This window comes from Vanessa cardui, chromosome 7 (assembly GCF_905220365.1).
Source record: "Vanessa cardui chromosome 7, ilVanCard2.1, whole genome shotgun sequence".
Taxonomy (NCBI): Eukaryota; Metazoa; Arthropoda; class Insecta; order Lepidoptera; family Nymphalidae; genus Vanessa; species Vanessa cardui.
In genome coordinates, this window is record NC_061129.1 from 10,316,646 (window position 1) to 10,445,455 (window position 128,810).

The 128,810-nt window shown below is 33.7% G+C and overlaps 3 protein-coding genes across 4 annotated transcripts; 1 reads left to right on the forward strand and 2 right to left on the reverse strand.

Moving 5' to 3' along the window:
• Positions 1-28,748: 28,748 nt before the first annotated feature.
• Positions 28,749-91,424, reverse strand: LOC124531439 (T-box protein H15-like). Its single transcript, XM_047106023.1, has 6 exons — positions 91,068-91,424; positions 86,442-86,603; positions 83,856-84,021; positions 53,234-53,507; positions 36,202-36,437; positions 28,749-30,736 (listed from the first exon to the last, which is right to left on the reverse strand). The coding sequence occupies exons 1-6, from the start codon at positions 91,204-91,206 to the stop codon at positions 30,421-30,423; spliced, it is 1,293 nt and encodes a 430-aa protein (XP_046961979.1). The 5' UTR covers positions 91,207-91,424; the 3' UTR covers positions 28,749-30,420.
• A 22,072-nt stretch (positions 91,425-113,496) lies between these two features.
• Positions 113,497-115,359, forward strand: LOC124531137 (protein tilB). The gene has a single exon (XM_047105604.1). The coding sequence runs from the start codon at positions 113,551-113,553 to the stop codon at positions 114,835-114,837; it is 1,287 nt and encodes a 428-aa protein (XP_046961560.1). The 5' UTR covers positions 113,497-113,550; the 3' UTR covers positions 114,838-115,359.
• A 605-nt stretch (positions 115,360-115,964) lies between these two features.
• LOC124531136 (annulin-like) lies at positions 115,965-127,256 on the reverse strand. Of its 2 annotated transcripts, none has more exons than XM_047105602.1 (12): positions 126,812-127,256; positions 122,255-122,479; positions 121,885-122,163; positions 121,443-121,594; positions 120,278-120,518; positions 119,849-120,009; positions 119,329-119,514; positions 118,725-118,835; positions 118,296-118,475; positions 117,712-117,912; positions 116,682-116,924; positions 115,965-116,168 (listed from the first exon to the last, which is right to left on the reverse strand). In XM_047105602.1, the coding sequence occupies exons 1-12, from the start codon at positions 126,936-126,938 to the stop codon at positions 115,977-115,979; spliced, it is 2,298 nt and encodes a 765-aa protein (XP_046961558.1). In that variant the 5' UTR covers positions 126,939-127,256; the 3' UTR covers positions 115,965-115,976. The 2 variants fall into 2 exon arrangements, with proteins under 2 accessions (XP_046961558.1, XP_046961559.1); XM_047105603.1 differs by lacking the exon at positions 126,812-127,256 and adding an exon at positions 123,045-123,319.
• Between the last annotated feature and the right edge of the window lie 1,554 nt (positions 127,257-128,810).

Here is a 128,810-nt window from a genome sequence, read left to right on the forward strand (position 1 = left end):
GATTCATCAAAAGTATAACACATCCCCTCATTGCCTCCACTAGTGGCAGGAGGACTGGTTCGTTTTTTGCCCAGAGGATCGGAATTGCGATTCAACGGGGAAATGCTGCTAGCATTCTTGCCACCATTCCACGCGGTCAAGATTTATTCAATAACTAGTTTATGTTCATATTTGTATGTTTAGCATTTAATTTTATAAATTCTTATGTTTATAAATATTTTCATTTGCTAAAATATAAATGGAGGTAATGGTAAATTATATCATAGAGTTTTGAGAAAATTTGACATTAACACAAAAGAGAAAATAATTTTATCGAACACTTTTTCCTTTCTCTTAGGTCAAAAATCTCTCAAAATATTCAGCACAATGTCATAAAATACTTTTAATTTTTACGTTACTTCCTGACCGGCGAAAGAGTTTTACTATTATTGATAATAGAGATAAGGAAATAAAAAAAATAATGCGTTTCTTTAGGCGATTGGCCTCTTTCATTACTTACGAGTAGGTATGTCTGTTTATTATAGGCAAAACTATTACTGAGCGCAGAAAACTGTTATCAGTGATTGCTTAATATATTTAATTTATACATATTATATATACTTTAAAAAAAATGTATTCAATATACTAATATTTCTATCTTTTTGACATAACTGTCTTGCAAAATCTCTAAACTCCAAACACTAAAATAGGTAGGAATGTTCAAGGACACTCCTTCTAATTTAGCTGTTTAGTATGTACGATAGGTTTATTATCAAATGGGCCACAAAATGAAAAGTGATCACCACCACCCATAGAAGTAGGCACCGTAAGAAATATGAACCATTCCTTACAATACCAATGAGCCTTACAACCTCAGGCAATAAGTATACTTTTTCACAGAATATCGCTGGTTACTGCTTACGCATACAATAAGTAATGGAACACTACTGTACGTATTATAATAGAAAATATTATACTAGCTACTTCTTAGATCTCGAATGCGTTATGTAACTATTGAACAAAGTTACACTGGCTTACTCGTCCTTCAAATCGCAACCGTAAATTAAAAATTACAGTATGAATAATAATTTATCCTAGTAGAGTGGTGTAGATAATATACAAGTCCAAATCTTTTCCTCAAAGGAAAATCTCAGGAGCATGGCATCTACAGATTAAGTATTATAGCAGCGGTTTTAGCAGTAATCGTGTGTAATGTTTCTATGAATCCTACAAGAAATATCAGTGAGAAATATGTAAGTTCGTAATATTCTAAATACCTACATGTATCTATAATTTTGTATCAAAATATACAAACAAACACAAACAGACAAAATAGGTTTAGGTCTAATATAATGATTTTCTACTATAAAACAATTCAAAAGAACAATAGCCAAAATTAATCCCTTATCAGCGAAAAAAAATATCGGAGCGGCATTCAAACTCACGACAAAATATTTCACAGTCGTCGCTAGTCACTATTTTGCCAGACTTTAAAAACTAAATGCAAATAAAAACTATAATTTACTCTATATTTTCATTGATGTTGGATATAGATTACTCTACATTAAGTAGGCCCCGGGTCACGAGAACCGGTTTGTAGTTGTCCAAGCGAACACCGGTAGATGGCGTGAGGAGTAACATTCCATCGGCTTAACAACTGTTGAGTTTGGAAAATGCGTTATGTTGATTGTTATGTTATTATTATATATGAATGTAAATAAGCATATATTTTGTGAGAAATGAAATATCCAAATCAAGTTTATTTTTAATATTTTTACATGCCATCAAAAGTCGGATTTTTATTTATGAAGATAGAGTAGCAAACGGACCGTCTTAGCGTAAATTTCCTTTCACCCAAAAACACTGGCAAAGTGTATCATAAATAACTACGCAATATGTCTATACGGTATCAAACGCAGTATCATAGATGTTATGGCTCTTGTGCCTGTAATTACACAGGCTCTCTCACTCGCCAACCCAAAATTTTACCTCAGCAATTCAAAATTCAAAGAAGCAAGTTTCATGAGCAATAATATTAACTACATAAATACATTAACATTGAATATAAAAAAGCTATCATATTCGTAATCGTATTGTTAGTTTTAATGATACCTGCGTGTGAACGAATATCACGAATAAATATTAAATCCTATTTTATCTATGAATCTGATAAAAACGAAACAAAACAATACTACGAAATGCATGAATCGAGCGTGCTGTTAAAATGTTCGCGGAAAGAATGACAATAAGATTTCACTTAGCATTTGCTTTTATTGCCGGCGAACAATCGCTGATTTATGTCAGAGACAAAGCGTGACAGATTGCGAAATTGTAACAAATTAGAGCGACACGACCCGCAATTATGCAAAGCGACTATAAAGTTATCTAGGAAAACAACGCCACCCCACGCCAACTATTCAATTAAAATGAAACAGTGGCGAGGCGACATTCGAGTCACATAGAGGAAGGGTCGTCTCCATCGAATTAGTTCGGCGCGTGGCCACATTACTAGGACAAATTTCATCTCCCGAGGGTCCCGGACTAGAGGGATGCAACGCTAATCTAATCTGGATTGTAGCTAATAAATGTTGTACCCACCGACGTGGCTGCAGGAATTTATTGCTTGTAAAACTGTTTCCAATCGTAGAAATTGTTCGAATGATGCCGTACTTTCGACATGGTCTGATTGAATTTGCCATCTCACTGAGTTTCTCATTTCGCTGTCGTATAATCTCTCATATGATAAATGACTTTTATTACGACGAAAACATCGAACATTGTTTGTAACTAAGAATAAAACGAACGACAAACATTTCAATATCAACTAAAGCATAGGAATTTTGTATAGTTGTTACAGAGCTTGGTTTACAAATAAGTATAAAATTTTATATACAGGAAACATAAGATCTAAGTCGTATTATGCCTTATAAGGGTTCCCTCATCATGCTCTCAAAACAAAGCGTACGAGATGGATTATCGACAGGCTTCTTGGGCAGAGGGCGTATCGCACGTAATGCCGTGTTATTGGCCACTCCGCTCATAATCCGCTTTTAACTGCGGCTCCGGCCCGGATGAACGTGCCCTGAATCTCTACGCTCCGGTTTTTCTCTTCGCAAACATTCGCACTCCTTAGCTATTGTATTGAGGAGTCGACAATAGGTATTTTCTTTTAACTATCTATGTTTTGTTGTTACCTCAACAACAAACGTGAAATTTAGATCTTATATTATAATTTTTATATTTATATTATAACAATTCGAAGCTATATGATGAAGGCATAATTTACATCTAATTATACAACGCTAAACAAGACTCGACAAACCAAAACCAATAACTCGATATAGTTATTACAAATATAATTTATTTTTAATCAAAAGTCAATTATTTGAGAGACATGACTTAATAAATATATGAGTAAGATCAATAAAGATGTCTTTACAGCATTAAAGATATTCTTGAAAACAAAAATACAGAAAAGCGCCGACATAAAACAGTTTAACGGCATAATAAGTCGCTGTCGGAGATGGTTTTTATATTTTGGTAGGTACTAAACGTGCAAATAAAGTTTTATTATGTTGTAGGTAGGTGTCTACGTAACGCACGGGCGGGAGGGGGTGGCAGTAAGCAGCCGGCGCTAATGTCGCCGCTCCACACACATCTCCACATTTCAGGAAAACTGCAAACGTAACTGGGCAATAAATTCACGTTTATTACCACAAATATATGTACCTATACTTACTTACCTTGGCAGTCGCTACCGGAACAAATTGACAGTCCAACGTTTTCACAAAACGCGTATTGCCGTAGAAAACATTTACGTTAACGCATACGTTACGCCATGATGTAGTACGAGCTTGCAAAGTAATATTATCAAGAGGGGTCGTTATAAATTGATTATTTTTATTTATTATGTATCCGTAACTGTGCGCCGTTTGCTAAATTGCCTCTCGTTATTCATTATTGTGTTTAATTTATGTTTCGTATTTTCACTCTTTCGTTATATCTAATGAAGGTAGATACATATACCTACGAGTATGTGTCGATATTGAATGATACCTTATGAGATACTTAAGACTATACCCTAGTTAAGATACAATTATTTATATTAATTTATTTAACTTTTTTTTAAGAAAAAGGCACTCTGAAATCATTCATTCGTTCAAAAGTCAGACAACGATTTAAATCTTTTATAGTGTCTCAATAAATATATTTATATATCATAAACGCATTTACACGGACAATTTATATAATTCTTTACCATTTCGTATCACAACGCTTATTGTAACTCGATAAAGTTATTTGTGTTCAATAAAGCGAATGATCTGACTTTTCCCATTTTTACTCCACGGATAGCCTCATCCCCCGTTCACCACGCCCCATCCCCCTCTCTGTGGTGCAAAGTTGAGGGCATTAGCGTGTTATCAGCCCGAAGACGGCGCCCACCTGCCCATGTACCACTCACGCTAAATATATTTGGAAACTACAGTCCATTGCGCATCCATTGCGTTTTAATTTGACTGTAAACAGTATAGCTACCTTAGGCAATCAGTAATGTACGAAAATATTTGAAGTAAAGTTCTCATTTTCGGCCTTTTAATAAGTGTAACAGATAGTATCTATAAGCGTTGAGATGTGGGAATAGGTTGGAAGCGTGAACGTGTTTTGCAAACCAGCCAACGAAATAAGATGTCCCCAATTATAGTTCTTCGGCCGCTACTGAGAGTAACTAATGTTACTCTGGGCTTGGGCCCATTTCAACAGATATGTTTGCTTTGCCTTTTTTTAATAAAATGTTCATACATTCTTATGTAACGGAGAGAGGAGGTTCATTAAACGTTTTCGTTTTCTTGAACTAAGGACAATTGATTTGAAAACTCTCTCGAAAAATAGTTCATATACTTTCTTGCTTTTGTGGAAATAAATGTTGAATTGAGATTATAACTGGAACAGATTTATCAATACTTTTTGCGCAACTTACTCTTACAAAAATATTATTATTAACGAGTAACATATTAAATACTTAAAACGATAAGTACGTTTCGCATACTAAATGTACCAACCAATAATGACGAACCTCACCATGACTTCGCAAAATGATTCGTGTTAGCAATATTGATTTTTATGATCTCGCACAAAACTTCCATTCACACGGTCAGAGCAATAGATTTGTAATCAAATCAGTGCGGTCACAGACGTAACCGAGGTGGCGGAGTTCGTCCCTGCGGAGCGGGAGCCCATTGACAGGTTATTGATACAAATAGCCCCACCCTCCCCTAGACACCCGCCTCGATAACACCAATAAAACCTGATTGATATTGTGTAAGTGCGCCCGGAAAATGTGGGAACTCGATTGATGTTACAGCCAAATTCGATTGGAGGAAAATTGAAAAGAATCACAATAACCATACGAATAACAACTTTATTGCGACGCAGTAAAGTTAATTATATATTCTATTATTTTGTCTTATGTGTCATTTTATATTCCACTCATTGTATTGATAGTAGCTGGAGGCGTGAATAGTGTTGTCTAATGCCGGAGTTACACGTGCCACTTTGAAAGCAAGGTTGAACATGTTGTACTTACACAATACGTTTACTGTATTTAAAACGTTTTTAATTTGTGATGCATGTTTACTTTACGCAATATTTATTTTTTATTTTTATACTAAATATATTATTATACAAAACAAATGAAATTAATGAAAGAATGTCAACAAAATAACACAGTTCTTATCAGTTGCTTGTATATACCTCTGCAGAGGTAAGACCGAGTCTCTGTTTGAGGAGTACGTTAGGAGATTTTTCGTCCGAGAGACTTGCGTAAAGAAAAACGTGCTCTAACCCGGATTGATGGGTATACAAATGGTAGATTTTCATCTGATTCGCACAGGTTTCCTCGCAATACTTTCATTTACCACCCAGCATCAGTAGAAGTATAAACATTAATTAAGCTCATGGAAATTCAATGATGCTGGCCAAGGTTCGAATTTATAATCTTTGGGTTCGGGTATTCTAACCATTTTGTCATCTCGATTCTTCAAACACATAACACCTATTAAAAATATGATATTCATGTTTTTATGCTTATCGTGCATTTACTACTGTTTATTATTGAATATTGTAATATACAAACGAAGTTCAAGCAATTGTCGAGTGTTTTATCTTCTGAGTAAATATTAATGTAACCGGTAGCACTTCTCTCCGAAACTTGTCAATAACGCGACGGACAGCAGTGACCCAGAATTTTATAAAAGTCGTAGGCGTCAATTAACAACTAATGGGCGGAACCGTTTCAAAAGTCGACATGACATTGGGATTTTTTATTATTTATAACACACGATCAGATCGAATGATAACAATGAATAAAAATTTATAGAAGTAGAAATAACCCAACTTAAGGAGAAGGATTCTGGTACACTCTAATTAACATTAAGATTTTCATAGAGAATAAAAGTTTAGAAAAATGGAAAAGGAGTTCAGTGGTCATTGGATGAGTAACTCGTCAATTATTATGGCTTCATAACAGGTTCAAATATTAGTAAAAAGCACTGTAATTTCACGTGCCTAATTTATGTTTATACTAATGCCGTATTTTATAAGGAAACGCAATGCAATACAATATGCAATGCTTGCAACAGGTGTAACAAACATTATTAGAACAAAATTCGAATACAATGGTATAAAATATCCCCTACAGTAGGTCGTATAAGCAGCTCAGCTTTAGGTTATTCGCGGCATGATACTGTTTAGAGCACCATGGACAGGAATTCAAATAACTTGTAAAATGAATAAAGAAATTAACAAAAAGAAAAACCGACTTCATATAAAACACTATTTTAAAAAATATATATGCACTCTTTCATTCAAAATAAATGAGTATTCAAAATATTTTTTAGATTCCTCCTAAGTAAAATGAAATGAAAAATATTAGACTACTTAAAAGTCGATTTACGATTATATAACATAGTTACAATTATTGTTATGTTTGGAGCCCGTGCAAATAGCTAATACTATCAGCCAGGATATCTTATAATTAAAAATTTTATCGTATTTGATTGATTTTGTAAAATTTAACTTTAATGTAATAAAGATCATAAGGCTCAATGTTTGGTATTTTTAAAAGAAAAATATTTAAAAAATAGGATGTATGAATTTGCCTTCGACAAAAACTTTAGACAAAATATATAGTGCTTAGTGACGTTCTGAGTCCTCATGAGTCTAATGTTTTTTTTTTAAATATTCTATAAAAAAGTATCTATTGTATCTAGTATCGATTGAAAAATTCAAAATAATCGATCATGTTGTTTTCATAAAATCTTATCCTTTATAATCTATCCTGATAGAGTTTTTATTGCTTCTAATACCTTTTTTAGCTTTCAAGTATAACCCAATAATAAAGTCCCTACATGTAAAATAATAAACTTATGCAAAATATCCAAAATTACAATATACATTGTCACTGCAAGTTCAATACAACATAAAATCAGAATAATAACTCCTATCCCTTACTCTTCGAAAGGTATTTCCTTACTCGCATTTTCCCGGGATTCACATATCTCTCTATGTGTGGTTGTGGCATATGGAAACACACTAAAGATCCACGTGAATGAGCAGTCGTGAACATAGCGGGCTGTTTAATTTAAAGATGGCGAACTTTCGTTTTTATCTATAGTGAACTTTGGTAATCGACATAGTTTACTTTCTGTACCACGTAGTCCCCACGGAAAGTCATGACTGATTTCGCTTCAAAGATTCCTTCAACATAAATAACACATTCGTGTTATTTATGTTGTTCAAAATAAGAAGCAATTTCGATACTAAACTACTTTTTTAGATAAACACTGTTAAAAATATTGAAAGATTAAATGGTTTTTCTTTAGATGTCAATAACAAAATGGCGTATCCTGTAAAGAAGTTCACAAAACGATAAAAGCTTAATAAAGAAAATATGACCCGAAATTAAGGTGATAAAATTGGTTGAGAACTTAAATACTAATCTATAACATTCACTATGGATTTGCGCAAAAACTGTGTATTGAACGTCGACGAAGCTGTTGTCGGTAAACATTGAAAGTAATACTAAAGTGGAATAGTGTTGTAGTATAAATAAAGATAAGTATATTATTCTAGAACTAATAGTAGTGTACAATTATACAACTGAGCTGTTAGCAAAATTGCATGGAATACGTTAATCTACAGTTTATTTATCTATATATATATATTTATCTATATATTTTCTTCGATTCGAATAAGTAGTCTACAGAATACTCATTACATGAATATTTTTAGGTACCAATCATTTTTGCATAAAACCGTAAAAGGTAAGACCTTTGCCGGTCTTAATTAAAAAAAAAACAAACAACTATTCATAAAGCCGTCAAATACACAGACGCGACTCAGTTTAAACTTTTATATGATGAACTTATAGATAACATTTATATCTTCAACTTCACTCACCAATAACATATAAACGAACCCACTATTATATAACTTTAATGTCTTAATACATTCACGTAATAAAATATATTTTTTAAATGGTCGTATTATAGTTAATAGCAAAATTATTCCTAGTGGTATTAAATAACGTTACTGAATGGTAACAATGAACGAGAGCTAATAATTTTGCTTAGTAAGCTCTGGGGGGTTGATGGAATTTATTTCATTCCAATCGATCCTTTACAACGCTCTTGAGGGTTAACGGGTGTCAATGACTACCCCATTGTGGGAAAATATCTATTAAATATTTATGATCCTTACAACTTGCGTCATGTTGACGCATAATATTATGTCTACCTAGATGTTACACCAATATTCAATATTACTTCATTTGGTATGCATCAAAATAGTGAAAAAGATTCTATGCACTGCATGGTGAGTATATTTTAAAAACACGTTTAGTTGTAATGTTTTAAAATTTCATCTCTAATCATTTATTATAACTAATTAACATTTTGAATATTAAATGTTATTATCAAATTGTAAGACTTTCAACTTTAAACTTGTTAGATTTATATATGTGAATACTTAATGTTTATTATTTCGTTATTGTTATTTGTTCAATGTTTTAGTGCATGAGACTACCTGCAAATAGGATCGCAAAACCCTGATAATAGGCTATTTGACAATACGAAAAATTAATTGTGAATTTTTGTAATCAGTGTATATACCTAATGAGTTTAAAAATGGTTATTTACTAACAAAACTTGAAAATAATACTTAATTTATTCCAAAATCAATAAATAAAAATGCATTTTTTCAAACGTTTGTCACGTGACACAAAACGCTCCTGATTGGCCGGGCTTATGATGAAGATATTTTCTTTTAAACCTGGCTTTACTATATATGTACCACAGATTAAAATACAGCAAAGTGACGTCACTGACCCCATTTCAACACCATATTGTCCATGTAGCGTTTTCGCGCGTTATTTAAATATGGAATTTTTAATACGATATTTGTCGGCAAATATATACTAGAAATAAATAAATCAACTTTTACTGGGTTACTTAACCTCTACAAAATAATATAAAATGGATTTTAAAAATCAGTCAAATAGCCTATTTCGAACATGTAATGTATTAAAAAAGAACTCTGTTTTCTTCTCCAGGATTTAAACGATACCGTGAGTTGAGTATGTTCTTACTCATTTAAATCGGTTTAACGTTTTGATCGTAACAGACAGACAGACTTTATAATATTAGTACATATATAAATAGAAAACATAAGTGTTATAACCTGTAAATACTCAATAGGCGGTTGTTTAACTATCAACACCCACAACCGTGACTAAAACTACAATATAAACATATATAAAAGAAAATGTTTTCGTTCAGAAGAGAATACAAAACTGATATAAACTTCATCTATTTCTGAACATTCATTGATAATATAATTCAGATTATATATTTGTATACAAAAACATAAGCTACAATAGAGCCTCTTTAACAGAATTGTTTGCTTTTAAATACAAACAGTACTCATCACGATATAAGACGAATAAACAAAAAACTTCCAATAATACATGCGAACCTTTCAAAGGGTTGATCGACGCGACGTTTCCCGGACCGTTTAATAAATAAACGCGAAGACGGAGTGCTTTGAGCCACACGAACACTTTGTTGCCGTCGTTTGCTGCCAGTAGGTACATATCATATTCTATGGCTATCATATTTCATGGACTCGGTATTACGTACTCACTTGTAGTGAAGTGAAAAACAAGTAAAAATATATTCTGGGTTGCCATTAAAAATAATATAGAACATTTTCTTATTATGGTATCATTTATTTATATTATAGTGTACAATTAAAAAGTCCACAGATAAAATAATAATAATAGACATTTGCAGGTCACACGGTGTGACTTAACTTTTTATATAGAAGCATAACAAAGATTACGGTTCATCAAAAGTGAAATCGTATCATAAATATTTGTAAGGATGCGTCACGATCAAGGCCGGTGGCGGCTGTTTCTTGAGGGCTTAGCACTTGATGGATGAGAGCCCGACCGGCCTCGCTTCTAATACAATACCCAGCTTCTCCCAGATATGGGATCGATAACTTTCGGCAAAGGTGCGAAGTCACCTTACTGATAACATCTAACTTTAAATCTTACGTGATTGCCGGTTTTGACAGTCCTTAAAATAATCTAACCATAATAAAAATATGACAGGAATCTGTTTTTTGCTGTGGAATTTATTATTGTGACGAGCACTAAGATATATAATATATATTTTGTCTGCGTGTGTCTAATATAATAAATACCATTTCTTTAACTTAAATAAACCTCACTATAATTGTTCTGGATCAATACAGAATGCTAACATCCCATATATGTATAAAAAGGTCGATAATATTTAATGCTAGTAACAAATTGTATATCTTTCAATTTTCAGTGTGTTAAAATATAGCATTTAGATGTCGCATATGCAAAATTCGTAAAACCGATCACATCCGAATTAAGTACGCCATCCCAAATTATCAATATTTATTTCTCATGCGAATATGATCTTTGCACAAACGTAATAACTTGTAATATCATTTGACCTAATATATTCGTCAATTTGACGGGTCGATTTACATGCACTCGCTTTCTCTGACGCGGGAATCTATAGCGACGAATAGCGTCGAATGGCGCGATAGGGAGCTTTTTCTATTGGTTGTGTAAATCGGCAGTTATCGGTTTTATTTTCATTCCATTGCATTTTCCGATGCTACATCTAATTTGTATAACTATACCTAATTAAAAATAAACCAAGTAAGCGTATTTGATGGAATAATAGACTTTGTGGTATCAAATCCGGCCAAGCACCTTTTTTCATGTGTAACAGTAGTATAAAATAAGATTACTATTGAAATTAATTTCGTGGTGAAAACTGCAAAATGTCCTGTTAAGAGAAGAAAACGCCTACCCAACTGTAGGACATTTGAGCCGTCACTTTACTTTTTTTTTATCAATTAACAGTTAATTTGTTAACCAAATTATAATGAGTATGAAGTATCATCTATTATAGGTGTAGCCATCTCTCTGTTTGCAGAGAACAAGGACCTAAGTTCGCTCCACCGCGCTAATCTAATGCTGGTTGGCGGATATACGTGTGGCAGATTTACACTGGAAACATGCAGGCTTTCTTCGTTATTCTCACAATGAATTATTATTAACACAAATTAAGCACGTGAAACTTCTTTTTTATGAAATAGGTTAGCATTCTTTTTTTTAATAGGTCGGAAGCAAATGAGCCACCTGATCTATGGGTGATTGACTTTTGTGCTGTAAGAAATATTGTCCATTCCTTAATATACGGTGTAAAGTAAGTCCGATGCATATAAATATAACATTTAATGCATAAATTATTATAAGCAATTTATGATTACCATACTATATGGTATGTTAAAAATACCAAACACGAACAGCTAATTTTCTAAGACTGTAATGAATTTAAAATATACGCGGACTTAGCTGATGTTAATTTGTAAAACACGCTACGTTACATACGTAACAATGCTATCGCGAAAGCCGCTATATATCTAACATGCTTCTATTATAAGCTTATTAGATGTGAATAATTTATGTGTACTTAACACTGTGGGATGTAAGGGGGCGCAAACTACACCTTAGTGCCCCAAGCCAACCTCACCTGCCCGTGGTGCATCCTGCCGACCAGCAAACGAGGCTCTGGCGACCGACTGATGGCGGTATAACCATCAACATAATAGGCGTAGCTAAATACCACAGGCCGGGGACGGGCAGCAGCGTCACCGGTGCGAGAAGCTACGCCCTGCGATCGCCAACCCGCCTGCCCAGCGTGGCGATTATGGGCACAACCTCCACATACAGCACATACGCAAGCCACGGCCCCCAGTTCCCGGCAGCCCCGCTATTCCTCGTCATGGTGGCGACGATGGTAACGGCGGGACGGGGGGTGCTAAGAATCACCGGGCTACGGGAGGCCACCACAACCGACTGACCCTTGCGACGTACAACGGACGCACGCTACGGCTTGACTCGCATCTAGCGCAACTTGAGGTAGAACTTGGGAAAATTAGGTGGCACATATTAGGGCTATGTGAAGTCCGTAGAGAGGGAGAGGACACCGTAACCCTCGAATCAGGCCACCTAATGTACTTCCGAGAGGGTGACCAACAATCCCAAGGTGGCGTTGGGTTTCTGGTAAATAAGTCCCTAGTTGACAACGTGGTGGAAATCTCCAGTGTGTCGAACAGGGTAGCGTACCTCATTATAAAGCTCACCGAGAGGTACAGCCTCAAGGTGGTGCAAGCGTACGCACCGACCTCGACTCACTCGGACGATGAAGTGGAAGAATTATTCGATGACATATCGAGGGCCCTCCACTTCACCACGAAAACCCACTACAACGTTGTCATGGGGGACTTCAACGCTAAAGTGGGAGTACAGAACTGCAGCGAATCGGTAGTAGGACCCCATGGACTTGGAAGCAGGAATCATAGGGGGCAAATGCTTGTCAACTTCCTCGAACGGGAGGGGCTCTTCTTGATGAACTCCTTCTTCAAGAAGCAGCCGCAAAGGAAGTGGACGTGGCAAAGCCCCGACACTATGACAAAAAACGAGATCGACTTCATAATGACGGACAAGAGGCATATATTCAGAGACGTCTCAGTGATTAACAGGTTCAATACCGGTAGTGATCACCGACTCCTCCGAGGCTCTCTGAATATCAATTTTAAGGCCGAGCGCGCCCGTCTGATGAAGTCCACGCTCCGACCAAAGCTGCTCCAAACCATTGCGGGATCTGAAACATTCCAGTCAATCCTGGAGAACCGATTCGCTGCCGTGGAAACCACAACGGACGTAAACCAGAACCTCGAAAATGTAGTTCGAATTCTCAGGGAAGAAGGCACGAGATATTGTGGCATGCAGCGTAAGGGCAGGAAGTCGAACCTTTCGGAAGAGACTTTGGGGCTCATGAAGAAACGACGTGAAAACCCACCTGTCACTTCGTCAGAGAAACGGCAATTAAACCAAGAGATCAGCAGGCGCGTACGACACGACCTCCGGTGCTCCAATACTCTTGCAATAAAAAGAGCTATTGAGCAGAATCGGGGGTCTAAGGTGTTCGTACAATCTCTTGGAAGGAGCCACCTGACGAAGTTGACCACAGCAAGTGGAGAAGTCGTTTCTTCTAAGCAGGCAGTACTTTCGGAAGTAGAGGACTTCTACGGCCGGTTATACGCATCGCATGCATCTCGACCTGATCCCGAAAATGAGGATCCTAGAGCTACATTAACACGCCATTTCTCCGAAGACCTGCCTGAAGTCAGTATTGGCGAAATCGAGACTGCTCTTGGACAGCTTAAAAATGGAAAAGCCCCTGGAGAGGACGGCGTTACCACAGAGCTATTAAAAGCGGGAGGTAAACCGGTACTTAGGGAACTTCAGACGCTTTTTAACTCTGTCCTTTTCGAAGGGAGAACTCCGGAGGCGTGGAGTAGGAGTGTGGTCGTCCTGTTCTTCAAAAAGGGAGACAAAACCCTGCTGAAGAACTATCGTCCCATATCCCTACTGAGCCATGTCTATAAGCTGTTTTCAAGAGTGATCACGAACCGTCTTGCGCGAAGATTCGACGAATTCCAACCCCCGGAGCAGGCCGGGTTTCGGACCGGATACGGCACCATAGACCACATCCATACAGTGCGGCAGATTATACAGAAGTCCCATGAGTATAATCGGCCCCTGTGTCTTGCATTCGTGGACTATGAGAAGGCCTTTGACTCGGTTGAAATCTGGGCTGTTCTGGAGTCCCTGCAGCGTTGCCAAGTTGATTGGCGATACATCCAAGTGATGAGATGTCTCTACGAAGCTGCCACCATGTCCGTCCGAGTACAAAATCAGCAAACAAATCCCATACCATTGCATCGAGGAGTGAGACAAGGGGACGTTATTTCCCCCAAATTGTTCACTAATGCAATGGAGGATATGTTCAAGACGCTGAACTGGAAAGGACGTGGCATTAACATCAATGGCGAATACATCTCTCACTTGAGATTCGCAGACGACATCGTCATCGTGGCAGAAACGCTGCAGGACCTACAACAAATGCTGAACGAGCTGGCTGATTCTTCTATGCGTATCGGCCTACGGATGAACTTGGATAAAACCAAGGTCATGTTCAATGAACATGTTCTACCGGAACCGACTACGATACACGGTACCGTTCTCGAAGTTGTTCAAAAATATGTCTACCTCGGGCAGACTCTGCGATTAGGTAGAAACAACCTTGAGGACGAGGTGAATAGAAGAATTCAGCTGGGTTGGGCAGCGTTTGGGAAGTTACGTCGAATCCTAACATCGTCGATCCCACAGTGCCTTAAGACGAAAGTCTTCAATCAGTGCGTCCTACCCGTCATGACATACGGAGCCGAAACGTGGACACTCACGACAAGGCTGGTCCACCAACTTAAAGTCGCTCAGCGTGCTATGGAAAGGGCTATGCTCGGCGTTTCTTTGAGGGATCGCATCAGAAATGAGGTTATCCGTCAAAGAACCAAAGTCATCGACATAGCCCACCGGATTAGTAAGCTGAAGTGGCAGTGGGCTGGTCATATTTGTCGTAGAACCGACAACCGTTGGGGAAAACGTGTTCTAGAGTGGAGACCGCGTCTCGGCAAACGTAGTGTAGGACGTCCTCAGGCACGGTGGAGTGACGATATACGCAAGGCGGCAGGCAGGAGCTGGATGCGAGTAGCCGGAGAAAGACCACAGTGGCGTGCACTGGGAGAGGCCTATGTCCAACAGTGGACAAAAATAGGCTGTTGATGATGATGATGATGACTTAACACTACTGGGTATATAACACTATATAAATAATAAAAAAATACACAATGCGTTGATAAATTCAGAGGAAGGTTTAGTATTAATCATAGTTTGATTATTTTTAATGAAGTTTGTATTGTTTTGATTTGAGCATGGATGTGTATGGTATAGAGGTAGAAGACGACCAAGGAAAAGATGGATGGATTGTGTGAAAGACGATACCTATGTTTAGAAATGATGTTAGTTGTGAGATGACGTCTGACAGAGAAGCATGGAAGGAGAAGAAATGCTGCGCCGACCCCAAATAAAATTGGGATAAGGGCAGGAGGTTGATATATGTTTGTGTTGATGAATCGTTTTTATCCGGTCTGAAAATTATTGTGATTTTTGTTTTAATTTTTTTTATTTGTAATTGAATATGTATGTGTTCGGGTAGTCCCGAAAAAGGTACCTACTGTCATTAAACTTGCTGACAAGTGAGGTTTTCAACTTATCAATGTCGCACGAGGCAGAAACTTCCTAACCTATTGGCCCTCGATCTAAATTAGTCATCCTAAGCGTGTTATACTTTGTGTTGTTGTTGAAAAAGAGTAACTACGGAGTTTCTTGCCGGTTCTTCTCGATGGAATCTACTTTCCGAACCAATGGTACCTCACTTAATTGATAAGTGACAATTCAAACGTGCTTGTAAAAAGTTGCCTACTTGAATAAAGTTTATTTTGATTTTGATTTTTTACTTGTACTGGGAAATTCAACAATAGTGAACTGAACAATAACAAAGCCTCTTTATTTCTGATATTCCGTTATTATCAGGCCCACCGAGGAGGATAACACTCAAGAACATTTTTAAAGGCTCTTGTGGTGATCCGACGTATGTACATAAAATAATTGGATGAAATAGATGATAAATGAGAGCTTCATTTTTGAAGATAAGGCTTGGAGTTTATTCCATTATGTTGCACCATTGCAGGTCAGTGTATACACGTGGCAGATTCCCATCAGGTTTTCTCACGACGTCTTCATTCCCACCGTTTTAGGTGTTAGTAAACTAATTAAAGACAACTACTTATATCCACAAGATATTGATGATTGCGGATGTATATAGTAAAGGATGTGTTTAAAAAAAATAGCCTCAATAGTTAAGTGGACCTAGCAATCGAAATCCCAAACTTTTGATTCTGAACCCCTTTCTTACCGAACAATTTTCTTTAAATAGAGAGGTACTATTGTACATTAGTAATTAACTGAAAACTTCTATAATTTAACACACAAAAAAACATTTCATGGTATTGGATTAAACTATCAGAACAGTATGAAATACGATTACTTTAGTTTTTTCTCAATAAAACTCCACACTACATACAGCTTTGAAGACTCAAGACGAATCTCATCTAAATAGTATGGATAAGTAAGTCGGTGATTACACGAACAAGAGACTACTTCTTACCCATGGTTAAATGTAATGTAATGTAATCCTAGTGATATGCGGAATGTTTAATATTTCTTACAGCGCTAATTTGTAAGGGCAGCAGTGACTTACCATCAAATGACTATTTGCTCGACAGCCAACCTACCTAACTAAAAATAAGATTTCGTATTGTGTTCAGAATTACATGTATTCTGAACACTATACTAAATCTGTTATCATTTAGTAGGTGTTTTAAAAGATGGAATTGTAACAAGTCTTCATAATATCCTAACTAGCGACCCGCTCGGCTTCACATATGTGCAATACTAATACTAAATATTCTACAGAATTTGGTCATTTACGACTTCGCATTAGAAACATCAAAAAATTATCAGTGTTTCTTTACTATATTATCTACATAGATACAGACAGCGGTAAGGGACTTTGATTTAAAATATGTAATGATTTGTTACAAGCATATATGCATAAATAGTTATTCTTTGCGGAATATAAAAGCTGTTATTACAATGACGACATTTTTTATTACAAGAAAATGAGAAAATATAATATGAAAAACCATAATTAAAGTTTTTAAAAAAGTCTGATAAAGTACAACTTAGGAAATGGGTTTCCTTAATTGTACCATAGGTATCCTAAATTGTACTTCATGACTAAAATGAGATTCAAGTGCCCTTTATATACTGAAATCAGTCTTACTAATACATATCTTGCATCATTAATTTATCATTTTATTATGTTTAACGAATGCGACACAAACTCTTGTTCAATTTCATCGTGAAAACAGTTGGCCTGCCTTTGGAATTGGTTAGGTTTTTTGCATATTTGTTTGAATCCGTTAAATGTTTCTTTAATGTGGGTTTAGGTGCGTTGAAAATACCTGAACACTCGTTAATTTCAATAGATTTCTTTTTCAAACAATCTAGCGCTTTTTCTAAGTCATCTTGCGTCCATTTTTTTATCCCTTCCAGACATCTGAAAACTGTTATCGAGGTCTTCTTGACAGGAGATAATGGTATTCAAATTCTGAATAAAATTCAACTTAGCTAGAAATATTACTTTTATTTATAGATGGTCAAAGTAAAACTACTATCGTTTCGTAAAAGAAAATAACTGACCTGAAAGAACCGTTGAAAGGGACTCAAATTTAAGGAAAGCAACGGAACAGTAAAGCAAATTAAAATTACTGTCTTATTAATTAAGGTAGGCTTTTCCCAATGAATTAATCCATTAATTAAAAAGAAGTCGGATAGTGGAGAATATTATATATTTATGATTATATTATTACTAGCGGCCCGCCCCGGCTTCGCACGGGTGCAATAATATGACATCACAGTAGAAACTTCTAAAATTATCGGTGTCTCTTTACTAAATTGTTCATGTATGAATATATAAAAACGTTATCAAATCACTCTATCTCTTAATCTCGTAGTTTTAAAGATTTAAGAATACATGGGGATATAGGGACAGATAAAGCTAGTTTGTTTTATACTATGTAATGATATAATATGGACTATTCAGTAAATTTAAGAAAAAATATTCGTTTTTGTTCGCAATCTTATTACACCTAAAACAATTCAAAGTCGTGTTGCACAGGCGTGCTGAGATCGCGAGATGCTAGCGGCCGGCAGGTGCAGATGATTTACATCTTATAAACGCTCACCAAATTACCATTTAGCATCATAAATACCTTATTATCATAGCCATATGACATATTAATGCGTGGCAGACGTAATGAAACGGGCTGCCCTGCCTGAGGAGACAGGGCGGCTATCGCTGCAGCATCCGTAACGATTGCATTATCACCGGCCACCATCTTTATGAATCGACTGATCGGACAGACCTCCGACTGTCTTTCCTTCCTTCGATTTGAGATACTACATCCTGGCTTTCTAAGATGTAATTCTTGGCTGTCTATTAAAATAGATTACATTTCGTACTTTATTGCCGTATTAGTTATGTCGTAAATTTCATTAAAAAATGTACATTCGTCAGGCTTGACTTAATCTTTTATGTTCACTCACCAATGTGAATTCATATAAATTCAAATTTAATTTCACATAATTAGATATATAATAGCGTATCACGATGTTATTTCGCATTAATTAATTCATATTTCAATAATAAAGATGTTGAATATGACACAGTAATAACAGTAAGACCCCATTACTTTGATCTAATACTTATTAATGGCGACATTCACGTACGCTGACATTTCTCCCGGGGAGCCCATAACGCCATGTGCTGTCAAAGGCTTAATACAAGGTGTCCTGTAATTAGCTGGTCGCGCCACTTCAAAAGGTGATACTAATGAAGGAGCAGTTATTGCTTTATTCCGGAAGCTACAATTAAAGTATCACATCATTCATTATTTTATTGCTGCCGGAGCGGCTCTTTCGACCGTATATTTTTACCGTTTACCTCTTCAAAGATAATGTATTTTTTTTTTTACCATTGCCTATTATTTGTTAATTTAACATGAGTTTTTAATTATTCCCATAAAAAATATTAATTTAGTGCCGCGAGCCATGTGTAGCTTCAACAAAATCTGAGTTAAATAATTTACGGCCGCTATTGCGGTAGCATTTCGTGCTCGGCGATAAAGGTTAACGTCGTAAAGAAAATTGCATGCGTCGGATAAAATTCTGAGACATGTATATTATTTAGCAACCCGTAATGGAACGCAAGTGGTGTACTTCTACCCCATCTAAATATAAATGATGTCCCGTGATCAGCGGTGAGAAATCTTCGAAATATATATCATCGTTTATTGAAAGTATGGACCCAAAATGTGCATTCCATTAAAAATTTAGAATAACACTTAAAAATAAATTAAAACAAGTATCATGTAATTCATAAAGATGCGGAAGTTTTATTATTTTATATATATGTATTTTCTATGTAAATAATTCTATACGCCCAAGTGCGTTTGGGTTGATATCTTTTTCACTTGGGTTCATTTATTATGTCAGAAAAGAAATGATTACTAAGTCAGCGATTCATAGCTACTTTGTCGTTACAAATTATTTGTATTTTTCTATAGTTAACATAATATGTTCTATGGCATTTCTAATATAACTGATATCAATGGGAGGTAAGTACTACTAACCAACAAGCTATCGATTTGCTAGTAAGCATTTCTATTCGAAATTTAAAATTATAAAACTTAGAGATAACCCAATATCTACACAAGACAAAAATGTAATAATACAGACTATAATAAAATGCTTATAAAACCAAATGAGATATTCCAAATTCAACCTACTTAATCAAACCGAAAATTTAAAACCAAATATTTACCTATACTATTTAACCTTTGTTTCTATAGAACTGGTTGGAGCATTACAATAAGTTATGTGGATGCGTGTTCCACTATCATAGAAATAATGTATGAAGCTCTCACCATCTCATCATTAATATTATCCAATAAAATTAACAACGATAAACTTCGGTTGAGTGATCGCAACGGGCAACTTAAAAGTTAATTCACAATAACTGACACAATGTATATTACTTAATATTTTAGTATTTTTTAATATGTTACGGTTCGTAAAATACGGTTTAATAAACAAAAACGTTTTATTTGCTGTGTAGATTTATATAATACACGTTATTTAGCTAAGGTATTTAAGCAATCATTGAATAGGGAAAAACTGTTAACCTAGGATACATTATCGGAAATTTAAATACAATTTCAAATGATAATTATTTGCAGTATACGTAATGCTCGAAGGAGGATTCGAGGATATTACAAACTCAAATTTATTTATTCGACATGGAAGTAATACACTAACTTATTGATAGTGAAATAAACATTACCATTGGTTTGGAAAAAGAAACACCCAGACCTGAGAAGAACCCGCAAAAGAAATTCAGCGGGTCTCTTTTTTGTCAAACTAGGACTAGGTCTAAAAGGGCGAGGACCTTGTCATCTTTAGGCAAAGGATTTATTGATAAAAATGGCTATCATCTGGAATGATCTGATACTAGACGAATTAGGAACGATGTGTGGGCCAGTGTGCTTACATAACAAATATTTATCAACAATTTAAAGGATACAGTGTGTAACATTTTAGCAATATCACGATAAGAGTTTGTCAGCTATATATAAAGATATACTCAGTACATCAATTGCATCGTACACCTGACCTGTACTTTTATTAAGTATGTAGTATTTTAATAATTAATTTTCTTAATGTAGTGCTTATAAGGTGTTATAAGGTGCCGGGATTGATTTTCGAGTCAGACCCATACCTGATAGTTAATTTGATCCAAAAACTTATACATTTAAACATGTAGCTAAGATATTGCGATGGTAGATCGCAAATAATATTAATATATTCAAAGACTAAAAGTACATTAAGAGCTATATACATATAACAGGGTGACAGACGAAGTCCTTGTCGATTGAGTTCAATGTGTATTCTTAGATTTTGTCTTTCTGTCAATTAAAGTGTGTCTAAGAGCCAAATGTGATTGTACTGCTTGGAAAAAATCTTGCTTTCCTGTTAACGTCTACATTTTTCCACCACGCCGCTCCATGTTACACACACATGCGGTTTTCACATAATAATTTCTCTAACCACTGAGCATGAGACTAATTATAAACACATATTTGTATATAAAATTTGTGTGTGAGTGGTTTTTTCCGGGTCCCCTTTATCTTCGCTTCGATTTAATATCAAAGTACACTTAATTAATCTTTTAATATCAAAGTATACTTAATTAATATTGCCATATCGCAAATTTTATAGGAAAATTTTGTGACGTGGTAAACACTTTCTGATTCTTGGTATATAACAGACGGGCTATTTTTTTCAATCCAGATTGTGATTCAAAAGGGGAAATGCTGCTGGCGTGCTTGCACTATTCCACGCGGTCATGATTTCCGCAGAAGCTATTTTAACTTTAATCTGCTCATTTTCATTTGGAGCATGTTCCAGACCTTCTCCTCTAAGGGCGAGGAGACCTTAGCCTAGCAATGGGAAATTTACAGGCTGTTGTTGTTGTAATCCTATTCATTTAGTCGATGTAAATAAAAGTATCATAAAAAAAGTGTATCTTTAATAAGAAAATTGTGTAGATAACAAACATTCAAAGTATATCGTTAATATTACAAAACCGAATAATATATTTTTCAAATGTGGAGGACGAGTAATAAACAAGGGAGCTCACATATGCACCTAATTTGTGTAATATTAATATAAATAAATGGACAAATAACAAGAATAATATATCACACATACTATCGCGTTGAAATGTAAAATTTATTCACTCAGATAATATTAACTGCCATTTTACATGTATGGAGTTTGTGTAAATTCCTTTAATATGCTTCGTACGGTCATTACAACGTTAAAAACGTTAATAATTAACTGTTAATGCTTCGTAATCATACTATGTCGTGTAGATCGGCACGGAGGTTACCGCGCTTGTACACTTAAACACAAAATGCCGTAAATAAAATACGATTATTATTAATTGCAAGCTAAAAAAACTCCACGCCTGACCTCGGCCAAAGCAGCGATAAGATCGCTAGTACGTACGATTTACTTTTACTTCACTAATAAATATTATTATAATAGCTATATTTTACTTTTGAACATGTATTTAATATTTTTGTAATTGTTAAATCCAATGGTAGCGTGATTTAAAATCGATAATAATTCAACGTCATTTAAAATAAATAAATAAATATGAGAGAACATCACATACATTACTCTGATCCCAATGTAAGTAGCTTAAGCACTTGTGTTACGGAAATCAGAAGTAACGATGGTACCACAAACACCCAGACCCAAGCCAACGTAGAAAACTACTGGAAATCTACATCGTATCGGTCGGGAATCGAACCCGGGACCTCAGAGTGGCGTACCCATGAAAACCGGTGTACACACCACTCGACCACGGAGGTCGTCAAATCGGTCAATATCGTTTTGTGCGATCAACAAAAACAATCAATTTAATTTTTGAGATCGACATCACAAAGTTGTAATTTAATAAAAAAAAATAATAATATTTTTTTAAAACGTTTCAATATTTCACGCGACTGTAGTCGACTATACCTTTTGTTCTTGCCGTTTAATTTTTCATTGTTTGTCATTCATTTGTTTTCAAATCATGTTTACGGATCTGTAACTAATATTTGCTGTCAACAGCGTTAAAAATTCGTCGTGGTCCAGGACCGCTGGCCTGTTATCGGGCTGCTTCGAGCCGCGGCCGAGGCGTGGTCGCGCGATCTTATCACTCCCATTAGCGAGCGCCGCGCCCAGCCACTATCTACCGCATCACTTGCACTTGCACACTGTCAAACATCACAATACCAATAAAAAACTAACAAAATACAATCTTAATATTTACAAGGTAAGACTTAATTTTGTATGATATCGATAAACGACTTAAGAGTCGATGATAACGACGCGGAAGATGGGCCTCATCTTTCTCTGTTCGGAGTTATAGCTCAGTAATATCGTTCGGCGCGTTTTTTCCGCGTTAGTAGATTTTCGTGTGGGTCCTATCTCGATGTGTATCGCATCAGTAATTTGCATGATGCAGCCGTTTTCGACGATGATAGGCCCCGTCGTATCGTAATAGCTTCGAGACGGCCTCCATCAAACGTTGTCATTCTCTTGTTAGAAAGTTATTCGGGGAATGTTTCACCCACGCTTCGGTTCTCGCATGTGCCTAATGCATTTACTATTGAATTATCTCTGATATCGATCTTTTCTTAGAATATGGCCGATATCGACGTAGAAGAGTATATGATCTATATAACCTCCTCTGATAGTTGGAGATGAAACTCAAAACATTTTGTTGTATTTTTTTATAGTACCTAATTATTTTCGACAGCTCTATTACTATCTATTTCTGTAATATTTTTTGCAATGCATTGTAATTAAGATTTACTATTTCGTTTCAAGCGCAAATAGTTTAACTGTTCAAAAAAAGGTTTTTTTTTTTTGTTTATTGATAGATTTTTTTAAGGTTTTTGTTTTGTTTCGAAATACTCTACAATACTTAACAAAGTGGAATAGCGATTATTTTAATTAATCCTATCTATTATCTACTTTTAAATACATGTAGGTACGTAATATACAACGGCTACAGTATATGATATGAATATTATCACAATTTATGATGCCGTCGTACTTCCTTCCTTCGATATCATTGTGGTTACATCGATATCATCTTTAGGTGCGAGCTAACGTCAAATATCTGGAATTTATGAGTCGCGGCGCTTGCGCAGGCGTCGTGACCGGATCGGTGAAGGGAGGGGAGGGGAGATAGTATTTGTCGGCGAGAACAAAGAGCGTTTCAAACGTACCGCCGTGTTCCCACTAATAAGCAATAAACAAGGGGGAGGAGTTTTGGCGCACCTGAGGGATCATATCTCGGTGTGATTCTAGAATAGTTTGGCAAGCGTGGAACTGCGGTATGCTCTATAGCTATGTTGGTTGAGAATTATGAAAATAATAGTTTTAATCATTTATCGTTATTAATAAAGTTTTGTCTATTAACAGTCCGTTATTACGTAAACAGAAAAATAAAAATTTAATGACACATTAAAAATTGTTGACATTTTTTTTCCAATAGACACACAGATACACAAATAGCATGACGGCTTGTGATTATTTACGAGGTCCAGTCTCACGCAGTCACAGTCGACTGGCGGGCTCACTCGACCACGTTATACGGTTTTCATTGCAATTAAAAAGCTATAAATGTTGAAAGAAACGCGGACATTACTAAATTTTTAAAAATCTTCCTGTTTCAGAGTTGTAACTTACAAAAATTGTTAGCCGAGATGGCCCAGTGGTTAGAACGCGTGCATCTTAACCGTTGATTGCGGGTTCAAATCCAGGCAAGCACCACTGTATATTCATGTGCTTAATTTGTGTTTATAATTCATCTCGTGATCGGCGGTGAAGGAAAACATCGTGAGGAAACCTGCATGTGTCTAATTTCATCGAAATTCTGCCACATGTGCATTCCACCTACCCGCATTAGAACATATTCCACCACGCTGTGGTGGAATATGTTCAAAACCCTCTCCTTATTGGCAGAAGAGGCCTTAGCCCAGCAATGGGAAATTTACAGGCTGTTACTTTACTTTACTACTTTTAAACAATGTTATAGTGCTGTAGTTGTAACGAAACCTTCTTCGACATCGTTTTGTTGACCTACAATATCCAATGAAAGTGTATTATTAGCAATTAAAAGCAGACTTGTACATAAATACACACATAGAATGTATACTCATTTAAATTACACAGCAATATGCCTTTGGAAAATTGTAGAAACCAACACTTAACATAGATTCCGTACACTAGACTCGTACTCAAGGATAGGTGTCTACAAGTCTGAGGTCTATAATTGTGTGTGGTTAGCGCTGATTGACAGAGCAGTCGGTGCGAAGTAGCGCGAAATGGCGCGATTATTTGCGTTCGTCGTGACTCGCAGCGCAGATAGGTGCCGTCGTTAAGTTCTGATCGATTCTAGACAGCCTAACAGCTACGAATGTCTGACCGATACATTAGATAACTTTTATGTTATCTCGAGAATGACGCTTAATTAATGTAATGCATCTACCTACCTGACATTTATCTACTTGTATATTTCATCGATCAGCGTTTTAAACGGTCACGGTCGTGAGGATTACAAAGTATGGACGATTAAAATTATTTAATAAAATACGAGTTTCCGATATACATGTTAGTCGTCGTCTTACAATAACTTATCACAATATGCGGGGAATTAATAACAAATTATTAAACTCTCCAATGTCAAATAATTTATGCAGGCGAATTCGTATAAAATTACGATATATTACAATCGGAAAATACTTGAAACTAATTGCCTATAATGAGGTAAGGTTTCCGTCGAACCAGTCCCGTGAGTAGCTTAGCCTTAATTAGTTTCTGGTGCCAATAAATATAGCAGTCGGATTAGAATAATTAGGATCGTGATAAAAACACTGCAATTGATTTTGTGCGAAGTTCACACAGGTGTTGGGTACGTCGCAACTCGCATCAGTCGTCTGAGCATCTATCGGCAACACAAAGCAATTGTTGGGCGCTCAGTGACGTAGTAATTCGTCGTTTCCCTTCGACGCGACGATTAGCCTCCTCTATTTACTTGTCTATCGCGCTAGAGCTGGCAGCTGACGCCGGACGTGCCCGACAGACGGACACCGTTACAATTGCAACATTGGCTTAGAAAAACGTTTGCCACGGACAACCGGCATGTCTGTCGCGTCGATGCGCGACATAGACATCTAGACCGTTCCGTTGTACGGTACCGAATGGAAATCGGTGCTTAACGGGAATCGTATCACCTTTACGTCGATCCTAGAACAATTTCCATCACTCCCATAGCTTACAGTGATTGGACCTAACGAAATTGCTCACGATTACGCTCCATTGAAAAGAAATCGGTGTCTATGTTTCATTACACTGACATTGTGATTTTCGTTTCTAAATAAATTACAAGTTAGAGTTATAAAGTTTTAATATTTGTTATGAAGTTAATATTATATTGTATTGTCATTTAAATAATTCTCGTGAGATAGAAGAACTTTGATCGCGGTTCGTAAAGGGTATCAGTACCGATCAAAAATCGCACATCGAACCGAGGTTTCTATTGCCCTTAATCACTGATTATCTGATGCGTCAATATAATACATGGCGCCAGGAAGAATACCGCCATAAGATCTCTACAAATTACTGCAATTAAAGCCAAGAAATAGTTATGCTCTCCGATATCCAACTCGCAAACGAAACAAAAGCTATCCTCTAAACCGCCGCTAGACTTGGACTACACATTATCAATAATGAGATCTGTTCCCCTACTTCATAGACGCAATTTAAAAATATTTTATTACGAGTCGAAGTGCAAAACTCTCCGTACAATATCTTTCCAAAGGCCTTTCAGACGGGACATTTAATTTCTGAAACCTTTCTTCAAACTAGTATGCCTCTTGAAAACTAATCAGTGCAAACCATTACGGAATCACGTTTGGTCCATAAACACTGGGATATTTCGAAATTCCCTCGCGCGAGGAGAGCTCTCGTTCGCGAGAAATTAACTTCGACAACGCCACAATAGTCCATAATTATGATATGTGTTGTGATTCCAAAAGGGTACGTAATTTTTCTCTCGAACCGAACAATACACGACGGTAATGAAAGGAGTCAATCAGCCGGTGTCTGCGAAATACGCTCGCGCTAATTTATGCGTCGCTTGGCGCTGGCACGAAACGCATTCATTCCTTTCTTTAATACACTATCTCCCAGACAAAGGGATATGAAACTATAATATTTGCATGAATTATATACGTGTTATATTTTAGAGGTGACAGAATCATGATAACTCGCGATGGTCGCCCTACGAGTGCTCTGTGAACACACGTGTTGTGCACGCGTGAAAGGAACACTTATGCACTTAAATCCTAGCTGCATACGAATTTATAGCGGATGATATATTATTTACTAGCATTATACGCACAATTTGCGAAGCTGTCGCAAGGGCCGGCTATAATTTCTCGATGGCAGGAGATCCATCAATACGCGCCTCGGGCCGCGGCCGCTTTCAATTTGTAGGCCGCTACATCGCCGGCAATTACCGTATGGACGGAAGGCCGATCATCATCGATATATACGCTTAATAATGCCTAATGACACTTAATAAAGACAGAAATAAAAATGATGAGGTTATTATTTGTAGTCTACACCACAAAGAAACATAATATCTCCTATCTAAATTAAAGTTCTCGATATGTTTTTCAAAAAATTCTCCAGTTACCTATTCTAAACATTGTATTCGAAGTTTGAATTTTTTTATTAATTATTCCTCTATAGTATTTTTTTACATTCATATCTCATTTTTTTTTTAATTATTTTAGAATAACTTTATGTTGCATCAAAAAATATGTCACTTCTAAACATGTGATTAAAAAACTTCAAGGATCATTTCACTCACGGTGACTTCAACAGAGTTCGTCAAGTTGCACATTATCTAATAAAAAAAATTAATAAGGTATATATAAAATCTCGGGGTAATTTGTAGTCTTAGGGCATTTTTGTTATTATATTGTTTTTTACTAATATACCTACCTACTTGTGTAGGTACATATATTATTTACTACTTTTCTATACTTATTTTATAAATTGATCGTTAATAGTACAGATTATGTTTTAAATATACGTACTTTGTTCAATGTAAAAAATGTATACATTTCTATGTTTATATGTTTTTGTACTTTTATATTGAGCTGTTATAACAAACAATTATTTTTTTTTAATTTTATTTTCCATCCATTCCATTTATATATAGATAGACAGGCGTGTAATAGTTTACAATAAATGCAATAAATATATTTTATTTTTAATTATTATTGACGTTGACTTTTATAATGAGCAGTCTTTTTATTTATACTAATATAAAACAGCGCAGACTTTATAGTAAGTTATATCTTAAAAGGCCATCGCAATATGTATCCATATCCACATCCACATATTATGTAGTCATATTAGACAACTTCATTTAGCTAAGCAAGCTTGGAAAACTTCATTTGCAACTGTATAAAAATACTGGTTTGTTAAAAAAATAGAAAAAATAACTTAAAAAAAAACAAGTTATTTGAATAAATACTTTTGACGGCAGCTTAGATCATTATTAGATTATATTATGCTTTTTAAGTAAGATATATTATATGATTTGTGATTGTATATTCAGTTGAATGAAATATAGGTAAAGCCAAAAATCGAATCGGGATTCTAGAATAAACAGACTAAAGAAGAATCTATTTTGACACAATAGATATATTTATGCAAAGTACAACGATAAAGTTTATTTATCAATTATTTATTATAAAAAATAATTTATTCATTTAATTATCAGAAATGAATATTACATCTGGCAACCCTAGAAGCATGAATGCTGCCATAATGATACGGAAGTCTATAGAATGAGTGTTGCGTATATTGTACTAAAATAAATACTTACTAATTAATTAGCTTAGTGATAAGGGTACTTAAAATAAAACAATTATTTCATTTGTTTAATTTATTAACACTTAGGGCTGTACCCTGATATGTGTCACTACGTTAGCGAACTGCTCACATCATAAAAAATACATATTTAAAATAAATACATTTGATTACAGTTTATAATTAAATATCAATAGGTTATAAAATAATTACTGATTATTATTTTTCTTTCTCACATTTTATTAAATATTAAATACTTTCATGACATTAGTGTTATTTTTAATGACACATAAACAAATATATTAGATTAATTACTTGAAATTCAATTAACAACCCCACCAAAAAATACTACATTGTGGAGTAAATTGTGCAATGTTAGTTATTGAAGTCTCCTCCATAGATCCTTCTCAATCTCAATATTAAAATACTAACAGCAGGAAGAGTTTTTTTTTCTATCATTTGCTAAGATAATTATTATTAACATACGGTTCAATAAAGTATTAATTGTAAAAAAAGAAAAATTTGAAGATGGTGTGAGCAGATACGCATAATTATTTCCTCTACAAATTACTTTTTCCAAAATCTCTTATCCATTACAAACAACTACGTGACCCCTTATATACAGTGCTTAAACTACAAAAATAATTTAATCAACCACTATACAATACATACAAGTTTTATTAAATACATTAAATTGTAGACTTTACAATTATACTAAATATTCCATAAGTTATTTATTTTTTATTTGAAAAGTTTGTATTTCATTTTTTTTTTTATTATTTAGTATAACTTAATTTTCAACTAATATTTATTTAATGAATACAACATACATTACAAAAAATATTTTTATAATGACAATTATACAAAAATTTATACTACTTTGAGCTAAAGACATGGCTGAATGCTGTGATGTCGTTGTCATGTATAAAGAAAAGAAACCAACACAAATTTGACAACCGATATTAAATCTATGTGTCATTTCTTTTTTCAAACTAAGTCACATACTTAACTTATGAAATATTTCAAATATAATATCTGTTATGCTTATATTATACATGGAATATAAATAAATAACCTAAAATGTACACAAATCTATTATTTATTTTATATCACTGTTTTCCCAAAAAAATACATCGAAACAAAATCATTATTAAACTGATATCTTTAATAAAGTTCGAACGAACTTTGTATAGTATGTCTTTAAACGATCTGCTCTTAATGTTTACTTTAAATATTAGTAAAATTATAAAGTCAATGTAAAAATGGAATGTCTAAGCTTAAAATCAGTTATTGTTATGTAATAGATACTATTTTATCTATAATAGATTAATCTTTAGTTACTTTTTACCAAACTTAAATAAATATTAATTAATGTGGTTACAAGTACAATTCAATTACGAATTCTTTGGTTACTATTTTTACAACGCTTTTTTTTTAATCGTTATCTGTACATGTTTTTATTAATGTTTAAAAAAAAAAAACTTTTTCGCGACTGACACTTAAATGATTTAGAAAATTATACACGCAGGTAACTGTCTTCTAAATTTTTCTATCTATACAGTTAAAATTATTATTCGGGTAGGAACCTTCAAATTACTAATGTTTATCTATAGATAATATTCAATTACACGATTACCTTACATTAAATAGGTACCTTTTAGACTCATATTAACGTCCACAAGTCTCAACGGTTATCGAACGTTTCACAGCACTTTGGATCAAGTTTTTGTCACAGTATTTTACATGGGATGTCTCGGTGACGGTGCGTGTTCCGAACGCGAGGGAGGCGCAGAGGGATGCGTGGGGGGAGGGTAGGGACAGTAGCGCAGAGGCGCCGGCGGTTTCTGCAGCCAAAGGTCCGGCGGTAGTGCCAGTGGCTGTGGCCAGGCTGATGGCCAAGCTCGACCCCCGAGCGCGAGCAACTGCAAGGCAGGCGGAGTTCTCGCCCAAGCTGCTCGTTTCTCTGCTTCTTCGCTTGCGTCAGTTGCTCCGGAATAAAGTCGCAGAGGAGATCGTAGCAACTGCTGTTCCATAAGCATTAACTCCATCGGATCTCTGAAGATTAAAGAAAATATACTTTAAATAAACTTACATTTTATATTTATATAAGTCTATAAATTTATATAATAAATTACGTCAACAGATATAAAGTTTAAATCATTGAACGTCTAATTTCAATGAAAATGAGGACATTAATTTTATGTACAGGTTAACTTCACAATTCAAATTTAATCTCAAGTAACTCGATGCGAAGACCTATCTCAACATGTATCATATTCTGTTAGCATATTCAACTAAAACGCTGCGAATTCTAAGAACATTGCGTTTAGCGCATTCGTCTGTTCGTTAGCTTTCAGCGGGCCATGGTCTATAAAATTGAGTTCGCAGAATGCAGCGGCCACCGCCGGGCCACGTGTTTTCGAATCTCATAAAACGTTATTATACTCGCGAACTTAACTTATAAATATAACAACGCAGTCCTGATATCCGTCGTGTCACAGCGTTACATACTTTCGTAACTTTCATTTCGCTTCAATGCTGTTAACACATTCCGTCTTAAAACAGTTAACGTAAGAAATGAGTACGTGTCGAATATATCGACGATATTTTGTTATGCAATCGTGAGAAAACTCATTGAAATTTTAGTAAACAGTTAGTACTTCGTTGAAATATATTTCCGAATGCCGAGTTAACGAGGCGGGCACGTCCCGAGCCTTTTAGTGCGTGATGTTCTTTATAGATTCCAGGAGGCTGTCGCCACCACCGCGTTTCCCGCTAGCACGCTATTTCTGCTCAGCAAAACTGTTCTAACGAGCTCGTAACAGATCACGCCCGCTCAATAAGAATGGAACAGGTTATTCCATGCGAACGCGCCTCAGATACTATCTCGAATGGTGTTATTAACGGCCTGTGCGTTTTGAGATATGAACTGAGTGGTAAATGAGCGTGACGATGTAGCTGACTCGAGATGGGGCTCAAAATTGGCATGACATCACGAGATGCCGTGTCGAATTTAATCTATCACCGGCGAGGCCGCAGGCGCCGGTCTCGGTATTAAAACAGGTAGTGCTCACAGATGATAACCGAAATATACATTTTTTATTAGAAACGTTAATTCGTACAGAAAGGATAATGGCGGGTGTTAATGTTATAGCTGCCTCGTATCATCTCACGCATCTTCTCACACGTTACAGTAATATCCCCTAATAGACCTTGATATTAAAACGCATTATAGAGTGTTAAGTTTCTGTTAAGTTATTATAATATTTTGATTTATTCGATCATCATTTTCTCTTCATATATTTCAAGTTAATGTATCACGCTGTGATCTTTTATTTGGTTAAAAAAAATATAGATATTTAATCTCAACTGTCGCATACATTTTATAAGTGAAAAGTAATTAAGCATTAAGAGGAAGTACAGACATTTTACCTACCGCGGTAAAACGTCAGTAAAAGTTATACCACATTTGGCTTGTTCTAAACGCAACATGTCAAAAACTTGTGTCAAATCTCTTTGTGTTTCGGATTCAAATGAAGGTATTTCTATGCGTTAATAGGACAAAGGAATTTTTTGTTCCGTACGTACTCTTTTATATAAATTTTTCAATAATGTCAATTTGAATTCAGTGATTAGTATAATGCCAACACTATACTTATTATAATTCTAAGCTGAGTGTGAGGATATTATGTTATGTCGTTTCGGGTGCTATGGGGGCGTTAATGGGGTATTTATTATGATCTCGGTATCAGCGGTAATAGCCAACTCTCGCCGGCAAATTACAGGGCGGCGCTATAAGAGGCTACGTAGGTATGGACTGCAGGTATCGACGCCAAGTCGGATTTTACGATAAACACAAAACATCTAACAAAAATATAAATTATTTTAACACGTATGCATAATTCATTGACGTCTACTTCTTTATGTCGGGCCCACCTCTCTATTAGACCTAATGATATGTCACTTAGCGATAACATCGATAGTTTTCTAGATGAACGGCACTATTAGTTAATTATCGGAATCTATTCAACGATTTATTAATCTATGGTAATAGAATAATTATCTTATATGGTGAAAATTGCAATTTATTCATCGAAATCAAAATATTTTTTATTTATTAAGTAGCTAAGTAAATAAATTTATTATACGTAAGAAGGTTTTATTGAATTTATATTCTCATGTATACAAAATAAATAATTATTGCAAAGCATTAATGCGTTGACATCATTCGATTAATAATACAGAAAACTATAACTTTTTTTGTATATTTGTCTGCGTAATTAAAAAATAATAAAGCTTTAAAATCATTTCGAGTGTTAATCTAAACGACCACCAAAAACTAGCTCTGATTAGGAGGGCGTTTTGTTAATTAATACCTGAAAATAATATTCCCACACTATGCCAATTTATCATACTTATTCTCAGCTCAATTTCGGACGTCAGCGGAGGAAGTCATTAAGGCTCAGTTCGTTTAGTCTTAAATTACGTCATTTTTCTCCGTGTTATATTGTTTAATGGTTGATAATATAAGGGTAAATTGATTTCTGGACGAAATGTATTGTTATAAAAGTCATATTAAATTTTATAAATTAGAATATTAATGTTAATAATTTCATTAATTATATTATATTAGGTACTTCAATTTTTTTGAAAATATAACATGAAATTGAACCCTAACTGGTTTGAACACGTGACACAGGTAAAACTGTATAGTTTTTTTTTTGTAATTTACAAATAACCTAAAATTTTACATTCGAAATTTAAAATAATTGTTGTGGTCGAGATTTTGAGATTGACCGAATATTATTTTCTTTGAGTTTTCGTTTAGAAATAGCATCAAAATAATTTATATAATGACAGTTCTGCTAGGGCATTCACTATTCGATGCGATCGAGCGAGCACTCGGACTGAATTACGAGGCTATAATATTCGCTCTCGAGCCTACAGAAGCCAGCTGAGTAATAAATATACCTACTCACACCTAGTACACTTGGATCCAAATATAATTAAAGTTTTTTTTTTATATATTATCCAGGTAGGCATAGGACTCTACTCCACCTGATGGTAAGTGGAAATGGCGTCCAAACGCGAAGACGACTAGTACCGCAAGAATGAGTTTGAAGGCACCCAGGTTATGAGAGGAGGGGAACACGTGTGCTGATAGAGAGTTCCATTTTTTGGCGGTGCGACAAAGAAAAGAGTTGCCAACTTTCTTTGTTTTAACGGTACAAAATTATTTAAAATATTTTCAAAGCAAAAACTTTTTCTTATAATGGATCAGTAAAAAACAGACAATCGATTTCATTTAATAGTATATGGATATTGATAACCAACTTTGATACGCACTCTTCGCACCATTAAATTCCAATCATAACTAATTCATATAAAAAATTAATAAATACTTATTTCTTTTAATTATCTTCCACTTAGATGTAAGAACGGTAGCGGGCGGAGGAAGCTCGGTAATGCATAGATAGCATCTCGAATTAGCCGTCAATCACGAGAGAACTATCATCGCGCTGTATCAATTAATACGAATCAGTAGCACACAGTGACGCGCCCGAGATTACATTACTAATAGGTTCAATAAACTACTCCTCATTTCAACTCAGATCAACCAACGAATTGCTTTAAAATTTATCTGACATTTCAATTTGTTGATGATATTTTTTTTTCGTAATGAATATCAATGAATCAAAAAGAAATCTTTTATATCGAAAGAGTATCAGTCTACTTCATATATGCGAGTATGTAGATGCATTTAGTAAATCGACACTTACTATTGAAACGTAGGTAGGTTTAAATGTATAAAGCGTTTTTGCACATTTCGCGACGGTTGAACACGAATCGTTTTGAGCACGTTATGCCGTGGAACCGGTCCGTGCATCACACCGACGATGGGCAGATAATAGAAATGCGCTTTAATTTGTCGTTTAGGGCATAATGAGGAGCGAGCCCTGTGATTACGCGCGCCGACGCCGCCGGCTCGCGCGCTGTTGACGTGCGCTGTTTCCACACGCCGCACCCGCCCACATCTCGTAACCGCATATCCTCGAACGTGTAAACTCGAAATCGTCTACATTTGTTACACCCGACTACGAAATCGACGCGAGTCGAGTGCGAAATGAGAAACAAAGGTAGTGCCCCTCATGGGAACGCCTGCGATTACGGCCTCCGGCAAATTCTCGCCTCGCACCGGACGGCTCAACTTAAAAGTAATGAGTGGAAATCAGAATTATACGGAGCGTTTTAAAATCGCATTCATAACCCGTATTTATGGGTGTAAATATTGTCGCCATCGGTTAATGGACGTCTGTAGAACCTTAATTAGGAAGAATACTTTTACACCTTTTAAATCGGCTTTGAATTTTAAGAAAGTTAAATTTTCTTTCCTTATTCATATTCTTTAAGTCTCTTAAAGAATTTTCATCGGAAATATTTTACCTGTGATATTATTAAAGAATGTGTGGATTTATTAGTTCTATACAATACAAGTACATAGATTGTTTTTTAAGACATATGCCTAATGTTTTTTGGATTTCTATTATAACATTTTTCGTACTCTCCGCACCGATTGCCTCAGCAAGTTTAAAGGTTGTACATTATGTAAACATTATAATTATAAATTATCGTAACATTATCAATTACTTGTCACAGAGTTAACCAATGTTTGCAATCGATAAATATGTTTAAAATAATTCTTGTCATGAGATAAATGATCTAACGACACGTAAATAGCGAATGATCAGTCATATTTGTACTTTGCTAATGATCATTCATAATATTATTCAGTAAAATATGTCGCTATCGAAAGTAGTCGCAAGTCGTGCCCTAGATTTATTACTAATATTTAATGTCATGGAAAATTTCAATATAAATAATCACCAGCCATAGCTTAAACGAAGTTTACTAAATAATACTACGTACAAGAAATAAAATCGCCTTAACTAATAAACTTTTAAATCAGAGCAACATCAGATTCGCCATAAATTCCGAAATATTTTAAAGCCATAATCTTATTTTGCGAGTCGATTAAGCTGATAGGGTATAACAACGGGCACTCCAATCGGCATTGAACATAGTATCAGCTGCAATCAGATGAGGCGAGTTTTTAATCTTTTATTCATAAAAGCCGCCGCTCAAATTGCAGGGCGGTCGACCTAATGCCTTTCAACTGTTGCTAATAACCTGCCAATTTATCAAACTCGCCTGCAGCGCCGCAATCGGCTAACAGTCGGCTGCACTAACACGTGGCCACGTCCGTCATTCCTGCGTTGCTCTGAGTAATAGGTGCTAATTTTAGCAAAAAATCGCTTTCGTAATTACCTTAATAGCAGATTGTACATGTCTAAAAATAACTTACATACTCAACGATTTTATATACAGATGTTCGATTATTTAAGATAGTTCCAGTGCTATTATTGCTATATCGCTCAAGTAGGTATCTTAAAAATCAGAACACAAATAATTTTATTTAAGAACTATTGTTTGTAACTTGACATTACAATAAAAAATCTTACCTGTCAAAATCAGTAAGTCTAGACGAATCTCGAAAACCTTTCGCAAAAGGATTCGAATCTATCTTCAGTTTGGTGATCAGCTGGTTTTGATAGGCTGTGACCGCAGTAAACACAGTTTCCGGGAATACGAATGTTCTATGCTGTTCTCTCGATAAATCGGTGATGAGGCCACCTCCTTCACGCACCTTCACGAGATGTATCCTCGGCTGGTATCGATGCATGGAGTTCAGGACTATCTGTAAAGGAAGAAAATTGTAATTGTCAAAATCGAATTAAAAATAAATCATGATACTCAAATTAGTGTTACCGATAAAATATTTGAAATGCATGCCCATACTCACACATAACGTTAGATAAAAAAAATATAATTTACTATTGTTACATATACATCAATATTTAGATTTTTTTATAATGTCTATACATAGTTTTAAATCTAATTGTAATCTACTAAACAAACTAAGAAACGTGTTGTCTGTGAAATGTTTTGTGTTTCTCATTAGTATTTAAAATCAATATTTTTTTGTCGTGTAAGATAGTGTCGATATTTGAAGTACACTTGGCTTCTGCCTTCCCAAAACAGATGAAGATGCTATTTTCTTGTTAAATTAATTAATTTTATCTACTTAATGATAGTGTTGGTGATTTCTCATCGCTACATTGTAATTAATTGGGCGATGTGACGCGCGATAGCCGACACTCGCCGCTGATGGTATAATTAACGTTCGTTAATTAATTTGACTGCCTACTTACTTTTATTACATAATTGCGTTTTTCAAGAGAGCCGATTCATTGTGGATTCGTTTGTGTTATTAATAACGTTATCTCTGTTACAATGTTACGGGGGATTTCCTAATTATTTCTTTACTTCCGTTTCTTTCTGTACTTAAATTATTTTTCGTTGTAAGTCTTTAGATAAACGTAGCATGTACTTGTCGATTAAATCATTTGACTATGTTCTTATGAGGTTTTTTGTTAATTAAAAATATGCCTACTTTTAAATTTTATGTATAATATTAAATAACATTATAACTGAGTAAAGTCGGCTTGAGATTTGAGATAATATTTAAATAAACTAATGGTCAGATACAAACACACCAGGTATATTTAAGTATGAAAAAGATAATGTGAATTTATTTACGCCGTCATCAAAGCGAAACGGGCGTGGCTCTTGTCATTATAGAACCTTTAATTTTCCACACCTGTGTCTAAATGAATAATCGCTGAATTCGCTATTTGAATACATTTATCAACACAATAAATACATTTGGTCGGAACAAATATTTGCTGTCTTCGACAGTGGGCGATTTGAAAACGTAGAAAAATTGTTTTGTATTTGTTTTGCACAATTCACCAATTTCATATAATAAGTTACCGTTATCGAACCGATATACTTAAACAATTTCTATACCTTTATGCTTAAAAATCAAAAACTTACGTCATGTTAAATGTAAGCAGTAGTTGTCAAAATATTCTAAAATACTTTTGTTGAAACAAATATATTGGGAAGATATTCGCAGGTGACATTGGCGTTATAATCTGTGCCTTTTTGGCACTTAAAATCCAAAAATATATATGGGATGATACAATTTTTCAATACAATATTTTTCTTTGATTGGCAGACGAGAAAATTGGCTAAAAGACAGTAAGTGTTCACCACTGCCCAAAGATATTGATACCGTAAGAATTTTGATGTTAGTTATGCTGTTGGGGGTAGAAAATATGATGAATGGGTAGGCCTAACCCAGTCGAGTACCTATACACAAAGCATTACCGCCAAGTCAAATAATTATTAATTTAACATAATATTTCAGAGATTAGTCACCTAGTTTCAGGTTAAATGCGTTTGTATGGCGCATAGCCTTCATTATATTGTCAGTTTATTAAAAATTAATTGCCTTTGCATGACGGTATCTACACTTTCGTTTTTGCTATTGACATAGCTAATTAATTATTAGCTCAGTGCTCGTAAATCACATTTTAAGGTTTTATTTTTATATTAATTTGGGCTGCTTTGTGTCGTACCTATTAATAACATTAAAATATGAAGATTTTCTCTATCCATAACAAATTTGAACAATAGAACTAGAAATTACAATTCCTTAGGCTTATTAATTGGTAAACTTTGGATATTTGTTCAATAAAAAAAAAAACTAAAATATTTAAGAAACGAAACGTTGTATCTAAATAACCAATGTTCTTGTGGTAAATGCAACTGCAAGTTGTGATGCTGGGTGTGACAAAAATCACAAGGTCCTAGGTATTTCTCTAAATTGCAAACCACTTCAGCCTGTATTATAATCACGCACCCATACCTATAACATAGCATTCATTGAACATTATCCCTGTGGGGGAGCAACATACATTTTGAAAACAAAACAATTCTCATTCTCAACATCTTTATATCTTTTGAGATACCTAAAATCGACCTCGCCATTTCATCTACAACGCCTTATTTTATTAATGTATTTGTCGTTAATTCAAAGTGATTCTTGATGTTTCAGTCGACGAATTAGAAACATAACTATGATGAAAATTCAGATTTTTGATTTTATTAATCAAAGTGATTTTGCCCACTTTTTGGTTATTTTGTTTTACGAATTCAAACAAAAAAAAAATAGTTTGTTCAAATCTAATCAAGTCAAAATAAACTTTATTCAAGTAGGCTTTTACGGGCACTTTTGATTCGTCATCAAGGTAAAGGTTGATGTTTGATTTGATTTAAATCGAACCCAGTAACATACAAGCAAGAACAACCAGGTAGTAAGACATGGGTAGAGTAGGTATAAATACAACAATTGCCTAAGACTATTTATCGGTATCTACCAACTGAAAACCATACCAAAGATCTCTTCTCTAATTATTGTCTAATTGGAATTAACTTACATAGCTACATTTAAAGTTTACTTGTATTTTGTAACATTTTTAAATTTCAATAAGTATAATGATGTAAACTTAACAATCGAAAAGTACACACTAAATAATAACAATACTATACGATAATACAAAAGGTTCATTAACCTTTCCGACATAAATGTAGGTATATATACAATAAGTATCAGTTACGTGGGTAAGTATATATAAATCTTCTATAATCGTTGAGTATTATTTCAAGTAGAGTGAACTCTCATTACTGCATTATAGACATACGTTTTGATAGAGCATTATAATAGTATTACGTACCTACGTAGGCGACGACACTGCTAAAGGGATGTACGGACGCCCTTTCTTATACTAAGCATATCAAAAGATAGTAAGCTTTAATACTTCGAGAATAAAGTAATGTATGGCGTAGCGGTAACCGCAGTGCTATAATTGCGGTGGGGGGCGTTGGGAGGGCCGTGGGGAGGAGCGGTATGGCGGACGGAGGGGGACACATCGCTCCAGACCGTCGGGCAGGTAGCACGTCTTAATATAATCTGACAAATTTATTTAGTCCCTTATTTGAAAAGTTTAAAAATATTGTGTAAATCAAATAAGTGACTAATTTTTGATTTTTCCTATTCTATCTATTTACTTGTATCGTTTAACTTTTGACATTGAATGCAAATCGCGGATTTCTTTGAGCAGTTACCTTATCACGAACTTAAATAATGCCGAATTAATTATTTTTATATATGTACCTACTCTAAGTTTAGTAGTTCTAGAAATATCTATTAAAGAATAAACATTTTTGATAGGTATTGGTTTTGAATAAATATAGTCTCGTATAGGTCGGTAAGTAAGATAAATTATTTTTTTCCAGACAGTTTTATAGTCTCCTTATTTAATAAAAAAAAACCGTTAATTTCAAATAGGAAGATATTTGTAAAATCCATTTACGTTATCTGTATCTTTTGAATATGGAATGCATAAACGATTCGACCGGGCACGACCGGGCCCGAGCCGTCAATAAGCCGCGCGTCGATATTTCGATTAGCGCGCGAGGCCGCGGATTACGACGGATTTTCGCCTCCGCACCACCACGACGACAAATTACCCCATTTGTACCTACCGCGCACCGGCGACGCGGGCCTGCCATGTTATCATTTAATCTGATATTCAATTATCTAACAAAACTTCCAATTTTTTATTTCCATAGACATACAATAACCAACAAAATACTTATGTGTATAAGTTTATTGTTTTAATAAGAATAAATATTTGTGTTAGAGAAAGTATCAAATAAACATTAAATAAAATCTTCAAAATTACAAAAAAATTAACGTATTACCAAATTACAGTCAGGGTCATATTACACAAAATATCTATTAATAGATAGGTACCTACATTACGGTTTTGTAATCGGGAGGTCATAAGGACATTGGTCTTTTAAATTTTAATAATCATTAAATTAAATACTGAAATCTATTACTTTTTTATATTTTCATCGCATCTTAACCATTGGTACTTTCAATTGTGAATGTATAAAGATTAATGATAGATAACAAGGTCGACTTTACAAAATCCTAATCATTATTCATAAATAATGATAAAGTGTTTACGAAAACAAATATTGATATTTAATTATGAAAATATTAATGAGCATCGCGCATAAAAAAAAAGTAATGTTATTCGAACTGTCATTTAACCAATAAAAATAATGGATATATTTATGCAAACATGGTGTGTCCATTCAATACAAGATGTCAACAGATTCGACGTGGTGTTGCGTGGGCGTGAACAATCGCGCTCTTAAATCCGTTCCAATATATTATTGACATTTTATTACTTTAAAATTATCTCTACGGTTTTATGTTCGCTATACACGGAGCTATGTATATAAAATCATGCAAATATATATTGTAAATGAAATCAATGTCACACCTATAAATTAACGTGACATTTGTCCGCTAAAAAGCAAAAAAATAACTGTACGTATTACATTATAAATAATTAAAATAGTTATTACAAGTATCGTAGCTGGTAAGTTTTTGACAAGCAAAGTCAAAGTAAACCACCGTGTAAACTATATAATACTACCTATATAGATAATTTGTACAGTTATATTACCATAAAAAAAAATCAACGAAATGAAAAACAATATTTTTATATTTAAACCACATTGACACTGAAATAGGTAAAAAAAATATAGTTAATTATTATTAAAAGTATAAAATATGTTTAGATGTATTCATTCACGCACTCTTCAACGTAATCATTAATTTGTCGAAATGATTAATAGTCATTATTATCAAATATTAGCGATAAATATCTTTTATCGATATAAAACTTTTACTTTCTTTCGCGTAGGTGGTACATGCACGTATAAAATTCTCATTGGCATCAATTTATTACTTAATATTGTGCGCGATTGTCCGATAACATCATTGAGGTTAAGTCAACATCAGCGGTAAGCGATGAAAAATGATGCTTTAAATTAGCGGATTTCTCGATCTTTTTATTAGGCTTGAAACACAACATGACAAAATACAGAAAATATGCTACATACATTTGAAACCAGCTTTCTACTTAAAATTTACCAACTGGCGAAAATGATAATAATTACCTGTATATATGTTCTAGATTTGATAAGTAAGTAGGTTGTACCTACCTAAGGTTAGGTTCTGCAGTTTGTCATTTTAGAATATTATAATAATAATATGTATAATACCAGTAACAATCATATTTTTAAATGATTTACAATTTCGTAGTATAAATAATAATTAATCTTTAAAGTTATTAGGTACCTACACATATTTTATTTATGTGACTGTACAGTACAGCTGCTTATGATTAATTATTTGAGTCAAGTGTTTTCTTAATACTTAATATTTAGACTAAACTCTCAAGTCTGGGACTAAATTCATTTATAAACTCATTAGCGATTTCATCCGGGTTATAAATAAAACTGGTCCGATATAAAATTGCAATGTGTTAATATTTCATATTAGCGTTATTAAGTTGTCTAGATTTTAATGTGTTTATATTATATTTATTTTTTATTAACGTGACGAGTTAATTGACGTATAATGTCAAGGTGATTTTTACTTATTTTACAATAATGGTATTGTAATATAATTGATAAGAATACATTGACCTTCACCTCTAGCTCGCGGGATTGATGCCTCTGACGATTTAACAAATTTTACAATTTGTTGAGTTTTTCACTAAAATACCTCTTGCTCATTGATAAAAATTATTGTTTTTACGTTACTTCCTTTTTTTGTTTTTTGTGGTGAGCAATAAAGTATAATTCATAAATATTTAATTGGAATAAAACTTTTAATAAGTACCTATATATCAATATCCGACAACCGTAAAGTAATGTAAAGTAGGAAGTTTTGAGCAGAATCGAGTTATTGAAAGATGTTTTTGTCTGTGAATGAAAAGTAATCGTAGTATTCGTTTTTCTTTTGTTTAGTTGTGAGATGTCTATTGTTGCTTCAATCATTATATAACTGTTTAACCTTCGAGAAGAAAGTTCGGTTGACGCGCTAGTGTTCACGCGAAGCTGACTTAGGTAAGTGTGAAAGTAATCCCTGTGATATACGACCGACTTTAAAACACGCTGTTAACCTTACCTACCTATTTAAAAACATTTTTTATTGATATTGTATTCATAAATTTCAAGATACATAAAAACTATAAACGGAATAATCCTTTACCAATATAAGGCTTGATAATATCACATCAACAAGCTTCTTTTGTTGTTTTTTTCATATCAACAGAGTTTATTATTTTACTTAGAACCGTATATTACGCCAGTGAGTGATTAGACGATCCGTTAAAAAAAACGAAATCGCGTTTAACAATAACTACACTATAAACATTATTCGATTCAAATGTTGTTTCATTTTGTTTCGATATACCTAATACGGCTTCTACAAACCGCAAAATTCATCAAAATTCAATTAGTAGTGATTCTTCTGAGTACAACGAATACAATGGATGTAATAATAATAAGTTACACTTTAAAACTTTTTTTTTATTTGTCGTACGGCATGGCATTAAGGTATCTATTTGTTATTAAAATAAATACATTACCCACACACAAATAGAAACCTCGTACAAAAGTACATCGTGTCAGAAGAATATTCAGTTAAAATGAATTTATCTACATACGTATATATCCTTCAAAAATAATCGTAAAAGATTTAAAAGTTACAACATAAAAAAAACGAACACATAACTACTTTTTTGTTATAATAAATTATCAATTACGAATAAGGAGGATTACGGACGAATATTTACTTACACAAATTAAGTAAAACTATAATAAAGTAATGCATTATCTTTCAATCAAAGCTATTTTAAACATAAAATAGATGTTTCAAAGAATATGAAATAAAACAGAGAAAAAATCAGACTTAATAAAAAAAAAAGTTAAAGACCAAAGGAGTTTTTAGTTTTTTTTTATAAACCTATAACCTCATAATTAAAATAATACAAAACTTTCATGACTTGTAAAATTAAACAGTGTTTATTTTATTGTAGTAAATCGTTACAACCAATATCTCGGAGACGACCCATTCACGATTTCATTATGGGATCCCGTTCACCTTTCTCATAAATATTCATGAATAATATTATGACACATTATGATAAATCCGACTGCTTAATAAACATAATCTATTAATTTTAAGTAAACAACCTTTTGCTTGTAATAATCTTACACGCGACGTAAAAAGACGATTTTGGAATTATTACTTAATAGCTTTGGATTTATACTTGAAATCAATATTATTTGATTAATATTGATAAAAAATTTAGTCGAGATGACCCAATGGTAAGAACGCGTGCATCTTAACCGATGATTGCGGGTTCAAACCCAGGCAAGCACCGCTGTTTCATGTGCTTAATTTGTCTTTATAATTCATCTCGTGCTCAGCGGTGAAGGAAAACATCTTGAGGAAACCTGCATGTGACAAATTTCATAGAAATTCTGCCACATGTGCATTCCACCAACCCGCATTGGAACAGCGTGGTGGAATATGAATATAATTAGCCCATCAGTGGGAATTTACAGGCTGTTTTTTGATACAAATTTACCATTGGTATATTTGTATTGGAGATTAAATTATTTTTCAATTCCCGTATCAAATGTAATAATAACATTTATAAATTCTCTCGTGTCTTTATCATAAGAAAAACAAACAGATTTAAATATATAAATCTGTATAATTTAAATGTATAAAATTAATATTTCAGAATTAATTTTACTTATGAAAGTATCAATGACTATTTATGTGTGCCAGTTCCCCTATCTTCTCCTAGTCTGTTAAAGTTTTATACGATATCTTTGGATTCCAATAATATTTTTACCGTATATATGTACTATGTTAAGTTATACAAAAACAAAATAGACAATCTAGCCGCTTCTAAAACTATAACAGAATCTAATATCGGTTCTTTAAAATGTCTACAAGAAAAAATAACGAAACATTTATATGAATAAGTGCGGGAAAAATCAACCTTAATTCAATATTTTCTTAGAGAATAAAGAATAATAATGATAAATTAACATTGATAAACTGAAGTTTTTCGTTGAAGAAATTTGCAATTAAACTAATTAAATAATTAGTAGTTATACCCTAATTTTACTTGACCGTAGTCCAGATGGATTTCTCGTTATAAATATATTATGTACATAATATCTACGTAATAGTAGAACTATTCTACACTGTTGGTCATTTTAAGCCTTAATGACTTTTACGTGAAATGTTCGTGTTTACGAATATTTAATTAAAAATGTAGCGGCTTTTATCTGGTTTAGTTATACGTATACAATGAACATAAGAATTTTTATCAGAAACATTCATTTATAATGGTTCGCACGACTGTTCTTGTAATATTACTGGTAATCATTTTATACATAAACTTAAAGTCGAATAACCCAGTGGATAGAAAACTGGAGCTTAGCTGAAGGTCCGATATTCAAATCTAGATAAACAAATAAGTTTGCAAATATTTAATGAGTTAATATATAATAGAATGTTCATCCACACAACCACCCTGATAGAGCTGCGTGCTGTAGGTAATAATCTAGATAATAATTGGTTCTCTTGAAGCGGTCATTTACCCGGCTTAACTATATTTACAGGCCTGTAATTCACTTTTACTTCGCTCAGTACTATCATGTAAATATGTTTTATGATATTTAATTTATTGCTTAAATAAATCATCAATCGAAGCGACGACAAGACATTTTAAATTTCTTATTAGCTCATTACGAAACCATTACCAAATGCCAAGTTACGATCAAATCCGGTAGCTTTTGTTATTAAAATGATAAAACTTAACGAGGGTTAATTTTATATGACATTATCTTAAGTCTTACTAAAGATAATTGAGAAACAGGACGTGCACATTTTACCGAATTACACAGCGAAAAAAAAAATACGTAAGAATTATCAAACGGCCCTTTAACGCTTTATCCGTCAAAAAAATCAATTTACAAACGCATCCAGCGTAATTAATCGATGCTACTTAATTAAACTTTAAACGTTGAAATACATTTAAAGGGCTAAGAAAAATAAAAAGGCATCCGAACGGTGCGCGTTCATCATAAAACATAGGTAGCAATAAAATATATTCAAATAAAATGTTTGCTCGTAAAGAGAGTGACACGGGCAGTCGAGTGAAAAAGCGGTAAATCGCCATACGCATACTAGAGGAGCACGTCGCGCCGGCCGTCACCCGGGGAGCTCCGATAAACGTCACCTCGGAATGAAAAAGGAGAAGTGTATTAAATAATAATCGGTTACTGGCACGCTTGGACGCCAACTAGTACTGGGTTCCGTGTTATATTTTATCATTGAATTATTATAAAAAAAATATATTTGTAAAATTTTAAATATGAAACATGAGTTGTTTTTGTTTTAACGTTTTTCTTTTATAAAATATCGCATAAATACTCGTAACTGGACCCTAAAACTTCACCTGACATAAAATAGTACGAGAGAAAAAACAAATACGGCTACAAATTGAAGTGAGAAATGCGTTGTCGCTGCGGACGCCCCCCGCGAGGCCGGTCCACTCGCGTTATGGCCAGCATCTCAAAGGGTATCATTACAAGGTTTGATTAATACGCGAGTTCCTATCATTGGCATCGCGTCATAACGACAGTCGAGCCTCATAACTCTGCTAAATGAGCTCACTTCTCCACGCTCAGAACGAACGTGTATTTGCATACAATACATGGAACTACCAGTTCTTTACTTTTACCATTAGACCGCATTCCATTTCATCGCATCGACGTCTAACGGCAGCTGGTTTGGAGATGATTATTATTAATGTATTTAGTGTGTAAATGGCCTAAAAAGTATCATTAAACGTCGTCCTATCTTTTTAGCGGTTGCGCGTATAATTTTCACGGATGTACTGACATGGAAACTATGTTACAGATAATTATCATCAATCCTGATTGATTTACTTCTCGACATATAATTACGTAGTCACTAGTTACGTAAGATGTTTGTTCAAATTATAATAAAAATGATTTTTTAGTGTCTGTACCGACAAAGGAGACAAGTGGGTTGATCATAAATTTCATTATCTAGCAAAACAAACAGTCAGGTTTAAACTTAAGAAAATATTATGCATTACTATTGTCTGTCCACGACATCTCTTAGTAACCATACTTTCTCTTAAGCTTTATACTTAAACAATAATAAAATTATACGCCGTCATACAAACTTTATTTATTGCGTATTTACATAAAACATAAAAAAAAACAATCGCTACTCAACGAACTTAAACAATATTTTTTCACTGAATATTGAAATTATTTATTACAAAGTATCATAGTAAATTTACATGATTACTTTTAAAATCACAAGACGATATATTTATGATATAATTTGTACGCAACAAAGTAACTCCGAGCGGAATTGTAAAACGTTTACTACTTCTTGTCTAGTTAAAAGCATTCTATTTTGATGGGGAGTCGTAATACTTGCGGACTAGATGCAAAGTAACCACACTTAGTATTGGCATAAAAAGAATGATTGCAAATTGGCATGTTGACTCGGATATGAACCCCGTCTCTGTTATTACACGCCATCTGGTTCGCACAACGGTTTCCTCGCTCTACACGCTAATGATAAAGCAGCGAAATGCTTAAGCAGCCTTTGAAATTTTATGCGTTTATTAATACACATATTATCGAGTGTCTCATAAATACCGATGGATGTTATACGTGACTATGTTGGCATTTAATTTTGATATTAATGTAACTACTTAAGTTTAAATTACATTAAAATTACAATACCTATTTATAACTTTAGAAAATATTCACTTATTTTTTTATATCATATATATCTTTAAATTAATTCTGAACTACGCTAAGATGTTCCTGCTAGAAACCATTAAAAATATATATAGTCAGGTGAATTAAAACATAAAGTCACAGACCCCATCTTACTCCACAATATGATAAACATTATTTTGTAAGTGAAGGCAGTCAGTCTTAAATTGTTCGAAGGTTATTGATACACTAGAGGGCAGACGCACCGGTCGCTTCCGCCGGCTACCCCTCGCTCGTATACGATTGCCCTTATTATGACATAAAAATAATTCATGGCTCCTCTTACCACAAAGTAAATTAACCGCCTTTAATCATATTTGAATTACTTAATATGTTATACCGAGTTTACGATTCTAGATTTTTTATTTTATCTTACTAAATGATAATTAAGTTTTTAGTTAATAATTATTTTTATTAACGTTTTATCTTAAAGATTGTTATTACAAAACATTCAATTATGTAACAGATTGGCTTCATTTTTAACTCGAAACATTTTGAATAATAACTTCTCTTAATAAAGATAAAGAAATTCGGAAAGGATGAATTCTATAGTTATTCTGACCAGTCATTCGTTTAATTTATATTTTATAATTTTCGTGCAAAAAAATGAACGAATACGATGCTTTAAATCGTATGTGTAGTCGAGAAGATAAGATCTAAAGATAAAATGAAGTAAAGCATATCATCTTTTTGGCTAAATTTTATAAGAAGGCTTTTATTATTGAAGAAATTACCAGAAAGTTTATAAGAAATATCAGTTAATATTTCAAGAGCTTATGCAAAATATTTTGACTTTAAAACTTGCTCTTGTTAGTACTTATAATACCCAAGGTTAACAGTTCGTACTAAATCACTTTCTTCAACGTAACGTGACGAGTTATGGATGCCTTAAAAATTATGTAAATGATCACGGATACTCGGTATTGATTTATTTAATTATAGCGGATTTGAATCGAATTATGATTCAAATATTCTTCCACCTGTAGATGTAATTATTATGATTTATTACAATTATGTATTTACATAAACTTTCAACAGCGAAATCGCTGATGTTAATTTGATTTTTTACTTTATGTAAAATTTATACATTCTTGTCGACATGTACAAAAATGTTGTTGTGTTGTTTTTGTTGTTGGTGTCGTCGATATGCTACTTGTTTAAATGGTATTATAAAATCTATGTTGTTTTTTTTTAACATAAATTTGTTCTAGATTTTGTGTAATTTTAATAGAGACAAAACGTTTGAACATCTTTTAGTTACAACCCAGAAATCGCCCACCGCTGGGACAAATATCCTCCTGCTTAAATTATTCAGTCAAGCTGCTCCACTGTGGATATGTTTGGAAGAAAAACATGAATTATACATGTACGCATATATATCACGATGTTTTCCTTTACTTTTCAAATTATTTCGTGTATATTAAGTACGAGCAAATTAAGTGTTCCCAATTTGAATTCGCACACTCGCACAACTAACAACCATGTACTTTCTATTGTAATAACGTTCTTATTATTCGGTCTAAATATTATGCAAAATATAGTTCTACGTTCAAAGAATAAATAAATTGAAGAACATCACATTATAATCTATTCAATTATTTAAAAACTTCGAACATTCAAATTTTGTATTTGAATAAAAACGAAATTGAATAACAGAGTTGGTTTGATGGAGCGAGGTTACATTATAAGCCTTCGAAGGTTATGTTTTATAAAAAATATTATTGAAACCTAATCTCCTAAACAAAATCAACATTACCTCGTTATTGAGTTTATCTGGTAATCATTAATTATGATAGCCATCGTGGTGTCGTTGATGGCAATTATGTGAATGACGTAGGCTGTAGCTGCTGTACTCTAATGAGTACGGAGTACGGGAAACCGCACAGCGGGATACCTCCCAGCGAACATAAATTATAATTTATTAATTCAAATAACACTTTATACTATTCAAATTGTCTGTTTGTTTTATCCTTGCGCTAACGACGTGAATATCAGGTGTAATTAAAAACGCAAAGAGTTGAGAATTAATGTTAGTCGTTGTTCATTAACGAACGGGCGCTGAGTGTTTTATTGATTTTCATTGGACGATTTTAATAACGAACTCGCAGCGCGAACAATTTAGCGCTGACTTTTTATTATAAATGTTTTAATACATTTGAATATGAAACGTACAATAATCTATAAATGTTTCAAATTATTTTGAATCCTTTACAAATTAATTTGTTTTTTATGATTTGACATCTCAACATATGTATAGGCATGTATCTGTACCTATTATCTAGGGCTCATGAAACGATATCAATATAGTAGGTACTTAATATTTGACACATGAATAGGAATCCTCCCTCTTTCCTCTTGTTTTTGTTTAAAAATGTACCGTAAAAGTTTTAATATAAATCAGGTTATTGAACAATTTTGTTAGAAATATCATTCGCTCTATAATCTAATTAATAAAGGTCAATGACACAACCCTAATATGTAACTAACATCCTGAACGCAAACAAGCATATAAAATACAATGCCCATTTTAGTTACCTTCTACATATGGTGGTTAGAAAGAAACACCCCATGCAAGACAAATAAGGACACATCCACACAGTGCATAAGTCAAGCCCTGCCATTACCATTTTCCACAAGCTCGCTAACGACAGACGTTTGGCTAATCGCCAGCATCAGAGTCCATCGCCGTCCGAACGCGAAATATTTAATCAACACACGTAATTGGTATACTTTAAGAAAGGCAAACAACATTAATATTATATATTAAGCGAATTATAATTGCTTCCATTATTAGAATCTTTGTATAATATTAACATAATTATGGAATTCTTGAACCGTTTAATTATACCTATACATGTTGATATTAATTCAATAAATATATTATATTTATTACATGTCTTAATTCAAACTTAATTAATTGATTATGAATTTTTTGGAATAATTAAAACGCTCGAGTATATATCATCAGCGAGATAAACATTATTTATGTATTACGAATATCATTAAACGAAGCAAAATTAAATTATATATAAATGTATTGATTTCTTGTATGATAATGATTGATGAAATTAGTGCTTTTAATTTTATAATACAGTTATAATATGAGCAAACTATGTATATGTAAAGTTTAAAGAGTTGTTAGTAAAATATTTTATCAAACCATATATATTTAGTGATGGTAGGGCTCTCTGTAAGCCTGTCTGGGTAGGTACCACCTACTCATCAGTCATTCCACTTCGAGACATCAATATTTTGCTTTATTTCAGTTTGCAAGGTGAGGCGAACCAGAATAATTACGGACACAAGGAACATCTTAGTTCCCAAGGTTAGAGACGCATTGATGGTTTTAGAAAATGTTTCTTGAGATTCAATTTTGAGCTGAGATGGTCAATGATTTTTAATCGAAGATTACAATTAACTCTGGGGAAACCTGCACTCTCAGCTTTTTCTTCGAGAGGAGAGGCGACTTTCGAAACCTATTCGTAGTACGTATAATGGCTGTTATTTACTTTTACTATTTCCATTATTATTATTATTTATTTTATTCCTGGGACGTGATCCATTACGACCAAGTGAATAAAATTAGTTTTTTTTTTTGTATAAAAACACGTTTGATTCTTATAGTGAATGTACACTCTACTGAATGGTACCGAAGTCAGAACAAATAAAAAAAATATATAAAAATAAAGAGTTCGCGTAATCATTAATAAAGTCAAATAATTCGAAACGTTGTTAATTATAACATCGACCTTAAATTTCGTTATATGGTTTTAACAATTCTCATTATTTTAATAAACGGTTAAATAGCTACTCATAAATCATCACGAACGTTCGTCATTAGTATCGGCCGTATACTGAACCAGCAATTTCCATATTTTCATTAATTAAACGCGCACTGCGATGAACCTAAAATGACCGTGTTTTGAATATGAATTTTTATTATAGTTTGCTATGAATTAAAATTAAAAATAGATTAACGGTGGGCGCTACACATAGCACACAAGCCTCCACGTCGGTGTTGCCAGTCGGGGCTTGGCGGCGATTGAAGTGAGGTCCACAATCGCAAGCCGTCATCACCGCTTTTCGTGCGACCGTTCTCATGAATTGTAACACTGACCCGGATTCTGAAGCACGAAATAGGCTTTTAGTTAACCCTTAAACGGCATGCGACTTTTATTTATTAAATAATTTTCAACACTTTTAATAGCGCATGACATAGCCGCGAATATTGAATTAATTCTACGCAAAGTTTTCAATAAACTCTTTCATAGTCTCTCGTTATAAATTACATATGAATAGCTAACACAAATGTCGAAATATTACATCTCAAAGCTTATGTATTATTTATTCAACGATAATAGTGTAAAAAATATACAAACACTTTATTAAAAGAAGTCAAAGACTTAATCGTTATATCAGTTTTAATTAAGTATCTTGTTTTGTAAGAATGCTGTGTCGATCTTGCTTATTCATAAAAACGAATGTGTTTCAGTGGTTAAAATACATGTCGATGGAATTCAGTAGTAATTTCCGTATTATTTCGAAGCAAGTAATAAAATCGCGGCTCAATGATTAATTCGTCGGTTTCATGGAGTTTTTGTTCCACAATTAGGCGCGATCCGACACGCATGCCAGTATTGCGTGGCCAATACATTGTTATCGCGTATTAACGATTGACCCACGCTACTTCCGGATAAAATAATTAATTGCTCATGACGCTGTTTATCTATAACTTTTATAACAAAACGAATTTATATAGTATCTTGCCTTAACTCGTATAGCTACTGATATTGTGCGTCCTTATTGTTGTGGTATATGATTACAATAAAAAGTTAGTTTAAATAGTGTAATCAGTGCGTATCAAAGAGCGTTATTGCATTGTACAAAGAAAGCAAGGTTATGATATGTATAACTTCGCGTTATGGGAAAGCCAATTAAAGCTAGACGCGTTTTTCGTCGGAGTCAGTCCATCCATCATACAGCCACGCCCAGCCTGTTCCATTCCGCTGCTCTCTCGTCCCTCATTCTATTCCACTGACCAAGGTGATTTCTATAATTAAATTACAGACGGACAGATAGTCATTTGAACATTTTTATTTCAAGAATAAACAAAAAGCGACAAATATTTCATTTGTGGTAACATTTTACTTCAAAAGTTAGTGATCACTCGTAGAGATAAAAACAGTAAATATAAATATTTGACATATAACGAAAGAACCAACGGAGATATGAAATATGTTCTGACATTACTTTATGCAATGGTTTAAATAGCCGTTCTGCGATAGAATCAATACGCGTGTCAATTCGGAAGTAAATAACATCCAGTAAAAGAAGAGGAATGTTTTTCTTTAGTGCGGTAGCGAGGGGGTTCACGTTAAATTGGTCGTTGTGTGACATTTTGCATCGGCACCTGCGACGCGGAGGCAAGAAGCCGTGAGCCGGCTGTCGCTCGGCGACATGTGCGACTAATTTGTTGGCAACAACGCACTCATTACACTGTCCCCGACGCCCGAGGTGTCGCTGAGACCGGCAATTTCACTCGTAATTCTATAAAATTGCCACACGCATAAGGAAGTCGTACGCGAGTCATCTCAGAAAACGTGTCACCGTTTATAATAAAATAATCTTATGTCAGCGTTACCTACTCATTACAATTGAAAAATTATTAAACTAATAAGATTGCTTTTACTTTTACTATTCATGCATTATTTTTATTATTTTACAACGCATGTCATTACAATTTTAAGTATTGTTTATTTTCATATTGTACTTAAATTATTTCACGAATATTCTAAATAGGTTACTGACCTGTCCATTTTTGTCCATCTCGTTGTTGGTGAGCTTGACTTTCTCGAAGGAGACGACCTGCTTCCTTAGTTGGTCGCCGGAGAAGGGCGAGTCGGGATGCGGGTAGAGGCGCGCGGGGGCGGGCGGGTCCGCCTTGCCCGCCACCAGCCACGACGAGCGGTGGTACGCGTAGCGGTAGCGCTTGCCGTCCACCGGCACCACGTCCAGCAACACCGCGTATCTCGCCTCCGCGCGGCACCCCGCGAACGACACGCGAACAGTCGGGAACATGCGTCTGTATAAAAAAAAACAACAAATATTTAACTTTATATACAATCTATTGATTATTATCTTTGACAAATTAGTCATGGGAAATACGTGCTTTACAAATTTGTATACGAGCCACAGATATAATTCCTGAGAATTTTAATTATGGAAATAAAGTTTATGAGTATCAAAAATATTTAACGTACAAGCACCGTTCCGTTTTTTTTATAATTTTGTAATTAAAGCTTGTGCTGAATATGTGAGTAACATTAGGTGGGTTGGTTCATTATGAATAATTTTATGTTTAAAATAATAAAATTAAAAGTAACATGAAACCGAAAACTTTAATGTTTTACAACACAAAGATATCGAAACATAAAACACATTTTAGGACCTTCAAGCGAACTTCTTTTTGTTTACGTTTCTGGACCCTGTGCACTAATGACCTCGTAAGGCCGCGACGAGCAGAAATCTAAATTAGACATTAAGATACAAAAAACCTTATAATCCCCGAAAGTGTTTTACGAAACCGAAACACATGCCCTCAATAAAAAAAAGATGATTAATGTGCATTAACAAAAAACTGCCAGAGATCCGGCCACGGACGGTGACTTGTATAATTACAGGGTGAAACGCGAACTAGGAAATCAAACAAATATGATGTATTCGATTTTAATGCACCCCTAAATGGGCCGAAGCGCTTCCTGCCGGCCGGAGGCGATAACATCTCACCGCTACTTATTTATAACGTAACCTTTCCTAATACCTTTTTTTTCTATGTCTAAACGGCACTTTTATAATTTTGAAGGCTAAACAAGTAGTTACAGATAAGATAACATCCGACAATTTGTTCATCGGCCCTAACACGATCGGACGTTCGCCTCGCTCGTCGTTTCTATTAACTTCTCAAACATTATAAACGATGGATAAGTCGATGGTATCGTTCGAGGTTTACGATGAAATTTCTAGTGTGTAATATAAAATGCAGGAGTGAAAGAAAGAATTATTGGCGGTCATAAAACACGGGTGCGGTGTCAACCTCCCAATAAGTGTAATAATAAATGCGAGAAACCTATAAAATCCTCGCAGCCAGAACCCTAGCCCGACGATAAAGCGCCGTGCATTGAAGATCTCGGTCGAGGTAAGCACTGGTCATAAATAAATCGTATTAAGGTGTGTTTTGAACGGTTATTCGGTATCGGTGGTGCAGGATCTCTCATCGCATCGGACAATAAGTCGCTGTCAGGCGCATTTATGAGCGTGTCGTTAGGGCGATGTCGCGATGTCTCGCCCGAGAGGACGTCACTGCACGCCACCCAACGTGGCGAGTAATGATCTGTATACATCACAGTTACGACCAATCTGCGATTTTGCACTCGAAACATAGACTTGCCATGCGATTTCAAAGTTTTTATTCGTTTTCTAAATTTGAATTCATCGTTAAATAATAACAATTAATAACATGTATATCTTCTATGTAGAATAAATATATTTGAACATAAAGTAACAAAATAAAGAACTGATTTTGACACTTCAATAACCTTCCTAAGGATGTAGAATGTCACAAGGCATATATTTGTGATTACAGTGTCAGTCACGGCGTTCATACTGGTTAACGTTACTATTAGGAGGACAAAACGGAGCAAACGATTTCTACCCAGACAAGCCTACCAAATAACTCGCACTTTAGAACAAATTAATAAAATCTTAACAGGTAAACTAAATAATCACTCGTTTAATATTAATATGTTACATGAGTTAATTTTTTTGTTTTGCGCTATATACGAAAAGATACTATTAAATATAAGATATGTATCACATATAAGAACTGGCTCAGACGTATTCTATTTTTTATATATAGTTAATATTGTTATTATAGATAGATAGTTTTTAAACTTATAGGATAAGTTTTTATATAAATATAAACGCACTCGCAAAAGTGAAAGAATATTTCGAATGTGTATTGAGAACGTGTCATAAAAATTCTTGCGAAAGTATTATTTTCTAGTCGTTAATTTTAAAACGCAATTAAAGAGAACGATAGATAAAGGTTGCAATTTGATGTAAGTGCGACATTTCACGAACGGAGTTAGAACCAGAACAATAAAAGTAGCCATTGCTATACATTATTTGCAATAACATTACCGTCTGCGAAATCGACTTCGTATGAAATTAACATGGACTTGTTAAAATAAATGTAATAAATGTTTATATTCACTGAAACATCTGGTGATTAAATTTACAACGATGTCTTGTGCGAGCGTCGAGTTGCTGACGATCATTTTGTTACAACTATATGTAAATAGTTGTAACAAAATTACTCTGATAAACTTTTTGTCAAAATATATAATAAATATTGTATGAGCCGTGCAAACGACTTCGTGCACATTTGAATTTAACAATAAAACTATTGTCTAGGTCGCAGAATTAACTATAACTACGCACGGTACTGTACAGTATTTGAACATTGCAGCGTTACTTTATTATTATTTTGTATACAATTCTAAAAAAAAGTGTAGCTTAATTTACACCTTATTACATCAGCTATCTGTCAGTGAAATTCCCGTGAAAATCAGTCAAACCGTTTCAGAGATTAGCCGGAACAAACAGATAGGCGGACAAAAATTGTAAAGAATTTCATTTTGCTATATGTATAAATAATCTATTATAAGCGATTACACTTTTTAATATAAGGAATACTTAATAATACATAATAGTAATACATAAATATTTATGAGAGTCGAGATGGCCCAGTGGTTAGAACGCGTGCATCTTAACCGATGGTTGCGGGTTCAAACCCAGGCAAGCACCGCTGATTCATGTGCTTAATTTGTGTTTATAATTCATCTCGTGCTCGGCGGTAAAGGAAAACATCGTGAGGATACCTGCATGTGTCTAATTTCATCAACATTCTGCCACATGTGCATTCCACCAACCCGCATTGGAACAGCGTGGTGGAATATGTTCCAAACCCTCTCCTTAATGGAAGAGGAGATCTTATCTCAGCAGTGGGAAATGTACAGGCTTTAATTTACTTTACTTTAAATATTTATGTTGGTACACCAAGGTTCACCATTTGCAGATTAGTGAAGAGAAGAGAATGTCTTTAATTAAAAGTAATACATTAAAAGTTTTTTTTTTACCGTACCGTGTGATATTTACGAATTTACGATCAATATAATCATTGTTAGGAAACCTACATCTGTTGAAATAAGCCGTGTAATATTATTTAAGTACTCTAGTCCTCAATAATGCATATTGGTAGAAAATGTTTGAATTATACTACAAATAAATTAATTGATTCGATGCAGTATTTTTAATTTTCTTCTAAAAAGTACTAACGAATAACAATAAATATAATATGATACTGTTTATAAATTGAACCGGTCTTAAATTTAAATTCATAAAACAGTTCAGATGAAATCACCATAAACTCGTAATGTGTCTGTCATTAGTAAAAATCTAATAATTATATTTACTGTTACGACTATTTTAATTTTCATAGCTGTGAGTTTTATGTACACGTGTATTCCACCAATCCGCATTGGAACAGTGTGGTGGAATATGTTCCAAACCTTCTTCTCAAAGGGAGAGAATTCTTTAGCCCAGCAGTGGGAAATTTATAGACTGTTGTTGTTGTTGACTTTTATGTTCACTTACATAATATTAAAAGTTAAGATGACGAAGTGGGTAGAAGCAATGTGCCTCAATCTACGATTGCGCCTCTAAATACAACACAATTCTTTAGCGTGCCAAATTTTGTTTGCATTTAGTATTTTTTTGGATAAAAATACCGTTAGGAAAACGACACATTTCAGTGTTCTATAACAGTATACGAGATAAATTAATAACACAAATTTAGCACTTTTTCAAACATATACTACCCAGCGGTGGTTTCCTAGAGGAACATTGCCTTCTAAACCATGTCTATTCAACAGTAGGTATCAAATGTGTTTACGAGTATATGATGACCAATGCGACTGAAGGCGTTGTAGGTATATTTCATAATCTTAATTTTATGTAAACAAAATTCGTATAAAATATAATTTGCGGTAGGTGACCGCAATTTTGTAACAAGATACACATGAAGAATGCATTTACAAATACAAATTATGGCGACCACTTCCGGAGAAAGGTGCGAATTTACGTTTATTCCAGCGTTATGGCTTACACAGTCATTTTTTTGTGTACATAAATTTAGACCACGAAAGGTAAACAAAGCGGTTAGCAAAAAAAATATTTAAAAAAATATAAAACATTAATTGATAATCTAAGTTATCGTATATAAAGCGTTAGACTTACTCGTGGAAGGAAAACACCTTTCATAAGCGACAAGCAGTCTCACAATTTTCTTTATATTTATACTAGTTGCCTGCCTCGGATTCGCTCGGTTTTGAAGTTGGTCGTCGTGTGTTAGGCAGAAAAGTAGCCTATGTCCGTTCTTGGAGTTCAAGTTTGTTTCATAGCAAATTTCGTCAGATCGGTTCATTGGTTTGGCAGTTAAAGAACGACAATAAAGTATATAATAGATTAAAAGTATAACCTAACTTATTACAATTGAAAGTCAATTAACTTTGTTTTGAAGTCTGTCATTTATGAATTGAAAAGGTTGTAGAAACAAATCAACATTACAGTCGAACACACTGGAATGTTTTATTTTTTATTGTAATCTTACATTCATATTCTGTAAACGTAAAAAGTTATTATTGCATAGTTAACAAAACCATATTAAGATGCTAAATAATTACGTATATTTTCCGCTAGTTGCAGTCGAACGTAACAAGATTAATGCGACTCGTGTGTGAGTTCTCGACCTTTAACACAGGCACGCATTAAATAAATATAAAATTCATGGACTCTATCAAGTCGACTAGTTATATTTGTTATTGTAATTGTCAGTAATTTTTCTTTTTTTTTCTTTTATACATTTTACGGACAGTTTAGGGCACTCATACATACGAATGTGTATGTTGTTTGTGTGTTTTTCTTCCCATGGGATGGGAATCTTTTCGTTTTGGAACAAAAAAGCTGGGTGTAGCTGCATTTGTTTTGATGCTTTAATTTATAGCGATACATTTTATTTTGTTAACAACAAATTTATAAACAAGCTTATCATCGAGAAGATTTAAACTTGCCCGTTTATTATATAATTTCAATAAAGATTCCTTTTTTTGTGTTCGCAATAAAATTATTGTATGTAAAATATATATACAAAATATTCTCTATATTTTCGGTGTCAGTATTTGAGTAATTTACGTAGTTATCTTCAAGGTTTAAGTTAGCATGTCTCTATCATTCGAACGTATTTATATTTACGCAAGACAATTATTTAAACACCTCTATTACACCGTAGTTGTTGAATCAACTTTACGAGACAAACTATTAGTTTTAAGTATTGAAGTGTGATTAAATATTGCATATAGTTTATTCATTAATTATAATAGACTCCGCGATAACAATGTTCGAACGTCGCTTACGATATTAGAGGCTTGACTGGTTTCCATGAAATGTCATCCAGTCGACAACTCGCGTGCAACTCGATCCTCCGCCAACTTTATGAGTTCTCGATTTACAGCCAATAATTATATGATAACACACTATATTTTAACATAATTATATTAATGAGTCTATAGGAATACCGTTGCGAGTTTTAAATTGTGAGGATGAATGAAGTTTTGAATGTAATTCGCAAATGTTTTAGTGTAATGGAGAATAGGGAATTAGAGTCGGATTGACGCGTGGCTGTCGGCTGAGTGTCGCTCACGCGTCTCGTTACGTCGGCAGCTCGCCACGCGACTGATCGCCTAATCACACAAAGCATCCTTAACGAATCTACTATTACCGATACATGTACTTGAACATGACGATCTAATAATGAAATACCATTCGTCACTTCTATGTAAAAACAGGATTACACATCAACTCTACCTAATATTAAAATAAAGATAAATAGTCACTTGTTTTGTGTACAAACCTAAGGCGATGAAGCATCACAAATCTAAACAAACATAATAAAATTCAAATAAAGCTAAAAAGTTAAAAGAACAAAAAATGAAGGGTATTTCAAAACGGTCCAAATTGGCAGCTGATGAAGTTAGCTCGAAATCATCCCGACAGTATTGCCTCCAACTCGGGAGCATCACGCGAACTGTCATCTGTCAGACCTTAATATTAATTTCCGTGCAAAATTATACAAATTGACATTTGACGTGTTTTGTCGTCTCCTGGGTAATCGAGCGAAATGGACCTCTCGTTTTATTACTTTTGTAAAGAGGGTCGTTATCTTTTCGTACCCGTTTATGATATTTTCAACAATTGGTTATTCTTAAATCGCATTAAATTTTGTAGGTTCGGAGTGAGGCAGAAAACAAGTAAAGTCTGGCTAAAGTTTTTGGTAAGGTATTAAATACATTAAATAGTCTTTACAAAATCAAAATCTCTCATTCATTTCAAGTCGTCGTTCTAATATCAAAATGTAAACAGATTATAAATTTACTTTACTTTACTTACTAAATTAAAATAAGCTAATTTCAAAAAGCCGCTACATATGCATGAATTCATTTACCACATGCTAGATGAATCATAAACACAAATTAAGCAAGTACAATCAGCAATATATTTGTTATTTTATTATTATTCTTAGGGTTAATTAGGAGGCATGTGTAACGTACTTAAAAAAAAATTGATAGGAAACATAATGTATACATATTATACGCAATAGATGGGAATATGTCCCATCAACAAAAGATCGCATAAGGTCACTCCTGCGCAAAAATTAAAAGTTCACGATGTACGTACATGAAAAATAATGGAGACATAAATATTGTGAAAATTGACGTTTAGTTAATGACCTCAACATCAACACAACGTGTGTGAAGTAGCGACGCCGCGGGGCGCCTCGGGGGCCAGCGCTTGCCTAATTAAAAATTCCTCTTTGCATTTCTTGTTAGTTTGTAGTTATGCGAGATATGTTTGATTATTTAATACCACTAATGTACAGGCAGTAATTGTAAATTAAGTCTTAACCGGATGCCTTCAACACGTTATTTATGAAACAGCTGGTAAGCCTCTCCTCAACTACTAACCTAGAATTATATAAAAAAAAAATTAAATTAATCCGTCGATACGTATAAGTCCACTCGGCTTAATAATAATTAAGTACGCGCGTTTTGTTGCGAAATATTATTTGTATTATAAGATAATTATAGACGTGGGAATGACTTTAATTCGTTTTTAAATAAACTTTCATTTTTGTAATACATATAAGTATATCAAATTATTATACTACAGAACTACAGTTTACTGGTTTCATTTTGGTTTGAGTTGCGATTAAGTCAAAAATTTAAAACTGTAATATAATTGTGATATAATTTATGATATTGAACTGTTTTTATGAAATGGTCTTCAGTGCTTTGTTTTGATATTATAAAGCACTTCGCGTTCTGCGTTATCTTTTATCATGAATATTTGCACCTAATACCACTTATACCTAGTACCCTGTATACTATGATATAAAATTGAGTGTTTTTTCCCTTTTATACCTTCAGATGAAAAGTAATATAATGCTTTAAATTAACTCGTAAATTGATAGTTACTTCTCTGCTCACTTCAATTATTTTACAATGTAAGCTACTCGTTTTATAACTACATAAAATAAAGATAAAGATTAACAACATTTAATTGCGAACGATATCTACTAAACATTTTGCTTTGTTTTAGTTGAAGCCTTTTTATGTGGAACGGTTCTATGCGTAATGTAAAAACGATCTTACTTTTTATACAGTGCATGGATGTGGTTATTTATTACAATTTTAATAAATTAATACAACTTTTAGCTTGCTTTTATTTTTTTTACAGCAATGACGAAACCATTTCCCGCCGAAACACTTAATCAACTCAAAGATAATATGAAATAGCAGCCGATAGTTGCAAACTTGACTATATTTATTTAGATTTGAAGTCTTTATAGTATATATTTATTTAGAATATATGTATCTTTGCACAACATTTATTATCTGATATATTATTTTAAGACAAAATTAACGAAATAGGTTCAATAATTTTCTGATACCTTCTTGTATACTATTAGTTCTTGTATGTCCAACAGTAAGTGCGTCACATTACGTATGTCAATGAATGAATGAACGAACGAGACATGCTGTATGCAATGACTTGCATCACATTTTTTTGTGAATGAGATTGTGAGCTGTGTGTTCGGCCTGCATAGTTTGAATTAAAGCGTTCATAATCACTTTTAATTTTTATTTAGCAAAATATAAGTCAAACTTACGAATAATGATTTTATGCGTATACACCTAAATTAGCGACCAGAAATACTATCATATTTTTGAGTAGGTAAAATATTTTTGGCGCAATAAGGTTTCATACAAATCACTGAGGCGCTTGTGAAACTGACACTACCTAAACAAACTATTTACATACAACAAAATTTAACACGATAAATATAAAGGTTTGAGATATTTTTTCCGAGATGATCACGATAGTGTAAATAGATAACAAGTATTGCAACGTACATATTAAAATAATTAAGTAATTAAAGCCTATGTTAGTACAATCAGTAGACAGACGTATGAGTAATTAATAAGTACATAATTATTATTGTTAAAGTAGAAGGTGCATTTAATTACTTTCTCGTTGCGCAATAGCGATGCGCGTTAACAAGTATTAACAATTAGCGACAACTCGGTCGTCGTTTACGAAACATCTTGAATAAAATTTCAATTCGTAACGAAATTAATTGGCACACTGATCTCATTAGTACTCATAAATTAATATTTTTAATATGAATATTTTGGCTTAATGTTAAATATTAAAGAGCCATAATAAAACAGTTAAAATTAACAAGGTGCTGTTTTTATCGGCGGAATCTGGCTCTGTTTATGAGGTTTCCGGCCCGCTCGGTGCCCGCTCCTCGTAAACCCTAACGCGCAGCTATTGTTAATATGCAACATTCGACATAAAATATGGCGGTTACGTCAAATTTTGACGGCTCGCCTTTAAACAAAACCGTTGTTAGATATGAATCAAAATTTGTAAAGCGTCCAATTACGAACATAAAATTTGTCAGATTAAGATAATTAAAAAACTTCGGACATTTTTATATTCTTAAATTATCCGAAACGCCCAAATTGTAAACGAGATAAAACATCGTAATAAAAATATATATATGACAAGATAAAGTAATGAAAAATAACAATAAAATCTAGTCACATAATCAAACATTCATTAGCCACGAAGAAATTCATATTTTGAAATGAATAAACAATAAAAAGCGTAATAAATACAATCTCAGCACTTAATATCAAGAGAAAAAACTATATAAGATTGCAATCAACTTTACCCTACATGCGCACCCAACGAGCGAGTAAAACGGTTTCACTGCAGTAAGAAATTTCAACACGCAAGATAAACAATCAACGTGAAGAAAAAGACAATTAACTATAAAACTTCTCGTGCTCACGATCGATTCGCATACGCAATTACACTGCTTAAGCTTAGCGCATACACTTGCCGAGTCGACTGCAGATAAAACAAGGAAATGTGAACAAAACGCGTATCAATCTCGGACGTTTTACTCAAATTGACGTCTGATTTTACCTTTCTAATATTCTCACACATCACTAACTATACTAATCCCAATATAAATAGGTAATAGCTTAGGCTTAATTAATACAATAAAAGCGAAACTTTTATTAAATTTAAATTTCATGTTCGTACTAGAAAGAAAACATTTGTCATGATGGGAATGGAAATTATATATTTTTACTTGAAGAGCAGCTGCATTTAAATATGCCCCGCTTAACAAAACTAAATGAATATAAAATTAGTCTGTTGTAAGATTTTTTTGGCAAATACAGCAAATTTGCAAATAAGTCAAATTATTTATAGCACAAGTGGACAAGTTTGAGCACAGATTTATCTTTCAATTATAAAATAATTGATATTCATGAAGATTATTTAGACAATGTACATCTTCCTATAAAGTCGAAACAGTGAATTCAATGAATGAATGTTTCAACGGCGGACTAATTTAGAAAATCATTTCATGTAATTTAACTTAGTAGGATAATATGTATCATAATATAAAATGTTACTAAAAAATTCACGGTGAACCTAATTCATAGAAACAAATTCGAAACTCACATCTGGAAATGTCAGAAAGACATAGACAATAATTATTATGGTAGTTAAAGGATGCTCGATATGAGGTATCATTGAATGTCATTTTATTCAAGTGAGATTTATAGAATAGTACTGCGAATCGCTATTCCTTTTTTGAATTTATGGATTTAAGACCTTTTCGACTCGGACTTTGAATTATAAAGATTCGATTTTAAGCAACCCATATAAACACTACACACATAGATATAGGAAACTGACGTGTAACAACAATTCATCAAGGTAAGTACATATATCAATGACAATGGAGATACAGAAACGCACAACACGCACGACATGACCTACCACTAGTTGCTAGAGCTGGGATAGCTCGCGTTTTAAGAGTTCGTCATCAAATGTTAGGTATAAAAAAGTAACTTTGAGTTCAAACTTGCTTCCAAATTTCACCAAATTTGTATCAGTGGATTGACCAATAGACATTACTTTCGCATTTATAATATAAGACTTAAATATAAAAAAACTTTAATATATCGTTGATTCACTTATTATCTACAATTATTACATCATATGTTTTGATTGTGAATTCATTACGGGAAACGGCAAAGTTAATTATGATAAGTAAGATGCTCGTATTAAAAGCCGCAGAGAGATTTGGAACAGTCGATGATTGAATTGATCGTGTCGAATGCACAACTGCCGGAAGCGATTCGACATAACCAAATGTTCAATCGCCGATATAAACGGTTGTTTAACTTACTAACGTCAATGTAATGTGATTAATATTTTCCCTTTTTTTCCTAGCGATCGTTCAATCTGCACTTGTTTTGTTTTAATTGGGAATTCTGTTTGTATTCGTGCCGCATCGACTCGTCTGAGAATCGAGAAATATAATATATGATATCCTCCTGATCGATTTCGGCTACAGAGGCCATTCTCAAGGGATTTTGCTCAGGTCATATATAGTGAAGAATCAAAAATATCTGCTGTCTCACTCTCTTAAGCCGATGGTATGTTTTATCAGACAGGACGGGTAAGAGTTCATATGCGATTTATAAAAACATACAGAAATGAGTTACATTTATTTATTTCAGTTGAATTAGAATCACTTATCCTACTTAGTCAATTTACATGTGAATTAGTTGGTTGGACAGTTAATGGTTTGGATTCAGATAGAGAAAATCTTCCATAATCTACAGATAATTACGAAGAGTATTTAAAAGTGTGTTTGCAAAAATGCGTTTTCACTATAAATATATATTTTTTTTAAAGTCATATGTCTAGTTAACGCTGACATGCATTTCCTCTCCAATTTTATTGTAAACAATGACATATCTCTTACGGCTTACCCGACACTTGATAATAACATTATAACAGATAAATAAATAAACCTCTCCTGGACTACATTTCAACTAAATGTCATACGTAAGCGTAAAGACACAGATTGAGAAATATTTTCTTATTTTATTAATATATAATTTATTCAAAACAAAAAAAACGTAATTGATAATTGTATGTGTTTAAAAATATGATAAATTGTAGCCAAATCTCAGTTGATAATTCAAATAAAATAAATAATAAAATGCTAATTGTGTTAAATTCGCTTTGACTTAATATCAAATTGTCTGTAATCTATAGATCATCTTCGTTCATTATAATTTTAAGTATCTCCAGCACCTCGGGTAGAGATTACAGAGTAATTAACTGTTTTACACGCTCCTAATGGCTTCATTCCACTAATGACCGCCTCATCCCGTCCTCTCTATCCCTACTTATAACATTTCTTGATTATCAGACAAGCAATTTTCAACGTTATACCAAATGGAATAAGATGAACGCGTTTCTCAACGCTTAAGCTATTTGGTCGACCGTGTTTTCACTTCATATATATTGCTTGGCAAAATTTTGTTTCATTAAACTTAATGTAGTTATTGCTTTGAATGAAAACTAAATGAATTGCAAGAATTTAACATCATTGGAAACCTACGTGTGTAGAGAATTTGTGTATGAATTCTTATCAGATAATTGCATACAACGAATATATTTTAAATTAAAATGATTCATAAAAAACGTCGATGGAAATTAATTTTTAGCACGCAAATATTATTATAAATATATATTTGTTTGAGGATAAACATTCTTGATACTTTATTTAAATTATTATTTTAGTTATTACGTTCGAGTACAACTCACAACCGTTTTTCAATTACAGATAAGATACTTTAATAACAAGATATGATTTCTCAATTAACACGTTTTATTAATCGTGATGCTATAATAATTAATCGGCAATAATATATGAGTAATATTATGGTGGCAGGTGGCTCGACTTCAAAGTACAACCCATCGTCCGACGCAGTGGTAAGTGTATCAGCTTTCTATATTAAAAAATCGTATGAATTCGTTAAGCGTCATATTGATATCAGTATCGCGTATCTGATTACGAATATTGTCTAACTTAGACTTTCAAATGTATTTAGTCGTTGCAGGTTAGAGAATGGTTATTATATAAAATGTTTATTTGTTTTCTGGCAACGAGAAATGGTTGAAATGGCTTATTTAGAGTTGCGTCTTATCCGAATGTTGCGGGTTCAAATCCATGTAAGTACCTACCATAGAAATCCATAGAAAATTAAACTTTTTAAGTTTGTCCATTTGCCCATTCGTGGGCAAAGGTACGTCATTTGTTTTTATTGAGAATTGTTCTGAATCGCAAAAATTGTTACAGTCCAGATATTACGTTTTGAGCTCCTTCATAAGCATTAATTGGAACAGGATTTTTTTGCTGTCATCGCCGCCGTGCGGGCAATTTAAACTGAATTTAATTTTAATTATAAATTGCAACATTTGCATACCATTTATGCTTCGCATTAAAATTTTCGCATTTATTATTAATATCTTTATATCTTTATATATTTTTAAAAGGATTTGCATCTTTTATTTTGTGTACATATAACAATCATGAATTATATAATTTTTATATTCGAAATGCAAACTCGTTACAGCTCTTTAAGTGAACGAACACTGGCCAACGAAAACATGAAAATAACATCGTTAATCATTAATCGATCTGGAATACGATGGAATTCGTCAAAGCCGCGTCCTAGTTTTGTCAGAATAAGTCACGGGTTGACATGAACGGTTGTCAACGGTTGATGAATCGTAGGTGAGGGTGAAGCTTGACGGACAGAGCGGGTCGTTAGTGTGGCCGCACCATTACCGATGATCGATCACCGCCGCCGGCGCCGAACCGACACCCGACAAATTTAATTTAGACCACTAATGTCGTGGTACTTCACCTCGGAGATAAAGCGATTATATTCACGTAATAACTCTTTTTCATTTTCCACGAATTCCTCGTCGTGTAATACATTTTTATCTGTAAGCACTTCGAGAAATGTTAAAGAAATTATTCCGAAGTTCCCCTTATCTACCAAAGCGTAACATTTTTCATTTATCCCCATCTTAATAGGCATGCAGGTTGTTAATTTTTACATTATGTATATCACATTCCAGAATAAACGCAATACAATGTTTCGGTAATTCCTTGAGCACATTAACGTGCCTACAACGTACGCACGTAAAATTTATAACGTAATTTGGTTTTAATGAGCACAAATAACATTTACAGGTCGCTCGCGAAGTGATGTAAACGGCTTTAATTGCACTGTTGGAATTAAGCACCGAACGACTACCGGCATCGAATCAACACCTCCGGACTGAATAGCTACAGAATAAACGAGATATAAAAAAGCTTTACTAATGACAAGACACCGTTTGCTATAATACTGTGGGAGAAAGAACAGTGTAACTTTTGTAAAATATGTTTAAGCAGTTCACGTTCGGAGCAGACGATAGCAGACAGGTACGTTACGAGTATGTATGAAGAGGGTGGCGGGTGGTAAATGCAGTCGGTCGGGGCGCTAACGTGAGCGGGGCGCGGAAGTGGCGCGGGCGGGGAGGTCGGGCAGACGTCGTCGAGGAACGTCGGAGGCTGCGATCGATGAAGCGCGGACACGCCTCGCGCACACCGCCACCGCAACTCACGCCGCAGACGCTCTCATTGTTGATTCGTTCCCTGCATCTTCGATCATCGCATCTCACTACGATCATATTCAAATAATCTTTGAGGCGTGCGTGAAATTTTATGACCCTTATTCGACTTTAACGCGAGAAGAAATGCTATTGTCAGTTTGTATTAGAAAAGTTCACACGATAACCGACAGGAATCAAAGACTTCAGGCATGTGAGCTGTCAAGAGATCAGCCGAATACGGTGAGCGTGTTAAACGGATGTATTGTGGCGAGCTGTCACTGCGCGGCGGTGCCTTTGCCTCCACGTCGATATTATCACGCCTCACGGACTAGGAACCATTACACATCTAGGATAGGATCCGAGTAAAAAGTAAATCTGACATCAACGAACCGTCAGACATTTGAAATAATCCCCTTGACTAATGTTCAAGAAGATTGTTTGTACGTTTAAAGTGGGTAATTAAAACATATAAATATCAAATCCTTTGGAAATGCTGTCTTTCTTAATTTTGGTCAACAATTTCATTGGAATTAATATCTAAGAAGAAAAAAAGGTAAGTATATTCTTATCGCTACATCTAAAATGTTGTCAAAACGGTTAGCTAAGAGCGGGATTAGACGACAGCAACAAAACGAACATCGCGCCGAGCGCCGCCGCCACCGACGAGGAAACTTGACGCGACACAAACATCTTATAATCTCAAATGTATACGACATTAAGGTCTAATATTTCGTATCAGTTTCGTATAACGAAACAATTTCGTTTGTGTCGTTCAATTGGAATTCGAAATTATTTCATAGGATACTGATCTGTCACCGATAACGCACTAGCACCGTTTTGGTGACAAGTAAATTGCTCACTTGTAATCCGAGGGATTAAAGATATCTTAATTTATAGCCTAACGTTCTTGGCAGTGATCTTATCGCGGTTGAATTTTTACACAAAATTAATTACTTTTACGCAGTTAATTTCGCATTAAAGATAAGAACGGATACAGAGTATGAATATTTATTTATATGTGTTTCTTTATCTTGATCAACTCTTTCATAATTTATAATCACATAATAATAACCATAAGAAATAAACAAGTTAAACGAGGCGGTTGCCGAAACTACGCTGTGTAACGTTACCGACTTGAACACGAACTGAGGGTCTGACTCCTTATAGCTATATTAAGCCTATGTAAATGTTTCAGGCGGTTCATAACAGGGGTTATTTTGAATAAGGGGAGTAGGGCTGTGATAAATATCCACAGTATTTGGAGCGCTCCCAAAACCTTTATTTTGGCAGAAAATAGTCCAGTTTCTAATTCCATATGTTCGTAAACTTTACAGCTGTATGACAATAGCAGATTTACGTTGAATCGTCGTTTAACACGCGATGCTAAGGTCTTATCAGCGCGTTATAGACTTAATTAGAGCTATACTAATTGTTGTTTATAGCAGTATAATAACTACAAGGTAACTGTTGTCGGGTTCATGCCGACACGACACAAAATATGCCCCTAATCACTGAGCCTGTTAACATTTTTTTCACCGTCGACAAACTCGTCATAGTATTTTAGCAGTTGACGTTACAACATTTTTACAACTACCATGAATACAATAAGGATTTCCCTTGAGATATAACCTTTTATAACATTAAAAAATAAGATTGGTTCAGTATGAATTAACTGAAAATCTTCTGTGATAACAACTACCTCAAAGCACTGCAAGATAATGAAAAAAATACTATTCATTTTTCGAAAAACTTTTTCCTTCGGCTCATTACGTAACCTAATCGACGTTTAATTTTTCCGCGGCTACTTAGCAATAGGATTACACAGTGCGATAGTGTCAAGATATTTGTAAGTCCATTTGATGAGACAGGTGCAGCCGAGGGATGGACGGACGGACGATCTAATTCGGCGGAATGCTAATGAGCCGCGTAACCCGACGCTCCACCTGTCTTAAACGAAATAATTTTTATTTACGCAGCCCTCCAGGGATTATGAATATTTCGACGCTATCGCTCCCATCGATCGCATATTATGTTACGCGTAAACTATGAAGTTCCATAATTTAGACGCCGGACCAGGTTTGCCTCAATAAAGATTATTTTTCTTGACTCACACTCACTTTTCAAGAAGCAATTTCTTAGAATTATTTTGTTTTTTTAAATAAAATATTTACAAACAAAATCTTATGCTTTCGATGAATTTATATGAAAGTGTTATTAACTAATGAGTAATGGATTACGTTAACTACGTTCCTGAAATTAAAGAAAATTAAATTGTGTATTTTGAAGCACATTGCATCCTGCGTCGCGTCGAACTGTAAGGTCAGTTAATAATTACTATAAATTGCCTCAACACGATCACCTGTTTGTTCGTCATAAAGATTTTTATTTACAACCAATAAATATAGCTGTTTGTAGCTATCTTTATAGCTACGAATTAATTTATATACCAATATGATATTAACGCATACAAAGTATAAAATCCGCTGCATTTAAAGCGACACATTCGCACATCACATGGTTTGTTCCGCAGGCGAGGGTCATCAATCATGGTGCGCTGCTGGGCCGACGCCCCGTGACGAATGCCAACCCAAACACCATTGTGGCGAGTGCCGTGCCACCCACACTGCTCCGTGCTCGCAAATATACAGGTGACACAAGGTTCTCTATATATCACTGTGGCGTTTAAGTAACGGGAGAAACTACGGCCTCGGTTTTTACTTATCAATATACATACATATATATAACTAACAACAAAACCTATTACGATTCAAAACAATACCCAGATACATTGTAATACATACGATAAATATATAATTTATTAATATAAGAATTAATAATAAATATATACAAATATGAACTAAAACTAGTTACTGCATAAATCTTGACCGCGTGGAATCGCAATTCCGATCCTCCGGGCAAAAAACGAACCAGATACGATAAAATAAACATTAAATTATTAAATGTAACGAAAATTACAAATGGAGCACTGAGATGGATCGAGTCTACGGAACCCAAGATTGGCAAAAAATTGACAAGTTTACATTGTTGGTTTTCTTTTCAACGACCACAACACTTTTGTCGTATAATTAATGGCCTTGCAACGCGTACAAGGTAGTTGTTCTGAGAAAACCTCCCGCGGGGATGCACTATGCAGTGAAAATTTAAGAGCTGTAAATAGTCATCTATTAGTTTAAGGATATCGTATTGCCACACACGAAATAACAAAAAAAAAAACTTTCAAAGCAATGACAACAATTTTTTGAAATGATAGATATTTTTACCGAAACGAGACAAGTGTTTAATTTTACAGTTTAACTAATTTTTAACTTGTTTTTGTAACGAATGGATTTGAAATTTTCCAACACGACGCCATAATGAATTTCCTAGATATGTGCATGGCTGTATGAATCAATCAGGCACGGTCCTATGGGAATGGAGTTAAACGCGAATGCAATTAATTGGCTTATCGTATGGCTTTATTGATTTGGTAAGGCGATCCGTTTTAATTACCGCCATCGCTCATTTGCCTGTGATTGGCCAACGCTTGCTACTCACTGATTTCAATCCGATATGCCGATTATGATCTTGAAACGAATGTTATTATTACTTTTATTTGTAACGAATGATATTATTTTATTTAAGTGTGTGTTTAAAGATATCAGTTATACGACCACTAAAAGTTCGAACAACAAGGTATTTAAGTGTATTAATAAACATTGTAGTTATTACTAATAAAATGCTACCATTTTTTTGTTAAGGGTTTTTAAAATATAAACATATCTATCCACACAATTACTGAATTGTATAAATATATAGTATAGTGTATTCTATGGCTATAAAATACGCTATTCTAAACAGCTTTCATCTCAAGCGTGATATATAATTTCGTATTGTAAAGAGACCAACAAATATAAAAGTGGTTCGTTCGACATATGTCGTAGAGTGCCATTACAACTAATTGACAGTCGACGCACGAGTTGTGTTTACTGCAGCATTTGTCACTTCCCTCGCTAATGACATATACGCCTCGATACTGGCAACCCTTTCAAAATAAACAAAGTCCTTCATCACAGAATATATTCGTTTTCATTAACGTATTGAATACAAGAACCATACGTGATTGATGGACACCCAAACTAAACGTATCCGAAACTAAAACGACGGTAATTAATACATCAATCTAAAGATTTATAAACAACATATTATCAATAATCACAATTTCGTTAATAGCCTGGGGCGGACCAGTTTATTATAGTGCAGTCTCATAATAAAGATATAATATCGCCGGCGGAGCTCTCGAGGGTGACGAATCGCTCGACCGATTAACTCTTAAACGACAAATAGAGGAACTCCCTTCCCGCAGCCCTCCTGTTCGGGGGAAAACTAAGCCACGACTTCCGCTAATTATTCCAGGGAGCGGTTTCGCAAATATCGCCGTCCCCCTCGCACTCCGCGTTCCGATGCACATCTCCGCAAAAAGTCTGAAAACCAAAATTTTCCCTTCTCCCGACGGGCGGTCATATTTCTTCCCTCTCACTCCCATTAAACACGCCGTAAACGCTTTCCTTTTTTCACGCCCTCGCTCTAATAGAAAGGCAAATTACGAGCTTACGGGCGCGGACGGGTGGCGATGTACGAAACCGCCGCGGCCGTGCCTCGTGCGTCCCGCTTTCGCCCGACGCCCGCCATACTGCCACTCCGTTCCGGCAAAGAGGGGTCGCTACGTAAAATTTCACGTCATATGTTTGTACCTACCACGTTGTAGATACGCTAGAACAACGTATTCTCGAGCTCTTTGTTTCAGACATTATTTTTAATACTTTAATATAAAAAAGAGCAAAGCGTATTTGTTTGGCTTATTTAGAAAATGGAATATATATGCTAGAATTTTATAATGTATACATTAACTATTAAATGATATTAAAGTAAAATCATTATCATACAAATCACCATCGCCAGTGCCCAAGAGAAACATGAACGTCAACGGTGGCTGATGAGCGCTTCGCGTGACATCACACGACTATGATGCTTTCATAACACACTGAGGATATTATAAAGATGTCATGACATTTTCATAATTATTGCTTATAGCTTGGTGTACAAATAGATTTTATGGCAGACTTTTTTTCGTTTTATTTTTTAAATATTATTTATGAAGAATATTTAAGAGCTAGGAAAAAATAGTCTATGAATGTATTATAATATAAGAGATAACTTGATCGAACGCAGGTGTCAAATTATAATACAAAATAAAACAATCCTCTTTTGAAATCATAAACTCGAGGAGAGATTGTTTGAATGAAAAATTCCAGTATTAAATTTAATATTCTTGGAAAACTGGAAACGTATTGTGTTGTTAATGGATACACTTAATCAAGTATCGCGTGGTCTAAATTGCTAGACGAAGCGATTGAAAGAACCTTCATCCATGATTTGATAATAAGGTACGAGCAGATTACAGACTTGTTGACTTGTTTGTACGAATGGCCGTCATTTTCGAGTTATCGACTCAACGCCGGCGCGGAAATGGAAAATAATGACTTCATTGTTGGGCGGCGCCGGTAACGAATACAATTTGGTCGCATTAGACGTAAATTGTACAAACTTTACCGTGTTTTATGCGTGCAAGCCACACGGTGCGTGTCCTCTTTTGTAGCCAAATGTACAAAAAAATAGAAAAAGTGGTCTAATTCATTCTGTTCAAATTACCAAATTTATAGTAACTTCACAAACTAAGACACAATATTAAGCATAGTTAATCGTGTTTCGATTGTTTTCTCTTATACCAAAGTACTGTATCGGTTTTTTTTACTTACTTTTACTTAATCATCTAATGATGCTTGTACAACTTTGTACTAAAGATACAAAGTTCGGGAGATTAAAACATAACATCTGATCATTGGTTGACCTAAAATCATGAACATTGGTAACTCTTTGAATTTCCAAAAGTCGAGATGGCGCTTTGGGTAACATGGGTTCAGTTACCTGGCCTTAAAGTCTGACCTTCCTTATATTCAACATTGTAGTAACCATTTTCATTTAAACTAACTTTTTCATTGATCAGTATTGCTGTGGTTTTCAAAAATTTGACCTATCACGATAACTTTTAGTTGAATAGTTAAATGAAACTGGTTTATAAGAAGCTCCTTTACAAGAGGTCATGGGGTTTTCGACTTATTATTGTATCGTTGATAATGAAGCAGTTAATACTGGAACAACCGTTTCGAGTCATCGTTTTCTACATCTGCTGATCATTCAATAACTTTTAACTACACCTTAAACAACCCTTACTTCCGTCTCAATTCCGTCGCTGGTAGTCGAACGATGATGTTTTTGTAACTAAACTACAACCACGGCCACCCGGAATCGACGATAACTTATTACAAACAGGGGTTGTTAAAAAAAAACATCGCCAAAAAAATGTCATGGATATCGATATATCTGTCCTTGTCTTTTATAAACTCGTAGAATGAGAGCTAAAATATTCGATTTCATTTGATGAATCGTTTTAACGCTTCGGGCTTGTTACAATTTGAACCGTTCACGCAACAACTGTTCATTCAGTAGTGTGAAACTACTAATGAAAATCGAAACGATACCAACTAAAACAACATGTGACGCAGTCGAATAATTGCATCACATGTTTTTTTAATGTATTTTTAGTACCAAAATTAAAGTAAATACAAGTGTAGGAATCATTCTTCTTTTAGCACAAACGCTAAAATGTGATCATATTTCTATAAAATTTCATATATTTGTAATTGGTAATAGAAATAATCTAGTAACTAAGCTTTATAAAGAAATAATACGTATATAGTAGTATCTAAAGAGTCACAATAGATGGTCTCACTCGTCTTCCTAGATTAAACGTTAGGCAGAGCTTGCTAACAAGAGCAAGTTCCGGGATACGAGGCCAGCGGTAACGAGCGGGTCGGGGGTCGACGTTGCGGTCTCACAATGGCTCGTTTGGGTACAATGCCGCCCCCTCGCGCCCTCGCGCCCTCGCGCCCACTTCATTACGCGCGTATTGTACGGCCACGCGCGACCGAGCCTGACTTCTGACCCGACGCTGGTGGCCACCAAAACATTCTACATTAACCTTCTTTGTTTTCTGACAAACGGTTAACCAATCATGAGCTGTCTTATTATCATTAACTGATAAAACCAGCAATTTTATTGGATATCAAATTATTTTGAATTACCTATTGTTGTCGCTTCACATTCCTTACGCGATATTTCTTTATACTTCATTATAATAACCGCTTGAGTAAAAATTTATTAGCTATCTCAAAAGAAATTACCATATTACATCAAATTGATTAATAGAAGTACTCAATCATAGAATTTTAGTTCGAATGAAGGCTATTGAGAAAACAATTGAAACATTGAATGTTAAGCTAATAATGGTGTAGATAATATCTCGTTGAGTGGTAGTTGTAATGCGCGTACGATTGAGGAGATCACAATGGGCGTAGGAGTAAAACCAACACGGCGCGGCGCCCGCGCACTCACAATTGCAAGGTGTACAATGCCCCGCACACAATGGCCAGCTAATTGTGCGTCGACAGACGGACAGGGTTTTGTTGCCCCTTGCCTCTCGCGAAGTAGATATCGACATCCTTTTTTGAATGGACCTACTCGATGATATTTCTTAAGCAGAAATGAAAGGTATTTCGTAATAACGAGCCCGCCTTGTTAAAAGTGCAGTGACGTATAAAATCACTTTAAAATTTTGATTAATCTTGATTACAGATACAGTTAAATGATCTCGCTCTTCAATGTGCCGTCAACGAGCCGTGAGTCAGATGATTTTTTCTCTATGAGCCTCCTAAAATGACCTGATCTTCATGATTACATAATCAATCTCCGTCACCCCGAACCATCGGCCTTTCATCGCACGCGCATTTATTGTGTTTTTACTACACTTTTTTTTCAATTTCCAATTGACCGTAATATTAAAAAATTGTCTTCGAAATTACTTTTAAAATATGCGTACGTAAAAAGCTTATCCCTTATTCTTAGGCCATCTAAAAGATTGCCTACTGTATATATTTATTTTAAAAAAAAAAAACTTGTCTCCGTAAATATTCGAGTGAGAATAGAAGTAGCAGCGAACAAGCGAGCAAACGAACGGTAGCTGACAGTTCGCGCCGGGGCGAATCGCAGAACGCGTGGGCGCCTCATTGTGTCTCAAGTGCACATCATATTATATTGAATTAAAGCCAACAGGCAGTAGCGGCTCCTATCATTAATCACCGCGCCTCTAAATGATCATTGTCAGGCGATCATATCAAAAGAGAATTGAAGAAGCACCATTATTATTCAATTATTCCTACGCAATACACGCATGCCTTATATGTGATGGGTTAAACCAAAATGTATATAGTAATCAAATCTTACGTATTAACATTCATAAGCGTACAGTTTCATAATATTATGAAATGCATAAGTAATATTCGTTTCTTTACCTATTATAGATTTAAGTAAAAATGAAATCCGATCTGTAAATCTGGCTTTCGGTAATAACAACATATCAAACTATAATAACCAATATAACCTATAAATTAATTCACTTATAGCTTTACCACAGACCTACTCAAAATTACATGACAGAATATTTTATATGAACAAAAACATACATAATTACTAAATTAAAATTAAAGAACGGTATTTAATTTTATGCATGTGGAAAATTTAATTAAAATAATGTAACCCATTATATTGTCATCGGATCAAAAATATGTGCAGATTTTTGATTTTAATCAGAATTGACCCATGCGAAATAATCAACAGTTTTTTTTTATTTGTAAAACAAAAAGTTTTTTAGACAAGTTTTATCTTTGTAAGTTTTTTTCTGATTGTTGAGTTTTAATGTTATACATTTTCTTGGACATTATAAAATGTTTAAAGATGGAACGAAATTAGCCAAAAATATCAGGATCAGCTCGATTACTTATTTGCTATTTGCCTTATTTTTAGATTATATTTAATTGTTTGAACTTTATGCAACCCCGACTGTGCAGATACCACCCACACACTCAGGACCAGCAATACTTTGTATTTTTGTGTTCCGGTATGAAGAGTGATTGTGCCAGCGTAACTACAGGTACCCTTGATATAAATTCTCAATTGCCAAGGTTGGTAGCCGATTGGCGATGGAAATAATGGCTAAAATTTCTTATTGCGCCAATGTTTATTGGCAGGGATAACTACTTACCATGGTTTATCTATTTACCACCCCGGCTACCCATGTTATAAAACATATTAAATGTATATTATGACGTATTATAAATTCTATAACTCAAGTAGGCGAAAAAAAAGTCAGGCAAAATAATAAAAAAATATATAGGTACAATGAATAATACAAGTCAAATGTTTTGGTTAAAAACGCATTTAATTTTCATTTTACACTCATCCCCAATACGTAATATTGAAAATATTTATGTTTGTATTAATACGATTGTGGTTCATTACGCACACTCGCGCCGCCGAACCGCCAATTAAGGTGAAATTACAATAACAGCCGGTGTTCATATTGATTGACCAAATAAAGTGTAGGGCACACATCCTTACAATTGCATAAATAATCACATTAAATACTCGATGCTAACATTCTTAACAGAAATGAGATTATTATGTTTAATTACTTCGATTAGAAAATAAAACGTATGAAATATCTTTTATTCCATGTTATAAAGATCATTAGGCAAGATTTTATTAATAATTACAATAATCTATGATGCCTAGATTGAAGTTTATGTTTATATATTAATAATGGGTATTTCTCATTGAATCATTGTGAATCAGAGAACTGTTAGCAGAAGTAAAACACATTTTTGTGACATTTATTTCAATCTATTGGTTTGTTTATTAGCGTCCTAATATAGTTTCGGGTCAAGACCATGATTAGCTACAATAATGACTCGATTACATTTTAAAAATATTCTTATGAGAATCATACAGCTAATATTAAAAGAATATACGACTAGAATGTTCGACTAATTGTGATTATTACCCCACAATGTATGTACACGCATTTTTAGTTGATGTCACAAGACATTCCGCTTTTGTGCAATACGAATATTTCGCAGCTAATTTCTGACCAATCCAACTAAAGAACGTGAATAAGACAATCGTAAATAATGTCGAAATATCGAGCACCACCAAATAAAAATAAAAAACATGATACATTATATATAATAAATAACTACTTAATGACTGTAATAATAAAAATAACCATGTTAATTTAAAATCTTATATACAATTCAACTAAAATCGCGCGAATTATTTGCCCTCTTAATAAGTGATAGTATAAAGTTTTGGATGTGTTTATCTTAATTCCCTCTTAAGGTTTTCGAAGAAAATATTTCAAATGAAAGTTTATGAAAGCATAGACCACCTTAAATTCAAAGATAACATCAATTTGACACGAAACCTCCAACTTATGGCACTTTTATATGTTAACATCATACACCATTATGATGGGTTTTTTAAATATAAATTTATGTATTTTTAAAAATTATCATAACAACGTACGTATATAAATAATTACGACGTTTCGAGACGGCGTACAAAGAGATTGAAGAAAATATTAACATAACTTTTCGAAGCTTTCGTAAACGTTCTGGAACTATGGAGATAAATAAAAAGTTTCTAATTAACATTCGTTAATTAACATTATGCAAAATTTCATTGAAATAACACATTTAGAAAATTGTAGTAGGTACTTGAACTTGAGAAAACCTTATTAGTAAATTTAAAACGAATTCTATTTTAAATATATGTATATTCGGTTTTAGTATTGTACGCTAAAAACTTTTTTAATAAATTATCTGTATCAAATTAGAAAAACAATAACTTGAAAATGGAAACAAATTGGGTTTCTTTAAGAAAGTAATGTCACAATTAGGTATTCACCTTAGTAATTTAAATCCAAATTTCTATGAGTGCAATAGGAGTGAATTTTAATTTGATTGCAACGTTTTCTATGTAACGATTGCATGAAACATTTCCTTACTTTTTTTTAAATTGTCTTATATAGGTTCGATAATCAAACGCGCTTTTATGATATTTGAATTGATAAATAAATATATTTTTCTTTAACATTGCCGATCGGTGTTGGTAATAAATAATGGTATATAAATCTTAATCAAACACGCCCGCGGCGAGCGTTGAACTCTTCATTATAACGAAGTGCGCGGGAGTACGATACTTGTCAAGTTGAAAGGTGCATTAGCGCGAAATAACACGTAGCCACGAAAATTTCAATTAAGTTTAATGCATACGTTCCCCCTCCCCCTCCCCTCCCTCCCAACCACCCTCGCTGCACTCGATTTATTAAAACCGATTACACTTAGCCCGACGAAGGCTGTTGTACCGATGCGTTATATTGGTCAAAACATAATCGTCGTGATAATGCAATATGTATCCTCAACCTGCAATCAAGGTGGAGCGAATATTTTATTATAATTACACGTAATCATAGTAACGTTACCTTGCATATATCAAAGTTTCTACATATTATCTAATTTGCAATTTGTAACAATGTTTGCTTTAATGTTCTATTCTAATTAAACATTAATTACTACATGCATAAAATAGTTATAGCCTTATACTTATGAGTAGGTGTGTATTTTAGTTTGGCAGATTTGCATACAACACATAACAACCTTCTATTTCATTGTATAAAAAAAAATCGAGCATGTTATTAATATGACTCTGAACACAAAATCAATCGTAATTATTCAAGTGTTCTAGCCACTGTGCCATCTAGGCCTTACAACCACCAGCATAATCAGATTATCTTAATAGATTTTATACACATTAAATTGAGTATCAAGGCGATGAGAAACGTAGATAATACTTATAACATTATTAACATTTAAAGTGCTACAATACGTTTAAACGGTTAACCATATAGAGGCACCTGTTTAGAATGTTATTGTTGATAAAAAAAAATCATAATTACCAGCCACGATCGTCGGTAATCATTGACTACAATAACTGTCAGGAGAGCACTAAATATTGTTTGTTGAGCGCAGCCTTTCATATTTTTTTATTCCGATCAACACCTTGATGCGGCCCACAAAGGAATGCCAGGTGCTAATCCATAACTCGTGTAATTTCGACATATCTTGATTTAATATACGATCAAATTTTAAAAGTATTTTTTTAGCAATATGTAATTAATTTAATGTGTAAGTGCTTCTAGGTGTAATTTTACATAAAATTATTAATAAATAATGTAGAAAAGGAATCTTATCGTAAAAATATGAAATAATACGCGAACAAACAACATTTACGTGGTTATTAATATTTCACATAAATTTCTTTGATGTTACAGTCGTATTAATACATGAAACTATGTAAGGAGCTATGTGACCGGGCCGCCATACTAACACCTCCATAAAATATAATTATCATACACCTTACCATTGCCGTAAACTACATACATTGTAACAAGCTTTAATTGTAACTATATTCCTACCTATAAAATTGGCTTAACGAAATTATCGACAACCTCCTTGTAGGCGAGTATCTACATAGCTTAATGTCAGCATTATCACTCTATAGATTTAACATTGATTAGTATAAATAAGCCGTCTCCTCTTAATTTAAGCTAAGTACAGTGAACCCCAGAAAACTTATTTTAACTATAACCTTTGAAGACAACATTTAAAAAAATGCATCATTCTTAAATAGTGCACTCATGACTACGTATGAGTGGTGCAACAAAACAAGAGCCTGTAAATTCCCATTGCTGGGCTAAAAACCTCCTCTCCCTTTGAGGAGAAGGTTTGGAACATATTCCACCACGCTGTTCCAATGCGGGTTGGTGGAATACACATGTGGCAGAATTTCTATGAAATTTGTCACATGCAGGTTTCCTCACGATGTTTTCCTTCACCGCTGAGCACGAGATGAATAATAAAGACAAATTAAGCACATGAATCAGCGGTGCTTGCCTGGGTTTGAATCCGCAATCATCGGTTAAGATGCAAGCTTTCTAACCACTGGGCCACCTCGACTCACTATGAGTGGTATTATACATAAAATTGACTTGAATAGTCTTTATTCTTATGAAATAAAAGCTACAGGTGTAATCGTTTAGCGGTCTCAGTTTACACATATTTATTAGCACGATCCGTCCAGGGACATCGCTCGGTAATTGTCAAGTATTAAAAACCGATAAAACACTTAATGTCCCGAGTCATCGTTCAAACTGCGGACGCGGACAATTTGCATTGACGCACCGATCACGATATCGACGGTCGATGCTAACGGCAAAAAACATCTTTGCGATTTCATATCAACTTAATTAAAGTCATACAACAACATTCTAATTTACTTCAAAACAATTTATTCGTATATCTATTACTATACTCAATTATAAATTTGATTAAACCAGATAGATGTTCTTCAGACGCGTGTGTTGTCGCTACAGATTTTGAAGTGGGCAACATTATAAAAAAAAAACATTGGCGGGAATTTAAACAGGCGCTTGGTGGAATATGCTGGAACCGGGAACATTGTGATAACTTGAATTTTCATTACTGTATCTCTTTATATATTATTTGCTGAATTTGAATAAAGAAGAACGTTATTAATCAAAAGTTATCTTTCAACAATTAATTAACAAAAATAACTTTAGCTTATACGTGTATCAATGTTTTAACTCGTTTTGTTTAATTATATCGAAACAAATTTCACGGGAACGTTAGTAATAATGTTGGTGATTTATTATTAACTTTAAATAACATATTTACCATAAACTCATTGACGGATCCAAATATTTTGCTGTCACATATTGTCCCGCTAACACGAAAAATCATAAATCGTCCACAGGTTAGGCTCTAACAAAGTCAGCAGTAAAATGGTTGCTTGTAAATCAAAACAAATCGAAAAAATGAAGGAGAACTTGACATTTTATTTTCTTGAGCGATAGTGATGTGACAACATCGACACGAAATATCGAATCATAATAAGTTTACATGTTTCGAGAAGTTGTAACATAGTTCATTTATGTCTCAAAAAAAAATAAGGAAACGTACGAATATACTTAACCAATTAAGTACTTTTAAATAGAAAGCATGAGTCTATTTTGAATTAATTAATTTTATATGGTCTTTGCGTTCTTGATAAAAGCTCAGACTTTTATGTTTTACGGAAATTAATAAAAATTAACTAATAAATCTTATTCTCGATGTTTTAAACCGTCGAAAAAATATGTTAACATCGATAAAAATATGTGTGGAGTCTCATCGTAATAAAAAAAAACTGGAAGCGTATTACGGGATGTCCAGAGATAAGAGCCACTTTGTACTTACATATTATTGTCGTAAAAGTAAATGCAATAATACTTTATATCTTTACTATTATCATAAATTAGTTTTTCGATTGCCACATTATTCGTTTTTTTCGTTATGAGCCACATTTATTTCAAATTAGTATTTACCTCTTTATTTTATGTCTAATCTAGTTTTTCCCCGTGACTCTGCATGTGTACTTTTGTTTTCGTATTTATATGGCTATTTCTTCATCCACCTCGAAATCCATTTCAATTAATCCAATGATATCATGACGATATACCCAACAGATATACAAACTTTTGTCTTTATCATATTAAGTATTGCGTAGATTACAATATAATAAGTTTAGAAGTAATTTATCTTATCTTAAAGCGAATAAAGAATGCCCTGATTTATATCTGTAGCAACAAAATATTAATAGACAATACATTGTAAAGCAATTTAAAAACACGCTCAGCCTCCCTTCCCTATAAAATTTGTCCCTGATATCCCATTTTGATTGGACGGGTTGATTTATTCCCTGTTTAGCTATTAGTAGGAAGACTACACAATCTTGATACTTGCTACTGTTCATTTTATAATGATATCAAATCCATCAGCTGTGCACAGTTAACTTAACTCGCTGACTAAAAAAAAATTGAGATATATACTTATTAAATTATAGGTGAATTTTTAATGAGAGCTTGAGTGACTTTAGTTTTAAGATTGAATTTAAATTTAAAAAATATCAAAATTATTCGAATGCACACTATGAGTATAACAATAGAGACATTACCCCCGAGATTGAATCCTCTCCGGGCTACCGGCTACTGTGATTTAGATAACTGCACTTGTTGCGAGGGGCTGTAACGTATGACACGGGACTAATACGAAGCTTACAGGCATCGCTTGTACTGGACCATGCTGTGCTTAATAAGCGTTTTAACTGAATCAATTAATAGGGGTAGAAGATGCTAACGTCCTATTTTTATAACTTTTTTTGACGGTTATAACATTTTGGACATTAAAATAGGTATAATATAATCGACAGTGGTAGATTTAAATCAGACACATTTAGATTTCTTTAAGATATTTTTCTGCTTATCTTTTTATCCTGGAATAGACCCGTTACCTTGGGTCGATTCATGTGCACCAACCACTGAGCCATATCTACGGATATATTTACTTTCCTATGAAAAACCATTAAATGGGCATATGTCACAAGGAAGCTCTTTACCGTATCTAAAGTCAATTACAGCGTGCCCCTGTCCTGGAGAGAGGCGTCCTCGTCAAATTGAACGTCGCGGGCGCCCCGAGCGTACACAATGCCAATTTTCCGCTCACCGCCACCGACTACGCAATTATTTAGATAAACCTCTCGGCGTGACTATAAAAACATCTTACCCTCCCCCAGTGCGCTGTTTGTTGTCTTTGGGGCTTCGCAAATTTATAGCCCGGCATTACGCCGACGGTTAGGATAAAAATGTACTTTTAATTTATCTCGTTAAAGGGTTGAAGGACGACCGGGTTCGCGGAGTAATTATTGCAAAATTGGCCACTTTATCTGATGAATCCATTTCGAACCCTTTGTTAGGGCGATTATGGAGTGAAATCATTCTGCTGACTGCGCTTTTGGAATATTACATTAAATTGATTGCTCAAGTTTTTTTTTTTTTAAATAAAAAACATCTCTTTAATTAAAATCTACTTTATAATTTTTGTTTATTTATATGTCTTGATATCCTGTTAAGGTTAAAAGTTGTTCACTTCTTACACGTAGATACATACAGTAAAATAATAGTAAAATATGAGGTTTGGCGAGTGTCGCGCACCCTAAGGTAATAAAGTACGTCTCTTTTGTTTAAATGTATAAAAAATAAGTTAATAATGAACTGACTTTATAAAATCGAACTTACCTTCCAGTTTTTGTGATAATCATCTCGGTGCCTAAATCATGGAACTTATCCCAAAGTTCCTTAGTTTCAAGCTGACAATCAACTGACAGCAGTTCCTCGCAGTTGCAAGAGGTCACGGGAGGTGGTAGAGGCCGAGCAGGGGATGGAGTGTCCCTCTCGCCTAATTCTGTGAGCATCAAGTATCATTAGTGTCAAGTGTTACTTGAAGTATATTAACATCAATGTTTATTATTTCTATTACTATAAAGAAAATCTTTTAAATATATTTTTTTTAATTGCACGTAGTCGAAAATAAAATATAAGAATATTAACAGTTTAATTGATAAAATATTATTATTTTATTAACATTATATTTTCTACAAAACTTTTACTAAAATTTTAATTGGTTTTAAAAGAACAATTCAATTACAGAAATAGTTCATATTATACTACTTATAAAATAATTATGAGATATTCTCATAGAACGCTTTATTTATTAGGCAATTGTGCGGCTTCTTTATAAAGCTTCTGTCTTAAGCAATTAGACATTCTATATCAATTTTAATTGTTACTCCAAAAAACGTCTTTCGATCTTGTCACTAATTAAAGTAACTTTCTATCAGATTAATTACTGTAAGTTACTTATAAAAATTGTAAACATAATGACTGGAATAGGGTTTCCGCTTTAGGCGGTTTATCTATATACTATGTATGGCGCCTAATAGAAATAAAATTTAATAATTTCTAACAGAATTGCAAATTATTGTTATGTATCATTTTTTTTAAAATCCACAATCATTTTGATACGTTTTATGGATAAGAGAAGATTAAATATTATTACATATATTTTTTGAATGTGCAAAGATGTGTGCATGCACAATTATATACTTTATGCTAACACTAAAAAAATTATGTTAGACATGTTATATCATTGATCGTATACATGACGTTCACACGATAGGTATCATTTAGAATCATTTATTTTATTACATTTTGGCAAGATATAAAAAATATATATGTTGTTGTTAACTTCATTGCAAAATGTGTACTGTATCTCTTGCTAGTACTTCTATTGTAATCGGTGTCGCTTTAAATTTAAATTTAACTTCCATAAATAATAGTTATTTCAAATAGAATCAAAATATTTTTTTATTCAGGTAGGCTCACTTGAATCGTGTTCCAGTGCCGAATTAAATATTAAATTACCAAAGCTTTGGAAAGTAGATTCTACCGGCAAGAAGTTGAACAATTACCCTTTTCCACTATTTGTAGCACAACTTATGTAAGTAAAATACAATTACATTTTATATATCCGGCCTAAAAATTAGTAAATATTTTATATGAATTTAAAATTATTTTATTTGGCCAAGTTAAAAATAACGGTATACACACACACTATATACTTTAATTAAAATACATCTTTATTTGACAATCATATAGGTAAGTATTACATACACGATATACACACAGATACACAAAGAGATATTACGCATAATTGAATTAATATCAATGTGACAATATTGTGATTTTCTATACGTCTTAAATCACACCCGTGTATAAGAATGCGATGTGAACGCAACACTTTTATGAGAATTCTAGTTTATTATGTTAATAACGTCGTGTAATCACAACTTCAATTTACTTTTTGCGTCACAATGGTTGAATACGATGGTATTGTGTGTCAAAAGTGTAATTACCTTCATGCATTTAATACGATTTTAAATCATAAACAGAGCCTACACTTACGATAACGGAACACAAGTTTATACGTGTAACAGAAAAGATTTTAATTTTGAGATATATGTACTTAGAATGTTATTTAGAGATTCCGTAGAAAGAGTATTTATTAACAAATGTCAAATACAATAAGTATTATTACGAACGCAGTTATATAATCACGATTTATACGGTTTGTAGGAAAGAATCTTTAATGTAGGTTACTAATTTACAACAAACAGCCTATATAGCTGAAAATAAAGCACAGGCAACAGAGAGCATAAGATTTACTAAAATATGTATTTCATAGTCGAGACTTTTAGAAATATATATCGAAAAAAATATTCAGCAAATAAGAACAAAAGTAATCTTTACTATTTAACTACAACATATAAACATATTGACACAGGAGAATGATTTAGTGATCACTCGAGTAATTAGTGATCTTCTAGAAAATTAAATGTGACAATTAGTGCTATTGTTGTATATTTTATATGCAAATATTGCGATTTAGGTAAAATGAAAAAATGACATTAAATACATATTTAATAAAGTTAGTTCTAAGTCATCAAGTCAAAGCACCATACTTCACCGCTTAATTGTAATTGTCACATAAACAATAATTTCATGATATATGTAGAGTCCACAATAGATATAAGTATGACGGTTTTATTATATTCAACAAGTAAGCCTAAGCCCGCGGCTACGCTTGTTATTACGTTAAACAAAGGGTGTTAATTGTCATGTGTTAGGCAAATAAAGTAGCCTATGTCCTTTCATGGAGTTCAAGTTTACTTCATACCAAATGTCATGAAATTCGGTTCAGCGATTTGGTCATGAAAGATCAACAGACTGTTACTTTAACATTTACAATATTAAATATAGATTTACCTGATGAAGGAGCTGGTGAAGGGGCTGCAGTGTCGGATGCGTCTCTCTCGCCATCAGAACACTGCTCTACGTCAACTTCGACGTCTTCATCAGGAACGGGGGACCGGCAGCTCGATGCCGGTGAGCTGAGGGATGCTGGAGAACTCTGTCTTGATGATGGCCCTGGTGGAATATTCATTTTCAATTAGACTCTCAATGAATATGAGCAAATAATATGGCAATGAATATGAGCAAAGCTAAATTTTGAGTTGTCAGTTTTTTTTTTACACCAATATAAAATTAAAGTGAAATTGTATAGTAATCTATATAAATATTTGAAGTAAGTATATATACGTTACTTCAAACACTTATACCTGTATACAAGATTAAAATATTTATTTAACTAAGAACTTTTAAAATTAAGTTTTAATTAATAAGTAAAGAAGTCACCAAAAAGGCATTGATGGTGAAAATATCTGGAAGCACATTTGCGTTAAAATGTTTTAAAATACTCTTCGTTTAGAATTAAACAAGTAAAACAAAACTTTCCTCTGAAAATGTTTCGAGTCATAGAAAAATATTTAATATAAATAGGTATGTATTAAGAAAAACTACATTAATTTTACTAATAAGAATTTCTTTGGTTCATGATTCTCTTCAAGATCCAATTAATAGTTTGAGTTACAATTTTCTAAAATGTTAAATCGAAACAAAAATATATTATTAATTAAAAAATTTCACGAACATCATCGAATCATCAACATCATTACTGTTTAGTTATACTGAGGGTAACACAAAACTCTTTTCGGTTGTATTTCATCAAAATTATGGCGCTAATCCAATTATTTTGAAAACTATTTAATTCATTTATTATAGTTTCCTCATACTATGTTTCATTTTACATGTTACTGTTACAGCTTAATAACTTATAAAAAAATATATATTACATATTTTATACATAGTTATATGTAATTAAAGTCTTCTTGAATAACAACATCAACTTATATGTTAATTATTTTATTATACCTATATTAAAAAAGATTATTATTCAGTGAATAGAGATATATCTTTCAGTGATACACTATACTATGTAAGTTCCTTTATTACTATGCTTAATACATTTTATATGTGAGTACGTTCGTCGTGGCTTAAATTGTTCAGAAAACCGTCGCAATTTATGTATGTTGTTAGTAAAATTTGCTCAAACAGAAAGGGCGAACTCCGTTACATATTACCTTATTTAATTATATTTATTTAATAATTAATAAATGTAACAAAATCAGTGTCAATCCTACTGCGACTGCTTTATACATCCATGTAAATAGTTGATTCGTAATATATAGTATGTCTGTTTCTTATTCAAGTATCTAATAATAATTTCAACTACTGATTAGAGAGAGTATTGAAAAAATAATTAAAGTTAATATATATACCTAATTGTTATTATAATTTGAATTATAGTTGTCAATTATTTGTCATCGATTGTTTACGTATAGGCGTGATATAACTATGTACATGCCGGCTTATTTTAGTGTATAGGTAAGTACCTACTCTACAACTACTTACTACTCCTATACCAAGGTTTTATCTAATATTAACTTTAATTTTAACAAGGTTCGCTTAGGAAATGGCTGTCAATATTCGCTTACTTAATATAGCCTCCGTTTGTTTTGAATCTGAAATTTGAATGAATGAATGTTTTTCTGAGGTCAAGAGTTAAAAACTTACTCTTCATGATATTCGAGTATGTAGGTACTGTTTATTTTTAAAATATTATCTATCATCGAATAGAAAAATTTAGAAGGTATTTTAGCGATGTAAATTTAAAAAAAGATATTTTATTAATGTGAATAAGTAATTTCGATGGGTAGTCTTCAAATCACGGTGAAATTTATACGATAATCAATGTACCATTTACTAATCAGATCATATATTGAATGATCATGGATCGCCTACTACCTCATCAGTCACCTTTGACCAAAAAACCATTCGAGATAAGTATAATTCTTTAAACTTACTTTAATCATTGTTTCCATGTTTGGAGGTAAGTACCTACTTCGTTTAAATTTAATAACTTTTAACTTTAGTCTGCGTATACATGAATTAATCTTATTTCAAATATATGAACTGCGTTAGCGTGATGACTTCAAAAGACTAAGAAATAAATTGTCTATAAATTTTGGTCCACAAATTTGTTTTCATTAATTACGGTTTTGGAATTATTATTGTTGTATTGCATATAATAATGTCGCCATAATATAACTGCACCAACGGTCAGAGTCCAAGACTAGGCTAAATAGACTGCGTGTGCACACATAGATGCCCTTATTCCTTTACTCTTACATCGTGAAACACAACATTGTTATATAATCAATCAATAAGAAAGTGTAATACTTTTATATTGTATAAAGCAATTTGAGTTTGAGCTTGGCTGCAGTACCGACGGTTTCACAATGTGATAATAATTTTATATCTGATGACGATTCCCGTCAGTCCGAATTCGGCCTGTATTGACATTGTAAAAACTGTGCAGGACACAATATAGTACACAAGTGCGTCCGAAAAGACTAACGGGCTCAATTCCCTCACTATTATCCATCCGATAAACGGCATATCCCAGGGATATCAATCACAAGACAGACAAAACGGCTCTCTTACGAATTTCTTGCTCTTTCTTTCTTTCTCTGCTCTTTACGAATTTTATGTAATTCTATCACTGGACTAAAGAAGCTGTCAAATAGTCTATATCTGAGGCTTATGAAATGGTCATTAATCTCATATGGGTCATAATCCACATACAATACAATTGTAGTAATTTTCAATACCTATTTATCAAATTAGTAGTACAAGTACATATAGATAATATATAGATAATCGTAGGTACATATAGTATTCTCTCCATAACTTATCCGTGGATTATACAAATACTTATGTTATTTATTGGTTACTGAGCATTTATTCGTAATATTTTATCGGTAACAAGTAATCGACATTGCAGCTAATCATTACGGCGCAATTTTAGTTGAATGACTTTTAATATTGACTTTGCAATTTATTTTAATTCGAATAAGACTAATTATATAACGATAATTTTAGTATTGGATTTAGATACATGTTTATTTTAGATAGTGACAAACATATAATATGTAGCTAAATCTAATCCTTAGGTATACCTATGTTTATGTTCTGGGATGGTAAAGTTTTGCAATGGTAGAACTTTCTTTAAATAAAAGCAAAATTGTAATTCCTTTGTAAATAGCGTGTCCCACCAGGCGGGCGGTGTCGACCGCGTTCGGTTCCGCACAATTAATCCCAAATAACGAACGGCAACACGACGCCTGCGCCTGCGCAGACCTCTCCAATTAGTAAGCCCTTCGGTTTCCAGACAGACCACTGTTTTATTGTGCTTCGGAGAAAGGTAAACTAAGGTCCAAACGACTTCGACATTCAATAATGTCAGATTAAAATAGCTTAGGAATTTTAGACGCGAATAAATAAGGTTTTAGACATTTAGTACCTTCAATAGTACTTTAATCACAATGCTTAGACAAAGTTAAAATATCGAATAGAAAGTAAACAAAAATATGTCCTATAATAAATTACAAATTTGAATCAAATTACTTATAAGCAATTGAAGTAGTTTTGTTTTTGAGATTATAAAGTACCAATATTTTTAATATTTAACTATAAACTCAAAACAATTTATGATAGCTGGCTTAAATTTAATAAATAATAACTCATTACACGATCCACTTAAAACCGCACTATTAAAATTTACCAAATTACAGTATAAAATAAAATTACTAAATCCTCGGTCAAATCAAAAATTTATATTTTAAATAAGTAGGTACAAAGCCATTATTTTTAAAGACAAATCCTTTTATTTTAATGATGTGATCGGATAATTGTACCAGTATATTATAACTGTAAATCTTATAAGTATTGTAAGGAAAGAAATCGTTTGGTACAAGTTTTCGCACATTTCATAGGTAAGTACTTCTTTAATTGAAATTATTGTTACAAGTGTATCAGTAAAGTCCTCTTTGCCATTTTAACTAAAACCCGTTGCAGTATTTAATATACCTAATTAAAGACAGCTGCTTATTCTGATTTTAATGTAGCTATTCATTTTCCGAATAAGGCGGTAAGTTTTCAATACCGTCGGGTGTTGCCAGACGCATTTAAAAGCAGTGTTATGCATTGAATTCCGGGTTTATTTGGTACATTTAAAACCGTAATCAGTGTTTGTGTTTAAATAAATACTTAATATCTTACTCTTACCTACAAATAAATAAATGTCACTGATTAAAATAAACTTAAGCTACTGCCAGTACCTACGTTGATTTCCTGGAGTTAAAAAGTATAGTACTTATGTTTTATTGCCCTACCCAACTACAATTTTTATTCCCAAATTGTTTAAGCATTTTTTTAAGATGTTACTAATTACTATCTTCTGGATATAATGCTATTTCAAAATAATGTAAGCGTTTTCATCGTCTTTCATAAAACGTTGAAGCTATGAGTAGTTTGGCTGTTGGAAATTCTCATTCTCGCATCGTAGTCAGTGTATATATGCCCCTTTTTAATAGTAATTCTTGGAGCTGAAGGATAGTTGTTCCTGACTCTCCAGACTTAGGCCTATCTTACCGAGAAATGGCGGCGATCTCGCGACGGGGCTGCGCGGCTGCTCCGCGCTGCGAGCCATGATGGCCGCGATAGAGAAGTCCGTGGCTCGGGTCTTGCCCTCCTCCGCCACCATCCTGGAACCCCACCCTTCCACATCCATCAACACTTCGTACCCCAGGTCCAAATCCACTATTTCATTCCGTCCGACACATTGTCTCTCATAAAACCTGTGTAAGCCTATATCATGAATGAAATTTAATTAACGAAACACCGAAAAAAAAAAATTAGCACATTTTTTGTTTCGAAACGCGGCCGTGACAGTAGAGTCCGTCGTAATAGCAGAGCGTGCGCGGAGTCGCAAGCGAAAGCGACACGGCGGTTGAGCGCGGACTGAGCGCGCGGAGAAGCGGCGCGAGCGGGGCGGGGCGCGGGGCGGGGCCGCCTCCCCATCTACCACTGGCCGCGCTACCCGCTGTCGCCGCGCGGGGGCCGGCACCCCTACTCATAACAATATCGCATTATTATTTAATTTGTATTCCATATCACTTGCTCACTCCCATCATAATTCATTGTTAGCATTCAATAATATACAATATACATTCCGTTACAACCGAATTTAGATGTTTGCTTCCTTCAAATATTTAATCACTTACACTTACAGTTTTTTAAATAATAAATATATGTTTACATTTTTTAATGAACTACTTCTAATTATAAATACGTATAATAATATTAGCATTTTTTAATGATATTAAGTAAAAATTATAATAAAATGTAAATTATAAGCGCTACTGCGCCGCCCATTAAAACAGATCACTAGATCAGAGGGAGAAGGAACTAGTTTATGACATCCAATGAACGGTTGGGAGAGTGAGATCACATTATGGTGATTATTCTGGTGTAAAATATGTGCGCGTGTACACACGTTTCTTGGAGAAACAAGTAACCTGAAAAAAAAATCAATAACACAAAAACAGAATTATTATCTCAATATTTTATAAATATTGAATTATCTCTGATGTAAAATTCATCGTGCAAATAAATCATTGATTAATTGTTTAATTTTTTTTTTTCCTAGTTAGATAGGTATCTATAATTTTTCTTAATACATTCCATACAAAGATTTAGTCAAGTCAAACAGTGACGTATGATTAATTTGGCGTACAAAACAAAATTACAATAAACAACAAGTTATACATAGTTATATATAGAATACATAAGTAGGTATTTTGGAAAATTTACAACCAAAGTACCTAAATAGGCACTTAAATATACCTACTTAGGTATTAGGTATCCAAATATACCTACGTATATATCTATAAACCTACCAAGATAATAAAAACCACCTGCAATCATTTCACGTGGGGAGCGAAAACGAAAACAAAAATGTCTAACTACTAGACCAATACCAAAGGTCAATGCCCCTTATGTTTAGCAGAACGAAAGAACTCTTCACAACGCCTCCATGATGCTCTACTATGATTTCGTAGCTATGTTTTCGCTTAAGCCCATCTTTACTTTTTAACTGTTTTTTATATAATTAATTATTGTCCTTTTGTGGCAAAGACATATTCAATTAAGAAGTACCTACTATTAATCCAATATAATTACATATCTTGTTTTTGAAATATTAACAATTAATTGCCTAATCAATGTACCATCAACAAAACAATTTTAAAATGAAAGAACAATTTTTCTTCATTAATAGTGCCTGTATCTATGTAGGTGTGACTTTCAATGAAATCAAATTCATTTCTAAAATCCTACAAAGTTTACCTTTAACAATGACTGTTAACGAATTACCTTGAATAACAGTGAAGAACATTATAACAACCTAAGCAAGATAAATTAACATAATTAAACACGAAATTATTAACTTAAAAGTATAATACTTAAACAATGAATTTTCAAAGATTTTCAAGGATCTTGATCCGACATCTGTAAAAGGCTTTTAATAATTCAAAACCTTTTAACCAAAATGAGAACAGAGCTTCAAGCTATGTTCATATATTAAGCATACAAACTCTGAGATATCGCCTTCGTCGACTGACATTATGACGACTTCCAAACTCCCACTCCATATAAATGACATAGAGTCTATCTCTACACGTCGGTGGTGTATATTATTCGTGAATATATGAAAAACATTATATTCCTGATATATGACTAGGTATCTCGCGGAGGCATTAAAAAGCGTTAGGAGGAACAAACACCGCTGTTTTTCAATTTGCTAGAATGGTTTCTTGGTCGTGCGTTTTACGACGATGCATTGGTGTTAATAACGGAACTTTTCAGTGAATTGTTCTTCCTGTATATTTTATTCAATTCCTTCATGTATTTATTGTGTTATGCTCTTTTTCTTCCATCGTACTCGTTACCTTTTCTTGTAGAATATTATCGTAAGTTAAGACATTTTACATCTTAATTATACATAAAACAAGTACTCCTAAAAGTTTTACAATTAAATTGGTTATCGTATAAGGCCGAACTCTAAAAATATCGAAGTCCTAGGTTTAATTCTATGTTGGGTCAATAAAAATGATTGGGTTCAATAAGCTGGAACTTAATTGCTAATTAACCTTTTGAACTGTAGGTAAGTATTTCCGGCTGCGTTAAAGTTGTAGGCCCATCGGAATATACTTATACCTATACTAAAAATCGCCTATATTTAAGATCATTTTATGCACTGTATGCCCAGCGCTCTTGGGTCTTTTTCGAGAAATGACAAATCAGTAGTGCGTCATTGTAAGTATGTAATTTTATAGCTAATAATAATAAAAGTACCTCACATAAATACAGATTAAAAACGAAATATCGGTATTTCCCTACCTAATTTACATTACATATCATTACCTAAATTGCATTCTGTAATGTAATCTTTATGTATTTTCAATTATCCTATTAACATAAAAATACAAAGTTTCGTAGAAGTTATCGCAGACTAAAAATACTTAGGTATCATAGAATATAAAAGTTTATTGTCGCATCATACAAACACGACAACAACAGAACAAATAATTTAATTGTATAATATACCACATTTACCTACTGTTTAAGAGAATAAACCTATAATTCCATTCCAATAAGTATCATCCCAGAGTGGAGATAGCCCAGTGGTTAGAACCCGTCCATCTTAACCGATGATTGCGGGTTCAAACCCAGGCAAGCACCGCTGATTCATGTGCTTAATTTGTCTTTATAATTCATCTCGTGCTCAGCGGTGAAGGAAAACATCGTGAGGAAACCTGCATGTGACAAATTTCATAGAAATTCTACCACATGTGTATTCCACCAACCCGTATCGGAACAGCTTGGTGGAATATGTTCCAAACCTTCTCCTCAAAGGGAGAGGAGGCCTTTAACCCAACAGTGGGAATTTACAGGCTGTTGTTGTTGTTGAAGTATCATCCCAACCGCTATCGTCTGCTCAAGCAAAGTGACACTGATATGCAAGAATTCGTATTTATCTCGTGTGTCTAATTTCCAAAAAAAAATAATTCGAAATACTTTCACGTTATTTAATCCATTATATATATTTATTATTTATACTCACTAATCCGAGATGATGAGAGCTGAGATGGCCCAGTGGTTAGAACACGTACATCTTAACCGATAATTACGGGTTCAAACCCAACCAAGAACTGCTGAATTTTCATGTGCTTAATTTGTGTTTATAATTCATCTCGAGCTTGGTGGTGAAGGAAAACCTTGTGAGGAAACCTTCGTGTCTAATTTCAACGAAATTCTGCCACAGGTGTATCCACCAACCCTCATTGGAGCGGTGTGGTGGACGTGGTGGAATATGCTCCAAACCTTGTTGTTTGTTGTTACTGTTAATTTATAGATTATAAAATTACCATTAAGTACAATATTTTTTTCTTAAAGTTGGAAGTGTGTTTCAAATTCGACCGTTGATTTTACAGTTCGTCGGTGAAGTGTCGTTAAAATACACTTTATTGTTACTTAATTTTATATTCAAAAATATAACATTGTAATTTTAATTACTTATAAAACCTAATGTCAAAGTTGGAGGGACTGTTTTTATCGTTTATTTAATGCTTAATTAATCAATATGTTATTAACAAAAACTTCACGTTTTATGATAATAATATTTAACACATTATAATAAAGTATTTTAAAAATACTCTGTACTTGAGGCTATATATATATATTTTATTATTAGTTCTACTAATTATAAAATAAGATATAATTAATTTCTATTCACACAAATAGATTTGAAACAACATACCTAAATAAAGAAAGTTTTCGAAACGAAATCTTACTTTGAAACCATTTCTCACGATTATAATCTGAAACGTATTTAACCACCATATTTGAGCAAGTCACAATATTGTATAACGTACCGGAACTATAATTCAATTCAGAATCAACAACATTGTAAAAAAAACGTAGGAAATAGCGGAAGAATGGATGTCGTGGTGTAACACAAAGAGTTCCTTTGTTGTTATATTTCAGTGCAATATCCCGCAAAAGCGCAAAGGACGGCGCTCGCTTTTGAAAAATGTCGGAATATCAATAACGTTTTCAAACGTACAAATATTTGCTCGGAAACGTACACACGTGGCGGGCCACACAGGACGCCATCTTGAGTGTATTGTGCAATTTTAAGCCCCGTGTAGACTGCTTACACAGCTTATAACAAGTTATAACGAAGCAGAACGATTTATAACAAAAGTAATAATTAAGTCCAAGTAAAGTGATTAAAAAATAATTAATTAACATTTTTGCAATTTGCAATCATTTAATTTAAATGAAACTAAGTAATTAATCTATTTATAATTCTTATTTAAAGGAAATATTTAAAGAACACTGCTGTTAAGTTTATGGGTGAATTTGTCTCGATTTGAACCAGAAATCATTTGGATAGATCGTCATTTCCTAACCACTGGGCTACTGCGGTTGTTTACTTTATAATTGTAATAGTCGAGGAGCTGATAAAGTTGAACATGCAAAAGCAATCGATTTAAAAACGCTCGGTCACACTCCGACCGTGAAATAAACCGACGAGTGCGCCTCTAAAATCAATTTCCTATGAACATACTGTGACTGGGGATGAATTGCATAGCTCGTTTATTATAACCTTGTTAACCATTTATTAAAGAGAAACTTCTCGAGAGTAACATTTAAAGGTCATATTTAATGCATCGTTTTGTACGTAATGTTTAATTGAAACGTTTTAGATGCAAATAGTAATCACTTGCATCACGAGAACATTGTAAAGTCTTTGAATTTTTTAATAATATACGACACTTGTATCTTCTGAATATTGATATTATAACATACTGATATTACCTAAGTATCTACCTACCCATAAATGTAATCGTTTAAGTTAACGGCTCTTGTTACAAGTACTAATAAATATATAAGGTATATAATATAATGCCACTAATTGTAGGGTGCTCGTATATATTAGATAGAAATAAAATGAATAAGTACTTATCTTTTATTTTACTAAATATATTTTTTTTATCATCAACATTATTACAAATATTTAAATAACAAATTACCTTGCAGCCCTAAAAAGTAAAATATTTATTTAATTAAAATATTGTTATTAACAGATTAAATATTTTGGAATTAAAAGCTTAAATGCTAAAATATATTAATATTAACTTTTGGAATTAAAAGCTTAAATGCTAAAATATATTAATATTAACTCATAATAAAAACTACATATAAAACAAAAAAAAATAACTGGCTGAATTGTCAGATTTGAAAATTAAAAAAAATATATATATCGTATTATAAATGTTTAAATAAAGAATAAGTGAAACATAAAAAGGCAGCATCAGCGAGAGGGGCAACAAATCGCGCGCATTATACATGACAAATGTAATGCCCGGTGTCGGGTTGCGCCCACCCGTGCGCCGGATTAGTTCCCCGCAGCCCCGTTCGATGAGACGAGACGATTTGACTTCACGTTAATAATATTACAACTATACTACTACTATAATACCTATACAATTACCTATGTCGGGAAAATTATAAACAATATTAAAACATTAACTCGCAAAATGATGAAGTAGGTTAGTATTATTATATAGTTTGCATAATTATCTATTCAGACTTCAGAGCTATGCTTTATCTGTCTCATTGCTTGTAAAGTTCCGTTGACCAGTTTAGTTTTTTAACATTATGCTTAAAATGTACGGAACATTTTGTCGAATGGAAACAAAGTATCAGCTTACTTTCCGCTGCTCCCCAAATAGAGTGCCCTCTGCCCTTGACGCTTGCCATGCCATCAATACTACTTCTTAAAATAATTCAATCGTTAAAACGTATTCTATTTTCAAAAATACTAAAATAGATATTTAGAATGAAAATATTTACGCTTAATGAGATGAAATGATTGCTGTCACGCCCGGTTTACTTTACAAAGAATAGGTAGATAGATAGACAAATTAAATCACTTCTTACGAAAAATAAAAAACGTAATCATTTTAATAGTATGTACCTACATGTTTCCATTAAGCATTATTTTTTTATATTCAACAGTAAATTAAAAAGTGGAAAAAAACTTTACTTGCATAAATCATAGAGTGATCTAACTACTGTACCTTCAATGGGTAAAACATTTATAACCATATATTATATGTTGTAACGAACGTGCTTCGTTCACTCTTCAATAAATATGCGTTATCGTATATTTTATGAATAATTAAAAAACAGCTTACATTGTATGCCTATGTCTGGGAATAATCGATTATGCCAAATATCTAAAAAAAATTAAAAGCTAGTCTAGCCCATTCGAGTGTAACAGACACGCAAACATTCAAAGTTATTATATCTATAAGTAACGTATTATTATTAGAATTCAATTTCTATCATAAACAAATTATAACTTAATTAAATACCTACATTGGGTTTGTCTGATTTTTTTATATTGTGTTTATTCACATGAATACCAGTGATTATGATCATGATTATAGCGAGTGCAGATTACTATACAAAAATGTTAGTTTAAATGGAAACTTTGACTGTAGTACAATTATCTTAAGAGGTGGTTTTACGCCTTTACATTGTTAGGTTTTGCGTTATGCCACGTGGAAACCTCACACCCCCTGTGCTCAGTTATTGCGGAAAATGGTCACGAGTACATTCAAAACAACGACATAGGGGTCGCTAACGATACAAAATATTCTAAAAAAATCCCGAAGATTCCCTTTTGTGTTGTTTTACTAAATATAAATAATCTTGTAATAACGTAGAAAAAAACGCTTATAAACAAATCAGAGGGTTCTTTGCATATTTAATTATATTACGTCTAATTGTTATTAATACATTTTTAGAAGACTCAAATACTTTATACGTATGACGTAAGATTAGCATGAAAAGAAAACCACTGTAGTTCAAATGAATCCATGTCACGTACACACGTGACATGGATTCATTTGAACTACAGTTGAAGTGTAGATATATACACATATATCTACACTTCAATACACGATTAAAAACAATATCTCACCGCCACTCTACATATATATGTTTTATTAACGAAACCCTTGCAAATCCCTCTTCAATTCTATCAAATTTGCCATTTGATAATTAAAATGCAATTATTATCAGCGACAATTACCTAAATAAATAGTTGTATACGTACTACACAATCTACGAGAACTCATCCTAACAAAAAGGTCAAAGAACTAACGCATAAATGCTCTCTTAAACTTACAAATGAATTATTTCAAAAGAACTACTGCGAAGAAGCCAACAATTTTTCCAATATATATAGTATTAATCAATGTATCAATATCAACATTGCAGAATTCTCTAATAATAAACACAAATGCCTAATAACTCCGTATGTATAAATAAGATACAATCGATAACAACGTTAGCCCGATCAATCTGAGAAATGGTCGATAATACCTCATTACTGGTTAGCGAGTAGCGGTGGCCTCCACGGCAGCCATTGTTGCGTGGATAAGCTCATTATTTATGTACTATTAGGCACACAATCTGTGCTTAAGTTAACCATTTACATGTAGGTAACTACCGCCCACCTCCACGCCACCATGAATTTCTAAATAGCCTGCGTTTCCTAGAACTGTTAATGATTAAATTAACTACAAATTTCAAATTGGCCTACATTAACGTTAAAAAGAATATGTTTTATATAACTATAATTCAACGATAATTAAGATATATTTATTTAATAAAAAATATAAATTTTACGTTGACAACGTAATAATTAAAGTTAGTTTTTCATGATTAATTTCGAATGATATTAAAGATTTATTCGCTTAAAATTAATACCGAAACAAAACCGCGAAAGGTGGTCGGCCTGTTGAGAAACCTCACAGTGTGTAAAGAATGTACGCTACATTATACAATAGCCTTAGTACAAATACACTGCCATAACCCATTGAATAATTTCCAGTTAAGAGTATTTAAGCTTTTATCGAGCTGCAGCCATAAATCTGTGCGCAGACGCACGTAATCCCCGCCCGCGCCCCGCCGCTAGCTATAAACAGAAGTCAACGTGTTGGACTTATAAATCCTGCTCTTAACTATTGTATCTCACGCCACAATAATGAAGTTAGCTCGTTCAGGAAGAATTATGCCACCACGTGGGTGGCCGACGCGGTCGGTATAAATCCCTAAAGATTATTGTGTATGAATGTGCTGAACCGATTTTTTGTGTAAGGCAGTAGTCGACACCCGAGGTTGCACAGCCGGTGAAAGGTCGCCTGAAAAAACAAAGATAGCATCTCAGGCCACGTCGCGGTGACGAAGTGTCGGGTTGCGGGTTGCAAGATCGCCGCTTTATTAGATTCTTTACGACTACGGTTTAGCACATCTAATACCCATAAAGTAATAAATCATCGTCACAAGTCGTTACTTAAACTTTACAATTTGTATTTAATTTTGTTATAAATCATGACCAGCAACCATTTAACAGAAAATGTCATATTCATTAAACTTGCATAATAAGAAACACAGTTTATGTTACAAAAATGAAAGCCAGTAAATGTCCCACAATTGGGCAGTGTCTCTCGTTGTTGTCTTCCTCTAACGCATTAACCTGAACCTGCGATCCTTAATTAAGGCCCACGTAGCCTTCCATTGAGCCATTAGGCTATTGTATTCTTGATACCGCATAATAACGTATTTATGTATTATCGTATACTTTATAAGAAAATGTTCAACCCTAAACAAAAGAATATGTTTCAAAAAAAATTAAATTGTAAAGTTCTAGACCTAGTCGTTACCATAATCCACAATGGGCTACAAATAACACGAGCCCGAGGACGCGAAAGGTGTAGCGAATGAGTGTGAAGCAAGCACGAAAAGGCGTGCGTAATCGCTCCTATATAAACAAACACTCGTACTCGACACTAAAAAACCGATATATTTCACCAAACTTTTATATCCGTTCGCTCCAACTTAAAATATATTACTTTTTCTTTAGCACCTTTTGTATCTTTTAGTGCGTTGTCCCCACTTTTATGGGTACAAGTCGTCCGTAAATCATTGTAGTGGAAGTGGTGTACAATCGTAAACAATGCGCGTCCCGCAGGGCGGCAGGTCGCTGGCGGTCACAAGCTGCTCGCATTACAGCAGTAATGTCCCTGAATGAACCTAGTTGTCATGTTCTCAGACCGAACCTCTCACTTCGGCCGTGGGCAATCTCTATGTAGTTTAATAATAAAACATGAAACATTACGATTACATTTCGGGCTTTTCTAGTATATTAGATTTAATTGCACTTTATTAAGTACTCATTTTTACGTCTTCATTTGTTGTGGTTTTTTTTTAATATAATTTAAGCAGAAGTGCTAGGATAAACCATCAAATATTATTGTTATTTTAATATTTAGGGTTATCTAGAAGAGATAGCTAATTAGCCATAAGCCATAAGCCATAATGGGCGGACCATTATACAACACTCGAAATCAAAACTTTTTTGTTTCTGCATTTTCCTACATTTGCTTTCTTTTTTTTATGTTTAACACCAAGCTTTCTTTATATTTGTTTGTGGTGTACAATAAAGTATATTTCATTTCATTTTTAAGAATTACGTACAATACTGTAGATCACTACAGTACTAATAAATTTGGGTTGGAAGAAATGGCTACTTAGCCATAAGACCGCCCGTTGTACTCTACAATATTACATGACAATTAACGAAATCGGTTATAACATTATAAAAACAATTACACTTGGAACCTAGAATAGCGCTTTTGTAACGTTTCGTGTCGCTCGTTGAATGTTGAAAACCGATCTACGGTGATATGCTATATTGATGCGTGTTTGCGTTCAAATATTATAATTTTATTGTTGACATCGCATATCAATTTCTGACACCTCAGGCTTGTTTGTGGTCTGCGGTTCGATTGTGTTCTATCATATACTTTAAGGAATAGGGATGAACCAAAATGTAATATTAAGTAGACAGTGAACTAGCAAGTTGCGTATTAAGCAATAAAAATCTTAATTATATTCAACAAAGGAAACACTTTCCACACCGGGACTGAAAGTGGACATAACATTACCGATAACAGTTAATCCGAGACGTGGCAGCGCTGTAAATTAAACTTTATATCATTTTTAACGACCGCCTCGAATGGTGTTTTGATTGCAGCGGCCTGGAGGCGTCGACAACTCGACACGTTGATAAGGTGACAGTTATCGCGACTTACAAAAAAACGCGCGTTTTATAGCCAAAAAAGCAACTCTCACGCGGAGCCTCGACCTAGCTCTCCGGGACCGTCACCAGAGTTATAATTTTATGTGGATTCCTCAACCGTAACACACTTCAATTTTACGAGCATCGATATAGGCTTGACTTGACGTTATGGGACATCGTCAATAATTTTTAAGTATCTGCCTAATAGCTCGGTTTTGTAAGGCCTTATAACGTTTCACGTGGTTATACGCACAAAAACATCCATGGAAGACATTCAGAAAAACGACTTATTTATGTATAACAGAATTATGAAATTTACAAATAGCGCTTTACAATTTTGTTGTATTTAAACAACGAGTGATTTAACGCTCATTGATGTATTAACGTGCTAAATAAACCGTGAAACGAGACCACAAAAAAGGACGTAAAGACCAGCGAGTGATAACAAAAAGAGAGCCATTAATCTCTCATTGTGTGACGTCGTCGAAACGTCCCGTTTTGTTTGCGAACTCGTCCCGATTTATTCACACTGCTCGTTTACAGTTCCCTATTGTCCTTAAATGATCGGGTGTGATCATATACAAAGAATATTACAAATGAACCAAAATAACTGTCTATACATCATACTTATGTACACAAACCATAAATTCAATCCAACGGCGAAACGAATTTCAACGAAAACTATATTAATTGTCAAACAGAGTTAATTTATCTTTATAACCGTAATAATAATTTTAATTTAGCGCATACAATTTCCGCTGGCGCCTTTCTACAGTGTATGAAATATTTAAAGCAATTGTTGCGTTTCATTTTAATACAAACGTTGTAACGTTCACGTTTAATTATTGTATTTCTTAATTTACTTTTACATCGCTACTTTATCAAATACTTCGCTGACCTCTAGTTAAACAAAGATATAAATCATTTTTATTTTTGTCTTGGTATTGTATAAATATTATAGTGCTAACTCATATTTGCTATTATAGTTATCCGTAATAAAAACAAACGTTTCATAAAAAACCTCAATACATCTTCTTGTGTATATCTGTCTGTCGAGTCGAACATCTAAACGATGTGTATAGATTCTTAGAAAACAATCTATTTGTAAATCCAGTAGCGGCAAATCGTAAAGCAATTAATTTAGACGCGTTCAATAGACACCGACAGGTTTAACGCGCGCCTAGAGACCGATCGCTCATCAGCTAAACGTTAGGAATCTGTAAGTTTAAATGTTTCTTTTGTCAAAGCGTCACCATGATCCCGGTACGATCCCGGGCTCGTCCCGCGGGACAGCCCGCTTCTCATGCTCGCAATTGACAGCGAGTGACGTGTGACGGCCATTGTCAAGTTGACATGTTGACACTGTCAAACTTGACTTCTGTTCGGATTCCGCATGTAAATACGGAAACATTACCCTCAGTACGCGATCACAATGCACGGACAAATTAAATAAAAGAATAATAAACTGAGTCCGAATACAGCTGCCGCTTGAGGAAAATACCGTTAAGCGTATTGATGAACTTCCTACCCTCATTTAAAAAGTTAAAAAAAGTCACTTAAACAATTCAATCCCAAGAGCCATCGTAGTCTTCTATTATTTTGTTACTATCGAAAATGTTTTTACCATGTTTATGTCGTTTATTTTATCAACTGGGTTTAAGCTCCGTAACTATAGTTAAAAGCGTCAAAGTAATTTATATCAAGTAATTAATTGGTCTCTCCTCTCCTTAATTGAAGAGGAGGCTTTAACCCAGCAGTGGGAAATTTACTGGCTGTTAATTTTTAAGTAATTGGTTACTAAGATGCAAGAAAATAGTATTTTATATCATTAGACCTAGAGAAGTAAAGTGCTGGTATTTGCCTACTATCTTTGGAGTCCCTATTCAAGAAAAAATGTAATGCTTATTTTATCAAACAACTCTTGAAGTCAAAAAGTTATTGAAACTTTTACATAAAAGGTTCATTGTTTAACAGCTATTGTAGGCGTAGTCTTTATATAACAAATATGTGTTTGTAAATGTCAACACTCATTTATAAAGAAAAGGCCACAAAAAATGTTTAATAGTTTAAGAAACACGAAGTCCGAACGACCCCTGGCGAGCGCCCCACGCGATCTCCGTCCACCCCGTCTCCTGCGGAGCCTGCTTGAATCCAAAAACTGTGACAAAGTGACAATTCGAACATTCAAGTCTAATGCAGTCGAGAAATATTCAGTCAGATAACAATTCGCTTTATTTATGGTCGTGTTGTCGCCCACAAGAGACTAGCCTCACATTATTTTTAAGCTGTTTCATTTCCGGACGACGAATAATTTATGATGTATCATGTAAATATTGAATAAATAAACGTTTGAAATAAAACAAATGCTAATTTAAACGAGCTGAACTGAAAATAATAACAAAATGTCTTAAAATTAAAAAAATATTTACTTATGTATTTATAATAACATGTAATGTCAGATTAAGTAACTTCTAAGAGATATACCTATTTATTTAGTTTTAATAATTATTTAAACAAAAAAAATTTTAAGTTATATTATAAGAATCTTTTAGTCTTAAGTCGAAATGAAGCCTTAACTGGTTTTACAGGTTGATTATCACAAGAGAAATAAGGAAACAAAAAATGTATTAAAATATATATGTAAGTACATAATATGAAGTCACTTCATTACATTAAATATTTGGCAGCAACACACAGTATTGCTCGGTTGAATGTATTCTGTATGCGAGACAGTTATGTACCAATTGTACGAAATATTTAGATAAACACATGTACCTACATAGTTAATTTATTAGTTTATTTCTTAAAAAAATATTTATCTCCTTATGTGTCTCCTTTGTAAGTACACTATTATACTTATTATAGGTAATAATAAGTAATAAAAGATAGGTATATTGTAACACTATTTTAGTAGTAACTTTTTCGTTATTTTATCTCCAATTATTATTAACCTAGTGTGAAAAGTAGATACGACAATCCAACGTGGTCAAAATTGAACCAGCATTTACATCGAAAAAGATGTTGTGATATTGAGCTATTATTGTTTCTTTTAATGAAGATCATACAATCAATACGAAACAAAATCAAAGTTGTATTTCCTGATCAAGATATAACCTCTCTGACACGGTTGTACTTTTGTCAGTAACAAGGAATCAAAGTTTTGTAATGTGTGTTGCAATCATTAGTTAACACTCTCTGACAACACATTAGGTAATTAAAAAGTAATTTGATCAACATCAGCGCGTAATAGTGTAAGTCTAACGGGACTGCCTCGTTTGTTTAATGGCTAGCTTGCAGATGAGAGGGCCTGAGCTTTAATCCGTGGTCTTTTTGTCACGAAATTCTCAATACCAGCACGTCTTAGAACATGCTTACCGTTGTGAAATCTATCATTAGGCAATTAAACCACATAAACTAAGACACTATTTTTATCGACCTCCGTGGTCGAGTAGTACCTATATACAATAATTTTCATGAGTACGCTACTCAGAGGTCCCTGGTTCGATTCCCGGCCGAGTTGATAGAGAAAAAGTTCATTCGTTTTCTGTGTTGTTGAGTCTGGGTGTTTGTGATACCGTCGTTACTTCTGATTTTCCAAGCACACAAGTGCTTTATCTACTTACACTGTGATCACAGTATGTATGTGATGTTGTCAAATATTTATTTATAGTGAGATCAAATAAATAATGCTTAAAAGAACCTTAAATTTAAAGTACGCACGAATAACCATTTCTTGTAATCCCTTCTAAGTCATTGGTAATTCCAACTTTAGGGTACTACCCCAGCACCCATGCCGTCCGTTTTATCGTCTACCCCATCTTTGTACGATTATAGCTTTCTTAACTTGTATTAAATAAACCGGCAAGAAGTTTCGTATATCTGTTTATTATGTTTCTTCTTTTAGATACAATTAAAGATTTTAATAAAATTGTGTGATGTGGACTTTTGTCATTATTTGATTGCGGTTTGCCCAATTTTCTATTATCACCACATTGTGGTTTTTCCTATTTTTATCACGTCCTTGCTTGTTTACATCTAGGAGTCATAGACTATGCATCCTGTTTGGCGTCATCTTGCTCTATAATCATAATTAATTAATATATTATTCTCTACACATCGCACGGTTATACCTACAATTGTAATATGTGTATGACGACTATTAATAATGTTAAGTGGACCTTATTAGAAAACTTCTACAAAAATAACATATCAAGAGCTGAATTTATTATATTTTTTTTAAAAAGTAACCTTATTTATCAAGGTTGTTTCAAAACATTTATTGACATGTAAAGTAAAATATGTGCAGTAATAGCATTCATACAGAATCGATTATCTTTCCTCCTGTCTGAGGAAAAATGTATTGATCTCTTAAATTATATTTCAGATCTTAATTTAACTATTCGGCCTGTCAAAGTTAAAAAAATATTATTAGGCATATGTACCAAGAATCCGTTCAAAGAATTCGTTCATGTTACAAGACGAGATGGCTCAGGCAAGCACCGCTGATTCATGTGCTTAATTTGTCTTTATAATTCATCTCGTGCTCAGCGGTGAAGGAAAACATCGTGAGCAAACCTGCATGTGACAAATTTCATAGAAATTCTGCCACATGTGTATTCCACCAACCCGCATTGGAACAGCGTGGTGGAATATGTTCCAAACCTTCTCCTCAAAGGGAGAGGAGGCCTTTAGCCCAGCAGTGGGAATTTACAGGCTGTTGTTGTTGTTCATGTTACATAGCAATCTCTCTCAAATTCCATCCTACAATTTCATCTAACTAAGGAATAAATAAATTTAATACAATTCCAAAATTATTTTTCATTAAAACAATCTTAAGCAGTAACAAGAAACAACTTACAGACAATATTTATTCTTTCAGATACCCAATTTGGTATCTATTACTAATAAATAATGAGAAGGGATCTCTTAAGTCCCACAATTATAGATAGCTACAGCTAACATTGGGGATGCGAGTTCCGCCCCTACTATTAGCTGCGTTTTATCTTCCCTCTTTGTCCACTAATCCGTCGGGGAAGTGACTAAATATCTTGTACAAATAAACATTCTGATTGTTATATTGTCAGGGGAGTGTTGTGAGTAGCTGTTGCGAATCGGATTATGCGGCGTGTGGTGCTCACTGTGACTAATTAATAGAAAGATTTATCTGCTTATCGGGAGCAAAATTGTTTATACTTATAGTTCTTCTCAATGTTTATATTTTTTAGTATAATTTGTCCACTTGCTTCTGTTCAATCTTTTAGTTACAAGATTGTGTATGTTTTGTAAATTTTACGAAAATTCAACACTTTTTAATTATGATAAATAAGTTTTTTTTTTTTATTTCTCTCACAATACTTCGAATATGTTCGAAGTAATGAGGCGTCAGAGTTCGAACTTTGTACCATACTTTTGAAATACGATAACTTTAAATAATGAATGACGATGAAATTATTGTGGTACCTATTTGTATTTTTTTTACAATTTCTATTTTAATTTAATTTGTTCATCTGTTCATCAATCTGCTAATATTACAGTAAGTAATAATATAATACATAAAATTCTAAACGGTAGTTTATTCAAAATTTCAAGACCGATTGCAAGGTGAAAATAAAGCGGCTGCTATCCGAAAGTCCGCTGTTGGCAAATTGTTGTATCCACCTAACCTAAGCAAAGAAAATATATTTGTATAAGTTTTTTACATAGTCTTGCTTACATTAATTACATTAACTACTTAATGTTATGTCATATCATATCAAATATATATTAAAAAAACTCAAACAAACGTCTAAAATTCAAAAAATCCTTCGATTACTTCAGATTGATTTAAATAACTACTTGATTTATCATAAAATACAAAATATTTATCAAATGATTTCAGAAACGATTTCTTTTTATAAAATGTTATGATGAAATCTCTTTTTACGAATTCGATGTAAGGAGATCTCTCTATATCAGAGATTCGACAAAAATAATATTACATTTTTACCGTTTGGTTAATAAGAAATTGTTAAAACTATGAGCAAGGTCTTCTACGTTTTAAACCTGATAAATAGCCCGTCAAAAGAGTAATGTCACTTACACATACCACTACCGAAAACAAACAGCAGTTAGTGAGGTCGTTCAGATCAATTTACATGAACAAACAATGCAGTGCCTCTATTGTAAGACGTATGACTCCGCCCAGCCGAGCTCGCTTACAATGAGCTAATATGTAAATAATAACGACCCTCCGGCAGCGCATTTACTTATAATTTCCTTGCTAGGCTTTTTAAATTCACTGCAAATGACTTCCTTCATTACATCATTTGTAAAGTTTCATATCAACACGTTTATATTGATTTAATAAAATGTAAACTAATTACGTATATTAAAACTTAAGTGTTTTGTTTTCTTTTACTCTTTGCTGTATTTTTTTCGCTGTCAATCAATAATGTCTAGTTATATTTAGCTAGAATAAAAAAATCTTGACAGGTATAAGACAACTATGAAACAAGATTATTTTTCATATTAAAAAAATCTCTGATTTTAGCTGCATGTAAACCAAAGAAGTATGTATGTAAAAAATATTTATCTGTAAAAGTATGATGTCAAATTAAAAAAAAAACAATTGATGCTTTTGTTTCCATACTAGAAGTTTAGAAAAATAAACTCAACAAAAGAGTTCCTAGTGACATTGTATATTTATCATTTGCATGAAACAAAATGAAGCCAGCGTCTCCAGCTGAAGAACGAAAGATGACGGTGCACATAGCGCGGAAGGCCGATCGTCGCATGCCTATTCATGAGGCGACGGCTGCGCACCCTCGTCTCCCCACCGCATTTGAATAAATACAATTAACTTGTTTGTTTTGCTCGCCTCGACACGCCCTGCCGACCTGTTTTCCGGTGACAAATTCCTGCAGTCGGTTTATGTCCGCAGTAAATAAACTCTCAAGAATTCCATTAGAAATTTGGCTAATGCAAATGGGCATATTCGGCAGCGGGCGCGGTGGCGGCGCGACTCAAAGCGCAGCACCGACCGCGGCGCGCTGCACTGTTATTATCTCAACACCATCGCGCTCTCACCTAACCTAACCCATTCCTTTTTTATCAGACGCCTCCGTCTCCTTCGTTCTCTCCTCGCCAGAGCAGGACCCCTGGTCATTTATACTAAGCTCGACTCGAGGGCGTTCCCTTGACGATTTATCATTTAACGTTGCCTACAGACATTATTTGAAACGCATTAAAATCGCAGTTGTGGAAAATTTGTCGGCATCGAAATTACTACTCCTCTCCGAGTGCATAATTTATCGCTTATAAAGCATCCGGTTCGCGAGATTTGATTTTGTTTCAAATTAAGGACTCATTGATGTAAGTAAGAAGTTGATAATCGACATTATATTGAAACATGATAAAAAATCACTATAAATTACGTTTAAAAACCAGCTTATTAGTACATATTTCCTAAATTGATGCGAATAGCGTAGTTCGTATATATTCTTGCATATGTATCGAAGAATATTGCCGTGATAATGAAATGCAGCCAGACTTAGATCAAACAGCATTACCAGCACGAGGTCTCAGAAGATGCAACTGCCCTGAGGAAGCAGTCACGCGCGGCGTGAACACGTGATGAATATGTATCGGCAGGCCTCAACGGCGCCTTGTAATTTGAACCTCGCCGGTAATTATTTACGTGAGAATGGGCCGCCCTCACCTCCCCGCGTCTGGCGAGACGAATCGTTGATTGCGCATGAGTTGATGCAGATTGCCCCTCATATACGCTGCTAGCCATCCAGGAATCGCAATTCACTCTTGCCATATGAAATTTATAACACCACGAGGAAATAAAAGTATAATAAATTAGATCTTTATGATTGTATAAGAATTCTATTATGGAATTAATAAATTAAGACTAAGCACCTGTAGAATGTTAAACAGCGGATACTTTAAATTCCAACCGAAGAATAGGGGCTGTGAAGATGTTTTCTGAATATATATGGGTCCTAAAATGCAAACTAATATGATTCATTTCAATTAAACTTTAACAAAATAATGATAATATTTTACGGTTTCAAACTTATCCAGTATGGATTTGTTTTAGGTTTCTCGTATTCATATTAAATGCCACGTTTAGGTTTAGTAATATTCATTTCATCAACGTTTTAAAATAAAATAAGGGATACTTTTTGGTTTGTATATATTTCCCGGATTTAAATTACAAATTACCATAAATTCTGTTTCCAGGTAGATAACGGTGACGTAGTATGGGGTATAGTACTCATCTTTAGATAATTAATTAATTAATTTATATATTTATCGTAGTGACCATTTCTATTTAATAAAATAACTCCAACTTTAATCCAGTTTAGTTTTTATACCAATACATCCTTACCTATAGACATATAGTTTTATGCAAATAAAAACTAACGTGTAAGGTATGTTTTCTTTTTTATCAATCCATATTATATTATACATACTCCGGAAAAAAAGGAACTGCTAGGTAACAAGCCTGACCGGTCTTCCAGCCATCCAAATCTTCTTTCCTTATTTAAAACTCGCACCACGCTACTTTAACGCTACCGGTGGTAACGTCACATAATATAATTGTTAAATGAAGATTCAAAAGTTCTTGTAGAAGCTTACTTGAATCAGGTATATTTTGATTTTAATTTTAATGTAAGTTGGATTCACATGAGGCAGAATTTAATAAGTATTAAACGGGCTAATTATCAAAACAAATTAAGATATAACTCAACGATGCCTGCCTTATTTCCATGCCGCAATAAAGAAACAAGTGTTTTGTCCACTGGGTCATCTCGACTCTAGATGTAAAAAAGAATACATAACTATTATAAACTGTCTAACAAAATGGATGATTACAGCGAAGAGGCACAGCCATTTTTAAACTAATTTTGCCCGTGCGAAGTCGTGTCATTTTGCTAGTACGGTATAAAATACGTCAACAGTGTATTTAATACTAGTTTATATCTTAAAGAACTCGGGAACGATCTTTGGCATATAAATCATATCTTATTAATACGGTAATTTAGCACGAAATGAGAAATAAGTGGAACATCACAACGGGGTTTCGTTATTTTTATTTCTTTTATAACAGAGACGTGGTGGAGTGATGACGGTTGTTTTGACTTATACTGACATTTGCGTGTAAAACAGTGCGCCCGCGCCGGCCCTCGGAACCGACCGAGATTGGGTCAGCGGTCTCGCAAAAAAATTAACATCGAGACACGTTTAAGCTAGTATAAATACCAACGTTGGCAAGATAATTGCTAAAATAAACAAAGAAAAACATTAACGAGCTTAAGTTTATTATTTATAGAATAACAAATTAATTAAGTTTTAATAATGCGCTCTTTTATATTATTAATTCCCAATTATTTAATAAGTTTGCATTCATTTTCCGTGCCAACGCCATTTATATAAAACTGTAATGGATGCAAAAAATAAGTATACATGCCAAATAAAGATGTTATTTTTTTTTTAATTGTGAAGACATAAGGTAGCTTGGCAAATAAGTCGTTATGTAGTTGAAAATGCCAATAACCAATGCCAATAACCTGTTGCTAATATTGGCTTGATGTCATATTGGTATCCTATCACGGATCACATTTGTCAGTCCTGGCATTTAGACCTGATGATCGCCACTGCCTTTACACATTAATACACTTTACACATTGCGCCACCATTTTTGAGAATGTAGATGTTATGTCCTCTGTGCATGTGATAGACTGACTCATTCACCCGTCAAGCCAGAGCACAACAATATTAAGTACTGATTGGCAATGAATAACACAAAATAGTCATCGTGCCACCAAAATTTTCTCAATCACCATGCATATACTTCTGGAATGGTTGGAATGCACGTGTGGCAGAATTGTGATAAAATTAGACACAAGCAGGTTTCCTCACGATGTACTCCTTCACCACCGAGCATGAGATGAATTATAAACACAAATTAAGCACATATATAAAGTGGTGCTTGCCTGGGTTTGAACCCGCAACGATCGGTTGAGATGCACGCGTTTAACCACTGGGCCATCTCAGCTAAATTTGAGCGTTTTCTCTCAACGATAATTCCGATTTACATTTTTCATATTTAGACCAGTAGTCTCTTTTATTTATTTTTTATTGATTCGTTCCAAGCTCGTTGTCTTTAATTCTTTGTACCTTGTCTTTAACTTTAACGATAGGTTTAAGGAAGGGTAAGTGTATCTGTTCAAAAGATAAATATTTGGATAATGAATACGTATTTTAGTATTATCTATACATATAATAAAATTGGAGTGACTGTTTGTAATATAAAAATAACCGCTTTTTACCAAATGCGTATAAATATGTGTATACACGATACAGATACGAAAATAACATTTGTCTGTCTGCTTGTTCCGGCTAACCTCTGGAAGGAGAGAACCTATTTTGATATTTAATAGCAGATAGCTGATGTAATAAGCTTTGGCTACTTTTAAAAAGTAAAAAGTTATAATAACATCTGCGAATTTAACAATAACCTTATTTTTAAATTGAAACGCGAACTTTATATTTGTATTTAAACTAAATAATACAAGAACGTTTAAGATCTTTTAAGAGACAAGTGGCGACATCTATTGACAAATAATAAAACCGAGGTCCGCTAAAGTGAATGTGGAGTTCAGTCCAAACCTTTATTTTGTTATAATTATTGCTTATCCCAATGGTTCAACATATTTTGTATAGTGTTAGAAACTATGAATTGATTCAACGCTATAAATAACTCTTAATTTCAATATTTCTTAGACAGCAACCGGGTGTTTGTTTAAAAAACAAAATGTTAAATTGACTACTTTCAATAAGTAGGCATGTCGTGCGGTAAAACGCTCTTTTATTTGTATAATTTACTCACGCAAAACAAACTAATGTACACCTTTGTCAGGTAAACATAATGAATATATTTGCATGTATAAAAACAGGGATAGCATTAGATCTTGAGTGTTGCTGTGTACGTTCGGTCTCCGCGCGGCGTGGTGTCCCGCTGCGTCAGGCCCCTAAAAACACACAGACCGCGGGGCGCCGCACTCTACCCGCGCCTTTTACTAATAACACAGTCTTTCCCTCTGTCATGCCTTATTTCATTCGAACGTCTCGTTTTTTCAATGTCTCCGTTTTTTTTCCTCCTAACCTCAAACAATAACAATAAAACGAGGCTCTGATGATAGTAATCCTTCATCCTCATTGTCTTTTGGCAGTTTCGTGGAATAAAATATGTTGAGCTCTTGCGACTTGATATCTGAACGTCACATTATAAATGGCGTCGTTTAAAATATTTTAATACCTTGTATATCACGGCGATATTAATTTAGTACGCTTGAGTTGAGCAGGCCGGGTGCCACTGCAGGAATTTTAAATGACGGATTACCGAACGCCGAGATCGAAAGATAACTACTTATCTCGCTGATTCTATCATTGCCCTTCGTTACTCTTTTATAATTCGAACTAATTCTCTTAGTATAACCATTTATTTATATTATTTAAACACATATTCTACACAAGATGTACGACACCAATTATATACTTTGAAGCTTTTTTTTTTGTATAAGAACTTAAATCAAATATTACAAGAGTGGAATTTAAGAAGTAAATTCTTCTTAATAAATAACTAAACTCACAATTTACTACACATAGCCGCTTTATTCTCAGTTGTGTAATAACAGTCATTTTTTTTGGTCTCTTACGTAGGTACGTATCCGCGACAAAGTTACATCGATGGAAATACGCAGTTTGCGGAGTTTGACATGTTTACTTAGCAACCGTTTCCATGTTTAGTAATTGCTTGATGTAGAGTTTATCGCTAATATTGTTACAAATATTTAATCAAATATGGTGAAAATAACCGTAGAAATGGTTCGAAATAAAGCAGAACATCATGATCGGTTGTTGGCTCCACTAGAAGAAATCGCTTTACATCAGGAAAACATTGAAAAGATTGAATTCATTCAAGATTGGTGCCCGAAACTAAAGATTCTTTTAATGCAAAGTAATTTAATTGCAAAAATTGAAAATTTGAACAAACTAAAACATCTCGCGTATCTTAATTTAGCTCTAAACAACATAGAGGTGATCGAAAATTTGGAAAGATGCGAGTCCTTGGAAAAATTGGATTTGACACTTAATTTTATTGGCGATATCGTAAGCGTCGAATCTTTGACAGGTAACTATAATTTGGTAAACTTATACTTAACAGGAAATCCCTGCACGGATTATGATAATTATCGTGATTTCGTTATTGGTACCCTTCCGCAACTGTCGACGCTTGATGGCAAAGATATTGAAAGATCTGATCGAATTAAAGCATTACAAAACCTCCCTGTTATTAGATCAGATATCTTATTCGAACAAAACATTTATAAACAACAAAGAAAAGCACAAAAAAAGCGTTTAGAAAGCGATATACAAGATAAATGGGAAAATGAATACAAGCACATGGATCCAGAAGAAAGAAATAAACAATTTTGGGCTTCTAAAACTGAACATGCACCGGAAGTGAGGTATGAAATCGAACGCATGCGACAATTAAAACAAAAAAGTTATGAACCTGAAACTCAAAAGGATGAAAAAAGAGAAACCAGATTGTTTACTTCAGATGGCAGACCGTTTAACATAAATCAACCAAAAATTGATTTTAAATTTAGCGATGAAGATCCGAACGCCTACGTTTTAGATCTAGCTGTATATAAACATTTGGATACTAACTTACTCGATATTGATATTCAGACAAATTACATAAGAGTATCAATAAAAGGCAAAATATTTCAACTTCATTTGCCTGAAGAGGTGGATATAACAAACTCAACTGCGCAAAGGTCACAAATTACTGGACATTTAGTCATTAAAATGCCAAAAGCTAATTTCATATTAAAAAAACCTTTGACAACCAAAAAATGTATCACTCAACCATCCATAAGTGAATCTAAAGTAAGAGGCTGTAGTTTGGGAATAACACAAACGAGAGAATTTTTAGAAATAGGATCGTCTGATAACGTACTTGATTTAACAAAAATGACGTCAACAAAAACACCTTCATATATTGATCCAAGAATGACATTGATTGAAAAAAAACCGTCTTCTAACTTTATTGACGACCCAGAAGTGCCGGATCTTATTTAATTTTCATTATTAATTCCTTAATTATCCAATAAAATACATGCCCTATAATATAAAACATTTTCATTTAATCCCCTAAATGAATGGAATCCCATTGTATGTTTTTATAGATTTTATTATTTAATCATATATAGATTGGTTTTTTCACAAAATTAACAAAAATATGTAATGATTATAAATTATTCAAATAAAACAAAGTAACCGTCTCGAGTAAGGAGGTATGTATTTTCTGTGTATTGAAACAAATATGTTTTATTCTAGGATATTTATACGTATCGTATAATAATAGACATATTGTATTATATAAAATGTAATTTGGTATTTTATTTAAATTAAACATATCTTTAAGTTACAACTAAAGCTATTTACATTTATTTTTTTGTTTTCTTAGTAACTATAAATCTAAATTTATTACAACTACATTAAATTACCTGGCACATTTGATATATTTTATATAATAATAAATACAGGGAAATTTACAAAACTTTAGCAAATAAATAAGAAAAACTAGTAACTCAATAAATCATAAACTGATTAATACGAAATTAAATATCAATGAAATAATAAATATGGCCACGCTTTCAAACTCATCGTTATATCGAATCTTAATTTAACGCTACCTTTGAAGGATTAAACCAGGAATGAGATAAATTGGAACAGAGAATTTAAGCAAAGAATCGGAGCTACCGACATAGTTTGCAAGATTAGCAGACTGCAATGGCAGTGTGCTGGCGACGTATGACAAATGGCCGAATATCGTTCGTGTATACAAGACCTTCAGTGGAATACGAGTCGTGGACTGACAGAAGCAACGTATGGTAAGTCCTTAGCTAGATAGAGCTTGAGGTGGCGAACCTCGACATAAATACAGTTGTTGGAAAACTCTTGACGCACTTCAGGTGGGGTGGGCTTTTGTCGTTGTAGATAGTAATATGCAGTATGATTATTTTGTCATGTATCATCAAAAAGAGAAAAATGTTATACAATAATACAAACTTAATAATAATACTAATAGGATTCAGATCATTCACGCCATATATTACGAGTAGGTACGTTCATTTCACGTATACTTATATTATTTGCATTCAAAAGCAGTACATATTTCTAGCCTTTTGTGAGTATTTTTTTCAGACGCAATATGTTCAAATTTCACGCGTCTCGTTAGCGTCAATCAATGGGATTCCATTAGTGTCTGGAGGCGAAACCATCAATGACAGGAAACCGTCAACGTCGTGCAGTTCCTTTGAGGAGAACTTCGCTGATATTTGGTGTCGACCGGCCCACGGCGGTGTCAGCTTAAACTGGACACTCGCAAGGGCGCCTGGAGCTACGTTCTGAAACAAAATGACAATAGTAATAAAATGTTGTCTTATATTATTTAATATTTCAAAAGTATTAAATAATAAGCTTTACATTTTTGTGTAATAGGACCAACTGAACCAAAAAATTCGTCAACTAATGTTACGTGGTCACCACCAAACCCATGTTAGCCAATTCCCGACTTTTCCTTGCATTACCAATGCAACACCAACCTTGGGAACATAGACGTTAAGTCCCTTGTACCTGTAGTTTTAGTGGTTCACTCGACCTACACACTATAATACAACACTTCACATTGCTGTATGGCGCAGAATACCTGATGAGTAGGTACCTATCTGGGAGAGAGGTGGATTGCACAAAGCCTCAGTACACCCAGCATTATATATATAGTTATTAAGAGAAAATTGGATAAAAGAACAAACTGATCCGTCAAGACGTAGTCACAATTATAGCGAACTCTAACATGTCTACAGCTGATCACTTAGCACAGAAGAAACCAGATATAATAACATGAACTTAACAATTACCTCGCTTAGTTCAATCTTAAGTTGTTTGTCCAACCCTGGTCCCTGTATGTAGAATTTTCCATTTTTCAAAGGTATCGGGAGAGGATTTTCCAATTTGACCGTCACCAAAAATTCCTGCCGTGAAATTGGCTTTCCGTCATACGATATTTTGATATCGGGATTTCGTACTCTGAAGTCGTCTTGTGCGAAATAGTCGAAATTTCTGTCCACTATTGTCGCTAAGCAAGCTATGTTGAACGATGCCTGTAATAAACCAAAAATAATTTACATTAAACATTTAATACACATATATTTTTATAAATCTATACTTAGTAATAAAATGATATATGACACTTATTTTATAGTATCAATTAGTATGTGTATTTGATTCTTGCATAACCCAGGGGTTTGTTTTCTGTGGTCATAGCTTCGGATCCGAGTATTATTTTATATTTTGAATTCAGCTTGTTAAAGTAAAATATTGCAAAGAAATCTGCAAGTGTGAGTAGAAATGGTGTGTGATGCATATTAAATAACCCAAAAAAAATCTCTACAGACTGACTTGCGTCTGACATAGACTAGAATTGACTTTATTTTTTATATAGTACATTTTAATTACAGTCTGGTGAGGTGGGATTGCCCAGTGAGAGGTGAGATGGCCCAGTGGTTAGAACGTGTGCATCTTAACCGATGATTGCGGGTTCAAACCCAGGCAAGCACTACTATATATATGTGCTTAATTTGTGTTTGTAATTCATCTCGTGCTCGGCGGTGAAGGAAAACATCGTGAGGAAACCTGCATGTGTCTAATTTCATCGAAATTCTGCCACATGTGCATTCCACCAACCCGCATTGGAACAGCGTGGTGTAATATGTTCCAAATCCTCTTCTTAATGGAAAAGGAGGCCTTATCCCAGCAGTGGGAAATTTACAGGCTGTTACTTTACTTTACTTTTAATTATAGTCTACGTTGTCTTTTCGAAAAAATGGCAAATCATCCTCGTTAAAAAATATAAGATATACTGAAATATGAATAACAAAGCAAGTTTACCTGGTCAACAATTTTCTTGAAATAATCATTAAATGTGACTAGCAGTGTAATTTTTTCCTTCGCCGCTGGAGCCATCACCATGTCGAAGTCCTGTCTCTTCACGCCGTCCCCGGTCACCCCGGTGTACGTGACTGTGTCCACTCGCAGCACTCCCTTCACCTGGTGTTCGTTGATTGTCGAACGGTTCTTTATATGCAAGACCTGAAGAGTATACAAAACTTAGGTAAGTAAAAAGATTTAATATTATATGACGTTGCTCGTCAAAATTCGAACGGACTTGTAAGTAATGTTTAGAAACAATTATGGCAGAACTAGCGCGCACTGGTAACTTTTGTCACGGTGACTGTTTCGTCACCTCCATACATATTCATGGACTCGACAAGAGTGACGAAACAGTCACCGTGACAAAAGTTACCAGTGCGCGCTAGTTCTTATATTTTTACAAAAAAAAAAAACAAGAGACTATACGTTTATTTGTACTGAAATAAAATAATACAAGAACTTACTTAAATATTTTGATATACCTACTAAAGATATTTCTTAATGGTATCATATCGTATTTAGATGATGTATATAATACGTACCACATTAAAGTCCTGTCCGATTTTAATGTCGTCTCTCAGCTCGAAGTCAAAAACAACGTCATTAAACGCATCATTGAGGTAATAACGTGCAAATATGCTTTCTGATTTCCGCAGAGCCTTTTCCATAGTATCGCGTTCCTCTCTGGTTCTCTCTGGATATTTATAAAGGTCCGTAATATCCTAAAAAAAATATCATCCAAATAATAAATAAATAAATATTTTTATCATTTTCAAGTAACATTAATTAATAGAAACAAGTAACATTATAAACAACCAATATTATTATTAAATATCTTTACTTAGACCTTTAAAGAATGGTAAAGCAATGTTTTCAAACGACAAATTTGCTACTAGTTTACGATCAGGCGCATTGTTCCGAATCGAACCAAAAATTGGTTATATTAAAATATACAAGGTAATAAAGTATACCTCTCGCTCCATCCGACCGATCGCTTTGGTGGAAATATTTTGTCCAATTGAAACTGTATCACGTGCTAAAAGTTTTAACGGTTGAATTTCACCAGAGTATTTCCATAGCACCTGAAATAAATATTTTCTCTTATTTATAATCTATATCTATACAATATACTTATTTATAGAAACAAAGGTTACGTCAGTAAATACATATACATATTTTTTGACTAATTAATATAAAACATATTTACAAATATTTGTATTTGTTTGAAACGGCTTAACGGAAAAAATATAAACAAACAGGCTTAGCTGTTTGTTTATATTACATTCTTCCTTGTTTTATTTTACGACTTGATACAATATATTATTTTGCACGTTGGCCGATATGGCCTAATGATGAATCGCCAAGTAGGTACTTCAGTTGTGTTTTATATTTATCTCGTACTCAGAAAGGTGAAGGTGAAGAAAAATAGCTTGAAGACGTGCAGGTTTTGTTACAACAAAATCTTCCACATGTCACCAACCCGCATTAACAGCGCTCTTTAATTAGCTCCAAACCTTCACACAACAAGGAGGGTAGGTTTTAGCCTTACGGTTTAATATACATCTCCAAACATACCTTATCTGCATTAACTTGTGCAAAGACATAGGACGCGTCGTAAGGTCGCTGCAATTCTCCATCTCGTACAGCTCGTAAAGACGCTGGGCCACAACGGAAAACGTCCTCTGAGGTCTCTTGCGGTGTTGAATCAATAGCTTGCCAGCCGCTGTACTCAGTTCCTAAGTCTGGCCGATCCATCCATACCTACACATAGCAAAAACATAAATCTTTAAATTTTTATCTATTATATTTGTAAGTAATCTTTTAAAATAATATAATTGTTAAAAATAAACCAAAAACAAATTCGTTTCGTATATCCATAGTAATATATGTATTTCTGCATATCAACTTATTATGTAATACATGTTAAATCTGTATCTCGTATAATATATCATAAACAGATATCATATCGACAATAAGAAACAGATGTTGAACATAAACTGATAAAATGAGAAGCTCTTAATTTCCAATAATACTTCTTGCCAAACAGTTTTATAGTTCAGCCGCTACTTGGCTGTTCGAACCAATAGTGACTCACCTCGTTCCACACGTGATAGTTCCAAACTGAATCTCTGGTGAACTCCTCGAGTGTGTTCCCTTCTTCGTCTTTAATTATGTCAATAGTCAGGCTGCCTTGACTGTCGTGTGCTGCGTCATATCCTGTCACTGGTCTACAGGGGATTCCTAATGCTCTACAAACTGGAGAAGAAAATATTGACAATTAATATATATAAACTAATGTATGTATACGGAACCAAAAGTGTTTATTTAAGCCTTAAATCTTATCTACGAGTATGTTCTGCTATATATTTTTTTTTTTATAAACCGATATTGATGATTGTTTTTTATTGGCTTCAGTATAAATCCAAATGGGACTACTCCCATAAAAATATCATTGGTATTGGATACTATTAGGTTTTTATTGGAAAACAAGTTAATATTTTTTTATTAATAAATTATTTCTTACTTGTAGTTAAAACTCCAGCGTAGACCCAACATTGAGCATACTTGACGGGTTTTTTCTTCTCGTAATACTTCTGTAATATCGATAGTGATCCGACCCATTTCAGGGGATGTGTGCCACCACTGTATTCGCTTAACTCTGTGGCCCAGTTACCGAACAAGACGCCACTGTCATCTTGAACATTGACTGCAGCTGACAGCGCTCGTACCGTCCTGATGGGATCGCCTCTCGCGCGACCTTTGACCTAAAATACAATTTCATTTAAATATGAAACTTTGGGTGCGATTGGTCAAGTTTGAGTTCAACGTTTCAAGATGAAACGATAATGATGGAGACATAGATTTAGTTCGTGTCACGTATCGGAAAGCTCTTGAAATGTTTCACGTTCCACAAAGTAGATTTCTATAAATATTTATTTATTACAATGTTTAAAATCATACGTGTAACATCTGGCATTTTTTATTTCAGTGATGAGATTTTTTACGACAAAAGAGCAAAGGAATCAAACTTGCGGTCCAAACATATTGTTTGGGCCGCAAGTCTTAAATGCTTAAGTACTTAAATGCAATAACAAAAAAAAAATGGTGAAGTTAATTTCAGTCCACGCTGTTTGTAGGCAACTTCATGCAAATGGTAGGTGAACATTTACGCCCAAGTACAATCGTAATTTACCAAGTACACTTCAGAAAAGTACCTTTACTATAAAAAAAAATCCGTTTTCAAAAAGTTACGTTGCCTTGCATTACGCATTATAAATTCGACCTTGAAGTTTCACTTTCATCACGTTGAATTTAATAACTTTTTATCTTTAAATAAAGACGATACAGTGACCTATCTCTTTAAAACAGCTGTGTCAATTGTGTTTAAAAAAATACTTTTTTATAGTTATGGTTTCATTTCATAAGCAGCACAATTTAGATACCTTTAAATTATGCTATTAAATATATGTATTGCGGTACATTACAATGGAATCAACTACATAAATTTAAATTTAATAGCGACCTGTTGAAAATCATTTAATACTTGCCTTTATTTAGCAAATAGTATGTAAATAAGCGAACTGAATTATTGCTTCGGAGAACAATTAATGCATTGATAACATATGACCGAAGATAATTTTATTTGTAACCTCAACAACACAATTATAAATATAGCTATCGAGGCGTACCTTTCCAATCTCTCTGACGAGGTATAGAGCGCATTCCAATATATCCTTCTCATACTGCGCATAATACCAAGGCATGGGTTTGATTACGTTGTAAACGCCTCTGTACATAAGCCCACCATCTTCCTGCACGTACTCCTCTCGATGACTATGTCCTATAATAAAAATTATGTATTCAAATTAAATCTATATATTAAGTATTTCATAATGGACACAATTAAATAAATCAAGAACGATCTAGAATAATTATATAACAAGTTTTTAAAATACCATGTAAATTAAAAGAACAATTTTTTTTATATTAAGCTGTATATAATAAAAAGAGATACAGCTCACAGTAGAGTGACACTTTATCGAGTTTAAAGTAAACTGTAAAAAAACTTCGTTTCAATAATGTATTATTACAAAAACAAATATGTTTATGATATGTATCTAAAATTCCTACCTGGCATGTAAACACTATCATTTAAGCACCACGGATTAAAGAGCACATATATGGGGAGAGGATGTGTGTAGCTCAGTGATTCGCCTCCATTCAGTCGGGTATCTACGTCTATGCGCCACGCAGCAACAATGCAGTCAGCCGCTGCGGTCACCGCGACCATGAGGTGAGAATCCATTTGACCGTCATACACCGCATTCCATGCGCCTAAGGTTTCGGATCCTTTCTCCAGCATAGGAACAGCGGCTGACGTATCCCCTGACGGCCCACGCTTTTCCACATCTGTTTCCATACAAGCATTTAGTAAGTATCTGCTATTCTTAAATTATACGCTGATACCACATATAAAATAGTAATGTTATTTCCGACATACCTGACACATAAAAGATAAAAGAAACGGCATCTCTGCTGGCATCGTATGGCCGGTTTAATAGAATATCGAGTTTGAAGGCCTGACCTCGTCTTATAACAAGACACCTGTCAACATCTCTTGACATGAGATTGAATTTGCTCGTGTGATGATTTTCCCCATTAGTTTCGATGCAAAAATCGATACCTTGCACGGCGAGGACACCTTGTCTCGTTCCGCTGATCACATCTGAATAAACAAACAGTTCTCTTAGTTCAATATCACGTCTAAAGATTATGCAATCCTGTTGATATACTTAATAAATGAACATAAACAAGCGCATAATGGTGAATTATTGTAAATAACGAAATGAAATTCTACTTAATGAAAAATTTTCAATTTAATCTTACGTTAAAATAAATTTTATTACTACCGGATATATTACATTTCTTTAAATATATCGACTGTTTAAATTATCCGAATATAGTATATAATTTTCGATTGTTTTAGTGTATCATGCGTATACAATATTAGTAACCTACTAAATATAGTTTAAATTTATATTAATCATTCATTGAGAGCTGATAGTATTCGTCATCGTTTAAAATTTTCGCGCCTCACACTTGGGTCAGAGCCAAATCATTTATTCGGTCAGAATAATACAAACTTGACCAATGCTTTATACTGTTACTTTTATAAACACTTACATGTGATGTAAACTATAAATTTAGCCGAATATATTAAAAAAACTTTGAGTTCAAAATAATTTTAGTTTCTACTTCTACTTAAACGATCTCGATTTCACATAATTTACCTGGCTGAAATGGTATAATAATGTACTTCTGACGCCTTCCAAAATAGTATCTCCATAAGTTCTTGATGTACTCCATTTCACAAAACTTAATTTTACACCTTTTAAATTTGCGCTTACATCAGACACGATAAGCGCTGCCTCTAAATAATGTATCAGCTTACTGATACGACTGCTTAGATTCACCTATCAGTTCGATTTCACAGGGTACTAATTAGTTAAGCAAACGTCCAGCTTCCTATGAATACCGTCATGGACTGTTTGGTTCACGCTCTAAACTTCATCTATAAGACTCCTACAGCCGGTGATGTCACGAAATATACATGGCTCACAGTTGGTACAAAGAATTATACTTAAAGCCATTCATTGATGGCAGCTAGATTCTATTACTCATCGAAACTTCAACGTCGAGATCTTACGTGAATTCTCAAAGAGTCATGTCAAAGTAAATAATGATCAAACCTGTCAATAAGTAATTGTACGCGGAATCAAGCAAGTCTAATAATAGCATAATTGTCACAAGTGTTGTTAGCTTAACAATTTTATTCCATCGATTGTGACATATGTATTAATGATATAACGGCAGTGAGATCATTGGAATTTATAAAGATTTATTTGTAACAGCTCTGCCCCTATGAGACAATCAAATTGCCCTAGAAGTACAATCAAAATCGACTCAACCTTACAATATTACGGGTCAATTAGTTCCGCGCCTTGATAATATTACAATACGAGTTTAAATTAATTAATTGTCCTTAAAAGCATAATAATATTCTCGCCTAAAACATTAATCGAGTAATCATGTTTCCTTGTATTAATTACGAGTGTGGGTGAAAAGATCTATATCTGGATGGATGTACTATCCATTCAAGGTCTGTCTTAGTTCCTTAGTTCCCACGCACGCGTAGGTTTTCTGCATAAGCTGTAGATAAGATCATCACACTGTTAACAGCTATATTTGCGTAGATAAAGGATTGTATTCAAATCCTTGACATAAGTAAATACCAATTTAAAAGACATTGAACTTGAAATATAAAACAAAATGTAATTAAATTAAAGTTAATGAAAGTATTTTTACGCATGTAGAGCCTAGTGGCCGGAATGACGTAACCGTTAATCGAAGATAAAGGTTCACGCACGGTCAAGCATCGCAGAGATATTGAAGGAAAAGGTCTTGAAAAAAACATGTGTTGGATGAAATACCCTATGGTAGATTGGATACATATATGTATCCTATCACCCGCATCCAAGAAGCAAAAGATAGAAGTATTGACTTTTATTTTATTTTTATCGTTACTTAAGTATTTTTATTAAGTTTTCAAAACCTTTTTTTAGTACTTCAAAATTATTTCAACCATTTTTTTCCACATACAGAAAAATAACTCTCCAATCTGAACAGATCCGTCAATACATTGTCATACAATTAGCATATTTAATTAGACTTTTATTTTTATACTATCTACGCATTACGGGTCATTTAGCATGTATATCTGTTATTTTATCATAAAGAAACAGTTAATGTTGAGATAAAAAAAATCTATTTAAATTTATGCTTGTCGAAGTAACATCACAATATAACACTAATTTTTAATGCAATAAATAGTAATAATAATCTATAACTTTTGGCATTGTATTAGGTACTCCACGTTATTGATTATGCAATTGAGTTTTAAATTTATATTGTTTAGAACATCCGTTAAAAAATATGAGGAAAATATACTAAATAATGAACTTTTTGTACTCATACTAAAAACGAAAACTATACAAAAAATATTGATTGTTAAATAGAAAAACCCATCAGAAAGAATCATCAATGGACTCATACTCATATTATAAATGCGAAAGTAACTGTATGTCCGCTGTGCTTTAAAGGATAAATCATAGAACATATACTTATACCTATAACCCCTAGGTTTCCAAACTCCACGCGAGCGAAGACGCATTGAAAAACTAGTTTATTATAAAGATAAAATATGCACTGGACAAAATGAACCTGTCATATCTTGGCTTCTGATTATATACGATGGCTATGAACTTAGTTAACGCGTGTCAAAGGAACTTCAATTTTATGGCCATATTAATAAGATTTCAAGCATTTATAAGGTATTGTAGTACGTAGGTCGGTCGCCTGGACTAGCTCACCTTGAACGACATGCGCTCGGCCACGCATTTTGTTATGTTAAGTAATTTAAGTTCAACGTGAATCGATTCCTCAGGTGTAATCACGCAACTAACACTTTCACTATATATCTTTCTTATGAGTGAAATCTTATGTTGGGTAGCATTCTTTTTTTTAGAATTAGAATACGATCCATGATTTAAAAATCATATAAAGCTTGTTTTACAGCCAGTACTGTTAATTAACCGTTATTTAACCTTACTGTTGCTTTTATACTTGTTAGAGGAAAAATAGCTCAAAAACGCATACACGACTCTTATTTATTCAAGCATACCTTTACCCTTTTACCTTTTACCCTTATCGAATCAAAAAAGAATTATCTCAACACAATTTTATTCATGATTGCGTTTTTTTTCTATATTACTACGGCATACTATCACTGTTTGGCTTCAAGAATTTTCCTATTTTTGCCTACCTGGAGCTATCAAATCTTTTTTTTTAACTGCTTGGATAACCCGAACTTGAGTATAATTCTGAGATGGTATCAATATTAGTAATCGTACATCTAAATGAACAAAACTTATAAAAACATTGTCGAATATAGTATATATGTAATAGAATTCGAAATCGCAAATATTCAATGAACTTGGCGTCCGAATGCGTAAATGTTAATTGGTTACGCAATATTCTGTAGGAATGCTAAGAACTAAGGCAAACTTTACGACTGTATCATTGAGATATCCAACGAAACGTCTCAAGTTTGAGGTATTTATTTTTAACCGACATCAAAAGACAATGATAGGCGTATTTTATTATCTTTGTATTCCTCATGCTTTCAGTGTTGTTAGATTAAAGACAAAGGAAAATGATTTATAGTGATTGCAATAGCTGTAATTTTTTATAAACTAAAGACTTTATTTGACTTTTAAATAGTAGTACATTATAGTGTATGTGAATCAAATTATACTTGTCGTAAATTCTTGTTAATATAAAGCAAAGATTTTCCTGGTACGTAATATTTACTATTTATAAAATATTATCTTATAGGAAAATTCAAAAATAACGTAGCGTTTTCTTAAGCTTTTATTGTCGTTCTTGACATTTCAAATAACACTAAAACGCGATGTTTGTAATATTTTCCAGCAAGTGTACTTTTTACAAATTACCTAGAATTTTATGTATAGTTCTATGCTAAAACAAGAAAGGGGTCGACCTTCAAGCAATAAGATATTGCAAATGTTTGAAGAGAGGAATATACAAAATACTGGATGGTGAATGAGGTGATCAGATACACATTTTGATTATAGAACGTAAAAACAAAATAGTTATTAAATTCAGTATTATGTCACCGGCCGTATTATTAATAATTATCATTCTGATTGATTACAGATGTAAAAACTTAGACGATGTATTATTGACAATTAAACCGGTCGGTGTGTTGCAATCGTTTATTTATATATTACAAAGACGATTTTTAACTTTATCCTTAACTTTTATAAATTCTCAAAGTCAGTTCGATTATGTAGATTTTTTTTTCATTTTAAAATAAATAACGTAATATCTATTTGGATACGATTAAATTAAAAGTTACTATATATAAATATATAATATATTTTTATTATATATACTAGATATATAAAAGTAAACTTACTGTTCGAGGTATCCAATCGCGGTGGTCGAGGTAGATCTTTCAGATCATACGAATCTGATCTCACGAGTCCACAGCATCCACACTTAGCTGGGCATACATTAGCTAGCTTACTCTTTACTGCGCCCATGTTATGATAACAAAATTCATATATCTCCAATTAAAATGATATCTACAATTCACTGGTGCTAATTAACCAAATTCCTCAAGAGGAACGCTTAAATCACCTCTCAAAGCACTCTAAACTCACAACGTTTGAACAGTTTGCCACTGTGTAAACAAAGCCTAAATTAGAGGTTCAACGCTCGGCTATACAACGTAACCCACTTGAAAGCGTATTAATATCCAATTAATAGTATATTTTCGATATATACGATCGACGCGTGCGCACCAAGCGCTGGATTCGATTGATCTGAGTTGAGTGCTCTCCTTGATACTTTTAACAGTATTCGTATTCGTACATGACCGCTTATCAGTGTCAAATAAGCCTGGGATGTCCACTGGGGGATGGGTCAACATAGTACGATTGAAACATGTGTCATAGTGTTAGTCATGACAGTGAGCGTATATTTCAAAGGTAGCCCTAAGTGAGTCAAGGATATGTCGATTATGGTCCATAAATCGAATAAGAATTTTTAAATAAATCTCACGTCATAATTGGAAATTACAATAATATTCAAATGTTAAGTAATTCTGTGTGTAATCTAAGAATCATATACCACCGTTTATATAGCCTATCAATAGTGTCTTTGTTTTATTATATAGGTAAATATTGGTGATTATAAAGAATTAATGTTTTACGACAACAGCAACAGCCTACAATGTTTCAATGTTGGGCTATGGCCTCCTCTCCCTTTGAAGAGAAGGTTTGGAGTATATTCCACCATGCTGTTCCAATGCGGTTTGGTGGATTAACATGTGGCAGAATTTCGTTGTAATTAGACACATGTAGGTTCTTTCACGATCTTTTCCTCCACCGCTGAGCACGACGTGAATAATAATCATAAATTAAGCACATGGACATTCAGCGTTGCTTGGGTTTGAATCTGAAATCATCGGTTTAGATGCACGCGTTCTAACCACTGAGCCATCTCGGCTCTTATAGAGTATATAGTTAAAAAAAAAAACTAGACCATAATTTTTTGATTTTAATATTCATTAGTGACAGAAAAAAGATAAGTTGTCCAGTTGTAAATTCATCTTCTCCTTCCTCCTTCACCAACGAGCTCGAGATGAATTTTAAACAAGTTAGGCACATGAAAATTCATGGATGCTTTCCTGGGTTTGAACCCGCAATAAACATATATCAGAATAAATGTAAACTATATATTTCAAAAAGAATAAATATTAAAAGTAATAAGGAATTAAATAATAATAATAATTTATTAGTTAGGTAAATTATGTATTTTCCGATTATGCTTACTCACTACGGTAAAAGGGTTTAATTCTAATAAAATCGTCTTACTTATTGGGAATAACCTAAAGCAATATTATTTTAAACTCATTCCTTTATTCGATATAGAAGCGATACACTTATTTAAATTTAGTAAAGTTACAGCCTGAAAATTTCCCACTGCTGGGATAAGGCCTCCTCTTCCATTAAGGAGAGGTTTTGGAACATATTCCACCACGCTGTTCCAATGCGGGTTGGTGGAATGCACATATGGCAGAATTTCGATAAAATTAGACACATGCAGGTTTCCTCACGATGTTTTCCTTCACCGCCGAGCACGAGATGAATTATAAACACAAATTAAGCACATACATATAGAGGTGCTTGCCTGGGTTTGAACCCGCAATCGTCGGTTAAGATGCACGCGTACTAACCACTGAGCCATCTCAGCTCTCGCTTACTTATTGATAATAATCAAATTAAACACTTACACCGGTTCAAAACCTTGCAACCCCCTAACGTTCAAGCTGCGATTATTGCGATTTATTTGTTACTAGTTTACATGTGTAAACTATTAACAAATAAATCGCAATATAGGTATCACCATAT

Coding starts and splice junctions, on each gene's coding strand:
- LOC124531136 (XM_047105602.1), bottom strand. CDS start 126,938: ATGGGCGCAGTAAAGAGTAAGCTAGCTAATGTATGCCCAGCTAAGTGT. Junction 120,010..120,277: donor CGCTGGAGTTTTAACTACAA/GTAAGAAATAAT, acceptor TTTCTTCTCCAG/TTTGTAGAGCATTAGGAATC. Junction 119,515..119,848: donor ACTATCACGTGTGGAACGAG/GTGAGTCACTAT, acceptor TGCTATGTGTAG/GTATGGATGGATCGGCCAGA.
- LOC124531439 (XM_047106023.1), bottom strand. CDS start 91,206: ATGGATGTGGAAGGGTGGGGTTCCAGGATGGTGGCGGAGGAGGGCAAG. Junction 86,604..91,067: donor GAGATCGCCGCCATTTCTCG/GTAAGATAGGCC, acceptor ATATTCCACCAG/GGCCATCATCAAGACAGAGT. Junction 53,508..83,855: donor ATTATCACAAAAACTGGAAG/GTAAGTTCGATT, acceptor TTTTTTATACAG/ACGCATGTTCCCGACTGTTC.
- LOC124531137 (XM_047105604.1), top strand. CDS start 113,551: ATGGTGAAAATAACCGTAGAAATGGTTCGAAATAAAGCAGAACATCAT.